Raw genomic sequence first — 144,179 nt, forward strand, 5'->3', positions numbered from 1 at the left:
TTGTTATGGAGGCCTTTCCTACTCCAGATCATGACAGCGATTTAAAAGATCTAGACTTGCCAACAGACACAATACCTATGCATCGCAGCTAAACTGGGACCTCAAGTCTGACACCTTTATTTTTCAGATTGACCAAGAACAAAACTTTTTACACTACACCTTGTCTTATCCATCTTCAACAGCCTAGATGATCCACTTGGATTTGCAGCACCTGTGACCATCCCTACTCAGATATACATGATTGGGATTTCCTACTTCCTCAGAAAAGGAGGCGCTATATATAACATTGGAAAACTTTCTAAAAAAATATATCTAACCAACACATACCTAGGCCATATACCCACATCTATCCTACAGCTGTGTGTATTTTGTGATGGTTCAGTAAAATCACTCGCTGCAGTCGCTTACTTTAAAACAATAGACATTAAATGTCAAGTCCTTATTGGTTTTGTAATGGGCAAGGCAAATCTGGCATCATGTCCCAAGCCTACCATACCAGGGCTGGAACTAAGCAGAGCATACTGTGTCAGAAAAAGACATGAAACTTAATAATACAATGTTTTATACAGACAAAAAAGCAGTGTTAGGTTATATTTACAATGAGGCTAGGTCTAATTACATAACATAGTCCAGGAAACTACGTTAAGTCCAAATCACAAGGCAAAAGAGATAATCCTGGCCACTACCAAGAAATCTGAAGCACTGCAAAACAATTTATGTGAGACAATAAAGAACTACAGGTGACTATGGGCAGCTATGACAATGAAGCAAAGCCATTGACATCACACAGCAGAGGAGACCAAGGTCATGGCTGGACCACAGTGAGGTGAGTATCTTACATGGCTTCCATACATGCAAACAACATTTTCTGTAAATTTTAATGTTGAGTGGGGTACAGTCATTCATAACAATGAACATGTGACATGTTCATAAACCAGCTATGTTCATTGTTATGAATGACATGTTACATGTCCTTACAAAATTCTAACAGCCTGAAAAAGTTATATTTCTTCACATCAGAAATGTCTAGTAAGTATAGAAGTGGTGATAGAATGGTCAACAAAACTATTTGTTTCTAGTTCTATTAGATCTACCCGATCAATTTAAAAACATTTCCCCTGCCTTATCTATATTCTGCCTGCAGTCCGCCCCTGATTATTTTAATTCTTCACGTAACTAGGCCACTAGGAGGAGGTTAGAGCCACTGTCTCACTACACCTGGAAGTCAGGTATAGCAAGGCTTCCGTGGTGCAGGTAAAAATACACGTTCACCTTCCCCCACAGGCTCTCATGTCCTAGTGACATGAGAGTGAAGAATTTGAACCAGCAAGACGGAGGCGGGCTACAGGTGGATAATAGATGAGGCAGGGGAGCTCAGCTATCCTGCTCCCACCTTCAATGCTGGAGTGCAATATAAATAAAAGTGTTCACTAAAATAACTCTGCATGGAAGGCATGGATTAAAGTAAGTGACCCCTCACTTTACAGCTATTCACCCACAGTATAACCCAGTATATTAGGTTTAGTGTGGGTGAACCAGCTGTCAGAATCTCTTTAATGCATATGTAGAAATATTAAGTAGAATTACAGCCTCTCCTCTCAATTCACCCATGACTCTTTCCTTCATCCATCTCCTCCCTACCTTGTTTAAAGGGGTACTTCGGTGCTTACACATCTTATCCCCTATCCAAAGGATAGGGGATAAGATGCCTGATCGCGGGAATGCTGCAGCTGGGGACGCCCGTGCTCATGCACGCGGCACCCCATTTGTAATCAGTCCCCGGAGCGTGTTCGCTCCGGGTCTGATTACGGTCAACCGCAGGGCCAGGGGCGTGTGACATCACGCCTCCGCCCCCGTGTGACATCACGCTCCGCCCCTCAATGCAAGCCTATGGGAGGGGGCGTGATATCTCCGGTCGACCATAATCAGACCCGGAGCGAACACGCTCCGGGAACTGATTACAAACGGGGTGCCGCGTGCATGAGCTCGGGCGTCCCCAGCTGCGGGACTCCCGCGATCAGGCATCTTATCCCCTATCCTTCAGATAGGGGATAAGATGTGTAAGCACCGGAGTACCCCTTTAACCCTTTAACGACGCAGGACATATATTTACATCCTGCGCTGGCTCCAGCGATATGAAGCATCACATCGCGTCGGTCCCGGCGCTCATCAACGGCCGGGACCCGCGGCTAATACCACACATCGCCGATCGCGGCAATGTGCGGTATTAACCCTTTAGAAGCGGCGGTCAAAGCTGACCGCCGCTTCTAAAGCGAAAGTGAAAGTATCCCGGCTAGTCAGTCGGGCTGTTCGGAACCGTCGCGGTGAAATTACGGCATCCCGAACAGCTTGCAGGACAACGGGAGGGCCCTTACCTGCCTCCTCGGTGTCCGATCGACGAATGACTGCTCTGTGCTTGAGATCCAGGCAGGAGCAGTCAAGCGCCGATAACACTGATCAGAGGCGTGTTAATACACGCCAGTAATCAGCATAGGAGATCAGTGTGTGCAGTGTTATAGGTCCCTATGGGACCTATAACACTGCAAAAAAAAAGGAAAAAAAAAGTGTTAATAAAGGTCATTTAACCCCTTCCCTAATAAAAGTTTGAATCACCCCCCTTTTCCCATAAAAAAAAATAAAACAGTGTAAATAAAATTAAACATATGTGGTATCGCCGCGTGCGTAAATGTCCGAACTATAAAAATATATTGTTAATTAAACCGCACAGTCAATGGTGTACGCGCAAAAAAATTCCAAAGTCCAAAAAAGCGTATTTTGGTCACTTTTTCTACCATTAAAAAATAAATAAAAAGTGATCAAAAAGTCCGATCAAAACAAAAATTGTACCGATAAAAACTTCAAATCACGGCGCAATGAGCCCTCATACCGCCCTGTATGTGGAAAAATAAAAAAGTTATAGGGGTCAGAAGAGGACATTTTTAAACGTATAAATTTTCCTGCATGTAGTTATGATTTTTTCCAGAAGTATGACAAAATCAAACCTATATAAGTAGGATATCATTTTAACCGTATGGACCTACAGAATAATGATAAGGTGTCATTTTTACCGAAATATGCACTGCGTAGAAATGGAAGCCCCCAAAAGTTACAAAATGGCGTTTTTTCTTCGATTTTGTCGCACAATGATTTTTTTTCCGTTTCGTCGTGAATTTTTGGGTAAAATGACTGATGTCACTGCAAAGTAGAATTGGTGATGCAAAAAATAAGCCATAATATGGATTTTTAGGTGGAAAATTGAAAGGGTTATGATTTTTAAAAGGTAAGGAGGAAAAAACGAAAGTGCAAAAACGGAAAAACCTTGAGTCCTTAAGGGGTTAAACTTGATGCCATAGCTTCTGGGCCCTGATGCAAAATTTGTAACAGGGCCCCATGTGCCCTGGTCTCTTATGGGGCAGATGTGCCTTGGGGTATGAGTCAACAACAGGAGCCACTTTGATAAATCTGGCACATTTGAAGATTATTCATCTAAGATTACACTAAGAATTAGACAGCATAGCTCGCCTTATGGTTCCCATTTCTATGCATTCCCTGTTTGATTGATGTGCTGGAAGCTGAATCCTGCATATCAATAATGCAGGTTGGGGATGGGAGAGGAAGTCAGGAAAGGAGCCATGCCAGGGCACTAATGCAGTTCGGCCCTTTAGACACTTTCACACCTAAAAAAAAAAAAAGGGGGAATATTTTAGCTAGTATTTTAACTGATACTGCAGCACTGATATGCTTTTTATACACATGCTTTCATCTTTATGTATCTGCTGCTTATTTGTGAAACACCAGCTCTAATCCATCTATCCCATAATCTTTTAGTTTTCTTTCTGTTACTATTTCACTTGCAGATATTTAGTTTCTGTCATAGTTGTTATGTTATCCTTAGTAAAGCTAGTGTACAACATATTAGTCAGCACTTATTGAAATGCTATCTGTATTCCGGATTTACTTCACTGGAGATATCCTGCAGAGCCACGTCAGCTACAAGGCACAGTTCAATGAAACAAAATGAAAAAAAAAAAGTTTTGTTTGAGTAAGGTGGTTCCTTGGCATTAACCATCATGTACGCAGCATTTGCTGATCTCTTAAAGTACAAATCCTAGTTATTGTACAAAACAATTAGTTTTGTACAATAACTAGTTTTGTACAATAACTGTACGGTTTTTTTACTTTCCTCTATAAGGGTCATTTTCCAATTTTTTTTTTTTTTTTGGAGGGGCAAAAACTCCACAAAAAAATGCCACAACTGCAACACAGTGTTTTTTTAATGACAAAACCGTCGCAGACAGATGTTGGTAGTGAGTCAATAGGGTATTATAAATTGCCAAACACATTTTTAATTTCAGCATTTTCCCCTCTTTTGTGCATTTTTGGGATAACTGGATGTTTTCCAAAAATGCATCATGCGGAGACTATGGCTTTTTGCCACAAAAAACACCATAGTGGCAGCACCTATGGAGGTAAGTAGTGATGCATAGCATCACTACTTACCTCCGCACGCTGTACAGTATATATTATCGGAGCATGGACTCTTGTCAGTATACGGATGGGAGGCTCTGCCCCTTACAGGAATGAGCTGTGCCCACAGCTATACAGCCGTGGGTACAGCTCAGGCTGGGTAGGAGATATACACTGTATATCTCCTATCCAGCAAGAACATACAGTAAAGTAACATCTTGCTGGGCTGAGCACTATGAGCAGGCCGAGCAAGTAAAGACATAACTAGCACTGCAGAGCAGTTCTAGCTTACTCCTTATGGGGTATACAGTATAAAGCCATTTATGTAGATGGCTGTATACTGTATACAGTGATCAGAGTCCATTTAGCAACCTTGTTCCTGTTCCAGCTTGGGCTGTACCTGTGTAGCCCCGCCTCTAGTAATGACGTCACTAGAGGCAGAGCTACACAGGATTATGAAAGACAGAAATAAGGGTGATTAGTGAGGTTCTGTTCACATCTTTATTTTTGTAAATAAAAAAAATAAAAATAAAAGGCATGTTCAAAATTTTAAATGTAAACAGACCCATTATGACAATATTTTCCTAAGGCTAAGTTTCCACTTGGATTTTTTTACACCTTAAAGTGCCACTCTGTGGGTCGGATGCTGAGCGCCCAGTCCACAGAGTATAAGGAGATGAGTAATGTATAGCATCACTACTCACCTCCGCAAGCTGTATAGTATACAGGGGTGCATAGTGTACCCGTGTATACTATACAGGAGCCGGGAATCCTGTCACCAGACTGAAAAGACTCTCGGCTTCTATAACCCCTTTGGGCGGTACAGATAGCTGTATATACTGTATACAGAACACGAGGTTCACTTACCTCCCTCGCTCCCTGTCGGGTCCGTGTAGCTCCGCCCCCTAGTGATGACATAATTAGGGGGCGGAGCTACAGACAGGAGACAGGCTGGTAACCCATTTTTTGTGTTTCTTTTTTTCTTCTCGTTTCAGATCTGTGTATGCAGAGGATTGCAGCGGATTCGGAAGACTACTGCGGATGAACTGGATTTTTTTTTTATTAAATGGCTAACGAGGGCAGTGTTTTTTAACCCCTTGCCGCAAAACGCCGGGTTTATACGACGCTGCGGCACGGGAGGGTTATGAAGCGAGCTCAGGAGCTAAGCTCGCAACATACCTGCACGGTCCCAGCTGCTATCAGCAGCCAGGACCTGTGGCTAATGCCGGACATTGCCATTCCAGCAGATGTCAGGCATTAACTCTTTAGTTTGATCGCCGGGTCTAAATTGAAAGCTTCCGAGTCGGGCTGATCAGGACAATCGCGGTAAAATCGCAATGTCCCGATCAGCTAGGACGCAGCAGGAGGGTGCCTTACCTTCCCCCTGTGCGTCCAATCGGCGATTGATTGTGCCAAGCCTGAAATCCACTGATATCAACCGCTGATAACACTGATCAATGCATTGCTATGCAAAGGCATTGTTCAGTGTATTGAATCAATGTACTGCATGTTATAGTCCCCCATGGGGGCTATAACATTGCAAAAAAAAAAAATGGAAAAAAAAGTTAATAAAGATGATTTAACCCCTTTCCCATAAAAAAAACTGTGTAAATAAAAATAAAAATAAACATGTGATATCGCTGCATGCGTAATTGTCCAAACTATAAAAATATATTGTTAGTTAAACCGCACGGTAAATGGCGTACCCACAAAAAAATTCCAAAGTCCCAAATAGTGTCTTTTTGGTCACTTTTTATACCAGAAAAAAATGAATAAAAAACTATCAAAAAGTCAGATCAAAACAAACATGATACCGATAAAAACTTCAGATCATGGCGCAAAAAATGAGCCCCCATACCCGCACGTTGAAAAAAAAAGTTATAGGGGTCAGAAGAGGACAATTTTAAACGTATAAATTTACCTGCATGTAGTTATGATTTTTTTCAGAAGTAATACAAAATCAAACACTATGTCCTTTAGGGGTTAAAATCAAAAAATTTTTCCAAGATGTCGTGTTTTTTTTTTTTTTTTTTAGTTTAACTTTCAGGCTTAGTAGTGGAAGCCAGCTTATTGACGGAATCCATTGCTAAGCCAGGGCTTAGCGCTACCCCTGCTAACACCCAATTACTACCCCGGTACCCACCGCCACAGGAATGCTGGGAAGAACCATTACCAACAGGCCCAGAGCATCAAAAATGGCGCTTCTGGGCCTAGACGGTAACAGGCTGGCGTTATTTAGGCTGGGGAGGGCCAGTAACAATGGTCCTCGCCCACCCTGGTAACATCAGGCTGTTGCTGCTTGGTTGGTATCTGGCTGAGAATAAAAAATATGAGGAACCCTATGCATTTTTTTAATTTATTTATGAAAAAAGAAAAACGCATGGGGTTTCCCATATTTTCATTCACAGCCAGATACCAACCAAGCAGCAACAGCCTGATGTTACCAGGGTGGTCGAGGACCATTGTTACTGACCCTTCCCAGCCTAAATAACGCCAGCCTGTTACTGCCTAGGCCCAGGAGTGCCATTTTTGACGCTCGGGGCCTGTTGGTACTGGCTCTTCCCGACACGCCTGTGGTGGTGGGTACTGGGGTAATAATTGGGGGTTAGCGCTAGCTGTTTTTGGGGCTAACGCTAAGCCCAGGTTTAGTAATGGATTCCGTCAATAAGACGGCTTCCACTACTAAGCCTGAAAATTCTATTTAAAAAAAAAAACAACACATTGGAAAAATTTTATTTTAAAAAACACTCCACCACAGCCCTTGTTAGCCATTTTATTAAAAGAGAAAAAATCCAGTTAATCCACAGTAGTCCTCCGAATCAGCAGTAATCCTCTGCATACAAGGATCTGAAACATGCCTTTGGCTATCTGGGCATGCTGTGAGTTGTAGTTTACCAACAGCTGGAGTCTCGCTGTCTGGGAGGACACTGGCAGAAGGGTCTGTTCATATTATACAAAACGGACAATGTGAACAGAGCCTCACACCCTTACCAGCCTGGCTCCCGTCTGTAGCTCCGCCTCCCTAATGACATCATCACTAGGGCGGAGCTACACAGACCCAGCGATTGGAGGGAGGTAAGGGGATTTCTTCATCTTCTGTATACACCAGGCATAGGCAACCTTCGGCACTGCAGATGTTTAGTACTACATCTCCCATGATGCCCTTAGAGCCAAAATGCTGAAAAAGCATCATGGAAAATGTAGTCCAAAACATCCGCAGTGTCGAAGGTTGCCTATGCCTGGCATACACTATATACAGCTATCTATAGATAGCTTTATATAGTGTATACCGCCCAAAGGGTTAACCTACACTGTCCAGCAGTGTAAGTTAACTCTTTCCTTGCTGGGCTGGTGCATAGCGCACAGCTCAGCTAGGGGTTAAGTGAGTCAGCAATGTGTATACTGTATACACATTGCAGGCTCACTGTAAGTTCTTGCTGGGCAGTAGATATAGGATGTATATATACTGCTCAGCATCAGCTGTTCTCCAGGATCTGTAGCCGTGAGCACAGCTAAGTCCCAAAATTCACATCAGGAGGATCGCAACAGGTGATACTTGCTGTGATCTGTCCCGTACTGCAGGTACTACTGCTCCCAACATGGAGCACACTCTGCTCCATGCTTGGAGCTGTAGTATCTGTACTAATAGATAGATGGCCCCGGTGTCACTTCTGACACCTGTTGCGATCGCAGTAGTAGTACCTGCAGTTAAGGTCAGATCACAGCGGGTGTCACTCCTAACACCCGCTGCAATCCTCTGGTATAAGCTATAGAAGCGGGCAGCACACTGCACATGTCTGGTCCCCTGCCCGGCACTATACTCTGCTGTCTTGTGAGGTTCTCTTCACATTACAGATTCATATTTGCAGTTGAGAGCTGTGAGAGGCCAATACTATCCGGCCAATCACAGCTCTCAGCAGGAAATATGAATCTGTGAAGTGAAGAGAACTCCCCCGGCTCGTTGGCCAGATAGCGGGTGGAGACCACCGCACAAAGTGGTGGGCTGACGCGTCCCCTCAATACAGAGCATTTTTTTCGGATATATTCTCTCTTCAAAAGCCCAATGGCGCTCCTTTTCTGAGCATTGTAGTCCACCAACAGAGCACTTTACATCCACATGAGGTATTAATGGGTCTACAAATTATGGGGGGCTTTTTTCCTATTTTCCCTTGTGAAAATGAAAAATGTAGGGCACCAGCATTTAAATGAAAAATAATTTTTTTCAATTTCCCATCCAACTTTAACGAAAATTCGTCAAACACCTGTGGGGTGTTAATGCTCACAATACCTCTTGTAACGTTCCGTGAGGGGTGTAGTTTCCAAAATGGGGTCACATGTGGGTATTTATTGTTTTTGTCTGAACCACTGTAAAATTAGCCACCCCTGTGCAAATCACCAATTTAGGCCTCAAATGTACATGGTGCTCTCACTCCTGAGCCTTTTTGTGCGCACGCAGAGCATTTTATGTCCACATATGGGGTATTTCCGTACATTTTGGGGGTCTTGTTTTCCTTTTTCCTCTTGTGAAAATGAAAAGTATGGGGCAACACCAGCATGTTAGTGTAAAAAATTAAATGTTTTTACACTAACATGCTGGTGTAGACCCCACTTTTTCATTTTCATAAGGGGTAAAAGGAGGAAAAGCCCCACAAAATTTATAACACAATTTCTCCCGAGTACGGAAATATCCCATATGTGGCCTTAAACTGTTGCAGTGAAATACGACAGGGCTCCGAGGTGAGAGAGCGCCATGCGCATTTGTGGCCTAAATTAGGGATTTGCATAGGGGCAGACACGGATGCAAGCGTTACTCTTACCGCCGCCGCCAAAAATACCCTATGCCAGTATTTCCCAAACAAGGTGCCTCCAGCTGTTGCAAAACTCCCAGCATACCTGGACAGTCAATGGGTGTCTGGCAATGCCGGGAGTTGTTGTTTTGCAACAGCTGGGGGCTCTGTTTTGGAAACGCATTTTTATTGGGGGGGGGGGGTAATTGCGTAAGGGTGTATATTTAGTGTTTTACTTTTTATTTTGTGGTAGTGTAGTGTAATTAGTGTTTTTAGGGTACATTCACACGGGCGGGGGTTTACAGTAAGTTTCCCACTGGGAGTTTGAGTTGCGGTGGAAAATTTGTCGCAGCTCAAACTTGCATTGGGAAACTCACTGTAAAGCCGCCCGTATGAATGTACCCTGTACATTCACATTGTGGGGGGGGGGGGGAGGGGGGATTTACGGGCGCAAACCTCCAGCTGTTACAAAACTACAACTCTAAACATGAACTGACAGACTGTGCATGCTGGGAGTTGTACTTTTTCTACAGCTGGAGGCACACTGGTGGGAAAACACTGAATTAGGTAACAGACTAACTCAGTGTTTACCCATCAGTGTGTCTCCAGCTGTTGCAAAATACAACTCCCAGCATGTACTGACAGCCGCTTGTTGCCGCTGGTAGTTTTGCAAGATCTGGAGGCCCACAGTTTAGAGACCGCAGCACAGTGATTTCCAAACTGTGGTCCTCCAGATCTTGCAAATTGCTGTCTGGGCATGCTGGGAGTTGTAGTTTTGCAACAGCTGAAGGCACACAACTACAACTCCCAGTATGCCCAGACAGCCGTTTGCAGCCGGGCGTTGTAGTTTTGCAACATCTGGAGGACTACAGTTTGGAGACCACAGTGTAGTGGTTTCTAAACTGTGGTCTTCCAGATCTTGCAAAACTACAACTCCCGGCATGCCCAGACAGGCATTGGCTGTCTGGGCATGCTGGGAGTTGTAGTTTTGCAGCATCTGAAGGACCACAGTTTGGAGACCATTACATAGTGGTCTCCAAACTGTGGTCCTCCAGCTGTTGCAGAACTACAACTCTCAGCATGCCCAGACTGTCTGGACATGCTGGGAGTTGTAGTTTTTCAACTTGTAAGGGGGAGGGCACTTACCCCCGTCATTGTGGACGCCGCCGCCGGACCTCTGGACACCCGCTGCTCCCATTGATCCTGCCACGCACCCGCCGTCCCTGCACACCCGATAGCTGATCGGGTTAATCAAATGGGGTCCCGGGCGGGAGTGGTCTCCCGCCGGACATCTCAGGACTTTAGCTAATTAACCTGATCAGCGCCACGGGAGCATCTTACATGATATCACCGCTCAGAATATCACCGGCCGAGGCGGGACATCGCTGTGGCTGGTGATAGGCTGACGGCTCTGTAACATTCCCATCCTCATCGTAAGGCCGATCCGAAGCAACCGGGGAACGTAGGAAGGTGAGTTAAAGTTTACTTTGTTTATTTTTGCAGCCCGGGCACAGGAATATGTAGTACAGTACAGAGTTCCAGCGCCAGCAGCCCGCAACTCACAGGAGGATGAGAAGAGCAGTGCTTGCGGGTAACATATGATTAGTTCCCCGATGTGGGGGACAGCGCAGTGCTGGGCTGATAATTCATTGGGGGGGGGGGGGGGGGTAGGGGGGAGAGAAGCAGAACAGCACCCACGGGTCACATATGATTAGCTTCCCGCTGTGGGGACAGTGCGCTGTGGCTGATAATCCATTCATTCGGGGGGGGGGAGTGTCGCAACCGGTATTGCGGTATGGGAAAGATTCATATCGTGCAGGAAAAAAAAATTGGTATTCGGTGTGAACCAGTATACCGCCCAGCACTCCCAGCAGCACTTCTGTGAACCTGTTTTTTCCTGCTCTCCTCTTCTTGTTACTGATCGGTCCCATTTGTATGTTGTTCTGGGTCAGAGTGCAGCAGCTCCAACTTTGTGGCAACAGCTGAGCCACTGTTCAAAACCTGTCCAGAGGAAAAGTTTGCCTCAGATCGCTTCTTTCATTCTTTACAGGCTTTTTCAAAAATAAAAGAAGCGATCTGATCGATTGCCATGGGCAACTTTTCCTCTGGACAGATTTTGATAAATCTCCCCCGCTGTGCTTACTGGACATCTTTTGCTCTACACAGGTTTAGATATCCCCCTATGGGGAAGATTTATCAAAACCTGTGTAGAGCAAAAGTTGTCCAGTCACCCATAGCAACCAATCATATTGCTTCTTTTTTTTTCAACGGCCTTTTTAAAAATAATCCTTTGGGCAACTGGGCAACTTTTCCTATACAGGTTTTGATAAATCTCCCTGAAGAGATCTTACAGGATGTCTAATTTGGGTCTGACTGTGAACTACAGGATGGCCTCATCAATAAACAGCCCCCCCCCCCCCCCCACTAGCTCCCGGACTCCTCCCCTCTTAGCTCCATCTGCTATCTCTATGGGATCAGACTATATAGTAGTTGGTATAGCATATAACCGTAACACCTTTATTTTCATCTACAGACCCATATGAGAGTTTGTTTTATAACAACTAATTGCATCTTGTAATGACATACATAAAATATATGTCAAACAAAAAAAAAACTATTTGTGGTGGGAAATTTAAACGAAAACCACGATTTTGCTACTTTTTTTGGGGGGTGGGGATGGGGTTCTTTTTTAAGGCAGTGCACTTCATGGTATAAATGAGTTTTTTATATTCTCTAGATCATTGGCATGAAAATAAACTTTTTTTTTTTTTTTACAAAATCAGTATGCTGAAAAATGTCCTCTACTGACCCCTATAACTTTTTTTTCTGTATACCTAGCTGTATGAACACTTTTTTATATATTTATTTATTTTTGCACAATGATCTATAGTTTTACATTTTTATCGGTATCATTTTTTTCCCACTTTTTAATTTTTTTCTTTTTATTTAGATTGCATTTACTGTACAATGCTATGCCTATTGCATAACATTATACAGTGTGAGCGGCGCTCCACTGATAAAGCCTAGCTGAGCCAAGCTGCATCACTGGATCAGCAGCTGGAGGCAGGGAAGGGCACCCTGCTCCACCTTTTTAGCACATTGGACCCTCAGGATCACATTGCAGAGGTCCAATCATTAGCCGGGCTGTAACAGCGTTGCTACGATCAGACTGTATAATGCTATACAATAAGCATAGCATTATACAGTGTATGCAAACCCACTATGCGGATTTAAAAAGTGTAAATAAAATATATAAACATTTCTATAAAACCTCCTCCTCTAATAAAAAAATAAAATCACCCTTTTCCCACTTTACAAAAAAACATAAACAAAAAAAAATTATTCATATTTGGTATTGCCATGTGCGTAATTGTCCAAGCAATTAAAATATGTTTATGATGCCACAGATTAATTTCTATGAAGTACTGTACTCTGGTCTTTTCGGCACTCTAGAACTGAATGGCTCCTCATTGAGAGGCAGGTCCCATTTCGGAGATCTTGGGGGTTCCAGTGGTCGGACCCCCTGCGATCAGATACTTGGCTAGGGGTTAAGTTAGTTTTGGCTAGAGTCCTCTTTTAACCACTTGGGGACGGAGGGCGTACCTGTACGCCCTCATCCCGCTCCCCTTCTATGACGTGCACTCAGGAGCTGAGCGCGGGTCATAGTGGGTCGGTCCCGGCGGCTATCTGCGATGATGCCCGACATTAACCTATTAGATGCCGCGATCAAAGTTGATTGCGGTGTCTAAAACGAAACTAAAATGATCCCGACAGTTCGACGGAACTGATCAGGACCATCGCGGTAAAACCACGATGTCCTGATCAGCTAAGAGGATGGCCAGAGGGCCCTTACCTGCCTCTTTGCCGTCCGATCTGTGGCTCGATGCTCCCATCCAGCCAAGCAGGCTGGAGCAATCGAGCACAGATAACACTGATCAATGCTATGCTATAGCATTGATTAGTGTATGCAATCCAAGGATTGCATGTTATAGTCCTGTATGGGGACTAAAATAGTGTAAAAAAAAAAATAAAGTTAAATAAAAGATAATAAGTCAATTAACCCCTTCCCTAGCAAAAGTTTGAATCACCCCCCTTTTCCTATTAAAAAATAATAATAAAATATGTAAACAAAAATAAACATATGTGGTATCACTGCGTGCGTAAATGTTCAAACTATAAAAATGTAACATTACTTTAACTGCACAATCAAATTCCAAAGTCCAAAATTGCGTATTTTTGGTCACTTTGTATACCCTATAAAAAATGTATAAAAAAGCGATCAAAAAAAATAAAAATAAATGGTACAGATAAAAACTTCAGATCACGGCTCTAAAAATTAGCCCTCATATAGCCCCATATACAAAAAAATTAAAAAAGTTATATGGGTCAGAAGAGGACAATTTCAAATATTCTAATTTTCGTACAAAAAGTTATGATTTTTTAAAACAAGTGAAACAAAATAAAACCCACTATAAGTTATCAATTTAATCATATGGACCTACAGAAAAAATAAATAAGGGTTTTACCTTAACCCCTTAAGGACGCAGGACGTAAATGTACGTCCTGGTGAGGTGGTACTTAACGCACCAGGACGTACATTTACATCCTGTGCATAACCGCGGGCATCGGAGCGATGCCCGTGTCATGCGCGCTGATCCCGGCTGCTGATCGCAGCCAGGGACCCGCCGGCAATGGCCGACGCCCGCGATCTCGCGGGCGTCCGCCATTAACCCCTCAGGTGCCGGGATCAATACAGATCCCGGCATCTGCGGCAGTGCGCGATTTAAATAAACGATCGGATCGCCCGCAGCGCTGCTGCGGGGATCCGATCATTCATAACGCCGCACGGAGGTCCCCTCTTCTTCCTCCGTCCGGCTCCCGGCGTCTCCTGCTCTGGTCTGTGATCGAGCAGACCAGAACAGGAGATGACCGATAATACTGATCTGTTCTATGTCCTATACATAGAACAGATCAGTATTAGCAATCATGGTATTGCTATGAATAGTCCCCTATGGGGACTATTCAAGTGTAAAAAAAAATGTAAAAAAATGTAAAAGTAAAAGTAAAAAAAAAGTGAAAAATCCCCTCCCCCAATAAAAAAGTAAAACGTCCGTTTTTTCCTATTTTACCCCCAAAAAGCGTAAAAAACATTTTTTATAGACATATTTGGTATCGCCGCGTGCGTAAATGTCCGAACTATTAAAATAAAATGTTAATGATCCCGTACGGTGAACAGCGTGAACGAAAAAAAAAGTCCAAAATTCCTACTTTTTTAATACATTTTATTTAAAAATTTTTTATAAAAAATGTATTAAAAGTTTTTTATATGCAAATGTGGTATCAAAAAAAGTACAGATCATGGCGCAAAAAATGAGCCCTCATACCGCCGCTTATACGGAAAAATAAAAAAGTTAGAGGTCATCAAAATAAAGGGATTATAAACGTACTAATTTGGTTAAAAAGTTTGTGATTTTTTTTAAGCGCAACAATAATATAAAAGTATGTAATAATGGGTATCATTTTAATCGTATTGACCCTCAGAATAAACAACACATGTCATTTTTACCATAAATTGTACGGCGTGAAAACGAAAACTTCCAAAATTAGCAAAATTGCGTTTTTCGTTTTAATTTCCCCACAAAAATAGTGTTTTTTGGTTGCGCCATACATTTTATGATATAATGAGTGATGTCATTACAAAGGACAACTGGTCGCGCAAAAAACAAGCCCTCATACTAGTCTGTGGATGAAAATATAAAAGAGTTATGATTTTTAGAAGGCGAGGAGGAAAAAATGAAAACGTAAAAATTAAATTGTCTGAGTCCTTAAGGCCAAAATGGGCTGAGTCCTTAAGGGGTTAAAGTGCACTGTGTAGGATCGGAAGCCCCCAAAAGTTACAAAATAGCGTTTTATTTTATTTATTTTTTAAATTTTGCCTCACAAATATTTTTTTTCTGGTTTCGCTGTAGATTCGGTGGTGAAATAATTGACAGTATCACAAAGTAAAATTAGTGGCGCAAAAAACAAGCCCTTATATGGGTCTGTAGGTGGAAAATCAAAAGCGTATGATCTTTGGAAGGGAAGAAAAAAACGAAAGTGCAAAAATGAAAAAAGGCCCGTCCTCAAGGGGTTAAGTGGTTAAGACCCCTTCAGTGTCTATCCCCCATGCTGAGTGTATATAACAAGTCTGCTGAGCTGGGACCTAACCTGTGTGAGAGACTAGTGCGACTACAAACTACAGGGCAGTATTTTCCAACCAGTGTGCCTCCAGCTGTTGCAAAACTACAACTCCCAGCATGCCCGGACAGCCACTGGCTGTCCGGGCATGCTGGGAGTTGTAGTTTTGCAACAGCTGGAGGCACCCTGGCTGGGCAACACTACTACAAAGCGTCGGCTCCTGTGACTAGAAACAGGCGGCGCCAAGGACGCTCTCGACCAATCCGCGCGTGCCAAGACACGAGCCCCTCCCGAGTCCCACAATCCCATGCGGCTGCGGCGTCTTCTGAATACGGAGGTGGGCGGGGCGGAGAGTGTGTGACGTCACGGGCCGGATCGTCATCCTGGTGTGTTCAGGCTGCTTCCGGCTTATCTCACGCTGCTGTGCCGGCTCAGGACTGGAGGTAATGATCAGCAGCACTGTATATCCTAATGCGGGGGATCTGCAGCATCATTTACACTCACCTTCATGGAGTCTCCCTCTAAATATTATTATTAGATTTTACAGTAATTTTGTGTAGTCGGGTCAGCTTAGTTTACACCAGGAAAGTTTGCAGAGTTGTGCAGGGGATCAGGGGGATGTAAGTGCTGGTCACTGAACAATGCATTGGGTTACTGGATACTTTGGGGTGTACTTTGCTGATCTGCTGCATTGCAGAGCATTGGGGTTTTTATTTTGATGGTTTAGTGGTCAATGAAAATCTATATACAGTGGTCCCTCAAGTTACAATATTAATCGGTTCCCGGATGACCATTGTATGTTGAAACCATTGTATGTTGCGACCAGAACTCTATGGAAACCTGCTAATGGGTTCTAAAGGCACCAAAATGTCATCCAAAAATAGGGGGAAAAAAGTGAGAATTAAAGAAAAATAAGTAGATAACTAATATAGATAAAGCAAGTCCTTGGGAGCTGTAAGCTGTAAATCACTGTCTGTCAGTGTTTCCCAAGCAGGGCGCCTCCAGCTATTGCAAAACTACAACTCCCAGCATGCCCGGACAGCCAAAGGCACCCTGCTTGGGAATCACTGGTCTATGTAGAGGACAGGAGCTTCTTCGGGGTCCTGTACAGTACAGGCAATGTCCTAAAAAAATTAAAAAAAAGTTACATGGAGTTGCCTTCACCTGGTGTCCAAAAGAGCAGCTAATTTTGGCCCAAAGAGTATTACAGAACATGTAATACCTCCCTGTACTGTAGGGGGCGCTACCAGGCAGTGCATGCACTTCAGTAATACAGGAGTTTTACCAGTCAATGCCCATTCTGATTGGTCGGTTCTTTCAGCCATTGACACATTTCACAGATCTGGACTGTCTGTACATTGTATGTTGAGTCTGGTTTCAACTTACAATGGTCCAGAAAAGACCATTTTATCTTGAAACTATTGTATGTTGAGGCCATTGTAAGTTGAGGGATCACTGTATATGTTTATAGGATGAGACTGAGTGGAATTCACCATCAGAAATGGGGTAATGGTTATAGTAACCCTGGATTAGAATTGGGACCATATCTGTTCACCTGATAAGTTGGGACAGTGCTTTATTGTGAGCCGAGATGATTTGGACATCTTTATTGTGTGATGTACAGAACACTCAGTTACTAAAGGGTAACTGGTGGAAAACATTTTTTTTTTTTTTTTTAAATCAACTGGTGCCAGAAAGTTAGATTTGTAAATTACTTCTACTCAAAAATCTTAACCCTTCCAGTACTTATCAGCTGCTGTATGCTCCAGAGGAAGTTATTTTGTCTTTTTGAATTTCTTTTCTGTCTGACCACAGTGCTCTCTGCTGACACCTTTGTCCATGTCAGGAACTGTCCAGAGTAGGAGCAAATCCCAATAGCAAACCTATCCCGCTCTGGATAGTTCCTGACATGGACAAAGGTGTCAGCAGAGAGCACTGTGATCAGACAGAAAGGAAATTCAAAAAGAAAAGAACTTCCTCTGGAGGATACAGCAACAAAATACTGGAAGGATTAAGATTTTTAAATAGAAGTAATTTTACAAATCTGTTTAACTTTTTGGTACCAGTTGACTTTAAAAAATAAATAAATAAAATTTCCAACGGAGTACCCCTTTAACCCCTTATGAACCAAGCCCGTTTTGACCTTAAGGACCAGGCCAATTTTATTTTTGCATTTTCGTTTTTTCCTCGTCTTCTAAAAATCATAACTCTTTTATATTTTCATCCACAGACTAGTATGAGGGCTTGTTTTTTGCACGACCAGTTGACCTGCGTAATGACATCACTAATTTTACCATAAAATGTATGGCGCAACCAAAAAAAATACTATTTGTATGGGGAAATTAAAAAGAAAACCGCAATTTAGCAAATTTTAGAAGGTTTTGTTTTCACGCTGTACAATTTACAGTAAAAATTACGTGTTCTTTATTCTGTGGGCCAATGCGATTAAAATGATACCCGTGATTATATACTTTTCTATTATTGTTGCACTTAAGAAAAATTGCTAACTTTTTAACCAAATTAGTATGTGTAAAATCCTTCTATTTTGACAACCTATAACCTTTTCATTTTTCAGTATAAGCGGCAGTATGAGGGCTTTTTTGAGACATGATCTGTACTTTTTATTTATACCACATTTGTGTATATAAAACTTTTATACATTTTTTTTATCTTTTTTTTATCTTTTTTTTTTTTTTTTTTTTTTTTTTTTTTCTATGTGACAAAAAAGCAGCAATTTTGCAAATTTTTTTTTCCTTCATGCCGCACACCATACGGGATCAATAACATTATATTTAAATATTTCGGACATTTACGCATGCGGCGATACCAAATGTGTATTTTTTTTTTTTTTTACACTTTATGGGGGTAAAATGGGGAAAAAAGGACATTTTACACTTTTATTTGGGGAGGGAATTTTTCTTTACATTTATTTTTAAATTTTTTATAGCAATCCTTTGATTGCTAATACTGTTCAGTGCTATGCATAGGACATAGCACTGATCAGTATTATCGGTGATCTTCTGCTCAATCTCAAACCAGAGCTGAAGACCCCGGGAGCCGACCGGAGCCAGGTGATGGGACCTCCGGCCGCCATGCTGGATGATCGGATTGCCGCGACAGCGCTGTATCTGTATTGATCACCGCATCTGAGGGGTTAATGGCGGACATCCGCGTGATCGCGGATGTCCGCCATTACCGGCGGGTCCCTGGCTGCTGATAGCAGCCGGGACCTGCCACGCATGACGCAAGCACCAGACCGGTGCTCGCGGTCATGGCGGAGTGTAAATGTACATCATGGTGCGTTAAGTACCACTGCACCATGACGTACATTTACGTCAATTGTTGTTAAGGGGTTAATAAAGTAGTGAGCCTCAATACAAGAGTACTTTCAAAAAAAGTTTGATATTAGGGCTTGTTAATGCTGCCCATTGTGCTCCCGTAAAGGAAGCTCCGTTGGCCAGTCTGTTAGAATTAGAGATGAGCGAACTTACAGTAAATTTGATTCGTCACGAACTTCTCAGTTCGGCGGTTGCTGACTTTTCCTGCATAAATTAGTTCAGCTTTCCGGTGCTCCCGTGGGCTGGAAAAGGTGGATACAGTCCTAGGAAAGAGTCTCCTAGGACTGTATCCATCTTTTCCAGCCCACGGGAGCACCGGAAAGCTGAACTAATTTATGCAGGAAAGTCAGCAACTGCCGAGCCGAGAAGTTGGTGACGAATCGAATTTACTGTAAGTTCGCTCATCTCTAGTTAGAATGACTGGAGTTGAGCGCGGACAAAAAAATTACTACATGTCCTAGTGCTCCACTCCTGTAAAATACCTGATCCCTGATGGTATTTTTCCATGTGGATAGGGAATAAGGGTCTAATCCTTGGGGGTCTGACCTCTGAGACACCCCACGATCTCTTGCCTCGCATCCCTTCTCTTGTCATGCACAGAGCGACCTCCGTTTTGTGGAACGGATAACTGTCGACCACGGAACAAAGCTGTGGCCTACACACCCCTCCATGTATGTCTATGGGAGAGCCGGAGATAGTGTTTGTTCATTTCCAGTTCCCCCATAGAGATACATGGAGGAGCGTGTTGAACACCACTTCGAGCCGTGTTGGATAGTAATCCATGCACAGAGCGGAGGCCAGTCCATAAATGGAGAGTGCCGGTCAGGAAATCGCAGGGGTCCCAGTGGATCAGACACTTAGGGGGAGATTTATCAAAACCTGTCCAGAGGAAAAGTTGCTGAGTTGCCCTTAGCAACCAATCAGATCGCTTCTTTCATTTTTCAGGGGCCTTTTCAAAAATGAAAATAATAATCTGGTTGCTATGGGCAACTCAGCAACTTTTCCTTTGGACAGGTTTTGATAAATCTCCCCCTTATTCTCTAGTCACAGGATTCTGTAGAAAGGGCCACCGGAGTTCCCCTTTAATTTTCACTGGACAACCCCATTGGGGGGTAATATAGAAACACCACATGACAAAATTAGTTGTGTCCCAAAACTGTGATATGGCAGCAGTGTAGCATGTCTGGACACCGATATGAGATCACCACAATTTATGTCATTCTGTAGCTAGTTTCAGAGAATTGGGGTTTGGATGGGGGTGTAACAGCTCAGTGGTGACAGTCACAGTAACCACCAATTTACTTTGGCCACTGTGCACCCAAAAGTCACACAGAGGCCTTGTGCTTCGAAATCTGCTTCTACATCTGAAGATAAATTGAAGTGCAATTTCCTTATCGAGTACTTAAAGGGGTACTCCGGCGCTAAGACGTCTTATACCCTATCCAAAGGATAGGGGATAAGATGCCTGATCTCGGGGTCCCGCCGCTGGGGACCCTCGTGATCTTCCACGCCGCCCCCCCTTAGAATCAGCCCCCGGAGCGTGCTCACTCCGGGTCTGATTAATCAGACCCGGAGTGAGCACGCTCCGGGGGCTGATTCTAAGGGGGGGCGGCGTGGAAGATCACGAGGGTCCCCAGCGGCGGGACCCCGAGATCAGGCATCTTATCCCCTATCCTTTGGATAGGGGATAAGATGTCTTAGCTCCGGAGTACCCCTTTATCTCATCTTTATTACCTTTTGAGGAAGACACAATGTAGACAGACGTTTTCACACATTTAATTTAAAACAACATTTTCATCATAGAAATCTTTGTTCTGTTTATGAGGTAATATCTGCCTATATTATTACGTGATCTCTTTCTAGTCCCCTCTAGAACTGTGGTGTGCTGGTCCTATGCAAAGTTCTTGTACGTTGAGCTTTTGTGTAGGCTAATAAAATGTCACAAGGCTTATAGGATATATTTACTGTAAGGTTAACATGGTTATAATCTGTCTAAGCGAGTAGCATTACTCTGTACACAAATAAGAATGTTTAGGTCCTGTATATATCAGTGCTTGACAGATTGGTTTAAGAGATACTCCAATGGAAGACAATTTTGTTCATATCAACTGGCTCCAGAAAGTTAAACAGATTTGTAAATTACTTCTATTAAAAAATCTTAATCCTTCCTGTAGCTATCAGCTGCTTTATACTACAGAGGAAGTACAGTTGTTCTTTTCTGTCTGACCACAGTGCTCTGTGCTGACACCTCTGTCTGTGTCAGGAACTGTCCAGAATAGGAGCAAATCCCAATAGCAAACCTCTCCTGCTCTGGACAATTCCTGACATGGACAGAGGTGTCAGAAGAGAGCAATTTGGTCATACTGGACCGAATTGAACAACTCAACCTTCTCTGTAGTATTCAGCAGCTAATAAGTACTGGAAGGATTAAGATTTTTTTAATAGAAGTAATTTACAAATCTGTTTAACTTTCTGGCACCAAATAATTCTTTTTTTTTTTTTTTTTTTTTTTTTTATTCCACTGGAGTACCCCTTTTAAGAATCTAGAAGCCTGGATGCTGCATGTGACAGAACGTTATATGATCGGTCAGTCTCCACTAATCTCCCACTGTGTCACAGTCATTATTGTCCCCTCCTCTCCCACCTTGTTGGTCATTAGTGTTATCTACCAGTGTCAGTCATTAGTGTGCCCTCATCTTCTTCCCGTGTGTCAGTCATTAGTGTGCCCTCATCTCCTTCCCGTGTGTCAGTCATTAGTGTGCCCTCATCTTCTTCCCGTGTGTCAGTCATTAGTGTGCCCTCATCTCCTTCCCGTGTGTCAGTCATTAGTGTGCCCTCATCTCCTTCCCGTGTGTCAGTCATTAGTGTGCCCTCATCTCCTTCCCGTGTGTCAGTCATTAGTGTGCCCTCATCTCCTTCCCGTGTGTCAGTCATTAGTGTGCCCTCATCTCCTTCCCGTGTGTCAGTCATTAGTGTGCCCTCATCTCCTTCCTGTGTGTCAGTCATTAGTGTGCCCTCATCTCCTTCCCGTGTGTCAGTCATTAGTGTGCCCTCATCTCCTTCCTGTGTGTCAGTCATTAGTGTGCCCTCATCTCCTTCCCGTGTGTCAGTCATTAGTGTGCCCTCATCTCCTTCCCGTGTGTCAGTCATTAGTGTGCCCTCATCTCCTTCCTGTGTGTCAGTCATTGGTGTCCCCTCATCTCCTTCCCGTGTGTCAGTCATTGGTGTCCCCTCATCTCCTTCCCGTGTGTCAGTCATTAGTGTCCCCTCATCTCCTTCCCGTGTGTCAGTCATTAGTGTCCCCTCATCTCCTTCCTGTGTGTCAGTCATTAGTGTCCCCTCATCTCTTCCAATATTATAGTCCCCTTTGTCAGTCATTAGTGTCCCCTCATCTCCCTCCTGTCTGCAGCAAATAAGCAGCCTCGCTGTGATGCTCAGTACTCCTGTGTAAAGAGCATCACAGCCGAGGCCGCTGATTGGCTGCAGTGGTCACCTGACATCCGCTGCTCCTGTAACACTGAAGCATTGACCGCAGTCAGAACAAATGATCAGCGCAGGAACGTAGTCAGAGGTAAGTAAAACAAATTTTTTTCCCCTTCATTTAAAGGATGGAAAAACCCCTATTAAGAAAGGACTGACAAAAACCTTGGTGCCACCGTAAAATTCTTAGCTGTCCTGGTGACCTGGCGCCTGGGATTTGTCAAGCCCTGCTGTATATTTTTTATATATATGGGAATATATATTAAAATATGCCGACACTTCTAAATATTCGTTTTCAGTGGGTGAGGGATCATAATGAGTTTCTTTCCAGACGCTGCTAACCCCACCTCATTTCATAGGAATATCAAGCATATTTGGCAAAGTCATATAACAAACGGCCAGTATTATCAGCTGTAGCTCATTAAAAGGGGGTAGATCCAGTATTAGAAAAACAGAGCTAATTTCTTCCAAAAACAGCACCACACCTGTCCTCAGGTTTTATGTGGTATTACAGCTTGGTTCCGTTAAAGGGGTACTCCGGTGCTAAGACCTCTAATCCCCTATCCAAAGGATTGGGGATAAGATGCCTGATCGCGGGGGGTCCCGTCGCTGGGGACCCCTGTGATCTTCCACGCCGCACCCTGTTAGAATCAGCCCCCGGAGCGTGCTCGCTCCGGGTCTGATTACTGGCGATCACGGAGACGGAGCATAGTGATGTCACGGCTCCGCCCCTGTGTGAGGTCACACTCCGCCCCCTCAATGCAAGCCTATGGGAGGGGGCGTGACAGCGATCAGGCATCTTATCCTAGGGGATAAGATGTCTTAGTCCCAGAGTACCCCTTTAAAGTGAAAGGAGCCAAGTTGTAATACCACGCACAACCTGAGGACAGGTGCGGTACTGTTTTTGGAAGAATTATTATTATTATTATTATTTTTTTTTTTAATAATTCCTGGGTAACCCCTTAAAATCATAGACCAGATAGATTTGCAGAAAATTATTGCAACCAACATTGTGAGTAGTGGGAACTTGTACAGCTCTTTTTTTCCAGAGGAACTGTATCCTTAGCAACAAGGAGAAAGGGCCGTGGTCTCCAAACTTTAGATCTCCAGCTGTTGTAAAACTACAATTCCCAGCATGCCCGGACAGCCAGCGGCTGTCCGGGCATACTGGGAGTTGTAGTTTTTGAACAGCTGGAGGTCCAAGATTTGAAGACTACTGAGCTGAGAGAGGGTAACTAAATCAGGCATTCTAATGTAGTCCAGCTTTACCCAATCCAGCACCGTGCTAAAGTTGCACCTGACTTCAACTTTTTTGATACAGTATATAAAAGTTGCATGTAATTAAAAGCTATTTTTCCCTTTTTTTTTTTTTTATTTGCAGCCCAAAGGATTAGCGCAGCAGCAGTAGTTGTGCTAAAAAGACGACGCCATGAAACATCGCTAAACCAGGACACAAGTCTATTGTCAAGCACCGACACTTTAGTATTTTAATTTACCAACATTTATAAGAATAATGGATCCTTTCATTGCAAGAACTGGTAACCTGAGGAGTGCCGTCCTATGTTTTATTATCTTCTCTTGGGCCGTGCTGGTCTGCACAGATGAGGACTACTATGGCCTACTTGGCGTATCCAGGGCATCCAGTAGTCGAGAAATTAGACAAGCTTTTAAGAAGTTAGCGCTAAAGTTACATCCTGACAAAAATCAGGTAAGTGTAGCCATCAGTGTCGTCACCTTTCATTAAAGGACAATGGAGATTTATCAAAACCTGTCTAGAGGAAAAATTGCTGAATTGCCCGTGGCAGCCAATCTGATAGCTTTTCATTTTTCAGAGGCACTTTTCAAGAATGAAAGTGATCTGGTTGCTATGGGCAACTCAGCAATTGTTCCCATAGACAGGTTTTGATCAACGTAATTTTGTTAAAAAAAAAAAAAAAATGTTTATAATAATTCACTTTAAAGGGGTACTCCGCCCCAGGCCATCTTATCACCTATCCAAAGGATAGGGGATAAGATGTCAGATCGAGGGAGTCCCGCCGCTGGGGACCCCCGGGATCTCGGCTGCAGCACCCCGTTTTCATTTCTGCAGAGAGCAAACACGCTCAGTGCGTAATGACGGGCGATACAGGGGTTGGAGCATCGTGACGTCACGGCCCGCCCCCTTAATGCAAGTCTATGGGAGGTGGCGTTATGGCCACCACGCCCCCTCCCATAAACTTACATTGAGGGGCGGGCCATGATGTAACGAGGGGGGAGAGCCGTGACGTAACAATGCTCCGGCCCCTGTATTGCGAATTTGCTCTGTGCAGTAATGACAGCAGGATGCTGCAGCCGAGATCCCGGGGGTCCCCAGCGGCAGAACCCCCACGATCTGACATCTTATCCCCTATCCTTTTGGATAGGGAATAAGATGTCCTGGTGCGGAGTACCCCTTTAAGGACAGGGTCACACGGGTGCATCCGCAGTGTATTTCATGCTGCGGTTGCGCCAACAGCAGCCACAGAAGGTCTGCAGTGTGAGCTCCGAGCTGCGGCCGGGTAGCTCTGTGTGACGGAAGTAGAAATCCGCCCCTACGAGCGGACATCAGAGCTATCCTGCCGCAGCCGAGAGCTCGCTCTTCAGTCCCTCTTTGACAGCTGTCGGCGCATCCATAGCGTGAAATACACTGCGGACGCACCCTGTGTGACCCTGTTCTTTGGCTATGTTCACATGTACATTATCCTGCATGTATTTGATGTGCAAGGTTTGAAGCTGCAGATTTGAAGCTGTGTTCAGTCAATTAGTTTACATTAAAATCTGCAGCTTGAAATCCTGAGCATCAAAAAATGCACAGGACACTGTACGTGTGACTCCCTAAAGGTAGGATCCCATGTGCCCTATTTTGCTGCAGTTGTTACCCATTGACATCAATGGGATGAAAATAACGCAGCAGCAAAATATGACACCAAGGGTGATTTCACATGTGGAATATAACTGTCCTGTTCATCAGAAGTATTCCCGTTCAGATGAATGGAGCTGTTTGTAAATTGCAGAAATTTCAGCAAAAAATCTGCCACATGTGAACTCTCCTTTAAAGGGGTACTCCACTGCTCAGCAATTGGAACAAACTGTTCTGAACACTGGCAGCGGCAGCTTGTGACGTCATAGCCCCGCTCCCTCATGACATCAAGCCCCGCCCCCTCAATGCCAGTCTGAGACCCCCCACTATCCCCTGTATGGGGCCCAGAAACTCGCCTGTACTCAGAGCACTCCAGCCCCTACACACAGACATGAGCAGGAATTATGGCCTGCTTAGTCAATCATCCTTTAGTCTGGGGAAAAGCTGACTTCCCTGAAGTACCCCTTTAACTTCCATAGGAAAATCAGAATACGTAACAAACCTGCATCATTTAAATCCTATGTGAAAGCATCACTTGGCTATCTCCAGCTCTGCCATAGTCAATGAATGGATGGGACCTAGAGAAGAAAGTCTTCACATGTGCCAGTAATATTACATGCCCAGCCAATCACTGGCCATAGCACTGTCCCACACTAAAGTACACTGCTCAAAAAAATAAAGGGAACACTTAAACAACACAATGTAACTCCAAGTCAATCACACTTCTGTGAAATCACACTGTCCACTCAGGAAGCAACACTGATAGACAATCAATTTCACATGCTGTTGTGCAAATTGAACAGACAACAGGTGGAAATTATAGGCAATTAGCAAGACCCCCCCCCCCAATAAAGGAGTGGTTCTGCAGGGGGTGACCACAGACCACTTCTCAGTTCATATGCTTCCTGGCTGATGTTTTGGTCACTTTTTAATTCTGGCGGCGCTTTCACTCTAGTGGTAGCATGAGCCGGAGTATACACAAGTGGCTCAGGTAGTGCAGCTCATCCAGGATGGCACATCAATGCGAGCTGTGGCAAGAAGGTTTGCTGTGTCTGTCAGCTTAGTGCCCAGAGCATGGAGGCGCTACCAGGAGACAGGCCAGTACATCAGGAGATGTGGAGGAGGCCGTAGGAGGGCAACAACCCAGCAGCAGGACCACTACCTCCGACTTTGTGCAAGGAGGAGCAGGAGGAGCACTGCCAGAGCCCTGCAAAATGACCTCCAGCAGGCCACAAATGTGCATGTGTCCACTCAAACAATCAGAAACAGACTCCATGAGGGTGGTATGAGGGCCCGACGTCCACAGGTGGGGGTTGTGCTTACAGCCCAACACCGTGCAGGATGTCTGGCATTTGCCAGAGAACACCAAGATTGGCAAATTCGCCACTGGTGCCCTGTGCTCTTCAGATGAAAGCAGGTTCACACTGAGCACATGTGACAGACGTGACAGAGTCTGGAAACACTGTGGAGAGCGTTCTGCTGCCTGCAACATCCTTCAGCATGACCGGTTTGGTGGTGGGTCAGTAATGGTGTAGGGGGGCATTTCTTTGGGGACCGCACAGCACTCCATGTGCTTGCCAGAGGTAGCCTGACTGCCATTAGGTTCTGAGATGAAATCCTCAGACCATATGCTGGTGCGGTTGGCTCTGGATTCCTCCTAATGCAAGACAATGCTAGACCTCATGTGGCTGGGGTGTGTCAGCAGTTCCTGCAAGAGGAAGGCATTGATGCTATAGACTGGCCTGCTCATTTCCCAGACCTGAATCCGATTGAGCACATCTGGGACATCATGTCTCGCTCCATCCACTATGTCTCGTTGCACCACAGACTTTAGTCCAGGTCTGGGAGGACATCCCTCAGGAGACAATCCGCCACCTCATCAGGAGCATCCCCAGGCGTTGTAGGGAGGTCATACGGGCACGTGGAGGCCACACACACTACTGAGCCTCATTTTGACTTGTTTTAAGGACATTACATAAAGTTGGATCAGCCTGTAGTGTGGTTTTCCACTTTGATTTTGAGTGTGACTCCATATCCAGACCTCCATGGGTTGATAGATTTGATTTCCATTGATAAGTTTTGTGTTATTTTGTTGTCACCACATTCATCTATGTAAAGACGAAAGTATTTCATACCATTAGTTCATTCATTCAGATCTAGGATGTGTTATCTTAGTGTTCCCTTTGTTTTTTTTATTGTTTGCCTGGAATACCCCTTTAGGTAGATGATGACTTCTCTCTGACACCCCAAACATTTGCATGGTGTAGCTTATACCAAACTGCTTGAACACAATCACCAGTGTGGGAAAGAATGTTGGAATTCAGTGCACATTACCATCTGAATAGACAACGATGCCATCCCCAACCCCATGCAGGATAATACTGAACTACAGTTTGCCTTGTTACAGCTTCCAAACATTTGGATGTATTTGCATTGTGCAAATAGCTGATGTTCAGTGGGGAGCAACCTTTAGTATAGGAGAAAGTAGATATTACGGATAAGCAGCACCTCCTGTCTATCAGGTGCACAACCTCTTAAAGGGGTACTCTGGTGAAAAACTTTTTTTTTTTTAAATCAACTGGTTCCAGAAAGTTAAACAGATTTGTAAATTACTTCTATTAAAAAAATCTTAATCCTTCCTGTACTTATTAGCTGCTGAATACTACAGCGGAAATTCTTTTCTTTTTGAAACACAGTTCTCTCTGCTGACATCACGAGCACAGTTCTCTCTGCTGACATCTCTGTCCATTTTAGGAACTGCCCAGAACAGCATATGTTTGCTTTGGGGATTTCCTTTTACTCTGGTAGTTCCTAAAATGGACAGAGATGTCAGCAGAGAGCACTGTGCTCATGACTCAGCAGACAGCTCTGTGTTTCAAATGGAAAATAATTTCCACTGTAGTATTCAGCAGCTAATAAGTACAGGAAGGATTCATATTTTTTAATAGAAGTAATTTACAAATCTGTTTAAATTTCTGCCACCAGTTGATTTAAAAAAAGTTTTTCACCGGAGTTCCCCTTTCCTAAGGTTTTCATATTCCAGATTGTGCACATTTTTCTCTTCCGTACAAGCTTCTGGTGATGTCACTTAGCTGGCTCTCTAATGCATGTTACACCCTTCTGAAAACGGTGCTGCTGTGCTTATGTTTAACTAATGGTGACATCTTGTTCTTATTAAGGGTGTTTTCACTGTTAAGATATATCCCTATACTTTCCAAAGTTTTCATGTCCGTTATACTCTTTAGACATGCATAGGTTGTTGACACACCCCTCGCCGTACCGCCAATTGTGTGTAATGTTGCGCGCCCTATGACGCACCACGTGATACCAGTATCAGCATTACAAATGTGGCTGCTATCCCCCTGTGCAATTTCATCCCCCCCCCCCCCCCAGCCATCCTAGTAGTCGGACCCCCAGGGATCTGACACTTATCCATTATCCTGTGGATTTGTAATACAATAAAATAAACCTAAAATACCCCTTGTACTGTATATGGCAGGATTTCCCAACCAGGGTGCCTCCAGTTGTTGCAAAACTACAACTCCCAGCATGCCCAGACAGCCAAAGGCTGTCCGGGCATGCTGGGAGTTGTAGTTTTGCAACAGCTGGAGGCACCTTGATTGGGAAACACTGGTGTATGGTATCATACCTTTTCCCTATTAAAGGGGTTATCCAGGGGAAAAAAAACTTTTTTATATATATATATATATATTTTTTAACTAGTTCCAGAAAGTTAAACAGATTTGTAAATTATCAAAAAGAAAAAGTGTGTCAGTGCATTAACTCTACAAAAAGTTAAATGGCCAGTGTCTGGTATCGCCAAGAAAGGAAATAAACGTAATAAATGTACCAATAGGTATAAGATTTATTATATATAAAAACTCATATAAAAAATGTTATTGACAAAATATAATGGTAAAAATATTGTGCCTTACGTGGGGCCCAACGTGGGCACTGATAAAATAATAAAAATCAGTCATATATTGTGAGATATTGTGTGAAGTTGTGACCACAGACTACACACAGATCTGTGGCATCCGATTTTTATTATTTTCAGTGCCCACGTGGGGCCCCACGTAAGGCACAATATTTTTACCATTATATTTTGTCAATAACATTTTTTATATATAATAAATCTATACCTATTGGTACATTTATTACGTTTATTTCCTTTCTTGGCGATACCAGACATTGGCCATTTAACTTTTTGTGGAGTTAATGCACTGAGGACTGACACACTTTTTTTTTCTTTTTGAACATTTTCTTCTTTTCCTCTTTTGGGTGAGAGGTATTCAGTTAACCTCGTACATTTCTTGTTGTTGAGCTACGCAATCACATTTATTTTTACAGATTTGTAAATTACTTCTATTAAAAAATCTTAATCCTTTCAGTACTTAGGAGCTGCTGAAGTTGAGTTGTTCTTTTATGTCTAAGTGCTCTCTGATGACACCCGTTTCGGGAACTGTCCAAAGTAGAAGCAAATCTCCATAGCAAACCTCTTCTACTCTGTGCAGTTCTCAAGACAAGCAGAGTTGTCAGCAGAGAGCACTGTGGCCAGACAGAAAAGAACAATTCAACTTTAGCAGCTGATAATTATTGGAAGGATTAAGATTTCTCAATAGAAGTAATTTACAAATATGTTTAACTTTCTGGAGCCAGTTGATATGTAAATAAAAATTTTTTTTTCCTGGAATGCTATGAAGCATAGCCCCTGGATAGTCATTGAGCTGTGTCTGAGCGGAGAAAAAAAAAAGACCTTTTTTTCTAATTCTGTAGAACCTTTTAACACTATACAGTACTGTATAATCTCATGTATTTATGCAGATGCTGGCTGACTACTTATCTGGCCATCAATACTCTACCTGAATGTCCGGGTATGAAACGGACTGCCATGCTTCACTAACTTCCCACTCAATCGGGGAGATTGAGCAAATCCTGTCCAGTTGCCCATAGCAACCAATCGCTTCTTTCACTTTTGAAAAGGCCTCTGAGAAATAAAAGAAGCGATCTGATTGGTTGTTATTGGCAACACAGCAATTTTTTTCTCTGGACAGGTTTTGATAAATCTCCCCTATATGTGTTTGTACTTCTGCTTAAAAGCACACCACACCACACGTACGGTTCCATCCAGTTTTCACCATACGGTTTTTGACTTTCCATTTTTTTTTTTTCTTGGAATTTCAATCAAACAAGTGAAACTTTATTCATAATGGAGTGAAAAGTTCAAAACGTATACATTTTTTTTTCTTAAAAAACGGATGCAACCGGACATAATTTTTCAAACTGCATACAGTTTTCAACCGTATACAGATAAAAATTTGTACACACGTTTTGATACAGTTTAGTCAGGTTTTGAGGAATCCGTATTTTTTTTTTTTTAAATCAAAAACCTGATACAGGACCCGTATAGCAAAATCGTTGTGTGAGCCCACCCTTACCCAGTTGAGATGTAGCAATGCAACATCACTATCTTATGTCACATGGCAACAAGTGGACAGCAAATTGTTTAATAAAAAAATAAGAAATACACCGCTCCTCTAGACTGTACCTTAATATAATACATTTATCAACAGCTCTGGCTCTGTACAGTTTGCAGTATTACAGGGGTGAATGGCTGTTAAGTTTTTAGTTACATATAATCTGTTTACTGTAAATCAAATTGATTTTTATCTTTCCAGAATGATCCAAGTGCACATGACAAATTCTTGAAAATAAACAGAGCTTATGAGGTTTTAAAAGATGAAGATCTTCGAAAGAAGTATGATAAATATGGGGAAAAGGGGCTAGATGAAAGCCAAGGAGGCCATTATGAGAGCTGGAGCTTCTATCGATATGACTTTGGTAGGTTTTTACACTTATTTCCTAATTGACTTTTTCCCTAAATGATTTCTTTAGTAACCAGTACCAGATTAGAACAAGTACTCACCTTCTTTTGGGTGGTCATGCTCCTGTACACAGCAGGATGTAGATGAAGACGTCACCGCGGCTTACTTCAGCTTGTCTTGTTACGCTTCAGTAAGCCTTCTGTTGTTTACCCTCCGTGTTCATTAGAGTGGAAATACAGTCAAATTTAATATTAACTATGAATCTCGCTGAAACCTGTGAACAGTTATTGTGGGGAAAATAACTCAAAGCGAAATGAAATCCAGCAATGGAACAAAAACTATAGAAAGTACAACACCAATAGAGAAACACAGCCGCACATCCACCATTTGCATTTTGACCTACTTGCTTCTCAGCATAATATAAAAAACTAACAGGTTGTTAGTATACATTTTGATCAAAAAGTCTCCCACTCGCCACGTCAAGGCCACCTAGTCAGCGTGGGTCCCTAACGTAACACTGGCATAGCGCCGGGCAGTGACCACTGCCTGCGAGACACCATGCCCACAGGGGGAATGACCCAGTGGCAAGGCAGCCCCACTCATGACCGACCACGCCCCTGGCTCTGGGCTGCACCACCCCACATACAAATCATCAAAGAAACAATGGCCGCCACAGAGCACCACACAAGTGTGAACATCTACCATGTGCATCCTACCAGAGGGCTGGGAGAATGTTAGGAGGAAACCCTTCTGCAGGCTCCTACTAATTAAAAACGCTTGGGCCGAATGGGTGGAGCGGAGTGCTGGCCATGGAAGAAGGGAGAGACTACAAAATGTACAACACAAATATAGAAACATAGCCGCACATCCGCCATTTGTATTTTGATCTACTTGCTTCTCAGCATAATTAAAAAAAACTAACAGGTTGTTAGTATACATTTTGATCAGAAAGTACAAGCCCACTCGCCACGTTGAGGCCACCAAGTCAGTGGGTCCCTACCCTAACACTGGTGTGGCGTAGCGTAGCGCTATAGAAAGATTTGCACCAAAATAGTATGTGGATAAGTACTATGAACCCAACCGTAACCTTATTGGCTACGTATTAGCACATTAGAAGTTGGTTTACTAGCAAGAATTACATTTTTTGTTTTACTCTTGCCATTGTTTTGCCATTGAACTTATAGACTATGTTCACACTTCTGTTACTATGTGCATTTAAGAGACCCATTGGAAATGCTCCCAACGTATATACACAGATAGCGTATATCGGACATAGCCTATGCCAATGTTTTGGCAACAGCGTACCTTTTTATTTACTGTATTAAGTATATTGTGCATTATGCTTTTTACGGTGAGTGTCAATGAGCGTCTAGTGCCCTGAAGCCAGGTGTCATGCCTGTTTTGTACAAGGACCCCTATAATATTGTGCAAAACACAAAAAATGTCTTACCTCTGAAACCTGTACCTACTAGACATTCATGCCATATCCCATAGACATGCCATGAATGTCCCAGAAGAAAATACCGGTTTAACTTCAGGACATTTGCCTGTGACCTTGTTTTTCCATAGGGTACATTGAGGACCCATCCCTGACCCATTGCTGCAAAGTTACCACAATTAACGAGTGACCCAAATCATAGAAAATTATATATCCCTGACCTTCAGCATCTTTCCTATTTCCATTCTTCTCTGAGAGATTAGTATGGGAGACCATACAGATTGGTTTTAGCAGGCGTACACAAAGCACCTCTCTAATGTCCTGTCAGAACCATTCCACCACTGATGAAGGGAGAAATAAAGAACTCCTCTTATAACTTACATGTCTTATTTCACTCTTCATTTCAGGTATTTATGATGATGACCCTGAAATTTTTACTTTGGATAAAACGGAATTCGGTAAGTATATAGTATATTTCCCCCTACTTTTTAATATGTGGAGTATACCTTTTAGTATTGTAAAGAAAGTAAACATTGTCTTTGCACTCCCAGGCGTTCTCTCATAGAATCTTTTCAGGGTTATATTGAGAGTTCACTGGGACTTTTTTACACTGGTCATACATATTTTTCTTCCAGAAACTGTCTAGGCAGGTGTACTGTTTTTTTCTTGCGTTAAGCAGAAAAACTGGATCCAGAATTCACATCAGCCGGGTTATACCTGGTGAATGCTCATGTGTACATCAAGCTCATCTAATCTTTGCAGTGGGGCACTTTGGCATCTGGGAGATTAAATAAACTAAAATACTGAGCTTTTCTGTAATGCTGTCCCGTAATACGGAGCTCCTTTCCTTAAAGGGGTACTCCACTGCTCAGCATTTGGAACAAACTGTACCGAACGCTGGAGCCGGCGCCCTGGAAGTTCGTGACGTCATAGCCCCACCTCCTCATGACGTCACACCCAGCCCCCTCAATGCAAGTCTATGGGAGGGGGTGTGACGGCTGTCACGCCCCCTCCCATAGACTTGCATTGAGGGGCTGGGCTTGACGTCATGAGGGGGCGGGGGCTATGACGTCACGAGCTCCTGGCTCCAGCGTTCCTAATAGTTGTTCCAAACGCTGAGCAGCAGAGTACCCCTTTTAAAGTGGAGGTTTATTTAATTTAATTAATATTTTTTATTTATTTCATTTTTTTTTTTTTTTTGTATATACTGTAAAACGGGCATTCTTCTAAACCAGATACTGGTAAACCGGGAGGGTATCACCGAATTTTGAATTGCTATTAGTGTACAAAAGTAGGGATCACCGAAAAACACTAATACTTAACTTTTAATAGAATATGCTAAAATAGGGAATAATCCCCCAAAACCATCAAACGAACCAAGAACAAAAAAATTGGTCAAAAATTAGAGAGATACAAATTAGGGGTCAATGAGAGTCCACATGATCTCATAGATTTATCCAAGAAAAAGATACCAATGGCCCTATAGGCAACCACAACGGTCAACTGAATAACTCAGAATATATGAATTACAAATGACCTCAAGATACAGGGTAGGGTGTAGGTGGGGAAAGAAACGGGGAAGTGTAATAGGCCAGTTATGTTGGTTGGCCACCACCTGCCACTTTCCCTATTGGTACCCTATTCTACACCTAGGCGGAGTTGACGCCCTGATAAGGGCGGCCCCGCTCCGGAACCTCATCTAGACTTGCTCCTATATACCCTATGATATAAGAATAAGAAAAACTGACTGTCTCACTGGGGAGCCCTAAATAGCTATAGGGATGGATGCCCTTAGCTAGATATTATTTATATGGCTCCAAGTATAGTGAGACTTCACTCAAACATATGAGTGAACCAAAAAATAGACTGGTCTGGGTTTAATAAACTGTTATCTCCATCTCACAGTGCTAGATTGATTTCTTTATAATCAAGTACAGATGTATATTAGATTACTTATTCATCCCTCTTAATAATAAATGTTATATTGCTATACAATGGTGTGCCATATGCAATATATTTAGATAGTATGCTCAAGATAAATTCTTAAACAGCGTGCCCCACCATCAAAGGAGGCCAATGTCACAAAAAACAGCCACTATATGTATAGCCAGATAGCAGACATGCATGCTGATGTCAAAGCACAGGTTAACACCACAATTATTCAGATATATTAACAGGACATGGTCAGCAGTATAGCATGAGGGTATACAGAGATACAGATTTATAAATGCAGAAAAATTCTATGCTTATCAATGTGAATGCCATATAGGGATGTCCCAACGCGTTTCAAGCCCCCGCTCATCAGGGGGCGATAGGGGGCTACATACAAGATCACAAGATCATATATGGAAATGATGGCCGATGCTGGAAGCAATATAGGTGGTAATTGCTGGGAGTCATGACACTGACTGAACAAAGCCCGTTTTTTATGCCAAAATGGTAACCTCCCTCTTAATCAACCAGGCCAATGCCGGATCTGTATCAATATAAACAAACACCCAGATTGGAAAAATACCTTTCTCTATCGACTCCATTGGGGGACACAGACCGTGGGTGTATGCTGCTGTCTCTAGGAGATGTGACACTATGGCAACAAAAACAGTTGGCTCCTCCCAGCAGGATATACCCGCCTTCAGGCTCTGAGCTAATCAGTTTAAGCTTGGTGTCTGAAGGAGGTGGACGTGGTCTTGTTTTTTTGTTTTGCTAGTTAGGGACGTGTTAGTTTTTTATTCCTTTTCTTTTCTGTTTTCAGGTGGAGACTCGGGGACTGCGGTTCCCAGTTTCCCCATTGCGAGTGAGGGGGCACAGACATTGCGTATATGCGCTGTTAAACCCCCCCCCCCTCGCCAACGGTCAGAGCTTGGGTGGTACCTCATGGGTCCGGGTCCCCCTATTTACCTGCTCGCCTCGCTCGCGCATAGCAGCCAGGCGTGATGCGGGTAACTAAAGCTGACTGAAGACTTCACTGAAGACTCCTTTAGGTAAGTTCTTCTGACTAAGGTAAGTACTTTTCCCCCTTTTTTCTCCATAGGTACGAACTCGCAACCTCTGGAGACCCCCTGTTTTGGCCCACCTACGCTTAATGTGCTAGCCTATGCAAGGGCTATGGGGCACTACTTATGTGTGTGTGTGTGTGTGTGTGTGTGTGTGTGTGTGTGCTTGGTGCACTTCACTTATATGTGTGTGCTTGTTATACCATGTCATGGCTTATATGCGGATGTCAGCCGCGGTGCTGTATCGGGCCGGACGCTCTCAGCGCCGGTTTACTTTAGTTTTCTGGGCAGCGCCTTATATGCGGCTGATAGCCGCGGCGCTGCCGTGAGCCGGGCGCTTCAGCGCCGGCTTACTTTCTCTTTGACCGGCAGTCTCTGCTGGCGCTTTGTCCACCCGCTCTCTTCCCCCGGGCGCATAAACGGCCGTCAGGTGCGCTCGGGACAAGGAGCGGGCGCCATGACAGTTCTTTAAGGCCATCTATAGCTCCGCCCACAGGGCTAGGAGCTCTGAGGTGCGAAGCAGCCTCCAATCAGCGCCGTGAGCGCGATTTTCAGTTAGATGGGGTCAGTTAGTGAGTGCCTTGCTTCAGGCACGCCCCTCTCTTCCTATTGGCTGGCCTGCTCACTCTCTTTCTAGCTGCTCAGAGCGAGTTCTCCTCACTGCAGCTGACAGGGGACACAGACTAGGGTGAGAAAGTTCCTATCTCCTTTTTTCTTTCTACATTATGTGCGTATCCAGAGCTGTTCCTTCCTCTAAACAGAAACCTGTTACTTCCGTGACTTACTATCTCTGTAAGCACTGTAATACCAAGATGTCTGGCTCTGCTGAGCCCACTTGCCCTGCCTGCTTCACTGCTCCCCCAGACCCCCTGGTACCCCCTGATGTCCCTTCGGTCCCGGTGGGTTCAGCCGCTCCACCAGCCTGGGTCTCTTCCCTGTCCCAGTATATGGCTGACTTGACCAAAGTCTCTCGTTCGGTGGCTGAGGCCTCCCGGGAAGTGGTGTCCGCCTTGTAGGGGTCTTCCCTGCGCAGGACCTCTGGAAGGGCCCGTTCCTCGTCTCCACATACTTCACGCTCTCACAAACGTCCTAGGGGTGCCTAGTCTGACTCTTCCATTGAGTTGTCAGATAGACGTGAGCGTTTCCCTCGTGGGTCCCGCCCCCCGGTCATCTGGGCACAACCGTCGTTCCTCTAGAGGACGTTCTCGGAGTCTCCGCTCTGCCACGCCAGAGCCGCATACTCGGTCAGGGTCGCCCCCCTCCAGGACTGCCTCTACTCATTCTCATTCCCCTGGTGGACGAGGCTTCCGAGCCGGCATCTGACTCAGAAGACCGCTCGGACTCAATTGCAACGGTGAACTCTTTGGTGACAGCCCTAAGAGACACCTTTCACTTAGAGGACCCAGGATCTTCGGATGTCAATCCAGGAGTATCCTTTCAAAGGTTCAGCTCTCACGCTGACTTTGACGATATTTTGGAAACCGCATGCAAACATTCAGACAAGAGGTTTCCGGGAATCAAGACACTTAAAGAACATTAGCCATTTGACAAGGACCTTGTCACTAAGGTGGTTTCCCCTCCCTCAGTCGATCCACCAATTTCCCGGATCTCTAAGGCGACTACACTGCCTCTGCCGCTGCCTTCAAGGATCCCATGGATAAGAAGGTAGAATCCTTAGCGAAGTTTGCCACTGAAGCAGCTGGCTCTTCTCTTCTTCCCATCTTCGCCTCGACATGGGTGTCCAAGGGCCTGGCGGAGTGGTGCCAAAAGCTCCATTAGGATATCTTAGCGGGATCCCCCCCGGAGGATCTATCTGCTCTGGCTCTCCAGTGCTCTAAAGCTGGGGACTTCCTGTGCACAGCTTCCATGCAGGCAGCCCGTTGTTATGCTTTTGCTGTGGTTCACCTAGCGGCTCTCCGCCGCTCTATGTGGCTTAAAGCTTGGAATGCGGATGCCGCTTCCAAAAGGTCTTTCACTGAGCTTCCCTTTACGGGCGGTCTTTTTGGCAAATGCCTTGATGAAATTATCTCTGAGGCAACGCGAGGTAAGAGTTCCTTGTTACCTCAAAATAAGGCTCACCCTACTTCCCAAAGGAAGCCCTTTTCCTTTCGGTAAAGGGTCCGGGCAGGTGCCCTCGTGGGACAGGAAGGCTCCCTCGTTCCGGCCACGCCCATCTTGGAAGTCAGACTCCCACCGGTCCGGCCGCTTTGCGCCCAAATCAGGCAACCGCAAGTCCACTTCTGCATGAAGTGAGGCCCCCACTTCTTCTCGGGTGGGAGGTCATCTCTTGTTTGTTCGAGACATTTAGACCCCTCACACTCAGGACTCTTGGGCCAGGGATGTGGTGTCCAATGGTTACCGGATCAAATTCGCCTCCCTTCCGAGGGATCGCTTTTTTCGCCCCCGGTCTCCTCCTCTGGCGAAGCAATTTCGAGCGGCTCTCCAGTCTCTACTTCTTCAGGGGGTTATTGTTCCCTTTCCTCCAGGGGAACGGTTTCGGGGTTTCTATTCAAATCTTTTTGTGGTTCCCAAGAAGGACGGTTCTGTGTGTCCAACTTTGGACCTCAAGCGTCTCAACCATCACCTTCTCATCCGCCACTTCCGAATGGAATCTCTCCGTTCGGTGGTGGCGTCCCTGGAACAAGGGGAGTTCCTTTCATCAATGAACATCAAGGATGCCTACCTCCATGTGCCAATATTCCCAGGCCATCATCGGTACCTCCGCTTCGCGGTTCCGGAAGGGCACTTTCAATTTGTAGCTCTCCCCTTCGGTCTAGCCACGGCTCCTCGGGTCTTTACAAAGATCCTTGCGCCAGTGATGGGCCTGTTACGGTCTAGGGGAATCTCGGTGATGCCCTATCTGGACGACCTTCTCATCAAGGCTCCAACCAGAGCCCAGACTCTGGAGAATCTGGATGTCACTCTCCACACTCTGACTCGCTTCGGGTGGATGGTCAACCGGGACAAGTCAGTCCTCTGCCCTACCCAGTCTCTAACTTTCCTGGGACTTCAATTCGACACGGCATCTTCCCGGATTTGACTTCCGCCGGACAAACGTCTGTCGCTCCGGTCGGGGGTCCGCTCCCATCGGTCCCGGGTATCAGTCTCCATCCGCACTTGTATGGAAGTCCTGGGTCAGATGGTGGCAACTATGGAGGCCGTACCCTTTGCCCAGTTTCATTACCGCCCCCTTCAACTGGCGATTCTTTCCCGATGGAACAGGTCTCCTCTGTCCCTCGATCGTCAGATTGTTCTCCCTCGCAGGGTCAATCAGTGTCTGCTCTGGTGGCTCCGCTCCCCCCTTCTTCTCCAAGGGCAGTCGTTTCTTCCTTCACTGGCAGGTTGTTACAACGGATGCCAGCCTGTCGGGCTGGGGCGGCGTGTTCAGGGATTGGACGGTTCAGGTATTCTGCTCTCCCCAGGAGACCCTTCTTCTGATAAACATATTAGAATTACGGGCGATTCTTCTTTGTCTTCTTCATTGGGAGTCCCGTCTTCAGTCCCGTCCTGTCCGCGTTCAGTCGGACAGCGCCACGGCCGTGGCGTACATAAATCGACAGGGCGGCACTCGCAGCTCGGCAGCCATGGCCGAGGTGACCAAGATTCTCACCTGGGCGGAGAGCAAGGTTCCGGCCATTTCGGTGATTCACATTCCGGGGGTGCTCAACTGGGAAGCGGACTTCTGGGAAGCGGACCCCGGCGAGTGGTCTCTACATCGAGGTCTTCGCACAACTCTGGGGCATTCCGGACGTGGACCTCTTTGCGTCCCGGCACAGTCGGAAGACCCTTCCTTTTGTGTCCAAGTCCCGGGACCCTCAGGCTCTGGCCGTGGACGCTCTAGTGATTCCTTGGGCGGGGTTTGCCCTACCCTATCTGTTCCCTCCTCTTCTGCTCCTTCCCAGGGTGCTGAGGAAGCTCAAGGCAGAGGACGTCCCCGCCATTCTGGTAGCTCCAGATTGGCTTCAAAGGTCGTGGTACGCTGACGTAGTCAGGCTCCTGGACGACACTCCACTGCGCCTTCCGCTCCGTCCGGACCTGCTCTCTCAGGGTCCTCTTTGCCACCCCAATTTACAGTCTCTGCATTTGACGGCGTGGCGGTTGAGACCGCGGTTTTGAGGGCCCGCGGGTTCTCTTCCCAAGTCATTCACACCATGCTCAAGGCTCGTAAGCCCTCCTCTGCTAGAATTTACCACCGTACTTGGCTGTCTTATTTTCATTAGTGTGAAGCACAGGACTTCTCCCCGGTGACCTTCTCTGTTCCCTGTCTTCTCTCCTTTTTGCAGTCGGGGTTGGAACTAGGGTTGTCTCTCAGTTCCCTTAAAGGTCAGGTTTCGGCCCTTACTGTTCTTTTCCAGCGGCCCTTGGCTTCTAATTCTCATGTCCGGACTTTCCTCCAAGGAGTGACGCATGCTGTTCCTCCTTATCGGTCACCCTCTCCCCCTTGGGACTTGAATTTGGTTCTGAGTGCCCTCCAGGGTGCACCCTTTGAGCCCCTTAGAGAGGTGTCTCTCCGCCTCCTTTCTTGGAAAGTGGCGTTTCTTGTTGCTATCACCTCCATCCGGAGGATGTCTGAATTGGCAGCTCTCTCCTGACGTTCTCCATTTCTGGTGATCCACCAAGACAAGGTTGTTTTCCGTCCAGATCCCTCCTTTTTGCCTAAGGTGGTTTTGGCCTTTCATCTCAATGAGGACATTGTCCTCCCGTCTTTTTGTCCTGCTCCTTCTCATCCTAAGGAGCGCTTACTACACAAGCTGGATGTAGTTCGGGCTGTTCGGTCTTATCTCTCAATCACTTCTTCGTTTTGTCAGTGTGATTCCTTTTTCGTCCTTACGAAAGGTCGTCGCAAGGGACAACCTGCATCCAAGGCCACCATTTCTCGGTGGATTCGGTCTGCCATTTTGGAGGCCTATCGCTGTAAGGGGAAGAGTCCTCCTTTCAGGGTTGTGGCTCATTCTACCCGTTCTTTTGGGGCATCCTGGGCTCTCCAGAATAGAGCCTTGGCCTCGCAGATTTGCAAGGCGGCTACCTGGTCGTCTTTGCACATTTTCTCGAGGTTCTACCAAGTTCATACCTTCGCATCGGTTAATGCTAGTCTGGGCCGTAAAGTGTTGCAGGCGGCAGTGGAACGGCCGTCTACCTGACTGCTTATCTGCCCACCCAAGGGACGGCTTTGGTACGTCTCACGGTCTGTGTCCCCCAATGGAGCCGATGGAGAAAAGGAGATTTTTTAACACTTACCGTAAGATCTCTTTCTCGAAGGATCCATTGGGGGACACAGCTCCCACCCTTTTGGGATTTTCCTTGGTTCTCTGTCCGAGGGTGTGTTCAGTTATTTTTTTTTCTTCTGGTTCTCGGGCAGTTTTGGGTTTTTCTTGACCTTAGTTAGTCTCCTATTGCTCTGGAATTTAAACTGATTAGCTCAGAGCCTGAAGGCGGGTATATCCTGCTGGGAGGAGCCAACTGTTTTTGTTGCCATAGTGTCACATCTCCCAGAGACAGCAGCATACACCCACGGTCTGTGTCCCCCAATGGATCCTTCGAGAAAGAGATTTTACGGTAAGTGTTAAAAAAATCTCCTTTTTGTCAATCCTACCTGTGGCTGTCTGGAAATGACATCAGACGCTGATTCACATGCGGTGCCCGGAAACGATGTTTTTCTGGTCCGCTTCCGGGTGTGGTCATGTGACACACGAGTCTCATGATCGCAGTGTGGCCTCGTTCTAAATCTCAGTGCGGCCTCACTTTGGGCCGTAACCATAGCGGTGCGTCTATAGAGATGTGCATGTCACGTGGCCGACAGCCGGCCTCGTTTTGGATGTGCTCATCACATGACTCGTACTGGCGGCCTCTTTCTGGATCGCAGTGCGGTCTCACTTTGTGAGATGTCAGTTTTTCTCCTCTTATTCTCATATCCTAGGATATATAGGAACAAGTCTAGATGAGGTTCCGGAGCGGGGCTGCCCTTATTAGGGCATCATCTCCGCCTAGGTGTAGAATAGGGTACCAATAGGGAAAGTGGCAGGTAATGGCCAACCAACATAACTGGCCTATTACTCTTCCTAGGCCATTCCCCATTTCTTTCCCCACCTACACCCTACCCCTTATCTTGAGGTCATTTTTAATTTATATATTAGTTATTGAGTTATTCAGTTGACCGTTGTGGTTGCCTATAGGGCCATTGGTATCTTTTTCTTGGATATATCTGTGAGATCATGTGGACTCTCATTGAGCCCTAACTTGTATCTCTCTAATTTTTGACCAATTTTTTTTTCTTGGTTTGTTTGATGGTTTTGGGGGATTATTCCCTATTTTAGCATATTCTATTAAAAGTTAAGTATTAGTGTTTTTCGGTGATCGATACTGGTAAACCCCATCAAATAGTTCCCAAGACTGTTACCACTGGTAAGAGGAATGATGTACAAAGTCTTACATTTTTTTTCGATGTTGGCTCTTTCATGATGCTCTCCCAACATTTCCTTTCCATGTTTAGATACAGAACTAAAATAAAACAAAACACAGTATTGTTGGACATTGGACTTTTATATCATCAATTTTCTTTTCTTTATGTATTCTGCAGAGGGAGCAGTAAGCTCTGGAGAAGTGTGGTTTGTTAATTTCTATTCTCCTGGTTGTTCTCACTGTCATGATCTTGCACCAACGGTAAGTTAACGTCTTTTTTATTTTTTTTTCTCATATTTGACTTTTTGAAAGTCAGTAGTAAGTTTATGACTTTATTTTGCAGTGGAGAGAGTTTGCTAAAGAAATGGATGGACTTATACGAATTGGGGCAGTCAATTGCAGAGATGAGCGAATGCTCTGCAGGAGCCGTGGAATCAATAGTTATCCAAGTCTTTATATCTTTAAAGCTGGAATGGTGAGTAAGACTTATGTTGTCAATAAAGAACTGTCCTGTAGATTTTCTAACACTGTGAACTTTAACTTCTGACTTCTGTGCACAAGTTAATGTACTAATATACTAGAGGTTTTTGTTGTTTTTTTTTTTTATTTTTTTTAGTAAGCTTCACCCTAAATGCCTAGTTCCTCTTTCAAATATTTAGATAAGTTTTTAGTATTTTTGTATTTTAATGTCATTTACAGAATCCAGCCAAGTACTTTGGGGACCGTTCAAGAGAGAACTTGGTAAATTTTGCAATGAAGTATGTTTCAAGTGGTGTAACAGAGTTATGGGCAGGTAAGGTAATTTTTTTTTTTGATATTTTTTTTTTACCACCACATATTACAAAAAAAAGAATAATACAATATTTTATACAAAAAAATTTTTTTAACCCTTTTTTTTTTTTTTTCATCCCCCCCCCCCCCCCCTCAAAATTTGTAACCCAATTTCTCTCGAGTAAGGAAATACCTCATGTGTATGTAAAGTGTTTGATCAACGCAGTAGAGGGCTCAGAAGGGAAGGAGCGACAATGGGATTTTGGAGAGTGAATTTTTCTGAAATGGTTTTTGGGGGGGCATGTCACACTAAGGAAGCCCCTATGGTGCCAGAACAGAAAAAAAATCCACGTGGCATACTATTATGGAAACTACACCCCTCAAGGAAGGCAACAAGGGGTACAGTGAGCCCAACACCCCACAAGTTTTTGACGACTTTTCGTTAAAGTCGGATGTGTAAATGATTTTTTTTCCCACTAAAATGCTGGTTTTACAAGGGGTAATAGGAGAAAAAGCCCCCCAAAATTTGTTAGGCAATTTCTCCTGAGTACGAAAATACCCCATATGTGGCCCTAAACTTTTGTCTTGAAATACGACAGGGCTCTGAAGTGAGAGAGCGCCATGCGCATTTGAGGTCTAAATAAGGGATTTGCATAAGGTCGGAACCGGATGCAAGAATGGCACTTGCCTCCGATACCAAAAATACCCTATGGCAGTGTTTCCCAAACAGGGTTGCCTCCAGCTGTGGCAAAACTTCCAGCATGCCTGGAAAGTCAATCGCTGTCCGGCAATACTGGGAGTTGTCTTGCAACAGCTGGAGGCTCCGTTTTGAAAACAGTGTCATACGAGAAATTTTTTATTTGGGGGGGGGGGGCTGTGTAGGGGTATGTGTATTTAGCGTTTTACTTTTTATTTTGTGTAATGTAGTATAGTGTGGTGTTTTTAGGGTACACTCACACGGCCGGGGTCTACAGCGAACTTCCCGCTGGGAGTTTGAGCTGCGGCGGAAAACTTGCTGCATCTCAAACTTGTATCAAGAAGCTCGCTGTAGACCCCGCTGTGTGAATGTACCCTGTACATTCACATGGGGGGAGCAGCGCAAACCTCCACCTGTTGCAAAACTACCACTACCAGCTTGCCCTTTGGCTGTCCGTGCATGCTGGGGTTTGAAGTTATGCAACAGCTGGAAGCACACTGGTTGCAAAACACAGTTTGTTACTTTACTCAGTGTTTCGCAACCAGTGTGCCTCCAGCTGTTGCAAAACTACAACTCCCTGTATGTACGGTCTATCAGTGCATGCTGGGAGTTGTTGTTGCAACAGCTGGAGGCACACTGGTTGCGAAACACTGTGTTAGGTAACAAACTTCACAACCAGTGTGCCTTCAGCCGTTGCAAAAACTACAACTCTCAGCATGCAGTGACAACTGAGGGCATGCTGGGACTTGTAGTTATGCAACAGCTGGAGGCATACTACTAACACTCCCAACATGCCCTTTGGCTGTCCGTTCATGCTTGGGGTTGTAGTTATGCAACAGCGTGAGGCACACTGGTTGCAAAACACTGAGTTTGTTACTTAACTCAATGTTTCCCAAAAAGGGTGCCTCCAGCTGTTGAAAAACTACAATTCCCTGCATGCCCAGACCGCCGAAAGACATGTTGGGAGTTAGTTTTGCAATATCTGGAGGGTCACAGTTTGGTGACCACTGTGCAGTGGTGTCCAAGCTGTAGCCCTCCAGATGTTGCAAAACTTCAACTCCAAGCATGCCCAGACTGTCCAGGCATGTTTGGAGTTGTAGTTCTGCAACATCTGAAGGGCCACATGTTACAGGGCCACATGTTACAACTCCCAGCATGCCTGGACTGTCTGGGCATGCTGGGAGTTGTAGTTTTGCAACATCTGTAAGAGCACAGTTTGGACACCACTGCACAGTGGTCTCCAAACTGTCGGCCACCAGATGTTGCAAAACTACAACTCCCAGCATGGCCAGAAAGACTTTGGCTGTGTGGGCTTGCTGGGAGTTGTAGTTTGGCAACTCCTGGAACGCAGCAGTGAAGATCACTTACCACTGATCTTCACTGCTGTGTCCGCCGCTGTCTGTCCGGATACCGCCGCGGGTCCCGACATGATCGCTGGTCCCGGGACATGATCGCTGGTCCCAGGACCATCCGCCATCCTTATATGCAGACGATATCCTGCTTTTTTTGAAAAAACTCTCGGATCTGACCGGAGTGATGGAGATTATCAAGGAATATGGGAGTTTCTCAGGTTAAGGTTATCATTACTTAACGAATAAGAAATAAAGTTCTGTCAGCTCACCTCCTCCACGGTCTGCAAGGACCCGAGCCCGGCCAGGCTTGAAACTTGTAAGTAAATGAAGAAAAGTAGTCCAGCAGTCCCTTAACCCCTTAAGGACGCAGGACGTAAATGTACGTCCTGGTGAGGTGGTACTTAACGCACCAGGACGTACATTTACGTCCTATGCATAACCGCGGGCATCGGAGCGATGCCCGTGTCATGCGCGGCTGATCCCGGCTGCTGATCGCAGCCAGGGACCCGCCGGCAATGGCCGACGCCCGCGATCTCGCGGGCGTCCGCCATTAACCCCTCAGGTGCCGGGATCAATACAGATCCCGGCATCTGCGGGAGTTCGCGATTAAAATGAACGATCGGATCGCCCGCAGCGCTGCTGCGGGGATCCGATCATTCATAACGCCGCATGGAGGTCCCCTCTCCTTCCTCCGTGCGGCTCCCGGCGTCTGCTGCTTTGGTCTGTGATCGAGCAGACCAGAGCAGGAGATGACCGATAATACTGATCTGTTCTATGTCCTATACATAGAACAGATCAGTATTAGCAATCATGGTATTGCTATGAATAGTCCCCTATGGGGACTATTCAAGTGTAAAAAAAAATGTAAAAAAATGTAAAAGTAAAAGTAAAAAAAAAGTGAAAAATCCCCTCCCCCAATAAAAAAGTAAAACGTCCGTTTTTTCCTATTTTACCCCCAAAAAGCGTAAAAAAACATTTTTTATAGACATATTTGGTATCGCCGCGTGCGTAAATGTCCGAACTATTAAAATAAAATGTTAATGATCCCGTACGGTGAACGGCGTGAACGAAAAAAAATTAAAAAAGTCCAAAATTCCTACTTTTTTAATACATTTTATAAAAAAAAAAATTATAAAAAATGTATTAAAAGTTTTTTATATACAAATGTGGTATCAAAAAAAAGTACAGATCATGGCGCAAAAAATGAGCCCCCATACCGCCGCTTATACGGAAAAATAAAAAGGTTATAGGTCATCAAAATAAAGGGATTATAAACGTACTAATTTGGTTAAAAAGTTTGTGATTTTTTTTAAGCGCAACAATAATATAAAAGTATATAATAATGGGTATCATTTTAATCGTATTGACCCTCAGAATAAAGAACACATGTCATTTTTACCAGAAATTGTACGGCGTGAAAACAAAACCTTCCAAAATTAGCAAAATTGCGTTTTTCGTTTTAATTTCCCCACAAAAATAGTGTTTTTTGGTTGCGCCATACATTTTATGATATAATGAGTGATGTCATTACAAAGGACAACTGGTCGCGCAAAAAACAAGCCCTCATACTAGTCTGTGGATGAAAATATAAAAGAGTTATGATTTTTAGAAGGCGAGGAGGAAAAAATGAAAACGTAAAAATTAAATTGTCTGAGTCCTTAAGGCCAAAATGGGCTGAGTCCTTAAGGGGTTAAAATGTAGATCCTTTATTTCACTTTTCTTTAAAAGTACAGAGCACACACCATCCACCTTCACCTGGTCAGCAAACAACTCCTATGGACGCGTTTCGAACGCATGCGCGTTCTTGATCACCACACCACCTGTGTGTTCCTCACCTCCTAAATACCAAGTTCAAGAGGGAGGAGCACCAGCTTCAAGAAGACTTGTATAAAACACCATTCGTGTACTTTAAAACTTCTTACAAAAACAGGTAACTATTAAAACTTACTATTGCATGAAAAAAAATTTTTTTTTGAAGAGACAGAGGAAAAGCTGTGTTGTCAAATTCTGCTTGGTGTGTTTTCTGAATCAACCAATTAGGGTTGTATGTGTTCTACACCGCAGCAGAGTTGACAGCAATCGCACTGTGTGTGCTGGTTCTGAAAAAACCCTGTGATTTCATTCACGAAAGTTCACTTGCTGAAAAGTTTTTTAATAATGCAACATTAATTCCTTCCGTATATTCAGACCGTGCGGTATTCTGGTGCGCAGGGTGTACTGCCAGAAGGCTTCACGGTTGAACAATTTTCTTTGTATGTCACCACCTCTTATGGGTTTTTTCACCTTCTCAATGCCATATGCTATGAAATTATTTGTATTTCCATTATGTGTCTGTGCAAAATGTGTGGATGCACCCGATTTATTTCTGTTACTTTCCATTTTAACCGCGTCATATAGGTGCTCGCGGATCCTAATTTTTAAGGGACGTGAAGTGCATCCTACATATTTTAAATTGCAGGCAGTGCATTCAATTGCATACACGACATTTGTCGTATTGCAATTTATGTACTGTTTGATATCATATCTGTGGTTGTCTGTACTGTCAGCAAAATCTTTGCAAACCCTGGCAACATTGCATAGTTTGCACCGATTTGCTCCACATTTGAAGAAACCTCTGTTACTTAACCATGTGTTCACACACTGCGTTTCTGAGATGACTAGACTCGGGGATAGACTATCCTTTAAATTGCTAGCTTTTTTTGGCACTACAGCCACTCCTTGTGCCAAAAGACCTGCCAAGATCTCATCTTCCTTTAAAAGGTGCAGGTTTTTGTAAATTAAACCACGAATGTTTTTGAAATATGGATTGTGTGTGATAGCAAGTACCGGTTTTTGTGTTGTATTATTGCACAATGTTTTCTTTTTATTTGTCACAAGATTTTCTCGATTTTTATTTTGGACAATTTTCATGGCTCTATCAAATTGTGTGTGGCTATAGCCTCTTTTCATGAGCCTGTCCTTTAATTGTTTTGCCTCTTCCTGGAATGTGGAATGTGAAGTGCAATTGCGTTTCAACCTGGTAAGTTCTCCGACGGGAATAGCTCTTATGGTTTGTGTGGGATGGTTACTATTGGCCCGTAAAATGGTGTTTCCTGATGTGGGTTTGCGATATGTGGAGCTTTGTATTGTCTGTCCTGGTATGCCTGTGAGCTGTAAATCCAAAAAATTAACTGTGACTAAATCAACATGTTGTGTGAACCTCAAATTGAACTGGTTGTCATTTAAGTATTCCATGTACAGTGGTATGGAAGACATATCTCCTCTCCAAATAAGAAGAAGGTCATCTATGAATCTTCCATACCACTGTACATGGGTTGCAAAGGGATTGTGGCTTGAGAAGATGGTGGTCTCCTCCCAATAAGACATGGTGAGGTTAGCCAATGAGGGGGAGTGTCTAGCCCCCATTGACACCCCACTGCACTGAATGTAGAATTGGTTGTCAAAATTGAAGAAGTTATGTGACATTAAAAACCATGTGACTTGTTTAATAAATTCACACAAATCGCTTGTATAATTGCTATGACAATCTAGATGGTGTTCTAAGGCTCTCATAGCCACCGGCCAGGGTATGCAAGTGTATAACGATACCACATCGCAAGTGAGCCAACACCATCCAGACTGCCACTGCAAATCTCTCAAATTGTGCAATACATCCCTAGAGTCTTGTAGGTACCCCGGCACACGGCGGACAAGTGGCTGAAGCATTTGATCCAGCCAGAGAGATAATCTCTCTAGCAAGGATCCTCGACTGGATACAATGGGACGCATCGGGGGTGGCAACACTCCCTTGTGCGTTTTAGGTAAGGTGTACAGGATGGGCATAACAGGATTATCACCCAGAAGGTACTCTTTTTCTCTCTCACTGAGCACTTTTAAAGCTATTCCCTCACTTAGAAGAATATTTAACTCTTTGGTGAATTTGGCAGTTAGATCTGCACTTAGTTTACCATATATTTGGTCATCAGATAGCGTTTTTTGTATCTGTGTTATGTAATCCTTCTTGTTCATAACAGTTACCATGCCCCCCTTATCTGACATTCGAATAACAATCGATTTGTCTTCTTGGAGGTCTTTTAAAGCTAATCTGTGTGCTTTGCTTAAATTATTGTGCTTGTGACTGTTTGTGTTTAATTCTGTTTGTAAGTCCGTGAGATCTTTCTATGGCTTCCTGAAATTTGTCCATTCCTTCTGTTCTCGCTTGTACCGGATAGAAATATGGATTTTTGATTTTGTGATGTTTATTTTTCTCAATGTCCCTTGTTTGCTCTTCATTTTCCATGTTGAGATCCTCAAGTGCCTTTAGTGCCAGCTGTTCAGAAAACATTAGTGTGGAATATGAGTTGCTGATTTGTTGATCCTGTACCATGTTTGATTCATCCTCTGGATTGTGAAAATGACGTTTGACTGCTAGATTCCGTACAAATTTATTGATTTCTGTTAGAGTGTGGAAAACATTGAAATTATTGGTAGGTGCAAAATTTAAACCAAGGGCTAATACTTCGATGTGTTCTGGGCTTAAATCTTTTGATGATAGATTTAAAGTACACGAATGGTGTTTTATACAAGTCTTCTTGAAGCTGGTGCTCCTCCCTCTTGAACTTGGTATTTAGGAGGTGAGGAACACACAGGTGGTGTGGTGATCAAGAACGCACATGCGTTCGAAACGCGTCCATAGGAGTTGTTTGCTGACCAGGTGAAGGTGGATGGTGTGTGCTCTGTACTTTTAAAGAAAAGTGAAATAAAGGATATCATTACTTAACACAGTATTTAAGTTCTTAAACTGTTCCCAAATCATTGTCTTCCTTTTAAAGCGGATCTATCCCCTAAACTGAGCCCCTATAATGTATGGTGTTAAGTCCTAACATTCTGTTATTTAATGAAATTTTTTTTATATATATATATATATATAAAATAATATAATTAGATTTAAAGAAAATCTGTCATCAGTGTCACCTGCTCTAACCTGTCGGTACAGACAGGTCCTGCTGGTGATGCTGATGACAACGGTACTTACCTTGTCCTGTTCCGTGCTGTGGTTCTCCAGCAATCCTTATCGGTATCTTCAGCTCCGGGCCCAACTTAGAGCATGGGTGGAGCTTAGTGACGTCACTGCTGCTGTTCTCTGCTGGGTCCCACTGCTAGCAAACAGCAGCGGTGACGTCACTAGGCTCCACCCATACTCTAAGTCTTGCCTGGAGCTGAAGATACTGAAGAGGATTACCGAAAAACGACAGTACGGAACGAGTTAAGTACCATTGTCGTCATTGTCACCTGCACTACCTTTCTGTATCGACAGGTTAGTGCAGGTGACACTGATGACGGATTTTCCTTTTAATGCTGTATTAATAATAAATGCGATCACAAACTCAGTGGTACCGAAAAAAAACTACAGGTCACGGTGCAAAATATGAGCCCTCATATATCTCTGTATACAGAAAAATCTGAATGTTATAGGTGGTCAAAATAGGGCAATTTTATACATACGTATTTTGTGATAGTGTTTATTATTATTATTATTATTATTATTTTTTTTTTTAAAGCAGTACAATAGAAAAGTATGTAATCGTGGGTATCATTTTATTCGTATTGACCCACAAAATACCCACATCCATTTTTTTTTACCATAAAGTGTACAACGTAAAAAAACAAAGCCCTCCTAAATGTGCAAAATTTCAGTTTTCTTTTCAATTTCCTCACACACATTTTTTTTGGGGGGTTTGCAAAGTACAAGCAAAGCACAAGCCCCTACATGGGTCTGTGGATGGAAGTATGAAAGAGTTATGATTTTTGAAGGCAAGGAGTAAAAAACAAAAATATTGGCTGTGTCCTTAAAGGAGTACTCCGCCGCGCACTTTTTTCCTTTTATCCCGTCCGGGCTGCAAAATAAAAGAAAACACACTTTCTCTTACCTGCCAACGAGCCCCCGGAGCTCCGGTACAGGTGTTCGGTCCCCGGGCACGTCACACGGAGCTTCAGCCTAACACCGGCAGCAGCGATGTCCCGCCTCGGCCAGTGATAGGCTGAAGCTCCGTGTGACGTGTCGGGCTAACAGGAAGTAAGAAGAATACAGCCCGGGGACCGAACACCTGTACCGGAGTGTACAGGGGTCTCGTTGGCAGGTAAGAGAAAGTGTGTTTTCTTTTATTTTGCAGCCCGGACGGGATAAAAGGAAAAAAGTGTGTGCCGGAGTACTACTTTTAAGGGGTTAAACAAAGGCATCTACAAAATGCACACTGAGGTTCTTTTACTGGTAAACAATTTGCGTTAGGCGCAGGTATTACTGTAAGCTTGCAAATATTCATACTGCAAAAGATTTCGATATATGTATAAAATATATTTTTTTTATTATTATTGTATTCTATTTTAGGTAATTTCAAAAGCTCCATAGAGAATTCCTTTGCGTCAGGAGTTGGCTGGCTGATAACATTCTGCGCTGACAGTGGAGGTAACAGGATTGCACCGTACAATTTTTTTTAGCATTTAATATAAAGACAATGCTCAGTCACATTAGTGTATATACCTTCCACACAGTAAGTGGAAAAGTTGCCTGCACCAACCAATCACTTTGCTGCACAATATATACTAATGCAGAAGTGTCACAGCGCCCGGTGAGATTTCAGCAGTTTACTCTGTTTCAGGGCAATAAATGATAGACCTGATCTGATACAGGACACTTTTCCACATCTTGTAAGCCAAAGTCTTCCTACTTGAAACCTAAATTGTTAGATAATTGTAAAAATGTTTATTTATTGTTCATTTAGTTGATAAGCACATTGACCTATTTACACTGTGTTATAGTATCGGTATAGAGTGACTATTCATTGACTTGTGTATTTTATTTCCATCCAGAGATCCTTCCTAGGGACAAAGTCTGACTAATTTTCTCCGTTCCTTTTCTGCTTTGTTCTTCCTCAGCTTCTCTACTACCTGTGTCAGCTGCATTCAATGACATTCACATTGCAGTGGTGTGGTCACTTAAATAATTTTTGCACATCATTTAAAGGGTTACTCCGCTCCCCATCGTCCAGAACTCAATGTTCCGAATGCTGGGTGCGGGCTTCCATGGTCACGCCCCACCCCCTCAATGCAAGTCTATGGGAGGGGGCGTGATGGCCGTCACACCCCCTCAATGAAAGTCTATGGGAAGGGGGTGCCACAGCCGTCGCACCCCCTTCCCATAGACTTTCATTGAGGGGGCGTGACGTCACGAAGGGGTGGGCGTGAACACGGAAGTCCGCACCTAGCATTCGGAGCATCGAGTTCCGGACACTGGGGATTGGAGTAACCCTTTAAATAACACACACACACACACACACAGTGCTACTTTCAACATTCATCATGAATATAAAATGAGTGGCCGCCATTTAGTTTACATTAAATGAATACTGTAGTGGAAAATAACTATCCACGTGGGGGGGATCCAACCGATGAGACCCCCCGCAATCTCCTGTACCTGTTGGCCGCCATGTCATGTAGGGGCGGAACACCACCTTCCTGCGGATGGCCGGGGCCCCCGTACAAGAGATCACGAGGGGGGTCCTTCGGAAAGGGGATAAGAGATGTTCCGCTACAGTACTCCTTTTAAAACGTACCTCTAATGGTTTTTAGACCTGTGCATTATAATCATTTGTCTAAATCAACTTCATTTCAAATTCGGCACATAAATTCCTCTACAGGGTGTAAAACCTGTGTAGATGTAGAAAAAAAGAGAGACCGACAGACGGCACCTCGTGTATTATCCTAGGAGGTATGAGAGAGATGTATGTGGGGTATACCCCATGGAGCTTATAGGTGGCCGCTCACCTCGAGTTAGATAATAGAAGGCATGTAATCCCGGTAATAATGGGGTACAATCAGGCGTGAGTCGCTGTCAGCCACTGGGTTGCAGGACCCGACCACGGTAGTCCTGAGGAACAACTGTAGGAACTGGAGAAAAAGAACCCTTGGAGTATTGCACTGCTCACTCTTGGTGATGGAAGAAGCGAAGTCCAAATAATGCATAATGTAGAATATTAGATAAGAAACACTGCACTATGCCATAGGATGTAGTAAGCCCATGGGTGAATGTGGGTCATGCTGATGGGCAATATTGCATGTCACTGTGGCATTAAAGGGGTTAGCCAGGAAAAAAAAACTTTTTTTATATATATCAACTGGCTCCAGAAAGTTAAACAGATTTGTAAATGAATTCTATTAAAACATCTTAATCCTTTCAGTACTTATGAGCTGATGAAGTTGAGTTGTTCTTTTCTGTCTAAGTGCTCTCTGATGACACCTGTCTCGGGAACCACCCAGTTTAGAAGCAAATCCCCATAGCAAACCTCTTCTACTCTGCATCTGAAAATATAAAAAATATAATATGCATACAAAGCTGGGTAGTACTGCATATCATAGTTTGCATGGTGTTGTTTTTCCTGTTGCCTTTCTCTCTGCTGAATATTTCTATGGGCTTTGAGCAGGACACCCTGTACACAGTGGGGAGAAAAGGACCCCCTTCAGGTGCAGAGTTTAAGAACTGCTGCACACGATAACATTAAATGCGGAGATGTCTCTGTGGAAACACTTGGCCTATCCAGCTTCTCCTCTAGGGCCCCGTCGGGCAGTACACACAGAAATAGTTCACACAAAATAGCTGAAGTCTAACATTAAAACTATCATATAAAGGATTCTGGCAATATGTAGAGAAGCCTGGATGGCTGCTGTTGGGTCTGAAAAATAACCTCTGTAAAAAGTACACGGATATCATATAAATTGTATTTGGAAGCAGATTTTTATAATACTGGGGGGGTTTATTTTTGGTATTTTTGAAGAAATAAATAAAATATAAAAAAAGACTTTGGCCCTCATTTACTATTCTAAACCCGACTTGTTTTGTCGGGTTTTTTTGGCGCATCTTTGTCTGCGACATGTCACAGACATTGTGCGCCAGTCTGCGACACGATGCGACATTTTTTCCCGACGAACCCGATGTGGATTCTCCCAAACCCGAAAAAGGGGCGTAACCCGACACTTCTGAGCTTTCCCACGTATTTATAAAGGTTTCCAACCCGAATTTGTTGAATTGTTGTGGATTTTTTCCCGACAACTCAGAGGAGTTGGAAACCAAAACCAACAAAACCCACGTGCGACAAACAGGATGCGACATAATAATAAATATCAGGGGAAAAAAGCAGTCGGGTAAGAAAGCAACATAGACTTACAACCCGATTTTCTAAGTAAATGAGGGCCTTTGTATTTTGTTTAGGTGCTCACTTTGAATTAATATTGGTTGCTAATATAATAATTTTAGTATTCACTAAAAACAACTTTTGACATTTGATCGCAGCAGGTCCCCTTAGACCCGCTTCGATTGGGAGTTATTAGCCAAGGAAGCGGTCAGCTATATGTGTGTAATATATATATTATTATAATAGGCCATTTTTATTTCTAAACAAGTCTCTCTAACTTTATTCCAGACTGCTTGTCCTCACAGACTCGGTTAAAACTTGCTGGCATGCTGGTAAGTGCATTACAAACAAGACGTTTTACTGCTGTGTGAAGCGATGTGTATGAGGGGTTCCCGAGTCTCCTGTCAGAATGGAGCCGCAGCCACACTCTCACACTCTTTTCCTTTATTGCTTATGGGACTGCTAGAGAGAGAGGTGAATACAGCACTTGGCTAGACAATGAACAAAGTGGCAGTGCGCACATGCAAATGGCACGCCATTCCGATGGGAGACTTGGGACATAGTTCTCGGGATCAGGAAGAGGTGATGGGGGTCCTTACTATTAGACCTTATTGTCCATAAAACTTTTTCAAGGTACTACCTACCCTCTTCCCCCTCTGGACCTATCGTTATACTAACCACTTATATATTGGTTAAATGTGCATTTGATGCTGCTGAATATCAGCTCCTGCTGCATATAACTGAGAGATCAGCTAAACCCCCGCCCCCACCAGTTTTTTGTATAAAACGGCTTTGACACGATAAGACAACCACAGTTAAGTAAAGATTTGTTGTTTACACAATTTTTATTTACATTTTAATTTTATGGTAAATCTTTCCAAATTGTGCCTTTCCAGCCAAGTGTCAAGAAGCTGTAAGAGTGCATTCACACCACGTTTTGGACATACGGGTGCCTAACCGGACCTAAAACCGTAGTTTACTACGGTTTTAGGTCCGGTCCAAAACCGCATATGGGTCAAAACTGAGCCGACCGGAGTCACCGTTTGACTTCGGTTGGGTCGTTAAAGTAAATGGAGTTACGGGCTGATCCGGACGGAGTATGGGAGCGCCCGGTTTGCCCCTCCCCCCACCGGATCCGGCACCCGTATGTCCAAAACGTGGTGTGAATGCACCCTAGCTGAGCTGCTGAAGTGTCACAGCCTTGCTTACCTCCATATTCGCTCTTACCTCTTGGACTTTTCTTTGTTGATGAACCAGTTCCCTTTACATCAACAAGAAGGTGCTGAAAGGTGGGGGGGAAGGGAGGGGGTGTTTCAGGCTGTCGCACATGAGCAGCTCGACTCTTGACACTAGATTTATACTTTAACAGCTATCCAACAGTGTCTACAGCATCTAGCAGCAAATACAGCTGACACATTCCATTTAACCCTATGTGTCCCTGTGTCTTTCCACAGTTTCCCTTTAAATTTGAGACCAACTTTTTATTGCCCTGTTAACGTTTCTTTTCGTTTTAGGATGGACTTGTGAGTGTGGGATGGATGGACTGTTCAACCCAAGCCGACCTCTGTGACAATTTGGAAATCACCACAAGCACTACGGTTTACTTTCCACCTGGAGCCAATCTAACTAACAAAGACAAAAGTGGTGTTTTGGTAATTATTATTTTATTGCCATGTCTTTTTTTCTTTGGAACTGCTAGATATATTTTTTTTATGTATTAACACTATTCTATTCTTGGCTTCTGTAGTACTTCAATTCATTAGATGCCAGAGAAATCTACAGAGAGGTGATGGATCATCTTCCCGATTTAGAGATGCTTTCTCCAGAGAGCTTAAAGGTAAGCAGAGGTGCATTGTTAAGAACACTGATTAATAGTGTATTGTAGATTTTAGTTACTGTGATTTTATTTTTAACATCTGAACTACAAATCCAACTAGGCAGCCCCATGCAGGGTATAATTACATGTTTGTTTTTGTTTTTTGCCGCAAATATTGCAAAATATCTGCAGTTCAAATCATTCAAAATTGCAGCAAAAAAGTGCAAACTACATGTGTAAGTACACTTTTACATTTAGATGTATGCATTGTGGAACTGCTCACTCTGGGACGAAAGCCTGCCACAGCTTATTTCCTATACTGTTTAGTATTAAAGGCTATAGATGCCTTTTTAAAAACCATTTTCTGTCCTTGCATTCTCCATGCTATCATGCAGAAACACTTTCACCTGTGCTTGTTAAAAATTTTGCTTAGTTTCCTTTTTAAAAGCCTCAGTAGTTTGCTGATTGGGCTTTCTCTCTGTACTTGTATACAGTCTATAAGATCTTCCCCTGCAGGCTGCCTCATATCAGCTCTCCTCTCTCCAGCCTGCGTCCGCTGTCCTTCAGGGAACCCCCCCCGCCCGCCCACACTTTGAGCTGCTGTGTACCCCAACTCCCCCCTGCTGTTATCTTTTACACTAAAGAATCAGAAAGTCCATCTGATTGGTTTACCTTAAAGGGGTTGTCCAGTGATGGAAAAACTTATCCCCTATCCTAAGGATAGGGGATAAGTTTGAGATCACGGGGGGTCCGACCGCTGGGGCCCCCTGCGATCTCTCTGTACGGGCGCCAGGCTCTCCGGCCAGATAGCGGGTGTCGACCTCCGCACGAAGCGACGGCCGACACGCCCCCTCAATACATCTCTATGGCAGAGCCGGAGATTGCCGAAGGCAGCGCTTCGGCTCTGCCATAGAGTTGTATTGAGGGGGAGTGTCGGCCGCCGCTTCGTGCGGAGGTCGACACGCCCCCTTCCTGCGGGCTGTCGGGGCTCCGTACAGGAGATCGCAGGGGGCCCCAGCGGTCGGACCCCCCGCAATCTCAAACTTATCCCCTATCCTTAGGATAGGGGATAAGTTGTTCACCACTGGACTACTCCTTTAACTATTTCAAAGTAGTAGCAAGATGGTAGGAAACTTTTTATATGGCGTACATTACATGTATTCTATCTTCTAAAGGTTTAAATTAGGTTGAAGTTACCAAATGTGTCTTCTATGTTTGATTAATTAAAACTCATTTCATACTTGTGATATTTTACATTACAATGTTGCATAATATAACACAAAAGCCTAACAGCAATTTTCCTCTTTAAGGACAGACTAACCTATAATCGGTGGCTTATATTCTTTACTTTCGGGCATGATCGAGATTTTTTTCTCCCAGAATTCAAGAAGCTCAGTGTTTTGTTGCGTGGGGATGATGTTCAGGTGCGTAATCTTGTCTACAGCATCATATTCTTGTGTCCCCTTGATTTGAGTGCTGCCGCTCCATTCAACTCTGTGGCCGAGACAACATAGCCAAGTATGTCGCTTGGCTGTTGTTGGTGTGGGTCCCACCAATCAGACGCTCATCCCTTATGTTGTGAACACGGTATGAGTGTCTTTTGTGTGCAAACCCTTTAAACACTTGCAAGCAGCGCTATAGCTTAGAGTTCTAAAAGCCCAGAGTCGTAGCCTTCCAATGATACCAAGCCAGATATCTCTTATCATAATTTACTTTTATTTATGTTTGTCAAAATTTGCCCTGCCACTAAAAGGATTAATGTTATAATTCCAGAACCATTCTTAATCAAGGTTCTATAGAATATGTAAATGTTTTGGGCTCTGATCTGCCCTTTTTTTAATGTTTATTTAAATTGCATTATGTAATGATTCTAGCCATATTGTGTTCAGCTTGCTGAGCCCCAGTGAGACAAAAAAGTGTCCTTCAGACAAGCTATTTGTTAGAAAAGCTAGGCTTCAGTGACTGATCACAGCTCCGCTCTAAGTGAAGCAGAGACGAAAGTCCACCCCAAAAGGCAAATCTTAAAGGGGTACAGTACTCCCACCCTAGACATCTTATCCCCTATCCAAAGGATAGGGGATAAGATGTCTGATCGTGGGGGTCCCGCCGCTGGGGACCCCCGCATTATTGCATGCGACACCCACCTGGTCTTTCACCGGGAACGGAAGTCTGTGACGTCAGGACTCCGCCCCCGTGTGACGTCACGCCCGTCCCCTGAATGCAAGTCTATGGGAGGGCCCACCCAGGAGGGCCCACCCCCACCCCCCCCATAGACTTGCATTAAGGGGACAGGCGTGACGTCACACGGGGGCGGAGTCCTCACGTCATGGACTTCCGTTCCTGGAGTCGCGACTCGGACCCTCCAGCGGTTCCGGTGAAAAACCAGGTGGGTGCCGCATTCAATAATGCGGCGGTCCCCAGCGGCGGAACCCCCCGTGATCAGACATCTTATCCCCTATCCTTTTGGATAGGGGATAAGATGTCTAGGGTGGGAGTATCCTTTAAGCAGCTGATGCCAGAGAAAATAGCTGTTGTTAGCCATAGATTGTGATTAACAGTCAGAGATCTGTACTGAATTGAAATAAATTAAATTAATCCTCTTTTCTATCTCTAAGGTTGGACGATTTGACTGCCAGTCCCATCCATCAACCTGCAGTTCCCTGTATATTCACAAGCCTTGTGTGGCAGCATTTAAAGGGAAAGGCATCAGTGACTTTGAAATCCATCACGGTAAGAATGAGGTCCATGTTTGCTCTTTCGTTGATCAAACTGATCTTCCTAGGGATAGCAGCAGAAATGCAGAAGGGTTTCAAATACTATAGAAATATATGGTATAGTAATTTAGTCTACCATTTACAGCCAGTATACCTTCACATACTTAAGGTGGCCATAAACATCTGAAAAGAAGTAGGCGGCAGACTGATCTGATGTAGGATTGTTTCACAGATGCAGCCAAATACATTTCAGTCCATATTTGCAGTTAACATTTAGCAAACCGGCCATACATATTTGGTGAAATCAGGCGGAGGACGGGCAGTCTTTCTGGGAACATTCTGAGAATATTCTAGGAATGCTCTGAGAATATTCTTTCCCCAAAAAGTTTGAACAAATTTTCCTTCATGGACGAAACTTTTTTTTTGTCAACTCTTGGCCAGAATTTCCCAAAATGGACAATTTCTTCTTCACAGGATACCACCAGTCTATCTTTGGTTAGATTAAAGAAGTACTGCAGTGAAATAAAACTTATCCCCTAGCCAAAGGATAGAGGATAAGTTTTGGATCACGGGGGGTCCGACCCCTGTGACCACCCGCAATCTCCGGTATGGGACCCTGGCAGTCCCCAGGAAAGTGGGCGTGCCGACCCCCGCCCAAAGCGGTGGCTGACAATCCTGTGGGGCTCTGCATTCCCACTTCCTGGGGACTGCGGGGGGCTCCATACAGGAGATTGTGGGGGATCCCAGCAATCGGACTGGGGATAAGATGTCTGATCGCGGGTGGCCCGCCGCTGGGACCCCTCACAATCTCCCTGCAGCACCTGCATTCTATGCGGGAGCGGTGTCTCCAGTTTCGGAAACCCGGAGGTTTCCAAAACTGGAGACGCAGCTCCCTCATAGAATGCGTGTGCTGCAGGGAGATTGTGGGGTCCCAGCGGTTGTCCCCCTGCGATCAGACATCTTATTCCCTATCCTTTAGATAGGGGATAAAATGTTTTTGCCCGGAATACCACTTTTAAACTGCCCAGTCATTTTCTTCTTGCAAAAATAAGCAATCGCCAGAGGAGTCTGGCAGTGGCTTTCCCCTCCTCTGTCCTTTTAGAACACGTGAGTGTTTATATGTTTGGGGGAAATCGGGAAAGATGGCTGTTCAAATGTTCCTACAACAGCTAGGGCGTGTATGGGTACCTAAAGTGAGCAGGACACAAGTCTGCGAGTCAGTCTGTGGAATAGATGTTCTAAATTAGAAACCAACAAAATAAACCTAGTGTCATTAGTTGTAAGTAGGATTATATTCTGGTGAGGTTAATTTTGTTTCCATTTAGTAGTGATTTAGGAATTATGTAATTATTTACAAGCTTTTTTTTTTTTAATCCTTTTCCTCTGTTTTAAAGGAAAAACAAATGTATATGAATTTGTGACATTTGCAAAAGACAGTGTAAATTCTCATGTAATTACACTGGGACCAAAGAATTTCCCTGGAAATGAGCGAGAACCATGGCTGGTGGACTTTTTTGCTCCTGTGAGTAGAAGTTTTGTTTTTCAGAGAATTTTTTAATGGCATAGGAGGGTCTGTTCCATACAGGCAAGTTAGACTGCCCCAGTATTCTGACTATTGCTTTTGAATGGCTTTTTTAAGGATTTAAGTATTTCTATGAAAAGACTACTCTAGCTATCCATCCACCTTGTTGTGAAGCATATCCCTACACAGTGTGACAGTCTCAGCACTGACTGGATGTTCCTTTGTGTAGAGATGCTCCCTGTCTATAAGGATGACATCAACACCCGGTTAATTTATTAATCTATTTCCATGAGTGGTTACAGTGAAAGGAGCAAAGTGCAGAGTTATAGGAAAAGATGCTCCAACATTTTAATTTTATGCGGAATTTAAGTATTTTCCTTAAACCAATAGAGCCGGCATGTCACCTTTAAGCAAACCTTAAGTTACGCAATGGAAATATTATGATAATAATGTAATTTTATTTTTCTTTCTTTAATATGAAGTGGTGTCCACCATGTAGAGCCTTGCTGCCAGAATTAAGGAAAGCATCCAAGCGGGTGTTTGGACATGTACGATTCGGCACTCTGGATTGCACAATTCATGAAGGTCTCTGCAATATGGTAAGTGATTTTGCGTATATTGTTTAAGTGCAGTGTTGCTATATCATGCAATATAGAACATGTTCTACGCTCTGCTGTAAAAGCGTAATGTTGTCATCAAATATTCACGTTCATGTCAGTTTAATGTTATACTTTTATTTTATTTTTATTTTTTTTTCTTCCCCATTCTCTTACAGCATAACATAAGAGCTTACCCCACAACTGTAGTATTCAATCAGTCTGATATTCATGAGTATGAAGGACATCACAATGCGGAGCAAATCTTGGAGTTTATAGAGGTATTGGATATTTTATAGTTGTGATATAAAAGGGATTGCAAAGCTTTCCTCTCTCTCCTTTCCTCTCTGATATCTGCACATGGGGCGGGACAAACTCCAAGGCATCCGTGTGACACCCAGCAGGTATCATGCACAGGCCATAATTGTCTCTCCACACCTGACCTGACCTGATCAAGTGAAAAGGGAACGCTATGCAACCCATTTAACTGGTTAACGACCATGGACGTGTATACTCGTCCATGTGCCGCTAACCGGGTATGATGCAGGCTCCCGACTCAAGCCCGCATCATACTGTCCGGCGTCAATAGCAGATAGCCGCGGCCGGCTATTAACCATTTAGATCGCCGCTATCAAAGTTTACATGCCGCCGCTGTAAATGCTCCCTGGTGGTCCAGTGTACCTCTGCTTCCGTGCAGGTCTCGGCCCTCGCATTGATAAAGCCTGGCAGGGCCAGGCTTTTTCAATCAAGTACAGATCACACAGATCAATGTGTTTCTACGGAACCACATTGATCTGTATGAGGAATCTAATGATTCCTCCTAAAAGTCCCCTAAGGGGACTAATAAAGTGTAAAAAAAAAAAAAAAAATACATTTTTAATGAAAGAAAAAAAAAAAACACCTCTTCCTTATTAAAAAGTTTAAAACACCCCCCTTTTCCAAAATTCCATATAAAATAAAAAAATAAAAACATGTGGTATTGCTGCTTGCATAAATGTCCGAACTAAAAAATATATTGTAAATTAAACCGTATGGTCAATGGCGTACGCGCAAAAAAAATTCCAAGGTCCAAAATAGTGTGTTTTTGATCACTTTTTATACCATTAAAAAATTAATAAAAAGCGATCAAAAAGTCCAGTCAAAACAAATTGTACTGATTAAAACTTCAGATCACGGCGCAAAATATGAGTCCCCATATAGCCTCGTATGCAGAAAAATGAAAAAGTAATAGGGGTCAGGAGAGGACAATTTTTAATGTATTAATTTTTTGTGTGTGTAGTTATGATTTTTTCCAAAAGTGTGACAAAATCTAACCTATATAAGTAGGGTATCATTTTAATCGTATGGACCTACAGAACAAACCTAAGGTGTCATTTTTACCGAAAAATCTACTACATAGAAACGGAAGCCCCCAAAAGTTACAAAATGTAGTTTTTTTTCTTCCATTTTGTCGCACAATGATTTTTTTTCCCTGTTTCGACGTGGACTTTTGGGTTAAATGACTGATGTCGTTACAAAGTAGAATTGGTGGCACAAAAAACAAGCCATCCTATGGATTTTTAGGTGCAAAATTGAAAGGGTTATGATTTTTAAAATGTAAGGCGGAAAAAACAAAAGTGCAAAAACAGAAGAACGCTTGGTCCTTAAGGTGTTGAAAAGGTAATCTCTATGGGGGAGATTTATCAAAACCTGTCCAGAGGAAAAGTTGCTGAGTTGCCCATAGCAACCAATCAGATCGCTTCTTTCATTTTTGAAAAGGCCTCTGAAAAATGAAAGAAGTGATCTGATTGGATGGGCAACTTTTCCTCTGGCCAGGTTTTGATCTCCCCCTGTATGTTTATAAGCCAGATTTCAAGATACTTTTATCCCCTAAAGTAAGTTTAAAAGAAATTTGACCTAAAATCCTTATTTGCATTTACTTACTTTACTTTTTCATTTACCCTGAGTCTTGTAAAATTACTAACTCTTCCTCTTATTCCTGTTCAGCATTAGCCATCATGCATATTGCAGAGCCTTGTACACACAGGCATAGAAAACTTTTAGTGAAGCATAAACCTCATGTAACCTGTTCAAATAATTTCTCTTCTGGACTATTGAATTTTATTATGAAACTGTATTTATGAATCATTTTACACTTCCCAACATTAAAATGGCAGCACCAAGAAAGACAAGGTGTAAGGTTATGCAAATCAAGGAGGTAGTAGGTGCGGTAAGACTTGGAATTGATCACATTTAATAGCACCTAGCTCCGTGGCATGCGGCCCGATGAAACCTCAGAAATCAGATCACGTTGGTACTGTATGACTCTGTGATGGCTTCTGTTCGTGTAAGAGCCATTTATTACCTCTTGTCACAAACTGAGAGGGACGGAATCCTTGAACGAAGACACTTTGATTTATTACCCCACCAGTTTACTATTTGCATAGGCCTTGATGTCGGCACTGTTCAACGTTGGGTGTCACACTGGTTGGGAGACCAACACATCACTTGAATGACAGCAATAGGTGCACGGATGGATCCCCAGATTAGAAGATAATGATAATAATGATCATATACTAGGCCTCAGGCATTAGACAGTGTCTGCACAGACCAGAAAGTGCTTGCACAACATTAGTCTATGAGCCAGAGGTCCAGCTACAGGTGTTCCACTGACCTTGTGTCACCACTCACAAATGCTATTATGGCGCAGAGCAAGACGGCAGGAGAGCCTGGCATAATGGTCTATCCTAGTCAGCTATGAGTCACGCTATTGTCGCATGCCAATGATAGTGAAAGATTGGTCTGGAGAGCACATGGGCAGCACCATGAGGATGCCTTCACAAGAGAACGTAAAACCGGTCCTACTTCTGGGATTATGCCAGCAGCAGATCTTAAAGGGGTACTCTTTTAAGGGGTAATCCAAAGGATAGGGATAAGATGTCTGATCGTGGGGGTCCCACTGCTAGCCCACCTGTGCTAGCTGCACAGAGCGATGCTCGCTCTGTGTCTGAGGGTCATGACTTAGGGGCTGGAGTTTTGTGCCGCCACGCCCCCCTCCCATAGACTTGCATTAAGGGGGCAGGGCGGGATGTCACGAAACTCCAGCACCGTAGTTGTGACCCTTTAGACACAGAGAGTACATCGCTCTGTGCAGCTGACACAGGTGGGTGTCTGCATGAGAGATTGTGGGGGAACCCCGCGATCAGACATCTTATCCCCTATCTTTTGGATAGGGGACAAGATGTCTAAGGGCCGGAGTACCCCTTTAATGATTTGCGTCCCCAAGTGAATTCAGCATGGCAGAACATTCTTTAGACAACCATTAATAACCTTACTGATAGTGCCTAGGAGTGTTTTGCATACTATTAAATAGGGGTGGGAATCGCCAATAATTTGGCGATTCGATTCGAATCGCGATACCAGGGTGGCGATTCGTTATATCGCAATATATTGCGATACTATCATGTTGGCGATATATCACGATATATCGCGATATTCCCTATTAAAAGCTTGGGAAAACTTATTCTAGCTGAGAAAGAACAAGATCCCGCGAGAGTTGTCCTGTGAGTGCGTACGTTCTCCTTCCTGTTTGTTCTGAGTCTGTAGTCTCGTGGTAGCAGCCTGCGAGTGGGACAGAGCTGATAACAGGTACACTGCCAACTAGTGGTCAGGAGTTTAAGTGTTATAAAAAAAAGACAGACAAATAGGACTGTGACTCAGTGAGTGAAATACAGTAAATGTTAATTATAATAATTTATAAAAAAAATCGATTCTCAGAATTTTAAAATAGATTCAGTATCGCGGAACAAAAAATCGCGATAATCGATTTTTTTTCTTACATCCCTACTATTAAAATGACTATTGATCCTGTTATTTCCATAAATCCACAATTTTCCCTTTTTGTGCTGTTGCAGTTTGTGTTTAGGAGTGTAGCATATTTCAGGAATATTAGAAGCTGAGCTGTATAAAACTTACTGAATAATCTTTTACTGATCACATGAACGGTCATAAGATCTGTACAACGCACTGCATCCTTTTTACTTTTGTGCCCTTCTTGCTTTATTAAACTTCATTGTAAATCCTTCTCTGGTCTTTTAGGATCTTCGCAATCCTTCTGTTGTCGCTCTCACACCTGCAAATTTTAAAGAACTGGTAAAGGAACGGAGTCGGGATGAAATCTGGATGGTGGATTATTATGCTCCCTGGTGTGGACCATGTCAAGCTTTGATGCCCGAGTGGAAACGCATGGCACGGGTACCAGATATAATATTAGAGCCACAATGTATAAATAATATTATAAGGGGTATTCCGGGCAAAAATATTTTATCCCCTATCCAAAGGATAGGGGATAAGATGTCTGATCGTGGGGGGCCCGCTGCTATGCGGGTGCTGAATCTCCAGTTTCTGAAACCTCGGGGTTTCCGGGACTGGGGACATGACATCACGCCCCCTCCATTCATGTCTATGGGAGAGGGTGTGACGTAACTGGAGATTCAGCACCCGCATAGAATGCGGGTGCTGCAGGGAGATTGCGGGGGTCTCAGCAGTGGGCCCCCCACGATCAGACATCTTATCCCCTATCCTTTGGAAAGGGGATGTAATGTTTTTGTCCGGAATTCCCCTTTTAATACTTGTTTTGTGATAAATGTGTGATGGCTGCGAGACCAACTCCTGGAACCCTCAATGATCACAAGAACTGAGGTCCCTGAGTGCACCTTTTGAATGGTAGTGTGCTTGCCTAACCTTAGCTCCATGGTAAGTGCTCATGGTAAGGGCTGTCAGTCCTATAGCAGTAAATAAAGCGGTGGCCACATAGCACACAAAGGACACTTGGTGACCACCATTCTTTAGATCGATTTGGGGTTGCAATGGTCAGTTCCTAAGAAATTATACATCTATCCTGTGAATTATATATATTCTGTGGATAAGTGATAAATGATATTACTGGGAAAGCCCCTGCTGATTTTCTTAAGGTACATAAACTACCTGCCTCTTGTCCAGTCCTAGTGCTAAGGCCTATTGTGCCTGATACTTATCTGACTAGATTTAGTGAAGCATAGAGTCTCCGCTAGATCTCAGCATGTTTTATATTGTTTCATGCAGGTTGTCATATTTCCCATTGCTTGTTTATATAAGGATCACATGGTGCTACAATATACAAAGAAATTGTGCATTAACATTGTTCCCTCCCTCATGCCAGAGATAGCACTACACAAAGATGGAGCGGGCCCTTTATTCAAGTGGTGTCCTGCTCACTCAGCCTGGGCCCCGTAATGCACTTGTCCTTTTTAGAATGTGATCTATCATAACTGAGAATTAGTCTTCTGTCCACATCATCCTGTGGTTTGGCTTCATACAATTTTCCTGCAATAGGATTTTTTTATATTTCAGCATTTAAACGGATTAATCAATGTTGGAAGCGTTGACTGTCAGAGATATAGTTCACTCTGTGGTAAGGAATATGTCCAAGCATATCCAGAAATCAGACTTTACCCAGCAAATCGGGACAATCCCAATTTTTATCAGTAAGTATACGAGTCAAGTTCTCTACATGGGATGTATTGTTCTTCAGAGTGAAACTGTCCCATATAATCGGCATCTTTCCTTCCTTTTCTTTTAGTACCTATAACGGATGGCAGAGAGATTCCTATTCACTCAAAAGCTGGGCACTTTCGTGAGTAGTTATTTTTTTGTGTTTATAAGCAATGCATTGGTATGTAATTTCCAGGATAACCGAGCACTGTACATGGCCTTCTTATAGCAGCCTGAGAAGTTAAAGGAGCACAGGATAGGGGTTAAGTAGCTGATTGCGGGGAGTCTGACCACTGGGTCCCCCCCCCGAGATCTCTGGAACAATAGCCCCTACCTCTTTAGGTGGCACTGCCATCCTATTAAAGGGGTACTCCACCCCTAGGCATCTTATCTCCGATCCAAAGGATAGGGAATAAGATTCCTGATCGCGGGGGTGCCACCGCTGAGGACCCCCGCAATCTCCCTGCTGCACCCGGCGTTCGGATGCAGTGCCGGAGGCTCGTGATGTCACAACCACGTTATGAGCCTCCGCCCCGAAGTGGCGTTCGATCGGTGCACCGGATGTCTCGAGAGCCACAGCTGAGATCGTGGGGGTCCCCAGCGGCAGAACCCCTGTGATCAAACATCTTATCCCCTATGCTTTGGATCGGAGATAAGATGTCTATGGGCCGAGTACTCCTTTAAGTTGAACTGCTGCTCCGTTTAACCAAACTGAACATAAGACCCCGTTCTCATGTTGGTTGCTGCTGGGACAGGAGTTCTCCACCACCAATTGGACTCTCATCCTCTATGCTACAGATAGGGGATTAGTTTGTTTTGTGGTCAGATCTCTATTACTCAGAATATCCTATTTGATGACATTTTCTAAACCGGGCGCACTCATTAACCCCTTAAGGACTCAGCCCATTTTGGCCTTAAGGACTCAGACAATTTAATTTTTAAGTTTTCATTTTTTCCTCCTCGCCTTCTAAAAATCATAACTTTTATATTTTCATCCACAGACTAGTATGAGGGCTTGTTTTTTGTGCAACCAGTTGTCCTTTGTAATGACATAACTCATTATATCATAAAATGTATGGCGCAACCAAAAAACACTATTTTTGTGGGGAAATTAAAACGAAAAATGCAATTTTGCTATTTTTGGAAGGTTTCGTTTTCACGCCGTACAATTTATGGTAAAAATGACATGTGTTCTTTATTCTGAGGGTCAATACGATTAAAATTATACCCATTATTATATACTTTTATATTATTGTTGCGCTTAAAAAAAAATCACAAACTTTTTAACCAAATTAGTACGTTTATAATCCCTTTATTTTGATGACCTATAACTTTTTTATTTTTCCGTATAAACGGCCGTATGGGGGCTCATTTTTTGCGCCATGATCTGTACTTTTTTTTGATACCACATTTGCATATAAAAAACTTAATACATTTTTTATAATTTTTTTTAAATAAAATGTATTAAAAAAGTAGGAATTTTGGACTTTTTTATTTTTTTTTCGCTCACGCCGTTAACCGTACGGGATCATTAACATTTTATTTTAATAGTTTGGATATTTACGCACGCGGCGATACCAAATATGTCTATAAAAAAATTTTTACGCTTTTTGGGGGTAAAATAGGAAAAAAAGGACGTTTTACTTTTTTATTGGGGGGAGGGGATTTTTAACTTTTTTTTTACTTTTACATTTTTTTAAATTTTTTTTTTACACTTGAATAGTCCCCATAGGGGACTATTCATAGCAATACCATGATTGCTAATACTGATCTGTTCTATGTATAGGACATAGAACAGATCAGTGTTATCGGCTATCTTCTGCTCGATCACAGACCAGAGAAGGAGACGCCGGGAGCCGCACGGAGGAAGGAGAGGGGACCTCTGTGCGGCGTTATGAATGATCGGATCCCCGCAGCAGCGCTGCATGCAATCCGATCATTCATTCAAATCGCGCACTGCCGCAGATGCCGGGATCTGTATTGATCCCGGCACCTGAGGTGTTAATGGCGGACGCCCGCGAGATCGCGATCAGCAGCCGGGATCAGCCGCGCATGACACGGGCATCGCTCCGATGCCCGCGGTTATGCTTAGGACGTAAATGTACGTCCTGGTGCGTTAAGTACCACCGCACCAGGACGTACATTTACGTCCTGCGTCCTTAAGGGGTTAAAATGGTGTAGAAACCATAAAGCTAAGCATTAGGTGACTGCTATAAGTAGTAGGGCCGGTGTTTCTAAAATACACTTTTGATAGATGAGGCCCACATAGTATAAGAGGGATTTAAATTAATTTCTTGTTTGCTTTTTTCCCATCTAAACAGATTCATGCCAAAAATGGCCACTGAACTGACACCTGAAAGTTTCAATGAAAAGGTTTTAAAGAGTAAAGATCACTGGATTTTGGATTTCTACGCTCCATGGTGTGGTCCATGTAGGAGCTTTGCTCCTGAATTTGAGTATGTGGCCAGGGTAAGTAGTCGCCAATTGTAGATGTGTTTCTCATGTATGTATATTAAACAAGAATTACTGATCAGTGGGTACTCCTGCATCCTAAGGATGGCCTCACACTTTTAAATCAAGTCACGCACTTGAAGTCAAACATGTTCGACCATTCTTTCACCCAATATGTCGGAAAGTCGGTAGAGTTCCATACACTTTACACGTCCTACTAAAGTTGCTGGGTTCAGCCAACTATTGTTTGAAGTGTATGGGTACCTTAAGAAGGATGTTCCATAGATAAGTTTTTATGGCTACTTCAGTGTTTCTCTGTGCAGCAATGCTCCCGACCTCCTGCTGTGTGGACCCCATACTAATAATAATGCTACAACAGATTATGTGTTATGTCACAACATTACAAGATCAGAAGACAACACCTCTTTACCTGTGTTTAAAACACCTAAAGAGGTACCACAAATGGGACTGATAACGTCGTCTTTTCGGAGTCTTATAGCACTGAAAGACTTGGGACATGTGTTCCGCTGTTCGGGGGGAAGTTTTACAGCAGAGCTCCATCTCAAACTGATCACTCCTCTAGTGCAGACATTTGTGTATTCACTACCACCTAACTATTGTTTGTGTGTATTGTGTATAGCTTTATATCTCATATATTGTATATTAAGCCTGTTTTGTTGCATACACAGCTGTAATGTGCTTTTTAGATTTCATCTGAATGTAGTAGCATCTTTTCTTCTTGTTGTCTGGTGTAATAGAGCAACCATTTGTTCATTTGTTGTGACCCTGATATCTCTATGTATTGCCTTATAGCTTCTAAAAGGAAAAGTAAAAGCTGGAAAAGTAGACTGCCAAGCTTTTGGACACATTTGCCAGTCAGCAGGCATCAGAGCATATCCTACTGTGAAGCTTTACCCTTACAAAGCATCTGAAAAAAAGGTATTTGTTGAATTATATCCATTTATATAACCACCGTGTTTCTCCGAAAATAAGACCGGGTTTTATATTAATTTTTGTCACAAAAAACACACTAGGGCTTATTTTCAGGGTAGGGCTTATTTATTTATTTATGGGGGGGGGGCAGTAGGAGTGTGGAGGATGGGGGGCCCCCCATCCTCCACACTCCTGCAGCCCCCCATCCTCCACACTCCTGTAGCCCCTCCCATCCTCCACATTGCTACAGCCCCCCATCCTCCGCACTGCTACAGCCCCCCCATCCTCCCCTTCCCCCGTCGTCCTCCACACTCCTACAGTGCTCCCCACCCCTCTGCCATAATAAACTACACATTTCATCCCAAGCGGAAACCAGCACTACCCCACCTTCATAGCGTCCGCAACTGAAGCTGCAGCTCTCTGCGGCGGGATCTCCTTCTGACGTTTTAAAGCGACATCGTCCCTGCCCCGGCTCATTTAACTTGCCAAGGGACCAGCCAAAGGGGGGGAGGGGGGCGTGCGTTCAGGTCCACATTACTGGCGGCCATGGTCCGGATCTAGACCGCAGGCCACCAGTTGAGTACCCCCTGGCCTAGGTCTTATTTTCGGGGTAGGGCTTATATTGCAGCCCGATAATCCAGCTAGGGCGTATTTTCAGGGTAGGGTGTATTTTCGTGGGAAACAGGGTATGTTGTATACAGTGAAGCAGAAGTACACTTCTGTAATGTCACTGGTAGCCAGATTAATTTCCCTTAGTCTTTTAAAGGGGTACTCCGCCCCTAGACATCTTATCCCCTATCCAAAGGATAGGGGATAAGATGTCAGATTGCCGCGGTCCCACTGCTGGGGAGCCCTGAGTTCGCTCTGCGCTTAATAACGGGCAGTACAGGGGTCAGAGCATCGTTACGTCACGGCTCCGCCCCTCGTGATGTCACGGCCCGCCCCTTTCAATACAAGTCTATAGGAGGGGGCGTGGCGGTCATCACGCCCCCTGCCATACACTTGCATTAAGGGGACGGGCCGTGATGTCACAAGGGGTGGAGCCATGACATCACGCTGCTCCGTCCCCCATATCGCCCGTCATTACGCACAGAGCGAACTCGCTCTGTGCTGTAATGAGAGCGGGGTGCCGCAGCAGGGATCCCGGGGCTCCCCAGCAGCGGGACCGTGGCGATCTGACATCTTATCCCCTATCCTTTGGATAGGGGATAAGATGTCTAGGGGCGGAGTACCCCTTTAAGAATGTTATCATGATGTGTGTGTTTTCATTCATGTGAAATATATAGTTCATAGCTGTTCTAAATTTGCAGTTTTACAAGTAAATGTGTTTGTTTTTTTGTCTCTTGTACAGAAAAATGTGGAGGGTGAACATGTAGATTCAAGAGAAGCCAAAGAGATATTGCAGATGGTAACAGGAAGGGTTGGATTCATAGAAGAGCAAAATAAGAAGTCTCAGAAGGTAATGTATTATTGCGTTATTACTCGTTTCTCAGCTCTAACCCTCTTATGAGCTTGCACATAGTATATTAGGTTTCATACGCTGGTATTTAGCACAGTTGGTATTATAAATAGAGATGGATAGAGACAGATATTTCTAACTATAACTGTCACTAGCTATCCCCATTTAAAGGATATGGTAACCCTAAATATGTAATAATCACATACTCTTTTAAAGGGATACTCCGCTGCTCAGCGTTTGGAACAAACAGTTCCAAACGCTGGAATCAGCACTGGGAGCGTGTGACGTCATAACCCCGCCCCCTCATGACGTCACACCCCGCCCCCTCAATGCAAGTCTATGGGAGGGGGCGTGGCGGCTGCCACGCCCCCTCCCATAGACTTGTATTGAGGGGGTGGGGCTATGACATCACAAGCTCCCGGCTCCAGCGTTCGGAACAGTTTGTTCCAAACGCTGAGCAGCGGAGTACCCCTTTTAAGGGGTTTTTCTGAATTTTTCTTTCTAACATTTAACATAGAAACGTCTCAGCGGAATACCCTTTTGATGAACCCTCTGAGACAGGTGCAATTACACTAGGGCAGAGTTGCTTATAAAGGATTAAACTGTTGGATGCTACAAGCTTCCAGATTCATAGTTTGGAGTGGTGTATACTATGCCTGGCATCTGGTTAAGGGTATGTTCACACTGAGGAATTGGGGCGGAAATCAAGCAAAAAACTTCTGCCTCAAAATATTGTTACTTTTCCACAAGAACTCACAGAGATTTCGCACGGAATTGGCGCGGAATTCCGCACCGACATGCAGGTTTCATGCGGAGGAGGAGTATCAAGTATTTCTACTCATAATTTTATTTGTATTTTTTTCATGCGCAAATTCCGCGCAGATTCTGCGTGGAAATGCTTCTGACTCAAAAAAAAATAAATAAAAAATAACGTTGATCTCTATGGGAGAACGACGCTGATTCCGCCTGAAAGAAAGAACATGTTCTTTCTTCAAGCGGAACAGACTTCATCGTCAGAATTCTGCTTGAGGAAATTCCTCAGTGTGAACTGAGGGGCAGAAATTCTGCACAGCTCTATGGGGATTTTCACTGCTGAATGAATTGGAGAGGAAAAAGTGGAAATTCCTCTCCAATTCCTCAGTGTAAACATACCCTTAAATGGATTTGGGAGGTAGGTTATGAGCTGCTTTGTCATTCATTTGCTCATAAATGCTAGGCTTATTATAAACTGCTATATTGTCATCAATGCTGACTAAAGCTGGCCAAATACATGCAAATATTGGTTCAGTTGACAGCTTTCTCTCCTGATCTCTCCATCCACACGAATATTCAACTCGTCCAAGCATTTGTGTTCTGAATGAAGAAATGGGGGGGGGGGGGTAAGATGCTGCCAGACAACTGAAGTGCAACATTGCCAGGTCCTTCTCTTTTCCACATTATTTTTAGTAAGAAGTTAGACGTCCCCCATAACTGTTAGACAGACAGTCGGCCGCACCTCTTAAGCAAGGCAACTTTTTTCTAATTTGTATGCGACTTTAACTGAGAGTAGCCGACATACAGTACTTTAGATGCAAAATACAGTATAAAGTGTCCAAAACTTTGTTCTGGAGACTTCATGGAAAGCAATACTATCTCTTTATTGGCTTCTTATTGATTATATATGACTTTTTGTCTGCAAAAGTTCTTTCATATGGAGTCCAGCCAACCAGAGCTTTAGTATGTATTTCATATGTAAAGTACAATGTATAAAACTCAGAAACAAGTACAAGTTGCTTTATTTACTTATTGGGCACCAACATACTTTGCAGTTAGAAAGTAAAAATGGAAGACTGCACTCCAAAATGGTAACCAGTGAACAAGGATGCAATGTTTCGACCTTACCATTAGGTCTTTTTGAAGCATAGTGTTTTGTTGAACATATTCTGCAGTAGTGTACAGAACTTACTGTATTTTTCGTCATATAAGACGCACCTAATTTTATAGGATAAAAATCTAGAAAATAAAGATTCTGAACCAAATACATTGTAAAGTATAGGACAGTGATCTTCAACCTGTGGACCTTCAGATGTTGCAAAACTACAACTCCCAGCATGCCCGGACAGCCGTTGGCTGTCCGGGCATGCTGGGAGTTGTAGTTTTTCAACATCTGGAGGTCTGCAGGTTGAAGATCACTGGTAGAGGAAGTTGTACTCGCGTGTCCCCGCCGCTCCGGACCAGTCACCGCTGCCCTGGATGTCGCCCTCCATCGGCGTCCCCGGTGTGTCCCCTTCGCTCCGGAATCTCTCTGCTGCCCGGTATCCTCGCTCTCCGTCGCCGCCATGATGTCGCTACGCACGCCGCTCCTATTGGATGACGGGACGGCGCGCGCGACGATGTGATGACAACGAAGGAGAGTGCCGGCCATGCAGGGGATCCCGGCACGGAGCAGACACCGAGGAGGCAGGTAAGGTCCCTCCCAGTGTCCTGTAAGCTGTTCGGGACATCGCGATTTCACCGCGGCATCCCGAACACCCCGACTGAACAGCCGGGTTAGTGTTATTTTCGCTTCAGACGTGGCGGTCAGCTTTGAAGGACGTCTGATGGGTTAGTACAGGGCATCACCGCGATCGGTGATGTCCCATATTAGCCGCGGGTCCCGGCCATTGATGGCCGCAGGGACCGCCGCGATAGGTGTGTATTCGCCTTATAAGACACACCAACTTTTCCCCCCCAGTTTTGGGGAAGAAAAAGTGCGTCTTGTACGGTGAAAAATATGGTAATTTCCTCATCTTAGCTAACGATAGAGAATATGTGGGAGGCATGCACAGGTCAGCATTGGAAAATTTACTATTGAACTTTTTAGTCTTTCTCTCCAGTAAAGTTGAATATATATATACATATGTTTGTGTTTCAGGATGAATTGTGATGGACAAGGTGATCGTCGAGAATTACCAATATCCTATTCAGTGTGTACTGATCTGAACTACATATAAAATGTAAAATGTGCCCATTGGATCTACGTTGTGAAGGGACCGTGCCTGACAAGTCCAAAAAGCTTGGAGCTACTCTGGAGACAATGTTGCCTTTTTATTCAACACTAACTTGAAGGTGGATGTGTCCTATTTCTGGTGTTTTATTTCAGAACTCACATAGGTTAAGTTGTCTGAAAGTGTCCTAAGGAGTAAAAAAAAAAAAAAAAAAAAAAATCCATGACACTTGTGATCAGAACAATGACAATTGCCAGCACCAAGCTGGACGCATCGTAAATGGGATATTTCCACCTTGGCCAATAACTGCATATCCATATGATGTCTGATAATGTCCCATAGAAGTAAATGGATATAATGACACATATGTAACAACAGACTCCTTAGGTGGCTCAGATCTTCACATAAATGTGGGACCTGCACCTATCAGACATTTTGTGGCGTAGCTTGTGGATATGCAATTAATGTTCAGCCTGGAATACTCCATTTATGTCATTTCCGGCTGTCCATTTTACTAGAAAGGATTGAAATTAAGCCAAAAACAGATCATTTTGCCATACGAAATGAGAAGCTTAACTCTTTGTACAGAAGAAACCAGTTATGATGTTATAACACAAAGTGTGACATAACTAAATTAGTGATGTATCCCCAACATATAAATGCATGATATACGAGAGTCTTAAGACTAGGGATCAGCACCTAGCAGACAGGCAGGTGACACAATTCAAAAGAAAGTTGACTGCGCTTGCATGTTGCCCTTTCCATTAAAGTCTAAGGGAGTTATGGAAAAAGCCACTGGGGCTTCTGTGAATTGACCTTCTGTTCTTCCATTGACAGTTCACATTTATAAGTATATCCTATGGATGTGCCATAAATGTTTATGATCTGAATAAACTTGTTGCTTCACATTTTCAGAAAATATTTTCAGAAAAGTCTTACTAATTGACCACTTATTTCCAATGACTTCTGCATTCTTAGATATTTTACATCTTTTAAACACTGAATATTTTTTTTATTCCTTTAAAATTCCTTTACATCTCATCTCTCTCAACAGCCACATGCGGGATTAATAAACACTGTAGATGACTTGGATTTACACAGGAAAATATAATACCTGTCAAAGGTTATGTCCACCTTTACAATGAAGCAAAAGTCTTTATTAAATCAATGAAAAAATGATGCATCAATCTATCCCACCATATTGCATATGAACAATATGCACTACTATGCCGGCCTACTTGTGTCCATGCTTACGGTCCACCGCAGTCTGATCCTTTAGACCTGTCATTCCACGCTCTACCTCTTCTACTGCCTCTACGGTCAGTGTTTCTCAACCAGGGTGCCTCTAGCTGTTGCAAAACTACAACTCCCAGCATGCTTCCATGTTTTATTGTACATGCATTGGATCAATCTAAAAATAGGTTGCAAAGGTGGACAGACCCCTAGGTACACACAAACAGCCACAGTCTGCAGTCCCAAATAAACAGTTCATATTATTTTTAGAGTAGTCTTGTATTTTATCTCGCCCAAGCATTTTTTTTTCCTGGACTCTCAAGCTGCACTGATAAATGTAAGACAAAAATAGCATAGTATCTACTAACCTATTCTTTAGGGTGGTCTTCTTTTGGGCAGCCTCCTTTTAGGGCTCATTCAAAGTGTCTACAATGACGGCAAAGTGTTTCCGAGAGGATTCAGCTGAAAAATGAACATGTTTTTGAATTTGAATTTCTGTGGCAGAATTCTGCCATGTGACCGGTGCAGCAGAATCCAATTGAAAACAATAGGAGGCTGCTGCACAATAATTTTTATGCTAGATTCCGCTTGCACATTCTGCAGTGTGAATTGGCCCTAACAATTTTACTACTGTTAATGAACCAGCAGATCCAATAGCACATTTGCACCTTCACTCATCTGTAAGGTAGTATTGCCATGGCGCCACCATGAGCTTTAATAGACCAAACATGGTTCACCATACTTTTGTGTCAATTATATATAACTATGCCAACATAAAACAGACTAAATGTAGTCACAAGTATTCATTGTTTCAGACAAGAATAGTGATGGTTGCAGCTCCATTGTATCTGTAACATGGCAGACAATGATAACTTTGTGTGAGCAGGGACTATGTAAATAAAAAAAACAATATTCATATGTTAGAGGCACTGTCATTGTGAAAAACTTCTGATATTTTACAGAACTAATGCTAAGATGCCTTTTTCAATATATATATATATATATATATAATATATATATATATATATATATATATATATACACATATATATATATATAATATATATGTGTGTGTGTGTGTTAAAAAAAAAATTTCAATTTTCCCCAAAAATGTAAACTAAAAATAGTGGTTGTCTGTCTTTATACAGATTAGTCTGGATTTATCAACATACTGGATACTGGCCGTAAAGTGCGCCAGTATAGGAGATAGCCGCTGCACTGGGTGCTGTGTATGTGGGGGGAGGACACACACTGCCTGTGTGAGCAGGAAGCCTGCACACAAACAGTCAGTGCGGCTGTGATCTGCAAGGAAGAGCTTGCTGGCAGCTCAAGCGCCGAACGTCCCGGTCCAGGGGGGGGGGGTCACGGGTGGGATTACAGCGCCACTAAGCATCGGCCGAACATGAAGCCACAATAGCAGGGTAGGGAGGAAGCCTGGGCCATATAGAGCATTGTTTCACAACTGGGTGCATCCTGCTGTGGTAAAACTACAACTCCCAAAATGCTTTTGGCTGTCTGGGCATGCTGGGAGCTTTAGTTGTGCAACAGCTCTAAGCACATGAGAGGGAGGGGTTACAGAACAGCCTGCAGTTATTGGATGAAGAGACCAGGCAGAGGGAGGGAGGAAGCTCAGTCATGTATAGTGAGGGCAAAGGAGGGACACGCCCTATCCCCAAATAAGAATGAAAAATAAAGTGAGCAACTGAAATAGGGTATTTGTGGGGAAAATACAGGTACTAGACAAGGAAAAATTATATGTACATGATCAGGATTAGGTGCTGAGTAACATATCACTATGACAGGTTTGCTTTAAATCCCTCTGTTTACTTTGTTGCAGTGATGATGTGCCAGAACTCCCACATTATCACCGCAGCCAGTCACTGCTGTACATTACTGTACCACTATGACCAGTGATTGACTACATCTGTCACAATGGTATAGGGACATACAATTGCTGCAGCAGAGTAACAGTATACATCAGCCCCAAAACTCTTAACAAGTTTTTAGTATTTTAGACAACCCCTTTTAAGCTTGTAGCTTTTTTTATGCATAACACTGGAAAACCCCTTCTATGGGATTTCCGGCATTTTGACTCCAGATCGCATCAGGCTTGGACTGTGAAAAGGCACAGACACTTTACACATATCCCGATGGCTGTTTTTTATGACAGGTAACTTTTTTTTAAATATGAAATACTTTAAGAAAATAGCTTCCTTTCAAAAATGTTACCAAGTTTGTGCAATATTCCCAAATTGCGTTGACGATAGGTCCTTCCTGCAGTAGTGGCTGTTACTATATGGTTTACAATACTCACTTTTACTTGATCCTGTGTCAGATCTGTGAGTAAGCAGAATTCTGGTAGGTGTTTCAAAGGACGTCAGTGCTTGTGATCCTTCACTGTTACGTTTGTTTTCATGAGTGGAGACTATTTGACTGTCACGTTTTCTTCATCCTTGGTCTGCAAATCATGAATGCAACTAAGGTATGAACAGATGCAGAATTTCTGTAATGCACTCAATGAGTACAGGGTCCTTGCTCTTCTGCTATTGTCTTATTTTGTTCTGCACTTGTGTCATGATTTTAGTATTTCTCCACATCTGAATCTAGTTTTGAATACCTTGACTATTACATTTTTACGGTTTTCACCAGTTAAGATGTTCTTTTAGCCTTGTAGCAACCTATGAAAACAAAGGAATGTTTTTATTAATGATGAAGGTTGATTCTGTCATTTCTCTTACCACAAGTTTGTGCAAATATCAGTTGAATGTTCTAATTTGTTTTGTAAAGAAAGAAACTTGTTACATCTTTTATTTTACAAGAATTTTTTTTTATAATAAAACATTTAAAGCCAAGACTTGTGTTGTATAGTATTTCTAAGCATTGTCAATGCCCTCTTCATATTTTATACTATGGCTCAAATTTATCAACCTGTCTTTTGACCAACCAATCGCAGCTCAGCGTTTATATCCCAATGAGCTCTGGTAAAATGAAAGCTGCAAGTTAACGGTCTATTTTGGAGTTGATGGGTTAAAAGATGAAAAAATGGAGAAGTGTACAGATCGGAGTGACTTCGTCAGGAGACAAATAGTGGTGACTAGAAGACTGGGTCAGCATTTCCAAAACAACTGGTCTAGTGGAGTACGAAGTAGTTAGTGCCAACCTAAAGTGGTCGAAGAAAAGTAACTAGTGAACCAAAAACTAAATATAAATGCTAAATTCTGACGCAAATCGGGATATCCTCTAATAGGTGGCATAAAGATTAATACATTTTGTGGATTTTTAGCCATTTTTGTCCATCTGCTTATGTCACTGAAATATTTTAAAGGGATACTCCACTGCCTCAGCATTCGGAGCAATTTGTGACGTCATGGCCACGCCCCCTCGTGATTTCACACCACGTCTATGGGGCAGATGGTGTGGAGTCCATCATACCTCCTCCCATAGACTTGCATGGGGGGGGGGGGGCATGACGTCACAAGCCCTGGCGCCTGCACCCAGCATTGGGTACAAAATGTTCAGAACGCTGAGGCAGTGGAGTACCCCTTTAAGCCACCTTAGACTTTCTAGTCTAAATATAAATGTCTTTCTCTGGAATAATAATCTTCAAGGAAGTTCTGCACAGCTAAGTATTTTCATGTCATTTTTTCATTAAAACGTGTTTCAAGAACAATGGGGGAGATTTATAAAAACCTGTCCAGAGGAAAAGCTCTCTTCTCTCATTTTAAACAAAGCCTCTGCAAAATGAAAGAAGCGATCTGATTGGTTGCTATGGGCTGCTGGGCGACTTTCCTACAAAGTACAAGTTTTACAGGGAATTTATCACTTATGGGGAGATTTAGCAAAACCTTCCCAGCCCCCACTAACGAACATACAGAGCCCTCTATATTAACCATGAAGAGAGAGAGACTATTGTGATTTAAAGACTTGTTTACCGGAAGTCCCATGCAAGTTCATGGGACTTCCGGCAAGTCCTTTTTCAGAACATGATCATTTCGGAGCAGGCCCACAGAATCAGAAGTGTCCACAAAGTGTAGGCACATAGGGGGAGTTTTCCAAAACCTGTGCAGAGGAAGAGTGGTGCAGTTGCCCATAGCAACCAATCAGATTGCTTCTTTAATTTTTAACAGACCTCTTAAAAAATGAAAGAAGCCATCTGGTTGCTATGGGCAGCTGCACCACTCTTACTCTGCACAGGTTTGGTAAATCTCCCCCATAGCTTGCGGCCAGGTCCATAATTAAAGGACGTGCTTTAAGCTATAAGAGGCATGGTCTGTTTTGTCGTCTTGTTAGATAATACTTAGTTTTGTTTCAACATTGTGTTTTTTTTCCTGTTTCTTGCTTTCTTGATTGTAAAATGATGTGAAACAAGTTCTATTAAGTTGGTTGTACCTATTAAAGCTTGTGTATGATGCAAAGGTTACAGATACATATATTGGGGGGAATTTATCAAAGTATTTATGCCAGTTTTCTGGAGTTTTTGCGCAATGTCCTAATCCACATCTGCAAAAGTGCAGTAGTGTAGTCTGTGTGTCATACACTTGATGGCACTGTTGTAGCATTGATATTTCCGCTGTTTGTCAAAGTGTCTTTTCCATGTTTTGTTTTTTCTTTGACCAGTAATAATGCAATATGTGGTAAGATCATATCTTATCCTATATCATAACAGAAGCAGTTTGGTGTATGGTTTAGTTTATTTAAAGTGGACCTGTCAACAAAACCTTTTTATATAATATAGATAATACCTTTGGTTAAAAAAATTGTATATTTTTGTCCTTGTAGCTATTGCCTGTGTGTCTTTGTGAGAAAGTGAGGACAAGCGGGGCTCTGTGCACGGAGGACAAGCGGGGCTCTGTGCACTGAGGACAAGCGGGGCTCTGTGCACTGAGGACAAGCGGGGCTCTGTGCACTGAGGACAAGCGGGGCTCTGTGCACTGAGGACAAGCGGGGCTCTGTGCACTGAGGACAAGCGGGGCTCTGTGCACTGAGGACAAGCGGGGCTCTGTGCACTGAGGCTCTGTGACATGCTCCTGGCTCACACATAAAGATGACTGACAAACCTGTAGCCTGCACAGAGCCCCACTTGTCCTGCCCTCACTCCCTGTATTAGGTCTCCACACAGAGACACATAGGCAATAGCTGCAGGGATAGCATTTTTACATATTACAAATACAGGGTGGGCCATTTATATGGATACACCTTAATAAAATGGGAATGGTTGGTGATATTAACTTCCTGTTTGTGGCACATTAGTATATGTGAGGGGGGGGGGGAACTTTTCAAGATGGGTGGTGACCATGGTGGCCATTTTGAAGTCAGCCATTTTGAGTCCAACTTTTGTTTTTTCAATAGAAAGAGGGTCATGTGACACATCAAACTTATTGGGAATGTCGCAAGAAAAACAATGATGTGCTTGGTTTTAACATAGCTTTATTCTTTCATGTGTTTACAAGTTTCTGACCCCATAAAATGTGTTCAATGTGCTGCCCATTGTGTTGGATTGTCAATGCAACCCTCTTCTCCCACTCTTCATACACTGATAGCAACACCGCAGGAGAAATTCTAGCACAGGCTTCCAGTATCCGTAGTTTCAGGTGCTGCAGAATGGGCAAAACAAAAATTGGAACAGGACCCTCAGTTTACGCAGAAGATTTTGTTCAGTGATGAGGCAAACTTTTATGTGAATGGTGAAGTTAACAGACAAAACCACCGCTATTGGTCTGACACTAACCCACATCGGATAGATCCTTCCAAGACTGTTGGAACACAAAAATGTATGGTATGGTGTGGTATATGGGGTACAAAGATAGTGGGGCCATTCTTCATCAATGGAAACCTCAAAGCCACTGGATATGCGAAATTGCTACATGATGATGTGTTTCCCTCTTTATGCACTGAAGCTGGCACGTTCCCTGAGTTTTTCCAGCAAGATGGTGCACCACCACATTATGGGTGTCAGTTCCGAGCATTCCTAGATGAACAGTTTCCTGGAAAGTGGATTGGTCGTTCCAGGCCAGTTGAATGGCCCGGCCCCCAAGGTCTCCCAATCTGACCCCCTTAGACTTTTATCTTTGAGGTCATCTGAAGGCAATTGTCTATGCTGTGAAGATACGAGATGTGCAGCACCTGAAACTACGGATACTGGAAGTCTGTGCTAGCATTTCTCCAGCGGTGTTGCTATCAGTGTGTGAAGAGTGGGAGAAGAGGGATGCATTGACAATCCCACACAATGGTCAGCTCATTGAACACATTCTATAAATGGTCAGAAACTTGTAAATAACTCATGAAAGAATAAAGTTTTGTTACAACCAAGCACATAATTGTTTTTCTTGTGAAATTTCCAATAAGTTTGATGTGTCACATGACCCTCTTCCTATTGAAAATACAAAAGTTGGATTCAAAATGGCCGATTTCAAAATGACCGCCATGGTCACCACCCATTAGAGATGAGCAAACTTACAGTAAATTCAATTCGTCACGAACTTCTCGGCTCGGCAGTTGATGACTTTTCCTGCATAAATTAGTTCAGCTTTCAGGTGCTCCGGTGGGCTGGAAAAGGTGGATACAGTCCTAGGAGACTCTTTCCTAGGACTGTATCCACCTTTTCCAGCCCACCGGAGCACCTGAAGGCTGAACTAATTTACGCAGGATAAGTCATCAACTGCCGAGCCGAGAAGTTCGTGACTAATTGAATTTACTGTAAGTTCGCTCATCTCTACCACCCATCTTGAAGTTTCCCCCCTCACATATACTAATGTGCCACAAACAGGAAGTTAATATCACCAACCATTCCCATTTAATTAAGGTGTATCCATATAAATGTCCCACCCTGTACATATAATGGTATTCTCTACATTATATAAAAAGTTTTTGTTTACGACCGGTACACTTTTTAACTTTTTGGTTAAAATAGGTTTAGCAGAATATGCAAGCAGTAAAATACTTAAAAACGAAGGCGGACATTTATCAATGTTTGCTTATGTATTCCTTTTTTTAGTTATTTTTTTCGTACAATTTTTTTGCTTATGTGCGAATTACTTAACTGGTTTCAGCCTGTTGATAAATTTCTTTCATGTAAGCAATTTTTCTTTTTTTGCTTTGGTAGTGGCTTTTTCTGCTCCATGTCTGAGCTGGAGTAAATTTAGTAGGTTTTTTCATGTAATGCGACTTTTTTGTGACTTTCGCACTTGATAAATCTCTGACCGCTGCAACTCAAAAATCACTTTTTTGCTTTGGTAAGCAAGATTTTTATTTTATGCTTAGGACACTGCACAATCAAAAAGTTGCAGAAAAAAGAGAGTAGTCGCACTTGTGACTTTTTTGCGACAATTTTAAGCAAAAAAAATCTAAATGCTTTGATAAATCTCCCCCAAAGTTGTTAAAATCAGATGTATTGCATGCATAAACACTGCTCAAAAAAAATAAGGGGAACACTAAGATAAAACATCCTAGATCTGAATGAATGAACTAATCGTAAGAAATACTTCCGTCTTGACATAGTTGAATGTGCTGACAACAAAATCACACAAAAAATTATCAATGGAAATCAAATGTATCAACCCATGGAGGTCTGGATATGGAGTCACACTAAAAATCAAAGCGTAAAACCACACTACAGGCTCTGTACACTGATGTAATGTCCTTAAAACAAGTCAAAATGAGGCTCAGTAGTGTGTGTGTGTGTGTGTGTGTGTGTGTGTGTGTCTGTGTGTCTGTGTGTGTGTGTGTGTGTGTGTGTCTGTCTGTGTGTGTGTGTCTGTGTCTCGCCTCCACGTGCCCGTTTGACCTCCCTACAACACCTGGGCATGCTCCTGATGAGGTGGCGGATGGTCTCCTAAGGGATGTCCTCCCAGACCTGGACTAAAGCATCTGCCAACTCCTGGACAGTCTGTGGTGCAACGTGGCGTTGGTAGATGGAGCAAGACATGATGTCCCAGATGTGCTCCATCGGATTCAGGTCTGGGGAACAGGCGGGCCAGTCCATAGCATCAATGCCTTCCTCTTGCAGGAACTGCTGACATATTCCAGCCACATGAGGTCTAGCATTGTCTTGCATTAGGAGGTACCCAGGGCCAACCGCACAAGCAGTTTCGGCGTCAGGAGCCGCGATGATCAGGTGAAGATGACTGCGGTTTTCTAACAGCAGCCATCTTCCCACATCGCCCAATGGGGATTCAACCCCCTCCTGTAACGGCAAACGCTGCGATTGGACAGAACTTCTTACCGTCTAATTGCAGCGATTCCGCTAGTTTTCGGCACCCCAGTGACCCCAGAATAAATGATGATTGGTGTTGTCCGAGACAGCACCAATCATCATGCAGTGAAGGAGGGAGAGGGCAGGGTTGTAACTCCTCTGATCGCTATCATTGGTCAGTTGGGACCAACCAAATGACCGCACAGTGTAAGCTTTCAAGTAACTCCTTTGCCCGCTCAGTCGAGTCCAGGCAGGGGGCGGAGAAAGAGTTCTGCGGCGGGTGTAGGTGTGGCAATTGCAGCAGGCATACCGTGCGGCGGGTCTTTATTGTAGCGCAAGGTGCACGGCGGCAGCATTGGCTGCATCCTGTGTGTGGCCGGATCATTGGTGAGGGTGAGCTGCAGTACTTGTAGGGAGAGTTAGTGAATCTGCAGCAGCAATGCTCTGTGGGTCTAGGTGACCCATCAGTGCATTTTGCTGCTGCAGCCTGCCCCTGTTAGGTGCAGGTTTTTTTTCTTTTTTTTTTTTTTTCCTTTTTTTTTTTTCTTTATTGATTTTTTTCCCCATTTTTGGGGTTGGACAGGGCGTTTGCGGTCCGTGCCATCAGTCGCTGTTCTGCACTGTGTAGCCAGACTGTATCCCTTGCACTTTTACAGTTACAAAAATCACTACACTACACCTACACTTCTAGCAAATAAAGTACATAAAACACTACACTTACACACACACACACTTACAACCCCCGTCCCTGTCCCTCCCCCCCCCCCCCCCTCCAAAAATGTTTTTCTTAATGGCCAGTAGAATGTTTTCGGTAGAGGAGGTACACGCCATGATTGCCTCCGATACCGTATCAGTCAGTGATGAAGAAGAGGAAGATCCCAGCTTCCTCCCTTTTTCCTATTCCTCATCATCTACTGATGATGATGAGCCCCCTAGAAGGCAGCGGCATGTCCGCCACAGGGCACAGCCAGTAGAGGCCCCCCAAACTAGCAGCCCTGTCTCCCAAAGTAGTAGTCCTGTCTCCCAAACTTGTAGCCCTGTCCCCCATGCAAGTTTCCCTATCCCCCTATCCCTATAGGTGACCCCATCTGGACCCCAGTTCTGGACGATTATGCGCCACTGATTCCTGGGTTTGCTGGCCGCCCAGGAATCAAAATTGACACCACAGGCCTCACTTAAATTGACTTTTTAACATTTTTTTTCAGTGAGGACTTTGCCAATTTGATGGTGGCCCAAACAAACTTGTGCGCCAAACAGTTTATGGCCCAACACCTCAATTCTTTTTTGGCTAGGCCCCATAGATGGACACCCATCAATGCAGCTGAAATTAGGAAATTTTTGTGCCTCATGTTGCATATGGGCTTAGTCAAAAAGCCTACCATTAGGCAATTCTGGAGTGGGGATGTTCTGTATAACACCCCAATCTACAGTATGGCCATGGCACGGGCACACTTTGAGGCTGTCCACAAATGCTTGCATTATGTTGATAATGCAACGTGCCCATCACAAAATTATCCCACAAATGACCGCCTATTCAAAATTAGGCCGGTGATAGATAATTTCAGTAATAAGTTTGCAGAGGCCTATGTCCCCCAGAAGCAGGTGGCCATTGACTAGTCCCTTATTAGTTGCAAAGGTAGAATCCAATGCCGAGGCTGTTTTAAAAAAGGAATAAGAAGGTACAGGATTTTCCAGTGTGACACCTGTTCTGAAAAACCAGGCCTCTGCCACAAAGAATGCTTCAAGACGTTTCATACATCTTTGGAGTATTAAATTTACGATTAACCCCATTTCTATCTTTCCCCAAATTAACTGCGCATTGTACACAATGCTTTTGTTCTTGAACTTGGGACCACGGCTATGTACATCGATTTTCCGATGCATTGGCAACACAGGGACATTCTAGTCCCTGGTTATAGTAATCCCCAAGATGTCCTAAGAACGTTGATCCAGGGATTTATTTTGATTGCCATATTTGGAGTCGGGAGGGAATTTTTTCCCCCTGGCATGGGGCAAATTGGCATCTGCCTCATAGGTTTTTTTTTTTGCCTTCCTCTGGATCAGCACAGTAGGGCAGTGTTTCTCATCCAGGCATCCCTCAGTTGTTGCAAAACTACAACTCCCAGCATGCTGGGAGTCACAGTTTTGCAACAGCTGGAGGCACCCAGGTTGTGAAACACTGCAATAGGGGGAAATTTACTAACTGCAGTGTTTTGATACACCGCATGTAAGTAAAGTTCTGCAACTGTGACCCCCTCCTGTGCAAATCACTAATTTAGGCCTCAAATGTGCATGGCACTCTGTCACTCCTGAGCCCTGTCAAATTTGCCTGCCAACAATTTAGGGCCACATATGGGGTATTTCGATACTCGAGAGAAATTGCTTTACAATTTAGTGGGTCTTTTTCCCCTTTTACTCCTTCTGAAAATGAAAACTTTGGGGTTACACCAGCATTTTAGTGTTTTTTTTTTATACTTACATGCTAGTGTAGCCCCATTTGTTTCATTTTCCCAAGGGGTAAAAGGGATAAAAGACCCCCCAGATTTGTAACATAACTTTTCCAGAGTGGACGTAAAGTGCTTTGCGGGTGCATGGCAGAGGTCAAGAGTGAGGGAGTACCATGTACATTAGAGGCCTAAATTGGTGATTTGTACTGCAATGGCTGATAGTTGCAGGGGTTTAGACATAAAAACTAAAATAAAATAACTTACAAGTGACCCCATTTTGAAAACTACACCCCTCAATGTAACAAGGGGTGCAGTAAGCATTTGGACCCTATAGGTGTCTGACAGATTTTATGAACAATCAGCCGTGAAAATAAAAAATTTAATTTTTTACACTAACCTGTTGGTTTAGCCTTACATTTTTCATTTTCACAAGGGATAAATGGGGGGAAAGACCACCAAAATTTGTAACACAACTTTTCTTGAGTATGGAAATACCCCATATGTGGAAGTAAAGTGATCACACTGCAGAGCTCATAAGGGAGTGGGCACCATCAGCCTTTTTGGAGAGTGGATTTGGCTGGAATGGAGGTCAAGAGCATGGTGTGTTTGCAAAGCCCCCATTGTGCCAGGAAACCCCCCACATGTAACCACATTTTGGAAACTACACCCCTCAAGGAATGTAAGAAGGGGTACAGTGAGCATTTAGACCCTAAAGGTGATTCCAATATTTTTGGAACAGTAGGCTCTGAAAAGTAAAAAAAATATTTTTCAGCGCACTGTTCAAAACATCTTGGAATTACCGTTGGGGTGTAAATGATCACTGCACCCCTTGTTAAGTACCTTGAGGGGTGTAGTCTCCAAAATAGTGTCACATGTGGGGTTTCTGCTGTTCTGGCACCATGGGGGCTTTGAAAACGCACATGGCCCCGACTTCAATTCCAGCCAAATTCTCTCTCCAAAAGCCCAATGGCGCTCCTTCTCTTCTGAGCCCTGTAGTGCACCCGCAGAGCATTTTACATCCACATATGGGGTATTTCCAATCCTCAGAAAAAATGGGGTTACAATTTTTGGGGGGCTTTTTCTGCTATTACCCTTGTGAAAATGAAAAATTTTGGGGTAACATCAGCATTTTATAATTTTTATGTCCCACTTTAACAAAAGTTCGTCAAGCACCTGTGGGGTGTAAAGGCTCCCTGTACCCCTTGTTACATTCCTTGAGGGGTGTAGTTTCCAAAATAGTGTGTCATATGGGGGGGGGGGGGGGTTGCTGTTCTGGCACCATAGGAGATCCTAAATGCGACATGCCCTCCAAAAACCATTTCAGCAAAATTTGCTTTCCAAAAGCCAAATGTGGCTCCTTTTCTTCTGAGCATTGTAGTGCACAAGCAGAGCACTTTACGCCCACATATGGAGTATTTCCATACTCAGAAGAAATGGGGTTACAAACTTTGGGGGGCATTTTCTGCTATTACCCCTTGTAAAATTTGGGGAAAAAACTGCATTTTAGTGAAAAAAATTTAATAAATTAATTTTCACATCCGAATTTAACGAAATGTCGTCAAACACCTGGGGGTTGTAAAAGTTCACTGTACACCTTGTTACATTCCTTGAGGGGTGTAGTTTCCAAAGTAGTATGCCATGTGTTTGTTTATTTATTTTTTTTTTTTTTGCTGTTCTGACATCATAGGGGCTTCCTAAATGTGACATGCCCCCCAAAAACCATTTCAGAAAAACTCACTTTCCAAAATCCCATTGTTGCTTCTTCCCTTCTGAGCCCTCTAATCAACCCACCCAGAACACTTTATGTTCACATATGAGGTATTTCCTTACTCGAGAGAAATTGGGTTACAAATTTTGGGGAGCTACAAGAACATGCGAATGTAAAAAATGAAGATTTTGAATTTTCCCCTTCACTTTGCTGCTATTCCTGTGAAACACTTAAAGGGTTAACACACTTTCTGAATGTTATTTTGAATACTTTGAGGGGTGCAGTTTCTATAATGGGGTCACTTATTGGGTATTTCTAATATGAAGGCCCTTTAAATTCACTTCAAAACTGAACTGGTCCCAGAAAAATTCCTATTTTGAAAATTTTGTGATAAATTGGAAAATTGCTGCTGAACTTTGAAACCCACTGATGTCAAAACATGTCAACTTTGTGATGCAAACATAAAGAAGACATATTGTATATGTGAATCAATATATAATTTATTTGGGATGTCCATTTTTCTTACAAGCAGAGAGTTTCAAAGTAAACAAAAATGCTAAATGTTAAAAATGTTCATAAAATTTTGGAAATGATCCAAATATTGACAAAAATATGCCACTAACATAAAGTAGAATATGTCACACAAAAAACTATCTCGGAATCATAATGAAAAGTAAAAGAATCCTAGAGTTATTAATGCTTAAAGTTACAGTGGTCAGATTTGTAAAAAATGCTCTGGTCCTTAAGGGGGTACTCCCGTGGAAAACTTTTTTTTTTTTTTTTTTTAATCAACTGGTGCCAGAAAGTTAAACAGATTTGTAAATCACTTCTATTAAGAAATCTTAATCCTTCCAGTACTTTTTAGGAGCTTTATACTAAAGAGAAATCCAAAAAAGAAATGCCTTTCCTCTGATGTCATGACCGCAGTGGTCTCTACTGACCTCTGCTGTCCATTTTAGGAACTGTCCAGAGCAGCATATGTTTGCTATGGGGATTTTCTCCTGCACTGGACAGTTCCTGAAATGGACAGCAAAGGTCAACAGAGAGCACTGTGGTCATGACATCAGAGGAAATGCATTTCTTTTTTTGTATTTCTCTTTAGTATACAGCCCCTAAAAAGTATTGGAAGGATTAAGATAATTTAATAGAAGTGATTTACAAATCTGTTTAACTTTCTGGCACCAGTTGATCTAAAAAAAAAAAAAAAGTTTTCCACGGGAGTACCCCTTTAAGGTGAAAATGAGCTTGGTCCTTAAGTGGTTAAAGGAGTACAAATGTGCTTTTTTTTAGGGTAAAATTACCCACATCACTGCCTCTTGTTTCCCATATTTTAGTTTTCCCTTTTCAATATATTTACAAAGATTTCTAACATTTTGTTTTCACTTTCTCATTATGGGTTATTAAGTGCAGAATGATTAGGGGGAAATGATCTGAAGATTCTCCCAATGCATTCTAAGGGTGCATCCACAATATGAAATTCTCACGGAATTTCGCGACCGTAATTCCGCAGTGTGAACATGTTCATTATTTGCACGGATTCCACGAGCCCTGCACAGCCATCAACGGTGATGGCTCAGTGCCCCATGGCCAGGGCCGTTTGAAGGAATTTGGGCCCCCCCACGCAAAGCCTACAGGAACCACAGCATAGCCATACAGTTTAAGTTTACCCACAATTTATATAAATAAAAAAGGAGATTAACATTGCAATTTCCATGCACATTAAATGCAATAGCAGTATTTGCACTGTGCAAATACTGCTGTTGCATTTAATGTGCATGAAATTTGAACATTTTCAATAAATGAACATTTGCGAAAAACACCACTGTACCATGCAAATTGTGTGGTACAGTGGTGTTTTTTGCAAATGTTTAATGTATATTCGATACAATGTAATACCCCCAGATTAACCCCCTCCCCACAGTAGGCAGGTAGTACCCCTAGATTAACCCCCTCCCCCCAGCAGGCAGGTAGTACCCCCAGATTAACCCCCGTAGGCATGTAGCACCCCCACATTAACCCCCTCCCCCCCAGTAGGCAGGTAGTACCCCCCACACCCCAGGTGGGGGTTCATCTGGGGGTGCTACCTTCCTACTGGGGGGAAGAGGGGGTTAATCTGGGGGTACTACCTTCCTACAGGGTGGGGGAGTGGGGGTTAATCTGGGGGTACTACCTTCCTACTGGTTGGGAGGGGGTTAATCTGGGGGTTACTACCTATCTACTGGGGGGCCCCAGATTACCCCCTCCCCCAGTAGGCAGGTAGTACCCCCAGATTAACCCCCCCCCCCCAGTATGCAGGTAGTACCCCCTGTACCACAGGAGGGGGTTCATCTGGGGGTGCTACCTTCCTACTGGGGGGGAGGGTGTTAATCTGGGGGTACTACCTGACTACTGGGGGGGCCCAGATTAACCCCCTCCTCCCCCAGTAGAAAGGTAGTACCCCAGATTAATCCCCTTCCCCCCAAAAGGCAGGTTGTACCCCAGACTAAACCCCTCCCCTCCCCCAGACCCAGTAGGCAAGTAGTTAGGGGTACTCACCCCAGTCAGAGTCACTGAAATGTAACTGACGCCACACGACGCGCACAGTCACGTGACACGTCACATCACGCTCTACGGCCGGCGTTAGGATGCCCTGGGACTCAGCATGACGTCATGTGATGCACGAACATATGAAGTCCGGACCAGAGGTGAGCCGGGGCGGGGCACAAAAGGAGCCGGAGGCAGCGACTTCAGTCTCTGCCTCCCGCTCCAGACAAGCTCTAGCACTGCTGGCCCGGCAGGCCGACAGGGCGAGCTGCCTGCTGAACGGGATAGGGAAGGAGGACAGGCAAACACAGGCTCTGCTTCGGGGCCCCGGGCCAGCTCGGGGCCCCAAGCAATTGCTTGGTTTGCCTGTCCTCTTCCGACGGGCCTGCCCATGGCCCTAGCGCCAAAGTATTTTCGGCAGCCGCCACCAGATGGAATCTCTGCAAGTTCACCCTTAGTGATCACAGTGCATTTACATCCAGGGTGTGTTCTTAGAGTGGTTCTCTTTCCTTTTCTTCTCCATCTGGTACTGGCTGCCATGATGATTTTTTTCCAGCCAAAAATGGTCTCTGTAGAATCTGTCAGAAAAACATTTTAGGATTCTCCCCTTTCCACAGCACCTTCCTCACTTTTTCCCCACTTGTAGTGCTCCCCCCCCAAAAAAAAAAATAATGCCACTATTGGTACCCCACACAGTAAAAGTACTTCACTTATGGTGCCCCCAAAATAATAATAGTGGCCTGCTTTGACCCCACACACAGTATTTTGGCCCCATTGTGTTCCACACAGTATTATAACCCCTGAACCAGAGTAGTAGCAGAGGGGGACAAAAAAACATTGGTGGGTCGTATCTTAAAGGGGTACTCCACCCCTAGACATCTTATCCCCTATCCAAAGGATAGGGCATAAGATGCCTGATCGCGGGGGTCCCACTGGGGACCCCCGCAATATAGCATGCAGCACCCACCTGTATCTGCTTCCGGCAGCGCTGGAGGTTCTTGCTCCGCTCCATGTGATGTCACTGGGGACCCCCGCAATATAGCATGCAGCACCCACCTGTATCTGCTTCCGGCAGCGCTGGAGGTTCTGGCTCCGCTCCATGTGACGTCATGTCCCGCCCCCTCAATGCAAGTCTATGGGAGGGGGCGTGGCAGCTGTCATGCCCCCTCCCATAGGCTTGCATTGAGGGGGCTGAGCGTGACGTCACAATGCTCCGGCCCGTGATCGACAGTAATCAGACCTGGAGCGAACACACGCTCCGGGGACTGATTTTAACGGGGTGCGGCGTGCAAGATCACGGGGGTCCCCAGCGGCGGGACCCCTGCGAACAGGCATCTTATCCCCTATCCTTTAGATAGGGGATAAGATGTCTAAGCGCCGGAGTACCCCTTAATTAATTATACACAGGATCTGCAAAGAGAATAAGTTATTTCAGTGCAGTCACATACTGTCACTACAGGGGGCATCTTCTCTGATTAAAGTCATTCTCTTTTCTACTCTATCCAATCCAGACCACCATGATGCTACTTTCAGCCACAGCTCTTCTGTGTTGAGTTTGCTGCCCATGTCTTTAGCTCCTTAACTTTTCCAGCACTTTTCTATGTATACCTTCCATGCTGCCGTTCCTTAAGAGTACCACCTTTCTCCTTCCCCTATACTGGGCATGTTGCTGCCCCTGTTCCCCCCCATAATTATTTTTATGATTATTATTGTTATCTCCCCAATAACAGTGCCCCCTTTGTGTCCTCGCTAATTAATGAGTCTGAGGTTCTATTCTGTTTCAGTATATCTCATTTTCTTTATGGAAGATACAAAAACAGCTGTTTTATAATACTGTAACAGCTTTTTTGTAATGGTTCCCTACTTCTATTAATAAATATCAAAACTAATCATGAAAGAGAAAAAAGACGGGACAGTTTATTTTCATTATGTAGAGTTTTTTAAAGGCCCAAAATAGCACCAAACAGAATTTGTTGTTTGTTGGAAATCTAAGACAGTTGTAACCAAGGCAGCGCAAAACACAGAAGGCACATGGGGAATTAGTAAGTAGATCTATCTATCAAACAGGAAACTTTCAGAAATACTTGAATATTGTAAACAGTCCATGGGGCAAAACCTACCCCAGTGGTCCAGTGGTGGTGCGTGTTATAGAGTTTGTCAGAGCAAAGAGCCATTGGCTCTTCGCCCTGTCAATCACTCTTGTGGCAACTTGCAGTTTTTGCAGGCAACACAAGAGGGCAAGCATATATTCCTCTAGGCTCCAGCTTAGATCAGTGATGTCATCATGTGCCAGAGTGCGGAGGAGGGAGAGAAGTATCCATGCAGTTGATCTGTGCAAGGGCTAGAAGGTGATTATGGGTGTTGTTTTTATTTTGTGAATCATGGTGAAGGGTCACTATTAATTACTTACAGGAGGCTATTGCCTGTGAGGGGAGGATTCTTACTACCTACAAGGGTCCTACCAAATATGGACAGGGGGTCTACTTACTACCTACAGGGGAATACTGCATACAGGAGGATACTTACTGCCTATTGGGGGGGGCTACTGTCTACAGGGGGGCTACCTACTACGCATGGGGCGCTACTGCCTACTGGGGGGCTACGGCACACAGGGCACTACTGCTTAAAGAGGGCTACTTACTACCTACAGGATGCTACTTCCTACAAGGGGGGACTACTCTCTACCTACATGGAGGCTGCTCCCAGCGCAAAGTTCCTAAAATCAGCCATGCACCTATATTAGCCAACTCAGGTGGGTCTTGCAGTTTGCCTCCCTCCTCTCATTGTATGTGTGTTTAGCCACGCTGGAGGGTACCTGGGAGGACTCTGTGAGCCGACCTAAGGCTACCGTAATTGCCCACTGGCCCCTGTTTTGCTTATCACGCACAGGTAGGTTTAGCGCTATGTGCATCTTATCCAATAAACCAAGCTTTTATCCAAATCCAGAGATTGCACTCCTTTAACCTCTTAAGGACCCAGGACGTATGAGTACGTCCTGGGTCCTGGTCCTGCGATATAACGCGGGGTCACACGGTGACCCCGCATGATATCGCGGCGGCGGGCCCGGCATCTTAGTGAAGCCGGGACCCGCCTTTAATAGCGCGCGGCACTAATCGCGGTGCCGCGCGCTATTAACCTTTTAGCCGCACGCTCAAAGCTGAGCCCCGTGGCTAAAAGTGAAAGTAAAAAGTGCCGGTTAGCTCAGGGAGCTGTTCGGGATCGCCGCGGTAGGAGATCATCTACCACCTCATCAGATCATACGGGCACGTGGAGGCCACACACACTACTGAGCCTCATTTTGACTTGTTTTAAGGACATTACATCAAAGTTGGATCAGCCAGTGTGGTTTTCCACTTTGATTTTGAGTGTGACTCCATATCCAGACCTCCATGGGTTGATAAATTTGATTTCCATTGATAATTTTTGTGTGATTTTGTTGTCAGCACATTCAACTATGTCAAGACGAAAGTATTTCATACGATTAGTTCATTCAGATCTAGAATGTGTTATCTTAGTGTTCCCTTTATTCTTTGAGCAGTGTATATGTTCATAGGAGCACAACAGCCATATATTCAACAGTGAGCTTTATGAGTTGCCACAAAAAAAAAAAAGCATTGCTGAAAGAACTTCACCAAACTGCATGTGACAGACTCCCTGAACACAGGTAAGAAGGTTCTCTGCAGATAAGGCTAAAATGGAAACATTTTGGCCATAATTTGAAATGCTATGGGGAGAATTTACTAAGCTTTCTGCGCCTGGTGTATGATGCTTTTTTCACAAATTTCAATACTTCTTTTGATTTTTTTTTTTTAGACACATTTATCAAGCAGTAGCTCATTTATTTATTTATTTATTGACATGCTCTTCATTTTTACTTTACTTCATTTTTACTATAAAGAGGGTGTGGTTTAAGCATTGTGCCTTTTTAGACACATTGAGGGAGATTCATTGAAACTTCTGCAGAGGAAAAGTTAACCAGTTGCCCATAGCAGCCAAATAAGTTTCTTCTTTTTTGAAAAGGCCTGTGAAAAATAAAAGAAGCGATCTGATTGGTTGCCATGGGCATCTGGCCAACTTTTCCTCTGAACAGGTCTTGATGAATCTTCCCCCAGCCATTGTGCCATCTATTCAGTTATAGTGTGCATCATTGATGGTTCAAAGGTTTGATTGGCAACTTTGTCAAGCAATCGCAGGGTACCAACCAGTTTTCATGGTACCAACCAGTTCTTCTCTAGACCATTTTCTGTATTAGTAGAGAGCTGATTTGAATGCATCAATGCAATATCATAAATTTTTTTGTGGGATCCAACCCCCACGTGATCACCGTGTAGCGCGTTGCATTCTAAACAGTAAGTTTAGAATGCTGGGTTCCTGCAGCGGCCAACAGCTTTTTAAAAACAGACTTTGTATGCTTTTCAAAACTAAAAGATGCATAAAGTATGACTTTTTGTTGGCAGATGCCTGCTGGTGTTAAAATGCACACAGAGGTATCGAAAGACGCAATAGCTTTTTCCAAGCATTCAAAAATTCGCCCTTTTTGAGAGTGGCAGCGAGATTGGTATCCAAAAATTGGAGATGGATTGCTGGTCGAGACATGACCGCTAGCTGATTTGTGGTACATATGTGGTAAGCACTTATGAGGGGAGGACAAGGCACTCCAGTATACTTAAAACAGTATTTGTCTACAAAACCAGCAGGTGTGTACTTTTGGCTGGCCTTTCACAGTATCTAGGCCCCTGAGACTTTAACAGGAACAAAATAGTACACTACTTATATGTACATATGTAGTATTCCCTTATGAGGGGAGGACAATGTGCTACAGTACACTTAACCCCTTAAGGACTGAGCCCTTTTTCACCTTCAGGACTGAGCCCTTTTTTGCAATTCTGACCACTGTCACTTTATGCATTAATAACTCTGGGATGCTTTTACCGATTATTCTGATTCCGAGATTGTTTTTCGTGACATATTCTATTTTAACATAGTGGTAAATTTTTGTCTTTACTTGCATCCTTTCTTGGTGAAAAATCCCAAAAGTTCATGAAAATTTTGAATATTTTGCATTTTTCTAGCTTTGAAACTCTCTGCTTGCAAGGAAAATGGATATTCTACACTAAATATATATTGATTCACATTCACAATATGTCTACTTTATGTTGACATCATAAAATTTACATGTTTTTACTTTTGGAAGACATTAGTGGACTTCAAAATTGAGCAACAATTTTCCAATTTTTCACGAAAATTTCAAAATCGGAATTTTTCAGGGACCAATTAAGTTTTGAAGTGGATTTAACCCCTTAAGGACCGGGGTTTTTTCCGTTTTTGCATTTTCGTTTTTTGCTCCTTGCCTTTAAAAAATCATAACAATTTTGCACCTAAAAATCCATATGATGGCTTATTTTTTGCACCACCAATTTTACTTTGTAATGACGTCAGTCATTTTGCCCAAAAATCTACGGTGAAACGGAAAAAAAATCATTGTGCGACAAAATTGAAAAAAAAAATGGCGTTTTGTAACTTTTGGAGGCTTCCGTTTCTACGTAGTACATTTTTCGGTAAAAATGACACCTTATCTTTATTCTGTAGGTCCATACGATTAAAATGATACCCTACTTATATAGGTTTGATTTTGTCGGACTTCTGGAAAAAATCATAACTACATGCAGGAAAATTAATACGTTTAAAATTGTCATCTTCTGACCCCTATAACTTTTTTATTTTTCCGTGTATGGGGCGGTATGAGGGCTCATTTTTTGCGCCGTGCATTGATAGGACTTATTGATCGCTTTTTATTCATTTTTAAATGATATAAAAAGTGACCAAAAATGCACTATTTTGGACTTTGGAATTTTTTTGCGCGCACGCCATTGACCGAGCGGTTTAATTAATGATATATTTTTATAATTCAGACATTTCCGCACGCGGTGATACCATATATGTTTATTTTTATTTTTATTTACAGTCATTCGGCGATCGGACAGCGAGGAGGCAGGTAGCGGCCCTCCCGTTGTCCTGTCAGCTGTTGGGGATGCCGCGATTAGCCGCGGCTATCCCGAACAGCCCAACTGAACTAGCCGGCCACTTTCGGTTTCACTTTTAGGGTTAATAGCGCGCGGCGCCGCAATCGGCGCTGTGCGCTATTAGAGGCGGGTCCCGGCTTCATTATGACGCCGGGCCTGCCGTGATATGATGCGGGGTTACTGTGTAACCCCGCGTTATATCAGGAGAGCAGGACCAAGGGCGTACCTGTACGCCCTTGGTCCTTAAGGGATTAAGGGCTTTCATGTTAGAAATACCCCATAAATTACCCCATTATAGAAACTGTACCCCTCAAAGTATTCAAAATGACAGTCAGAAAGTTTGTTAACCCTTTAGTTGTTGAACAGGAATAGCAGCAAAGTGAAGGAGAAAATTCAAAACCTAAATTTTTTACACTCGCATGTTCTTGCAGAACCATTTATTTTTTATTTTTACAAGGGGTAAAAGGAGAGAAATCCCCCCAAAATTTGTAACCACATTTCTCTCAAATAAGGAAATACCTCATACTTGGATGTAAAGTGCTCCGTGGGTGCACTAGAGGGCTCAGAAGGGAAGGAGCGACAATGGGATTTTGGAGAGTGAATTTTGCTGAAATGGTTTTTGGGTGGCATGTTGCATTTAGGAAGTCCCTATGGTGCCAGAACAGCAAAAAAAAAAAAAAAAAAAAACACATAGCATACTGTTTTGGAAACTACAACCCTCAAGGAATATAAAATGCGGTACAGTGAGCATTAACACCACACAGGTGTTTGATGACTTTTTGTTAAATTCAGATGTGTGAATGACATTTTTTTTTCACTAAAATGCGTCCCCCCCCCCAAATTGCTCATTTTTACAAGGGGTAATAGGAGATGCCCTATAAAACTTCTAACCCCATTTCTTCTGAGTATGGAAATAGCCCATGTGTGGACATAAAGTGCTCTGCTGGCGCACTACACTGCTCAGAAGAGAAGGAGTTACATTTGGCTATTGGAAAGCAAATTTAGCTGAAATAGTTTTTGGGGGGCATGTTCCATTTAGGAAGCCCCTATGGTGCCAGGAGAGCAAAAAATAACATGGCATATTATTTTGGAAACTCCTCAAAGAACGTAAAAGTCGGATGTGTAAATAAACCCCCCCCCCAGTTACCCCCCCCCCCCCCCCACACACACACACACACGCACAAATTTTTTCTCTAAAAGTCCAATGGTGCTCCTTCTCCTCTGAGCATTGTAGTTTGCCCGCAGAGCACTTTACATCCACATATGGGGTATGTTCTTACTCAGAAGAATTGGGGTTACAAATTTGGGGGGGGCTTTTTTTTCCTATTCTCCCTTGTGAAAATGAAAAATTTAGGGTAACACCAGCATTTTAGTTAAAAATATATATTTTTCATTTTCCCATCCAACTTTAATGAAAAATCATCAAACACCTGTGGGGTTAAGGCTCACTATACCCCTTGTTACGTTCCGTCAGGAGTGTAGTTACCAAAATGGGGCCACCCCTGTGCAAATCACCAATTTAGGCCTCAAATGTACATGGTGCTCTCTCACTCCTGAGCCTTGTTGTGCACCCGCAGCTCACTTTACACCCACATATGGGGTATTTCCATTCCGAGAAATTGTGTTACAAATTTTGGAGTCCTTTTTTACTTTTACCTCTTGTGAAAATAAAAAGTATTGGGCAACACCAGCATGTTTATGTACATTTTTTTTATTTTTTTGCTCTAACAGGCTGGTGTAGACCCCAACATTTCCTTTTCATAAGGGGTAAGAGGAGAAAATGTCCCCCAAAATTTGTAACTCAATTGCTCACGAGTACGGAGATACCCCATATGTGGCCCTAAACACTTTTCTTGAAATACGACAGGGCTCCGAAGTGAGAGAGCACCATGCACATTTTAGGACTAAATTAGGGATTGCTTAGGGGTAGAAATAGGGGTATTTTACGCCAGTGATTCCAGAACAGGGTGCCTCCAGCTGTTGCTAAACTCCCAGCATGCCTGGACTGTCAGTGGCTGTCCGGAAATGCTGTGAGTTGTTGTCTTGCAACAGCCGGAGGCTACGTTTTGGAAACACTGTCGTACAATACGTTTTCATTTTTATTGGGGGGGGGGGGGGGGACTGTATAACTCCTATCCTATCTTGGACATCCCCGATCCCCCGGAGACACCGGAGACCCGTGGGAACCGGAATCGTCGCAGATTACCGGTCTGAATTGATCGGCGATTTGCGGCGATGGGTGACATGGGGGGGGTCTCAGGACTCTCCCTAGGCGATGTGCCAGCATGTCTGCTGAATGATTTCAGCAGGCATCCCGGTTCGGTCCCCAACCAGCTAGCGGCTGGGACTGAAATTCCCACGGGCGTACCCACACGCCTTCAGTCTTTAAGAACTTTAAAATGGGGGCGTATTGATACGCCCGGCGTCCTTAACCCCTTAAGGACCCAGCCCATTTTCACCTTAAGGACCCGGCCATTTTTTGCACATCTGAATACTGTCACTTTAAGCATTAATAACTCTGGGATGCTTTTACTTTTCATTCTGATTCCGAGATTTTTTTTCGTGATATATTCTACTTCATGTTATTGGTAAATTTTTGTTGATACTTGCATCAATTTTGGTGAAAATTTTGAAAATTTTATGAAAAAATTGAAAAATGTGCATTTTTCTAACTTTGAAGCTCTCTGCTTGTAAGGAAAACAGACATTCCAAAATAAATTATATATTGATTCACATATATAATATGTCTCCTTTATGTTGGCATCATAAATTTGACATGTTTTTACTTTTGGGAGACATCAGAGGGCTTCAAATTCAGCAGCAATTTTCCAATTTTTCTCTAAATTTTCTAAATCTGAATTTTTCAGGGACCAGTTCAGTTTTGAAGTGGATTTGAAGGGCCTTCATATTAGAAATACCCCACAAATTACCCCATTATAAAAAAAAACTGCACCCCTCAAAGTATCCAAAATTACATTCAGTAGGTGTTTCACAGGAATAGCAGCAATGTGAAGGAGGAGAAATCTCAAAATCTTCAGTTTTTTTACACTTGCATGTTCTTGTAGACCCAGTTTTTGAATTTTTACAAGGGGTAATAGGAGAAAAAGCCCCCAAAAATGTATAACTCAATTTCTCTAGAGTAAGGAAATATCTCATATGTGTATGTCAAGTGTTCGGCGGGTGCAGTAGAGGGCTCAGAAGGGAAGGAGCAACAAAGGCATTTTGGAGAGTGAATTTTGCTGAAATGGTTTTTGGGGGCATGTTGCATTTAGGAAGCCCCTATGGTGCCGGAACAGCAGAAAACCCTGACATGGCATACCACTTTGGAAACTACACCCCTCAAGGCACATAACAAGGGGTCCAGTGAGCCTTAATACCCCACAGGTGTTTGACGGCTTTTCGTTAAAGACTGATGTGTAAATTTTGTTAAAGTCGGATGTGTTTTTTACAAAAGTGCAGTTTTTCCCCCCAAATTTACAATTTTTACAAAGGGTAATGGGAGAAATTGCCACACAAAATTTGTAATCCCATGTTAGGACGTAAAATGCTCTGCGGGCGAACTACAATGTTCAGAAGAGAAGGAGCCACATTTGGCTTTTGGAGAGCAAATTTTACTGAAATTGTTTTTGGGGGGCATGTCGCATTTAGGAAGCCCCTATGGTGCCAGAACAGCAAAAAAAAAACAAAAAAAAAAAACACATGGCATACTATTTTGGAAACTACACCCCTCAAGGAATGTAACAAGGGGTACAGTGAGCCTTAACACCTCACAGGTGTTTGACGACTTTTTGTTAAAGTTGGACGTGTAAATGAAAAAAAAAATGTTAACAAAAATTCAGTTTTTTCCCCAAATTTAACATTTTTACAAGAGGTAATAGGAGAAAATGACCCCCAAATTTTATAACCCCATTTCTTCTGAGTATGGAAATACCCCATGTGTGGACGTCAAGTGCTCTGCTGGCGCACTACAATGCTCAGAAGAGAAGGAGCGCCATTGATCTTTTGGAGAGAGAATTTGTTTGGAATGGAAGTCAGGGGCCATGTGCGTTTACAAAGCCCCCCCCCCCCGTGGTGCCAGAACAGTGTACCCCCCCCCAAATGTGACCCCATTTTGGAAACTACACCCCTCACAGAATTTAATAAGGGATGCAGTGAGCATTTACACCCCACTGGCGTTTGACAGATCTTTGGAACAGTGCGCTGTGCAAATGAAAAATTAAATTTTTCATTTTCACGGACCGTTGTGCCAAAAATCTGTCAGACACCTGTGCGGCGTAAATGCTCACTGTACCCCTTATTACATTACGTGAGGGGTGTAGTTTCCAAAATGGGTCACATGTGGGCAGAATGGGGAAACCGAATGTTAACCCCCCGCCCCAGATCTGCTATTGGTTGTCGCTTCAATAGCAGGGATAGGAGGGGTGTAGCATCCCTGCCACCTCACTCCTTTCCCTTCGGGTGGATTGTGGGTGTCTTGGACAACCCTGATCCCCATTATATTCCAGGTCACCATAGACCCGTATGACCCGGAATGGGCGTAAATCACTGGTGTGAATTCATCGGCGATCGCCGACATGGGGGGGTCTGATGACCCCCCTGGGAATTTGTTTGGGGTGCCTGCTGATCGATATCAGCAGTCACCCCAGTCCGGTCCCCGCCCGGGGTGCGGCGGGGACCGAAATTCCCACAGGCATACACGTACGCCCTGGGTCCTTAAGTACCAGGGAGCGGAGGCTTACCTGTACGCCCTGGGTCCCTAAGTGGTTAAGGGGTTAAAATAGCATTTGTCTAAAACACTGTATCTAGACCCTTCAGACTTTAACAGGAACAAAATAGTACACCACTTATATGTACGTATGTGGTAAGCACTTATGAGGGGAGGACAATGTGCTCCAGTATGGTTAAAACAGTATTTGTCTACAACACCAACAGGTGCGTACTTTTGGCTGGCCTTTCACAGTATCTAGGCCCTTGAGACTTTAACAGGAACAAAATGGTACACCACTTAGATGTACGCACAGGTTACACTTAATAGAGGACAATACGCTTTTAGTGCTCTGCTCACCCTAACTGGCTCGCTACTATTAGCTTTTCAGTTGTTGTAAACACCAGTGCTGCAGCACACAGACAAAATTGCACTTTCTTTCTCAATCTCACTCCCTTCCCTATCAGTGCTTCTAGGGTGGATTTGGGCTTGAGGTGAATCGCTGCCGTAAAAAAGCTTTTCTGTGCAACACACACTGCTGTCTGTCCTTCTCTCTCTCTACAATAAAACGCTGAAGTTACTGCCCGTAAGATGGCTGCCGACTATATAGGGCTGTGACATCACAGGGGTGACTGGCTGCTGATAGGCTGCATCCTGCATGTGATTCAGGGTCATCCCGTCGACCCTTGTTCCCATCTTCCCAGGATTCCTTGCCCCATGTCCTCACATGTGGATCCGACATTTTTGATGCCCTGGAGCCTCGACCGCACTTAATGGAGTTTAATAAAGCAATTTGCGTGATCGAATCGCGGCGATATTCACATTTGTTGCAAATTGAATTTTTCTGGAAATTCGTAACGAATTCGGATTTGTCAGATTCGATTCACTCATCCCTAGTGTCACCTTTAAAGCTGCAAGCATGTTGTCTAAATCAAATGGTACAACCCCCCCCCCCCCCCCAAATCCATTTTAAATCCAGATTTTAATGCAAAAAAACTGGAAAAATACTAAGGGCACTGTATATGTCCATGCCAGTCCTATTACGTACTATATATACCGTAAAAGTATAAAATATCGCCATTTCCCTAATCTACATAATGTTGTAAAATAATATCCAACAAGAAATGTAGCCGTCTGAGTGAGAGGTGCGTGTTTACTTTTAATATGGAGATGCCAGGGAACTGGCAGTAAATACAGTAAGCTCTTGTTAGGATACTGTACCCTTTTAGTGGGATTTTGTCATTTGCATAACCCATTAAGAAAAAAAAACCAATTAGCTGCTGGCAGGAATGTATACAATGCTTAGTCTCAGTTTCCTGTGAGACCTGACCAGCCGTTTCTTTCCTTTCTAACCTTCTGGGAATGTTGTAAAGCTGTGGAAAATGCCTATAATTCACCCTGCAGGATATAATTAGACTTACAAATTTCAAGTGGTCACAAATTAGATGTGTGAAAATATGTTCTCCAAATATAACACAGCGAAAGACAGAAAGGAGTTAATCACGGGTGTCTGCGTAATGTAAACTCCTTCCCTAAATGTTATTGCAGTCAGTAAAATCTAATCATGTCATACTGAATGTGTTTTACTTAATTACTGTGATTATTACTTTAAGCTACCACTGGGATACCTAGTAATTGACTGCAGCTGCTGGCGTTTTATTGTGCGCACTCCTGCAGCTGTAATGCTTCGGAGATAATACGGCATTGAACACAAGAATAAAGTGCTCTTGTGTATTGTTTGTTTGCTTGATAACTATCTTTTTCTGCACTCCGGACTTAGTGGGTTCATCATTTCTTATACTTCATCTGGCGCTGCTAGGTGCTAAACACAAGATGATCTCAAGTATATGCATTTAAAGGGCTACTCCACCCCTGGCATCTTATCCCCTATCCAAAGGATAGGGGATAAGATGTTAGATTGCCATGGTCCCGCTGCTGGGGACCCCGGGGATCTCTGCTGCGGCACTCCGCCATCATTACTGCACAGAGCGAGTTCGCTCTGTGAGTAATGACGGGCGATACAGGGGCCGGAGCAGTGTGACGTCATGGCTCCGCCCCTCATGACATCACGGCCCGTCCCCTTAATGCAAGTCTATGGCAGCGGGCGTGACGACCGCCACGTCCCCTCCCATAGATTTGTATTGACGGGGGCGGGCCGTGACATCACGAGGGGCGGAGCCGTGACGTAACGATGCTCCCTGTATTGCCCGTCATTGCTTGCAGAGTAGCAGGACCCCGGCGATCTGACATCTTAAGATGGGATAAGATGTCTAGGGGCCGAGTACCCCTTTAAAGGGTATTCCGGCACAATAAAATTGTTTTAAAATAGACTCCTATCAAAAATCAATGGGAGGCTGCTGCAGCGGAATTTCCAAGCAAAATTTCTTAGCAGAATTACGCTCATAAATCCCATAGTGTTAATGCGCACTTATTTTATTACCTACCAGCAGAAAATAAGCAGAAGAAAATCTGCAGCAAAATCTGCAGCAAAATCCGTCTGTGTGAATGCACCCTTTAAAACACAGCAAAGTTTCAGAGGAATCATGGTTTAACTCCTTTCCAACCTTGCAGTGTTTTTTTCCCCCTTCTTCAACTTCTAAGACACACAACGTTTTATGGCGCAACCTTCATTTCTGGTGTGGTGTCCCGGTACCATATTGCATCCAGTACCTATAAACTAAAATAGCAACACAGTAAAGGGGTATAAATATATCAATGAGACATAAACTATGTCTAAATAATCATCATATCCCCAGTACAAAAGGCTTCATATATGACCTCCATAAGTTAATAAACAAAACACCAGAGAGAACGGAGTCATTTGAATAAGGTTTAAAACATAGTCACTTTTATTGATAACATTAAAAACATGGGAAATGGGGAAAGGCAAACTAACTGGGGGAGACTAGACAGAAAGGGGCGACACTACCTGCTCATGTGCATGAAAAATAAGATCAATAAAGGTGCATGGTGCATTTATTAAGCTGCATACATCTTAGGGTCAAGGAAGGACCTCTATAAAGTGCACATATGCTTAAGAGGACAAACATGCATACCACTCACAAGGAGCACAATGAATAATATCAGCAGCAGAGCAGGAGCGACGCCACCCCAGTGCCTAGTGCAGAGGTCCCCAAAGTTAGAGTAACTACGTTCAGGTAGGGTTCCTCAGGTGGGACAGCCCCTAGTCACCTCTCCTTAAGTCTAACTTTAATGTTAATAAATGTATATATTAATAATTATAGCTATATTTTATAGGAATGTATAGAAATGTATAGTACTTACCTTGTTCAGCGTCGCAGGACCTTCGGTCATGTGACCATGCTAGTAACCTCTATGGTATGTTGTAGGAACTTAGGAGGTCCTTGGGTCACGTGTTACCCAGAAATCTCTGTAACGGTGATTGACATCCGTATGGACCAAGTAGCGTTAGTCCAGCCCCTGCCCATATAAGGGAGCTGCGTCCAATTATCGCTCTCTTGGGTTGCTGCTCTCGTGGATGCCGGACTAACAGGACGGTGTGCTACGCAACTTTCAAAGACACGCTAGGCTTCAAAAACCTACGGCCTCAGCAGAACCAAAAATCGTGAGTTTTACTCTAATTCCTGCTAATGCTAGCGTGACTACTGGACCGCAACTAATTCCCCTAAATCCAGTAGAACAGCGCAATAGACTAAAAGACTTCTAAAGCTAAAGTCCCAACCATTGTCAATCTCCAAAGGAAGCTGTATTGATGAGAGACTGTTATGTTAATGAAGTGAACAGAAAATCTTCAGTAAAGTTAACGCAGTTTACAGAAGCTTTCTGGTTGTGGACAATCCATTATTATTATCTGAACAAATGAACAAAAGATGGGCAAAAAAGCACGGACCTCCAGCTGCTCCACTTGTAAAGATGAAAGATGCGTAAAACTTTACTTTTAATCCATTAGGTTAAAAACATAGGATATCATGGACATACGACACACAAAGAAGAAACAACCGACGCGTTTTGAGCCTAATCTGGCTCTTAGTTGTAGAAATAAAAGTAAAAATAAATAAAATGACAACATGGACAGAGGTGTCAGCAGAGAGCACTGTGGTCAGACAGAAAAGAGCAACTCAACTTCCTCTGTAGTATACAGCAGCTGATAAGTACTGGAAGAATTAAGATTTTTTTATAGAAGTAATTTACAAATCTAGACAAAAAGAATTTTTGAGGCTCAAGGTCTTTGAATAAAGAACACACTTGTTGGTTAAAATATATGAAATATTTATTAATTAATTAATTACTATCAACTGATAGTCCGGGATCACAGGGCCCTTGTAAATCCACGGAATCAGAAGATTCATAAAAATTATAAAATCATAAAATTCATATGTATATTCATAAAATAAAATTATATATACATCTATAGATGTATAAGACCACTGAAAAGGGTAGCAGCTATTTCAAATCGGCACTCTGGATAGTAATTGTATAAATAATGTCCATCAAAGTGCCAGTGCAATCCTGGTTTTCAAAGCCCGTGATGTCCTGCCTATATATTGTTTTTGGCACGGACACTGTCCGTGCCAAAAACAAAAAACAATATATAGGCAGGACATCACGGGCTTTGAAAACCAGGATCCTTGAACACCGTTATAATATTAAAAAACAGAACGAAAAACACCCTTTGTCTGCCCATTTCAAACATTGCCATCAGGGTAATCCCAATAACCTAAAATATGTGGCACTACTGAAAATAAAACAAGACTGGAGAGGAGGTAATTTTATATGTAAAATGTCGAGGGCAGAATCACGGAAGATTTTTGAATTTGGCTCCTTAGCCCCGAAATGCCTCAATAACGATCTGGAGCTGTTCGGTTTTCAAGATTAGCTAGGAGAAGACCCCCAGGGGGTGGGCCCCTCTAACGACCCTTCGACGTTTGGCTGTTGTTTTTCAGCACACCGATCGGCCCTGTGATCCCGGACTATCAGTTGATAGTAATTAATTAATTAATAAATATTTCATATATTTTAACCAACAAGTGTGTTCCTTATCCAAAGACCTTGAGCCTCAAAAATTCTTTTTGTCTAGTACTCTCTTTTCAGACACCTTGGGTACAGGTGTTAGTTTGAGTTGCCCGGGTCATTCTAGTTAAACTTTCCGCAGGAGCCTCTCCGTCCTTTTTCTAATTTACAAATCTGTTTAATTTTCTGGAGTCAGTTAATATGAAAAGAAAAAAAAATTCCCACTGGAGTACCCCTTTAAGTCCTCTTGTCATTCAAGGATTAAAGAGTTTGCTAGTGTTGCCTGTAGAGTCTGAATGAAATGAGTAGATGAAAGTGACAGTCAGTGACACGTCACCAGTTTACATTAGTCAAGGAGATGATGCTGGAACTTGGTGCCAGTTTATTGAAACATATAAGTAATGATGAAGGAAAGAATCATATATAAGGTAAAGAACCAGAAGAGATGACAATCATTACCTCAATTGTCAATGCACAGTTGGACATATAGGAAAAGTTGCCCAGTTGCTCATTGCAACCAATCACATTACTTCTTTAATTTTGCAGAGGCCTTCTTAAAAATGAAAGAGGCGAGCTGATTGGTTCCTATGGGCAACTGGGTAACTTTTCCCCTAGACAGTTTTTGATAAATCTTCCCCCATAAACTTTGGACACTCTTCTCATTCCATCAACAGAAAATAGGTTCATGATTTGGGATGACAATACATTTTGCCAGCAAAGAGTGTTCAATATTTTCTTTTGAAAGCATATGACTTGGCCAGCGGACAGTCTGGATCTTAATCCATTAAAACAGTGGCGTACCAAGGGGGGGGGGGCCAAGGACGGACTGACCCGCTGCCACCGCCACTTCTGAGGATCTGGGACACTCGTTCCAGATCCCCAGCAGACAGCGCTACATTCTCCTGTATGCGCGATACAAGCACATACAGTAGAAGGCGTCCCCTTTGTGTGAGCCGCAGCTGCAGCTACACAGAGGAGACGTGACCTCCGCCCCCATGCAGCACGCAGTACAGGCACCGGTGACGTCACTCATCGGCGCCTGTACTGTGGAGGGGAGAAGACGTGGGCCCTGCAGCTGAGGAGATCGCTGCGTGGGATATCAGGTGAGCATCCTTTTTTTTTTTTAACCCTGCATATACCTAAGGAGGGGGGGGGGGTGTAGGTCTGCATATACCTATGGGGAAGGAAGGGAGGGGAGGGGGGGGTGTAGGTCTGCATATACCTATGGGGAGGGGAGGGGAGGGGGGGTGTAGGTCTGCATATACCTATGGGGAAGGGAGGGAGGGGGGTGTAGGTCTGCATATACCTATGGGGAGGGGAGGGGGGGTGTAGGTATGCATATACCTATGGGGAGGGGGGAGTGTAGGTCTGCATATACCTATGGGGAAGGGAGGGGGGGTGTAGGTCTGCATATACCTATGGGGAAGGGAGGGAGGGGGGGTGTAGGTCTGCATATACCTATGGGGAAGGGAGGGAGGGGGTGTAGGTCTGCATATACCTATGGAGAAGGGAGGGAGGGGGTGTAGCTCTGCATATACCTATGGGGAAGAGGGGGGGGGGGGGGTAACTGCATATTCCTATGGGAAAGAGGGGGGTGTAACTCTGCATATGCCTATGGGAAAGAGAGGGGGTGTAACTCTGCATATGCCTATGGGAAAGAGAGGGGTATAACTCCATATGCCTATGGGAAAGAGGGAGGTTTAACTCTGCATATACCTATGGGAAAGAGGGGGTGTAACTTTGCATATACCTATGGGAAAGAGGGGGTTACCTGGCTACCTACCTACCTGCCCTTTTACTGTGCAGGACACCAAGGAGGGCATTATTACAGTTTGTGGGCCTATAGATGGGAAGATTGTGTAGAGGAGGGCACTGAATATATGCAGAGTCTGACATGTTTTTCCTGCAGATGTTAAGAGATCCACATGGCGGTCTTATCTGGACGGAGAAGAAAAGGAAAGATGACGCCGCTGATCAGAAAAGACGTAATTGTGAGTCCCAAAATGTAACAGTAATCACTTATATGGTATACACATCCTGTGTACAGCTGATATCTACCGCCATATGGTCCTGTATATAATCACTTTTATTGTATACAGATCCTGTATAGTATACTGGTCTGTGTATAGTGGTTTTATTCAGTACAATATGGCCGTATTATCCAGTTATTGTGTGGTGGTATATATTTACTCCTTGTATACCAGTATTATTGGTCATGGAAATTTACCTACGTTAAAGTGTTTCTTACACATATATATTTTTTTTTATTGTGTGTAGGATTTCGGTGGAATAGGGTGTGTCAGAAGATTGACGAGCTGCAGAGACTAGCAGGGGCCCTTGCCTTTTTTTTTTGGTCCGGGGGCCCCGATTGTTGTCAGCCCCTGGAGGGAGGGGAGGGAGGGGGGTGTAATTAAGGGGGGGGGGGAAGGGTGTAATTAAGGGGGGGAGGGGTGTAATTAAGGGGGTGTAATTAAGGGGGGGGGGTGCGTGTGTGTGCGTGTGTGTGTGGGGGGGGGGGGGTGCCAAACAAAGGGTCCGCCCAGGGTGCCAAATGCTCTAGGTATGCACCTGCATTAAAACATTTATGGTGAAAATTAATAAGAAAGAAATCAATGGCAAGGTTAGTCAGAGTCAGAGAGGAGCAAAGTAGTAAAGGGATTTTCTTTATCTCAAAGGGGTGGAAAAATGTTAAATTTTTTATTTTTTTATAAATCAACTGGTGCCAGAAAGTTAAACAGATTTGTAAATTACTTCTATTAAAAATCATTAATCCTTCCAGTACTTATTAGCAGCTGTATACTACAGAGGAAATTATTTTCTTTTGGGACTTATTTTGCCCCGACCACAGTGCTCTCTGCTGACACCTCTGTCCATGTCAGGAACTGTCCAGAGCAGGAAAAATCCCCATTGCAAACATATGCTGCTCTGGACAGTTCCTAAAATGGGCAGAGGTGTCAGCAGAGAGCACTATGGTCGTGTCAGAAAAAAAAATCCCAAAAGAAAATAATTTCCTCTGTAGTATACAGCCACTAATAAGTACTGGAAGGATTAAGATTTTTTTAATAGATGTAATTTACAAATCTGTTTCACTTTCTGGCATCAGTTGATTAAAAAAAAAAGTTTTCCACCGGAGTTACCCTTTATAATCATTCTTATCTTAACCCCTTAATTAAAGACATGTTTTTTTTTCATTTTTGAACTTTCATTTTTTCCATCTCATCTTCTAAAAATCGAAAATGCTTTTAATTTTTCACCTACAGACCTATATGAGAACTTTTTTCCCCCCCCACCAAATGTACTTTGTAGTCACATCAATCATTTCACTAGAAAATCTATGGTGAAACAAAAAAAAAAACACAGTGCACTTTTTTGTTAAAAATTACACCTTACCTTTATTCTGTAGGTCTATACGATTAAAATGATACCCAACTAATATAGGTTTTTGTATGGAAATTAGCATATTTAAAAATGTCCTCTTCTGACCCTATAATTTTTTTATTTATCTGTAAACAGGGGCTATATAAGGGCTCATTTATTGCGCCATGATATGTAGTTTTTATCGGTACCATTTTTGTTTTGATGAGACTTTTTGATCGCTTTTTATATGTTTTTTTAACGGTAAACAAAGTGACCAAAATTATGCACTTTTGCAATTTACTGTAGCGTTTTTTTACACATACGCTATTGACTGTGCGGTTTAATTAACATATTTTTATAGATCGGACATTTTGGTACACAGCGATACCATATATGTTTATGTTTATGTGGTAGCCCTTGGGGGGTGTATGGTAGGGATGGTATGATGTTGGTATATGAGGGGTTAATATTAACCCAGTCACTCGTGATGCCAGGGTGAGGGCTGGTATGCTGAATCTATGTTCTGGCCTATCGCCGCCCTTCCAAGAAGCGATAGGTCCAATGAAATAACTGAAGGTCCACAAGCAGATTTAACTTGAACTTGAATAACTTTACTGCAGTGCTTGCAATATCCAATGCGTAGTAACAGTCTCATATAACAGTTCTTAGGTTGCTTAGCGACTGGCAGAAGTTGCGGACCTTGCATTAAATTTATAGTCTCTGAATTTAGGGAGTGATGTGCAGATCCGTCCGGATTTAGGGGAAATATTGGGTCCGGTGATACTGCAGAGTGCATAGGGGATGACACACTCTATAATTTAGATCATTCAGCCATTGCCGCAAGGCTCAGGCCTAACTCACTGCAATTACTGCTATACAGGTCTTGCTTGCTTGCTATCCCAGGAACAAGAGAGAGATAAGATGGCCGCTGCTCCCTTATATGGGCAGGGGGGGTGTCGATTTTGATTGGTCCGAACGTCTGCCACTCACTTTACATGGTATCATGGGATTGCTTATATCACAGGATGTATATACATTGTAAAACCCAAAATGAGGCTAGAGATACCAAAGTGAGGCCTGGAATGCATCCAGAATGAGGCTTGGAACGCATCACATGACCCGAAGGCCCTGCGACACCATGGAAACAAGTAGTTAACCATTTATATGCAGAAATAATACTATATACATTATTCTATGGATAAATTAAGAATCTATACACTATAATAGAGGCGACTAGGGGCGGACTGACTAACAGATATTACTAAGTCCTAGGGACTCTGGCTACGGGGACCCATAGATAAATAAGTACTGAATGAAATGCGGTACTGGGACACCACATTTATTTTTGTTTACATTTTTATGGGAAAAGGGGGTGATTCAAACTTTTATTAGGTAAGGGGTTAAATCACATTTATTAACAATTTTTCTTTACTTTTTTTACGCAATTTTTTAGTCCTCATAGGGGACTATTACATGCCATCATTATATTGCATATACTGTTCAATGCTATGCCAGTTCAGTGTTATCGTTACTCCATTGGTCCAGCCTGCTGAGGCTGACTGGACCCTTAGAGAATTGATCGGATGGCGAGGAGGCAGGTAAGGGCCCTCCCGCCGTCCTTTCAGCTGATCGGGACATTGCAATTTCCCCACGATGACCCCGATCAGCTCCGCTGACTGTATTTTTGGCAATTCAGATGCCGCAATAAACTTTGATCGCAGCTTCTAAAGCGTTAATTTCGGCAATTGGCCTGATCGCCAGTGTACGGCATTAGCCGCGGGTCCTGGCTGCTGATAGCAGCTAGGACCGAAAGGATATGAAGCGAGCACTGCTCCTGAGCTCGCTTCATAGACCTTCCGCATGGCTGTGCCATATATATACGGCGCATGGTCATTAAGGGGTTAAAATTTATTGTAAGGGCGCATTCACACTACGTAATGTCCACCTGAAAAAACTTCCGGAAGGACATTCTGATTCAGTTGGCATTAGGACCAATCGGATATGCGCCATCACTACTGCTGGCAATGCATATCTGAGCGTATCTGTCGACAGAATGAACATGTTCATTCTTTTGCTGGAGTCCGAAATTTTATTTCTGCTGCAGAATTTTCTGCAGTATGCACGATGCAGCAGAATTCTATTAAAAACAATGGGAGACTGCTATACTGGAATTTCCAAGCAGGATTCCTGGGCAAATTCCCGTTTGGAAATTCCATAATGTGAATGTGCCCTAATAATTTTATTTTGTGGGTTTGATACATGTTTTACAGTAAGAATGTGTCACTATTAAGCATTGTTTGTTTATTTTATTAATTTATTTTATAGTTTTTATTAGAATGTTTAACAGTTTTAATGCATACAGCAAAAAAGGCATGTCTAGAAAATTTCCCAAATTGGGGCAACAGAAATATAATGAGATATAACAAAAACAAGACAATGTACCTCCAATTTCATGTCCAATCTTCCAGATTTCATTTCTCATCCCCCCCCATTTCATTCCTATCTCTGAATTTCTCGTCCACACCCCCATTTCACACCTATCCCCTCCATTTCTCATCCACACTCCCCATATAATGTCTATCCCCTAATTTCCTGTCCACCCCCCCCCCTCATTTCACATCTATCCCCCCGTTTCCCATCACCTATATCTATGGGGGGGGGATAGATATAACATATCTATCCCCCCACCCCCCATTTGATGTCAATCCCCCAATGTAACATCTCCCCCATGTCACATCTCCATTTCATGTCCACACCCCCATGTCACATCTCCCCCATTAATGTCATACCAGAGCATAGGGGAAACATTAAAAAAAACCTGATGCTTACCTAGCTCCAGTCCCCCATAGGTCTGTCACAGATCCTGTTCTGCTCAATGCAGTCCGGTGTCTAATGGGACTTACAGGACCTTCCTGCTCAGCCAATCACTGGCCTGACACATGACACTGCTGTGGCTATTAATTGGCCAGTCCTGAAACCAGTTGGTTGTAGGGAGCACAGAGAAGTCACAGGGACTACACAGAGGAGAACGGGAGTTGCGACAGACGTACATGGACCAGTACTAGGTGAGCATCAGTTTTTTTTTTTATGTTTGCCATTTGAAATTTGGCAGCTGTTCAGCCCCAGACTCTGTGTGAGTGCATTATATATCAGCGGGCCGCCGCCGCAGGCAATCCCAGGGGGGTCATATCGACACATCACAATTCTCAAAAAAAGTGATGCAATTGTGATATATTGTGCTGCCCTAGTGTGTTAATAACAATAATATTTGCGGCGGGTTGTACTTCAAAAAACTTATCATACACTTTTTATTTGATTTATCTCTTTTTATAATTCAAATAGAGAAAAAAAATAGACATGGTCACACATCTACAACATGCACAGTGATCTAAGGCTTCTCAGCAACATTTATTAAACTAACAGGACTTTAGTGTACTTGACGATCATGAAGTGCAAGCTCACCAGACACGTTACGGCCACCTGTAAGTAAAGGGTCCCTAACGTCCCTAATGTAAAATGGCACTGCACTGAGTGGTGACCACCACTGCCGCAACACCAGTGCCCACAAGTGCCCACAGGGGGAATGATCGACTTGCAGAGCAGCCCCAATGCCCCCTGAACCCGACCCTGGGCTGCGCCTCCCCACAAACATGGCGCTGCGGCAGCAATGGCAGCCACAGAGGGCAGCACCAGAGTGAACAGGTGAGAATGTTCACCTACCTTGTGCTCCAAGTGAAAGACTGCAACACTTCCAGAAAAAAATTGGGCCCTTTGCAGTTTCCTGCCAATTTATTAGGCCTAGGCTGAGGGGGAGGGACAGAGTGCTGACCAAGTAAAAACAAAAAAAGAGGGGGATAGAAAACACAATGGGGAGAGTTATCAAGACCTGTGTAGAGGGAAAGTTTTGCCAGTTGCTCATAGCAACCAATCAGATCACTTATTTCATTTTGCAGTGGCCTTGTTAAAAATGAAAGAAGGGATCTGATTGGTTGCTATGGACAACTGGGCAACTTTTCCTCAGCACAGGTTTTGATAAATCTTTCCCAATGTGAATTCAAATGGAGAAAAAACAGACATGGTGGCACATCTACAACATGTACAGTGATCTAAGGCTTCCCAGCAAAATGTATTAAACTAACAGGTCGTTACTGCACTTAATGATCATGAAGTGGCCTATATAAATTGGCAGGAAACTGCAAAGGGCCCTATTCTTTCTGGCAGTCTCCAAGTCTTTCACTGGGAGCACATGGTATGTGAGCCTTGTCACCTGTTGACACTGGTGCTGTTCAGCATCCATTGCTGCCGTGGCGCTGTGTCTGTGGGGAGACACGACCCAGGGTCTGGTTCGGGCAGCATTGGGGTTGCTCTACCAGTGGGTCGTTCCTCCTGTGGGCACTGGTGTTGCGGCGGTGGTGGTTGCCGTTCAGTGCAGCCCATTTTATGCTAGGGATGTTAGGGACCCGCTACTTACAGGTGGCCATGACGTGTCTGGTGGGCTTCCACTTCATGATCATAAAGTACACTAACGACCTGTTAGTTTAATAAATTTAGCTGAGAAGCCTTTGATCACTGTGCATGTTGTAGGTGTGTGACCGTGTCTTTTTTTTTTTCTCCATTTGAATTTATCTCTATTTAGGACAATCTAGTTATTTACAATAGCTTTTAACAACTTGTATATTTATTTTTTATCTATATCTTTGTACCATTGTCTAAAGCTTGTTAATATACTTTATTCATCATTTTAATGAAAGACAGTATTCACGAATATGATTGATGACGACGTTTAAGCAATGACTCCACATATAGCCAGAATAATGGAGCGAGCTGTATCAAATTATCAAGTCACAAGTTGTTATGTTGGCTGCACGAAGCATGGTGCCAAGGTGAATTTTATATCATGAAGTGGTATAGAGAAAACATTTGAGCATGGAATATTGCCAGTAATGACAGAGTATTCATTCCCATGTATTTTCCTCAATTTGAACATGCACTTTGGATATGTTTCTTGGATATGACTGCAACTGCATATGCGAAGAAATAAAGTTTCCGTAAATGTTGCCCCAACAGGGAGATGATAATCAAACACAGACATGAATAGGTATCTTATGTTTTATAGCTGCCCATCTGTTGGCAAAGGCATTTTTAAAGGGGTTCTCCAGGAATCGAAAAAGTGAGCTAATTTCTTTCAAAAATCACACCCTATCTGTCTCCATGTTGGGTGTGGTATTACAACTTGGCTCCATTCACTTCAATGGAACTGAGCTGTAGAACCACATCCAACCTGGAGACAGACAGGGAGCTGTTTTTTAAAGAAATTAGCTCTGTTTTTCGATTGGATAAACCCTTAAAGCAGTAATCCTAAAAGTGGGAGTAATAATTCTGGTTTTGACCGTGTCTGGTTTATTTTGCAGCCATCTTTATGGCAGATTTACTGAAACATCCTAGGGATTACAGAAACAAAACATCATAAAGTGTATTGGAAATAGCTCCATTCCAGTAGGACATCAGAAGACCTTCATAGCCTGCTCTGGGGGTTCTAGTTACAGTGAACTTTTGGATCGGGAGTTCCTTTGTTGAGATTGTCCAACAGCATTCTATTTAAAAAGTACCTGTCAACAAACCATATTTTTTAAACTAAGTCAGATTATGTTCCCTAGCTACTTCTAACACCCTTCCTGCCCTTAAAAAAATTTCCGAGCTTTAAAAATCTCTGTATCATAGCTTTCCCCTTGCTCACATAGTGTAAGCTCCCGACAGGAGAAAGTAAGTGTTCCCCAGCAGGCATGACATCACTGAAGCCTGTGAGAGCTGTGCCTCACCATTTCCTGGACGCACTTCCTGAGTCTGGTCTTCTGCCAGGCTGAGAGGAGACCAAACTTGTGCAAGGAACAGAACAGAGCCAACTAGTGGAGGTTTTCTCAATCACATTAAAAACATACAAAGGTTGAGATTTTTAACAGCAAGTAAATAGCAAAGTGTCTTATAATTACATAAGGAACAATATATCAAAAGTTTAGTTTGGTGACAGGTACTCTTTAAGGTCCAAAATTCTGTAATTATATTTTTTTTGCATATTTCTAAAACGTTTGGAGCTTGATTTCTTACATATGATACAAGCCTCCAAATCTTTTCCATGGTGTTGAAAGATAAAATCCTGACGGCTTGCTCCACCATGTTCCACATACTATTTATACATTTAAAAAAATATATATATAAAAAAAAAAACAACAGTATGCAGTAAGTGAGAAGACAGAATTTTACTGTTTCAAACAGCACCCCTTATATATAGTTTTTTTAGAACCCTAATGTTTCATTTATCCTTACCGTACACATTCAGGCACCCTATTGCGCTTCCACTTATGTCTGCACAGATATTTGCCACACGGCACTTGCCTTATACCTTTTTGTGCACCCCTATTCCCTCATAGATTGTAAACTCTTGTGAGCAGACCCCTCACTTTTCTTGTTGAAAAGTTTGTTACTATGTAATATCCAATGGTGAATATAATTGCACCTTCTGTAATATGATGCTACATTCAAAAAAATATTATTAGAAGTTGAAGAGGGGAGTCTATACATACCTGTAGTCTCAGTCACGAAGCTTCAAAGTTATAGAAGGTCCCGTCCTCTGCTGCTGCATGAGCCCAGGGGGTGGGATGTTTTTCTTAGGTGCCCATAGAATTGAGAGCGTTCCTGACCCCTTGTCTCATCAATGACTGATGACTCGAGTGGTCATCTGTTTGGATGTTTAAGCTATCAGTCATGGGTGAGAGGAGGGAACGCTTTCAGTACAGCAAACTCTGAGCACCTAGGAAGAAGAGCCTGCCCCCTGGGCACTTGTAGAACCCTCTACAATGTTTATCTTACTCATGCAAGCTTCAGGACAGAAACTACCGGTACATTATGTATGAACTCCTCTTCTCCACCTCAGTATAGGTCTGTCAGCAGTTATGATAGCTTGAAACGGCTGTCTGGTGTGCTTTAATAAACACATCCAACTCTGTTATTACAACTTTAAGAGTAACACAAAAAAATTTAACTTTAAATTCTGATTTCTGTATGTATTCGTTTTATTCATTTTTTTTATTGTAAAATTTATACTCATTTTATAAAAAATATTGTCACAGTCTCCTGTTATTGTGATAATTGCCTATTGTAAAGGGCCTGATTCTATATTATCTATATACTAATGTCTCCTATCATTGTAATCCTTTCTGTGGTTAAAAAAATTATTTATTTTTAGTATTTTTTTTTTTTTGTATTTAGAAAACAGTCAGTTATTAAGCATAGTGGCCAGACTGCAAGATTTCAGGATTATTTTAAAATATACATGAAATTGAAAAATTCTTCAAAATTATGTTTAACATAAAAGATTGATTTAAACAATCAATCTTTTATGTTAAACATACTTTTATAATTTGCACACCCTTTAATCTGAATTGGTTTACACATTGGACCACTTGGTTTCCACAGATGGATTAGGTGTTTAGGAATGGTGGGTAAGTCATGGGATAGCCACTGGAGAAAAATGCATCTTAAGGCCACTAGAAGTATTACATGTAATAACTTAAATTCAGACTATTCTAGATTAACATGGGACATTGAGAGAGACTTATTTGTGTAGAGGAAAAGTTGCCCATAGCTACCAATCAGATCACTTCTTTTATTTTTGAAAAGGTCTCTGAAAAATAAAGAAGCACTCTAGTTAGTTGCTATGTGCAGCTAGTCAACTTTTTCTGTGCCTAAATTTTTATTAGATCTCCACAATAGAAATAAAGAAGAAAAGATTCCAAAACTGCGGTGAACAAGGAAGTAATGTATCTATCTATCTATCAATCTATCTATCCTGATCCAGTGATGTTATTTTGGGCAAAGCCAGTAAGTCTTTAACTGGACCATGGTATTTAGGATGTGACTCTGACCCAGAAAATTGAGACTATATAATGTCATGTTGACGCATTTACGGCGTTTGACACTACATAGTGCCAGTACTGTAAATGCAGAGTGCATGTTGCTAAGGGGTTTACCACAGACTTACTACATTGCAGCTTGATATTCCATATAGTTGCTTAAATGTTTCAATGTCTTGTTTAAGAGTTACAGCCAAAAAATAAAAAAAATGATAATACCTAATCAGTGGCCATTTGTTACCTGATGTTATAATTTTTGATATTCGAATATACAACAGGTGAAATAACAATTGAACACTTCACCATTTTTCTTACTCTATATATATTTACAAAGGTCTATTGACATGAAATTTTCACCAGATGTTGGTAACAACCCAAGTAATCAAATACAAAGAAACCAAAACAAATAAGCTCAGAAATTAGGTTATGTGTAGTAATGTGAAATGACGCAATGAAGCATGGAAAGCCAAGACAACAACTAAAATCTATCAGTAATTAAAAAGCAATTCAGCACCATGTCAGTGCAAACTAATATCATTTGGTTCAGTCTTAACTGATGGCCTACAAAAAGGTCTCAATGTCTTAACTGTAATAAAGTACGTAGATCAGTTCCAAAAAGAAGGACTTTCCATACAGCGCTTCTCCTCCCAGGAAAGATGCAAGGCAGCCGTCCACAGTGTAAAATTAGGAAGTTTATTGCAACAATAGTTTCGACCCCGTACCGGGCTCTTCGTTAGGCATACTGTCAGATTATCCAAAACACGACTTCATGTTGTGTTTTGGATAATCTGACAGTATGCCTAACGAAGAGCCCGGTACGGGCTCGAAACTATTGTTGCAATAAACTTCCAAATTTTACACTGCGGACGGCTGCCTTGCATCTTTCCTGGGAGGAGAAGCGCTGTATGGAAAGTCCTTCTTTTTGGAACTGATCCACGTACTTTATTACACTGCATCGAGCTGACCTTGAGCCATCTGGAAAGGACATTGTGGCAGCTGACCTCCAATTACCATTGCAAGTCTGCACACCTTCTGAGTTGTTGTGCCCTGAGCTCAACAACACCTGGTAAGCCTCTAATTTTTTGGTGCACATTGCTATTATCCTAAACCGCCTGCACTAGGAGCGCACCTTGTTTTTTCTTTTATATCTATTCAATGTCTCGACTGGATGCTCCTTGCACAACAGAGTAGTGAACATTTCAATTAGATGAGTTGTCTAAGACCCAAGGACCACGTGGGGAGAGCTTCAAATAGACTTGGATTTAGCAGGTACTGTTGTCTCAAAGAAAAAGTATATAGTGAGAAAATGCAGATGTGTTCAATACTTATTTCACCCACTTCCCGCTTAACATAGCAATTTATTTCCTCAAAAATCAATAAGTGCCATGGACAGCCTTAACAAGCCTAAGGACAATGGAAGTAAATGTACATCCTGATGTGATGGTACTTAACACTACAGGACGTACATTTATGTCCTCTACAAGACGCGAGCACCGGAGCATTGCTCGCATCATGCATGGCTCCAGCAGACAAGAGAAGATCACCGATGATACTGATCAGTGCTATGCATATGCATAGCACTGAAAAATATTACCAATCTAATGATTGCTATAAATAGTCCCTTTTAGGAACATAAAATTTGTAAAATAAATGTGAAAAAGCCCCCCTCCAATAAAAGTTTAAATCGCCCCTTTTTCCCTTTTTACAAAAAATTATTAATAACCATACATGTTATCTGCACGTGTGTAAATGTCCACACTATCAAAATATAATGTTAATGATCTAGTACGGTGAACAGCGTAAACCTAAAAAAAAGTCAGGAATTGCAGCTTTTTGGTCACATCACATCCCAGGAAAAGAAAGTGATCAAAAAGTCACAAAAGTGGTACCAATAAAATCTACAGATCATGGTATATAGAAAAATGGAAGAGTTAGAGGAGTCAGAATAGGGCGATTTAAAATGTACTCATTTTGTTTAAAAAGTTTGATTTTTTAAGTAGTAAAATAATAGTAAAATATGAAAACATTAGTATAATTTAAATTTTTATTTCATTTGTACCGTGTAAAAACTGCGTAAATACGGAAACCTCCAAAAGTTGCAAAAATAGCGGTCTTCTTTTCAATTTTCCCAAAAAATATATTTTTTTTTTGGTTGCGCCATTCATTTAATGGTAGCATAAAAAGTGTCATTACAAAGTACAATTGGTCTTGCAAAATACAAGCCCTTATATGGGTCTGTGGAGGGGAAAATATGGATTTTAGAAGGTGAGGAGTAAAAAACGAAAACGCAAAAATGAAACTGGCTTTGTCCTTAAAGGGGTACTCCAATGGAAAACCATTTTTTTTTTTAAATCAACTGGTGCCAAAAATGTAAACAGATTTGTAAATTATTTCTAATTCTAATCAGCTGCTGTATGCTCCAGAGGAAGTTGAGTTGTTCTTTTCATTGTGACCACAGTGACACCTCTGTTCATGCCAGGAACTGTTCAGTGCAGGAGAAAATCCCCATAGCAAATCTTAGCAAACCTCTCCTGCTCTGGATAGTTCCTGACATGGACAAAGTGCCAGCAGAGAGCACTGTGGTCAGACAGACAAAAAGAGTACCCAGAGTACCCCTCTAAGGCCCAAATGAGCTGTGTCCTTAAGGGGTTAAGGACTATAATTTTGTACTAGCCCTATGAGCTGTTAACTTTGGGTTGAAGACTGTAGTGTTAAATGCAGTACGATAAGGTGCTAACATTATTGACTGTAATTACTCTCGGTCAGTCCATTCATTCAGTTGACCACAGTCAATGTTTTCACGTATAGTTTAGTACAAACATACGTCAGTGTGTGCAGACCTTGCTGGACGGCTTCCAACCAGATGGCATGGACAGGGCCAGTAAATAGATCTCACTTGTTAGCTCCGAGCCTGCTGCCTTCTGCTGAAAATACAGCTCATTAGAAATAGAAGGGAAGCATTCTCATTTATTCACCTCGAATCCAGTGGAGCAGCAGTCTTTACAGATGCCCAGTGAGACGTCTTTGCCTGCATGCAGAAGCGGTTTAACAAAGATGGACGTTGTTTGTGAAGGCAAACATTAATGATTTATTAGCAAAAAGCAAATATGACTTACAAATGCATGACAGTGTATGCCCAGATCTGGGGTTGTCAGCTCTCTAACTTCCCAGGTGCACATCAGTAAAGTAAGACCTGCCATTTATAAGCAAGAGACATTGTGTAAATAGGCACAACTGAAATATCTACAGCAGAACATATTTTCTCTACAGGTAGGTTGACTATAAGTTGGCTGCAGAGTTTTATGAAAAACAAATGTCACCAATACATGTAAAGGAATTTTCTCATTAAGAAAAGCATACTTAATGATGCAGGGACCACAAAATCTATTGGATAGAGGTCTACAGTATAGATTTAAGCTGCATACTGTTACGCCTAGCGCTCCGGGTCCCCGCTCCTCCCCGGAGCGCTCACGGCGTCTTTCTCCCTGCAGCGCCCCGGTCAGTCCCGCTGACCGGGAGCGCTGCACTGTCATGGCCGTTGGGGATGCGATTCGCACAGCGGGACGCGCCCGCTCGCGAATCGCATCCCAGGTCACTTACCCGTCCCGGTCCCCTGCTGTCATGTGCTGGCGCGCGCGGCTCCGCTCTCTAGGGCGCGCGCGCGCCAGCTCTCTGAGACTTAAAGGGCCAGTGCACCAATGATTGGTGCCTGGCCCAATTAGCTTAATTAGCTCCCACCTGTGCACCTGTCTATATAACCTCACTTCCCCTTCCCTTCCTTGCCGGATCTTGTTGCCTTGTGCCAGTGAAAGCGTTTAGTGTGTCCAAAGCCTGTGTACCTGAACTTCTGCTACCCATCCTGACTACGAACCTTGCCGCCTGCCCCCGACCTTCTGCTACGTCTGACCTTGCCTCTGCCTAGTCCTTCTGTCCCACGCCTTCTCAGCAGTCAGCGAGGTAGAGCCGTTGCTAGTGGATACGACCTGGTTGCTACTGCCGCAGCAAGACCATCCCGCTTTGCGGCGGGCTCTGGTGAAAACCAGTAGCCTCTTAGAACCGGTCCACTAGCACGGTCCACGCCAATCCCTCGCTGACACAGAGGATCCACTACCTGGAAGCCGAATCGTGACAGTAGATCCGGCCATGGATCCCGCTGAGGTGCCGCTGCCAAGTCTCGCTGATCTTCCCACGGTGGTCGCTCAGCAATCGCAGCAGATTGCCCAACAAGGACAGCAGCTGTCGCAGTTGACCGCCATGTTACAGCAACTTCTGCCTCTGCTACAACAGCAACCATCTCCTCCGCCAGCTCCTGCACCTCCTCCGCAGCGAGTGGCCGCTCCTAACCTCCGCTTGTCCCTGCCGGACAAATTTGATGGGGACTCTAAACTCTGCCGTGGATTTTTGTCTCAGTGTTCCCTGCATATGGAGATGTTGTCGGACTTGTTTCCTTCAGAACGGTCTAAGGTGGCGTTCGTAGTAAGCCTTCTTTCAGGAAAGGCCTTGTCTTGGGCCACACCGCTCTGGGACCGCAATGATCCTGCCACAGCCACAGTCCAGGCCTTCTTCGCTGAACTCCGGAGTGTCTTCGAGGAGCCAGCCCGAGCTTCTTCTGCCGAGACTGCCCTGTTGAACCTGGTCCAGGGTAATTCTTCTGTTGGCGAGTACGCCATACAATTCCGTACTTTTGCATCTGAACTATCCTGGAATAATGAGGCTCTCTGCGCGACCTTTAAAAAAGGCCTATCCAGTCGCATCAAGGATGTGCTGGCCGCACGAGAGATTCCTGTCAACCTCCAAGAACTCATCCATTTGGCTACCCGCATTGACATGCGTTTTTCTGAGCGACACCAAGAGCTCCGCCAGGAAAAAGACTTAGATCTCTGGGCACCTCTCCCACAGCATCCTTTGCAGTCTTCGCCTGGGCCTCCCGCCGAGGAGGCCATGCAAGTGGATCGGTCTCGCCTGACCCAGGAAGAGAGGAATCGCCGTAGAGAAGAAAATCTCTGTCTTTACTGTGCCAGTACCGAGCATTTCTTGGTGGATTGCCCTATCCGTCCTCCACGCCTGGGAAACGCACGCACGCACCCAGCTCACGTGGGTGTGGCGTCTCTTGGTTCCAAGTCTGCTCCTCCACGTCTCACGGTACCCGTGCGGATTTCTTCTTCAGCCAACTCCTCCCTCTCAGCCGTGGCCTGCTTGGACTCCGGTGCCTCTGGAAATTTTATTTTGGAGTCGTTTGTTAATAAATTCAGCATCCCGGTGACCCGTCTCGTCAAGCCGCTCTACATTTCCGCGGTCAACGGAGCCAGATTGGACTGCACCGTGCGTTACCGCACAGAGCCCCTCCTCATGTCTATTGGACCCCACCTTGAGAGGATTGAGTTCTTCATTCTCCCCAATTGTACCTCTGAGGTCCTCCTCGGTCTGCCTTGGCTCCGGCTTCATTCCCCCACCATTGATTGGACCACCGGGGAGATCAGGAACTGGGACTCTGCCTGCCACAGGAAGTGCCTCTCCCCCCCTCCCAGTCCCGTCAGGCAAGCCTCTGTGCCTCCCCATGGCCCCCGTCCTGGTGTCACACTGCCCCGTGCCAGGCCTCGCCCTCTGCCCTCCCTCCCCATCCCCACTCCTGCTGTACTGCCTGCCGTTGAGGAAACCCTCCATTCTTTCCCGGTGTCCTCATCCCAGGGGAGGCAGTTACCGGACAAAGAGAAGGGGAGACCTAAGGGGGGGGGTACTGTTACGCCTAGCGCTCCGGGTCCCCGCTCCTCCCCGGAGCGCTCACGGCGTCTTTCTCCCTGCAGCGCCCCGGTCAGTCCCGCTGACCGGGAGCGCTGCACTGTCATGGCCGTTGGGGATGCGATTCGCACAGCGGGACGCGCCCGCTCGCGAATCGCATCCCAGGTCACTTACCCGTCCCGGTCCCCTGCTGTCATGTGCTGGCGCGCGCGGCTCCGCTCTCTAGGGCGCGCGCGCGCCAGCTCTCTGAGACTTAAAGGGCCAGTGCACCAATGATTGGTGCCTGGCCCAATTAGCTTAATTAGCTCCCACCTGTGCACCTGTCTATATAACCTCACTTCCCCTTCCCTTCCTTGCCGGATCTTGTTGCCTTGTGCCAGTGAAAGCGTTTAGTGTGTCCAAAGCCTGTGTACCTGAACTTCTGCTACCCATCCTGACTACGAACCTTGCCGCCTGCCCCCGACCTTCTGCTACGTCTGACCTTGCCTCTGCCTAGTCCTTCTGTCTCACGCCTTCTCAGCAGTCAGCGAGGTAGAGCCGTTGCTAGTGGATACGACCTGGTTGCTACTGCCGCAGCAAGACCATCCCGCTTTGCGGCGGGCTCTGGTGAAAACCAGTAGCCTCTTAGAACCGGTCCACTAGCACGGTCCACGCCAATCCCTCGCTGACACAGAGGATCCACTACCTGGAAGCCGAATCGTGACACATACAGTGCCATACAGTCTATGATGTTTCTTTGTTTACTCCAAAAACGTGGGTAGGCTTTGCTACATTCTTGAGAAAATGCAGAGTATAAGTTTTAGTAAACCTGACGGACTTTGGTGTACATGCCCCTTTCTGCTAAGTCCCATCCAATTCTTGTTCAAAACGGGTCTTGCACAAAAAGTTGTTACTTTTTGATGCCAAAACATTGGTGTGTTAGTTGATGAATTCCCTCCCCCCACCCCATAGGTTTTACAGGGGGTTTATGACGAGTACATCTTGGCTATCCTCAGCAGCTCCCATACCCAATGAATTAAGCATTGGTATAGGCATGGCCACTGCTATGTTCCAATGGGAAATTAAAGATCTTATTCTTAACTCACTGACAACACATGGCATACACCTTGGTTGCAGTTGGGGTGTATGAAGCGCACAAGCTGAGTGCACTTCATACCCGTAAGTCCCAGCTGCTATCAGCAGCTGGAACATAATGCTAATGCTGGGCATTGGTTCTGAATATTCTGCAGTAATTTGGCAAAACACTGCAATCCTCACCAGTTCTGATATAGATAAATATGTGAATGTAGTGAGGCTACACATCATGATACTATTGCTATAATTTGATTTGTGCGCTCTTTTCAAAAGTTCAGTTCGCGGCGTACATCTTCTACATGAAACAGCAATGCAATAGGTCACATAACACATATATAACACTGCCTAAGAGCTCTAAATCTCTGTATAACAATGCTAGGGTCACCTAGAAATGTATTCAAGTAGTTTTAAAGTGGTTTTAGGGCCAAGCTAAAGTCAAAGCTATGGCGAAATGCGGTAACCTATGGTAACTGACAGCTTGTTTAAAGTGTACCTGTCATCAACAAAAACTTTTTATATAATGTAGATAATACCATTATATGTGCAATATACATTGGTTAAAAAATGTGTATATTTTTTGGTGAAAAAGTGCTATCCCTGCAGCTACTGCCTGTGTGTGTCTATGAGGAGTCCAAATACAGGAAGTGAAGACAGGACAAGCAGGGCTCTGTGCAGGCTCCTGGCTTATCAATCATCCTAATGAGTGAGCCTGTAGCATGTCACAGAGCCTCACTGAACAGAGCCCTGCTTGTCCACCCTCACTTCCTGTATTTGGACTCCTCATAGAGACACACTGGCAATAGCTGCAGGGAAAAAATCTAAAAATTTTTTAACCAATGTATATTGCAAATATACATATAATGGTATTATCTACATTATATAAAAAGTTTTTATTGATGACAGGTACACTTTAAACACACTGCCCTAGTGGATTTTGTATGTTTTTTTTTAAACACTAAAATAAAGGTGCATAAAGTATCCCTTTTTGTTGACAAGTGTTAAAATAGAGGTATGGTAAGACGCAATGGCTTCCCAGCTTTGAAAAATTAGAGAAAGTCACACTGGCTCCAAAAATTGTCTGTCTGCTGCATTAGGAAATCTGTCACCACTTTGCACTTCTGGCATAGATGCTCCACAATGTGTAATTTTGAGTTCCATCATATTGGAACATTGCAAATGAAGCAGTGTTAAGGAAGATTATATTGGCAATGTAGGTCTCGGTGGGGGGGGGGGGGGGGGGTTGCGGATGCTTAAAATCATAAGAATGGCTAAACCGAACACAAACTTTCCTGCACATAGCCAGTACATCACTGAGACTGCCAGACTTTCTCAGGAAGATTTTGTCATGTCACCTAGACACAGTGCAGCAACAATACTTGCCATTATCAGAAAAATGCAGCCTCAAATACGCAGAAAAATACACAGCAAAATATGGCACGTGTGACCCTACTCTAAGGGGAGTGGACTCAAAAAGATGGTACAGTAGCACTTGCATCCCCAACAGCTTGGTCAGGTGTGAATTAACGCGCACTACAACAGAATGACTTGGTGAATTCTGTTGTCTGCATAAAATAGATTCCCCAATAGATAACTGACAAGATGGAGAATCAGGACAAGACAGTGATTAGGGCAAGACAGAGAATGCACTGCCTGTGGATGAGGCCTGGCTGCTAGACAGATTAGAGAGATCTGGAGGAGGAGCAGCAGTGGCAAGTTTTTCTTCACATTATGTCCTTGTGATACCGCTCCATGTACCTAGAGCTGTAGTTCCTATACTCCTTCCATGGCCACAGCTTACTTTATGTTTGCAGAGACAGCACAGTGCCACATTTTCTGCATTCGGTAGGGCAAAAAGAATTTCCAATGCGCTCAACGCTTTTAATGCGTATTTATGTTAAATCCAGGTAGAAATGCTATGTTTGTTTAAAATAAGAAAATAAAGGCATCTTGGTCTAAAATGCATAAATCACATTCACTCTCAGTGCTTTTAATGCTTATTAATGTTAAACCCGGGTAGAATTGCTTTATGTACAAGGGGTACACTGTCCTCAAGTCTGGTCTTAGGTATTTCTATATATGAGTACATATATATATATATAATCTCAGTCAGAATAATAGTGAAAAATATATTACATTTATTTATAATCAATATACATGTATGTAGCAGGCACAGTCTGCAGGGCCCTTGCAGACGTACTGAGAAGATGATAAATTTATAGTACATACTTACCGGAATTGTATAATACAACTATACAATGGAAAATACTTTTGGGGCATTTTAAAACTATTGCTGACTATCCCCCCTACCACTAACTATGCTAAATCTATGAAAACAAAAGGTATATTGGCCAGTTTAACATTGCATATTATAAGCTGTATATGTTATTTTATATTCACCTTTTTATATTCCTTTTTAATATATTTTATAAGTTTTATAAATACTCTTTAATGCTGTATGCACTATAAATGTATCATCTTCTCAGCATGTCTGCAAGGGCCCTGCAGACTGTCCCTACTACATACATGTATAATGATTATAAATAAATGTGATATATATTTCACTATTATTCTGACTGAGATTATATATACTTATTCTTACCTAAGACTAGACTTGAGGACAGTGTCCCCCTTGTACATATTTTATTTGATTCAGGTTATATAGGATACATAACCTTACCACACCAGTACTCGTCTGGCAATATATATATATATATATATATATATATATATATATATATATATCTATACACACACCGTATGTACTCGAGTATAAGCCGACCCGAATATAAGCCGAGGCCCCTAATTTTACCCCAAAATCCCAGGAAAGTTATTGACTCGAGTATAAGCCTAGGGTGGGAAATACATCATCCCCCCTGTCATCATCCAGACCCCCGTCATTAACACCCTCATCATCATCACCACCTGTCATCATTACCCTCGTCATCATCCCACATTCATCATCCCCTTGTCATCATCCCACACCCCCCCTTCATCATCCCCTTGTCATCATCCCACACCCCCCCTTCATCATCCCCTTGTCATCATCCCACACCCCCCCTTCATCATCCCCTTGTCATCATCCCCTCCCCCCTTCATCATCCCCTTGTCATCATCCCACCCCCCCTTCATCATCCCCTTGTCATAATCCCACCCCCCCCCCCTTCATCATCCCCTTGTCATCATCCCACACCCCCCCTTCATCATCACCACATGTCATCAGCCCCCCTCCCTTCATCATCACCGCTTGTCAATGTCTGATACAGTGGTCTTCAACCTGTGGACCTCCAGAGGTTTCAAAACTACAACTCCCAGCAAGCCCGGGCAGCCATCGGCTGTCCGGGCTTGCTGGGAGTTGTAGTTTTGAAACCTCTGGAGGTCCGCAGGTTGAAGACCACTGCGGCCTTCGACATCATCCAGCCCCCTCTCACCCCCTTTAGTTCTGTACTCACCTCCGCTCGGCTGGACGTTAGGGTGCGCTGGTCCGGTGCTGCAGGACTGTCCGGTGGGGAGGTCGTCCGGTGGGATAGTGGTTCCGGGCTGCCATCTTCACCGGGGGGCCTCTTCTCCGCGCTTCGGGCCCGGAATAGAGGCATTGCCTTGACGACGACGCAGAGGGACGTTGGTAATGAACGTACCTCTGCGCCGTCGTCAAGGCAACGTGACTATTCCAGGGCCGGGCCCGAAGCGCGGAGAAGAGGCCCCCCGGTGAAGATGGAAGCCCGGAACCACTATCCCACCAGACGACCTCCCCACTGGACAGTCCTGCAGCACCGGACCAGCGCACCCTAACGTCCCGCCGAGCGGAGGTGAGTACAGAACTAAAGGGGGTGAGGGGGGGCTGGATGATGTCGAAGGCCGCAGTGGTCTTCTACCTGCGGACCTCCAGAGGTTTCAAAACTACAACTCCCAGCAAGCCCGGACAGCCGATGCTGCCCGGGCTTGCTGGGAGTTGTAGTTTTGAAACTTCTGGAGGTCCGCAGGTTGAAGACCACTGAGGGCGGAGAGTTCACTCGAGTATAAGCCGAGGGGGGTGTTTTCAGCACGAAAAATCGTGCTGAAAAACTCGGCTTATACTCGAGTATATACGAGAGAGATATATATATATATATATATATATATATATATATATAGATATAGATATAGATATAAAAAATGCAATTCAGTGCAGCACTCCATAATACAAAAAAGTAAAGTTTATTCCATCAAGATAGTGAAAAACAGCAGCGACGTTTCAATCCTCTCCAGGATCTTTCTCCAGGATTGAATTGTCGCTGCTGTTTTTCACTATCTTGATGGAATAAACTTCACTTTTTTTGTATTATGTAGTGCTGCACTGAATTGCATTTTTTATAATTATTTTTGAATCGATGGACTTGGTTCTTATCAGTGACTTGCACCCTGCACTTTACCTTTTTGTATCAAGCTGAGTGCTGCTATATTTTTCTTTTTATATATATATATATATATATATATATATATATATATATATACACCGTATTTATCGGCGTATAACACGCACTTTTTAGGCAAAAATTTTTAGCCTAAAGTCTATGTGCGTGTTATACGCCGATACATCCCCAGGAAAGGCAGGGGGAGAGAGGCCGTCGCTGCCCGCTTCTCTCCCCCTGCCTTTCCTGGGGTCTAGAGCGCTGCTGCCGGCCCTTCTCTCCACCTGGCTATCGGCGCCGCTGCCCGTTCTGCCCCACTGACTATCGGTGCCGGCGCCCCATTGCCGGCGCCGATAGCCAGGGGGAGAGAAAGGGCAGCAGCACCCATTGCCGGCGCCGCTGCCCCGTTGCCTCCCCCCATCCCCGGTGGCATAATTACCTGGGTCGGGTCCGCGCTGCTGCAGGCCTCCGGCGTGCATCCCCGGCGTCGTTGCTATGCGCTGCACGGCGCGGCGCATTACGTCAGTGCGCCGCGCCGTGCATAGCAACGACGCAGGGGACGCGCGCCGGAGGCCTGCAGCAGCGCGAACCCGACCCAGGTAATTATTCCACCGGGGATGGGGGGAGGCAACGGGGCAGCGGCGCCGGCAATGGGTGCCGCTGCCCCTTCTCTCCCCCTGGCTGTCGGCGCCGCTTCTCTCCCCCTGGCTGTCGGCGCCGCTTCTCTCCCCCTGGCTATCGGCGCCGGCACCGATAGTCAGGGGGACAGAACGGGCAGCGGCGCCGATAGCGAGGGGGAGAGAAGGGCCAACAGCAGGGCTCTAGACCCCAGGGAAGGCAGGGGAAGAGAAGCGGGCTGCGATGGCCTCTCTCCCCCTGCCTTTCCTGGGGGTGTATCGGGGTATACACGCGCACACACGCACCCTCATTTTACCATGGATATTTGGTTAAAAAAATTTTTTACCCAAATATCCTTGGTAAAATGAGGGTGCGTGTTATAGGCCGGTGCGTGTTATAGGCCGGTGCGTGGTATAGGCCGGTGCGTGGTATACCCCGATAAATACGGTATATATAATTTGTGTTTTTCCTTGTGCCTTGGTTGAGCTGCCCAATCCCGTTGATGTCTAGAATTGCTTTATGTTTGATCAAACCCAAAAAATACAAGCAACATGACCTAAAATGTGTATTCCACATTCAGCCTTAAAGCTTTTTTTAAACCCAGGTATAAACGCTTTATGTTTAATGAAAACCCGGAAAATACAGGAAACTTAACCCGAAATTGGTATTTCACATTCATTCTTAACGTTTTAATGCGTATTTATGTTATACAGTAACCCCCCGACCTACGATGGCCCCGACATATGATAAAATCGACATACGATGGCCTCTCAGAGGCCATCGCATGTCGATGTCAGCATCGACATACGATGCTTTTATATGTCGGGGCCATCGCATTAACTGCTATCCGACAGCGCAAAATGCTTAAGCTGCTGTCGGATAGCAGTTTAAGCATCCCTGGCAGGTTCGCTTACCTATTCCCGCTGCTCCGGGTCCACTTTGCGATCCTCCAGTGTCTTGCGCATCTTCTCCAGGGTCCGGGCCTCGCTTTCCGGCGTTGTTATTACGTCACTACGCACGCCGCGCCGGCGCAGCAGCGTAATAACGTCACCAGAAAGCGAGGCCCGGACCCTGCAGAAGATGCGGAAGAAGAAGCCGGAGGATCACGAAGAAGACACCGGAGCAGCGGGACAGCTTCGGGAGCCCCTGGGACAGCATCGGGAGCGGTGAGGACCTGGTCCGGAGCGACGGGGACAGGTGAGTACAGCTTCTTATACTTTACATTGCACGGATCCCTCAACATACGATGGATTCGACAAACGATGAGTCGTTTGGAACGAATTACCATTGTATGTTGAGGGACCACTGTACACTGTTCGAAATGTTATATGTGTAATTAAACCCAGAAAATACAGGTAACTTTGCGTAAGGTGCCCATTTCACCTTCACTCTCCATGCTTTTAATGTGTATTTATGTTAAAATACAGGTCAGCCCTCTGCACAGTGCTTAGCTTGCTTTTCATTGTAGTGTGATAGCTTTTATGTGCTTGTTCTGCAGTCAGACTGCTGGTGTTTGTAGTGAAGCAACTGAACACTAGTGTTGAGCGGCATAGGCCATATTCGAATTCGCGATATTTCGCGAATATATGGATGAATATTCTATATATATTCGCTAAATTCACATATTCGTAATATTCACGTTTTTTTTCGCATATGCGAAATTCGCACATGTGAAAATTTATGAACTTTATAGTAAGTATACCAGTGTAACTTGATAGAAGCAGTAGAAGTACAAATCATACAAGTATCATCTATCAACATGGTTCGCAGCCAATTTGCGAGGAAGGAAGAAAGAATCATCATCAGTGTAAGTATTTTCGCATTACTTTTGTAGTCCCATACAGGTCTCTGGGAATATATGTTACTGCATAACTTCCAAACGGCTGGAGATATTTCGATAATACTTGGTCACTTGGTTACTTATATGTCCACTTAAAATATAGGATAGTTAATTTAACCCTTAACTACCCCCATTTGTGAGGGTCAGGGTTTTTGTTTAAAGTCCCATGCAAATCAATGGGAAATGTATGTTCCCACATAACTTTCGTATGGCTGGAGATATTTCAATAATACCTGGCACACATATTACTTATATGTCAAATAAAAATATATGATAGTTAAATTAACCCTTACCTACACCCTTACATAAAAGATGGGTTTTTGTTTCAAGTCCCATGCAAGTATATGGGACTTCCAGTACCTTACTCCACAAGCTCCGCTCTGCATCTCCTGGTGAATGTGTCAATCCGGCTTGCAAGCCACACCCCATCTCACAAAGACACGCCCACATGTTAAGCCCCGCCCCTTTTATTATCTACCCTTTTTGTGCATCGGTCTGGATTGCAAATCGCGCACACTCCCACAAAGCTACGTCCCCTTCTATTTCCAGCTTACGATATCTTCATCACAAATCAGTCCCACCTGAGGACAGGATATGAGGATGGGACAAAAGGACGGGATATGAGGTCGGTATATGAGGACGGGATAGGAGGTCAAGATAGGAGGACAGGATAGGAAGTCGGGATATGAGAATGTGATATGAGGATGGGATATGAGGACGGGATAGGAGGTCGGGATAGGAGGTTCAGATATGAGGACGGGATATGAGGAAGGTATATGAGGTCGGGATATGAGGATGGGATATGAGGTTGAGATATGAGGAAGGGATATGGGGTTGGGATATGACAATAATATACAGTGGTCCCTCAACATACGATGGTAATTCGTTCTAAACGACCCATCGTTTGTTGAATCCATCGTATGTTGAGGGATCTGTGCAATGTAAAGTATAGGAAGTTACACTCACCTGTCCCCGCCGCTCCAGACCGCGTCCTCACCACTCCTGATGCTGTCCCAGAGTCTCCCGATGCTGTCCCGCTGCTTCGGCGTCTTCTTCGGGATCCTCCGGCTTCTTCCACATCTTCTCCGGTGTCCGGGCCTCGCTTTCTGGTGACGTTATTATGCTGCTGCGCCGGCACGGCGTGCGTAGTGGTGTAATAACGACGCCGGAAAGCAAGGCCCGGACCCTGGAGAAGATACAGAAGACGCCGGAGGATCGTGAAGTGGACCCGGAGCAGCGGGGATATGTAAGTGAACCTGTCTGGGATGCTTAAACTGCTATCCGACAGCAGCTTAAGCATTTTGCGCTGTCGGATAGCAGTTAATGCGATGGCCCCCCCACATATAAAAGAGAGGCCATCGTATGTCGATTTTATCATATGTCGGGGCCATCGCATGTCGGGGGGTTACTGTATGAGGATGGGATATGAAGTCAAAAACTTCCTCCTTTGTTTATATTCCTCCCCAACAAGGATTAGGAAGGGAAAAACCGGGCAACGCCGGGTACTCAGCTAGTTTACTATAAATGTTACTCCATTTAATTTGCCTTCGGCTTATTGCATTATATATGCTCTATGTATATCCATCAGCTGAAACCCACAATTATGTATCATCCTTCTAGTGTGAGGCGATGAGTAAAAAATGCAGATGACATGAGGAATGTAATACCCCTCTATTTTCTTGTCAGGGAGTTTTTCATTTTCTTCCGAGCTTTCAATTTAATAGATGCAAGTGGTCTTTACACAGTTCTATATTTAGTCCTTGACCTCAATGTCTGACTCTTCTTGTCTTGTTCTCATTTTATCAGCTTTTTTTTACACATTTCTGTACATTAAACACTACAATAATTACAGAAGGAAATAGTTTAGTTGTAAAAGTGATTGATTTTGGGTTATTTATTACAGTATATAGCATTTAGGGATTTGCTAACATTGGCCTTTGAGCATTAACCAGCAAAACCTTAATTGCTGGTAAGTCTTAAAGGAGTACTGCAGTGTAGGAAAATGTTTCTAATAGATGGGGACCAACCGCTGGAACCCCCCCTCCCACGATCTCCTGCACTGCACTTTGGCTCTCTTCGCACACGGAAATGGGGTCAGCATGCACCTTCCATTAATTTCTATGAAAGAGCTGGAGATAAATCAGGAGCATTGCTACACCTCCATAAGATCCGAGGCACGGGCTATGGGCGTGGCTAAGGGCGGAGCCAAAAAGGAGGGGGCAATGGGGCAGGCCCCCTCAGTGGGTGAGGCCTCTCTGGAGTATAATACAGGAATTAGCTCAGGATCAGTACAGGATAATTAATGTAATATATGTACACAGTGACTCTATAAGCAGAATAATGAGTACAGCTCTGGAGGGTGTGGTCACTAGGTGTGTCTGTCTGTTGCTGAGCTCCTGAGACTCCAGACTTCCAGAGGAGAGAGGCTGATTTTTCCACCTGCTTTCCCAGGAAGGTGGCATCTTCCTGGGGGAGCCATCAGCATTGATCCCCTGACCTCCACTCCTCGATCCCGGCTGGCGAGGGGTGTAGAGGGAAAGCTACCAGCCAGTGCCCCGGCTGGAGGGGTTAGAAGATCTGGCAGGGTCCACAGCAATGTCGATTCTGTCCCTCCAGCAATGGTTGGGAGCCGCAAGGCTCTCAGCCAGGAAGAAAAGCCTGCAAGCAAGACAGGTTTAAAGAAGGTCTCTGCAGCACAGAAGAGCTCCTCCAAGAGCCAGGTTGTGGAGCAGTGGGGCCAGAGAAGACCCTAGGAGTCTATGGCGACATACAGCTCCAGACTTGCTGCCAAGTTTGGTGAGTACGAACTCCTTGGGAAGAAGCTGAGGGAGCTGAGAGAGGAGCTAAAGTTTGCTAAGTATCAGGCAAGCACGACTACCAAGCGGAGGAAACCAGAGTACTCTGCAAGGGTTAAGTCCTTGGGGCTGGAGCTGGAGAAGACTGAGCTGAGGAGAATGGCTGTCCTGGAGGGGAGCGATTTATTTAGGGAGAAACTCCTTAATGAGGATCGCTCCTCCAGGATGAAATCCCCAGTAAAAGAAGAGGAGATTGGGGGTGATTGTTCAGCAGAAGGTGAGAGCAGTAGTGAGGATGAGGTCCAAGAAATGGAGGCTGAAGAGGCTGAGGTGCTGGCAAGTAGGGAAGCTGTGGAAGCCAAGACGCAGCCAATGCAGGGTGTGAACATGTCCCAGACAAGTCTACCTGCAGGACAAGTGGCATTACCACCTTCATCGGGCGAGAATGCTGGCGAGGAGGAGGAGGGTTGTGGTGGTGCCCTGCTGGCACAAATTGTAAAGATGGAGTCCCCCATGCATTTGGATAGTTTTAGTTTTGGTGACGACCTTGGAGAGGAACAAATAATAAAAAAGAAGAAGAAAAGCCAGAAAAAAACATCCGAGCAAGTAAGCCTGATTTATGTTCCTTTTGTGCACCCTGGGCCGGCTGCAAAGTCAGTTCAGGGTGCAGACCCTGGTAATCTGCCTGTCCCCCCTTCTGCAAATGTGGAGCGGGGCCAGAACACCGGGGATAATACAGTAAAGATGGGGGAAAGCGCTGACCTCGCTTGTCATAGTAGTGGGGCCAGCACCTTTAACGATATGGCCAAGGGTCCGGACAGTGTTGCGGACAAGGTAGCATGTCCCCAGGGGGGAGTGTCCAGGTGCCAGAGGCTGGTATGGAGCTCGGGCGGCCGAGCATAAGTAATGATAAGGGAGAGGGCGGCTCCCAGAACAGGTCTGGCACTGTGGGGCACTCCTCTGCAGGCAAAGGGGGGAGTGTCCGGGTGCCAGGGACTGGTATGGAGCTCAGGCAGCCGGGCAATTATAAAGACAAGGGAGAGGGCAGCTCCCAGAACAGGTCTGGCACTGCGGGGCACTCCTCTGCAGGCAAAGGGGGGAGTGTCCGGGTGTCTGGAACCGGAGCGCCATTCTCGGCAGTCCAGTCAGCAGTGTCTGGCTCTTTTGAGTTGTGGCGCCGTGATGGGGCTACTGTGGGTGGAGCTGGCGGTGGAGGACTGGTACCACAGGAACATGGACATGATACAACCCATGAAATATTACTAGCAGTTAAAGAAATTGAAGCCGGGGTATTGGCGGAGGCTGAGGGCAAAGTATGCGACAAAGCAGCTTCTTCCGATATTCCTAAAGGGAAGATTGCTGCAAGGTTGAGTGTGCCCAATGAAGCCAATGATGCAAGTGTAAAGCCCGGCATCATAAAGCCAGCAAGATTACATCCCGGCCAGTCCAGTGCAGCTAGACAGGAGGAGACAGGCACAAATGTTATGTGTAATGTTACTGCCTCTACTGTTCTTTCTGGGGGGAGTGGTGTCGGTCCGGCTGCTTCCCCGGTAGCGACTGCTCCAATAAGGCGTTATGCTAATGTCGCTGATGGGAATCCCAGGGGATCCTCATCTCTTAATTCAGGGGAAGGTAACTTGCAACAGCGCCTCCTGGAGGCTTTAAGGAGAGGGGTTAGAACGCTCCAGGTAGAGGGCCGGGAGGTCGACTTGTCTTTTTGGATAGAAAGACATGGACTTGGGGCATTCCGAGAGCACAATGGGGAGGTGGTCTGGTCCCTTCCAACAAGCGGGCAGGAGCGTGGTCGGAGGAATGTGGCCCGTCTGGTATGGAGAGGTGGTGATGCATGCCCTTCTAGGGCAAAAGTTGTGGAGCTTCTTTTCCAGATGGGATTCAGGGCTAATGACATCTTTGCTCTGATCCACCCCTTCGGTACCTCTGAGTTCGATATCAGTTTTGTGAAGCCAGAAGGGCTTGGCTCTTTTGGTCTAATCACACACTGGTGAAGGATGAGCCTGACTGGCGGGATTTAGCTGTGAAGGCAGTATCCCGCCAGAGTTTTGTCAAGAAAGTGACCGTTCTGACACTTAACGAGTCTCTTTCTTGCTATGACATCATGACCTGGCTGAGCAGGTATGGGGATGTGACGGACGTCCCCAAGAAAAATCTGGATGAACATGGCATTTGGTCCGGAGCCTGGACGTTTTCCGTCCACCTCCGCCGTTCAGGTAACACTGTCGCACACATTCCATCAGCCGCCTTTCTCGGCTGCAATAGGATCCAAGTCTTTTACCAGGGACAGCCGAAGCTGTGCCACAAGTGTGGTGATCCCACCCACTTTAGCGCAAACTGCACTAAGCAGATGTGCGCATTGTGCGGTGCGGAGGGTCATCTGGCTGCCACCTGTGGCCGGATTCGCTGTAACCTGTGTGGTGACCTTGGTCACCCATTTAGCCGGTGTCCCCGCTCATTCTCCAATGCTGTGACCACCCAGGATGGGGAGAGCAGTGAGGTTGCCTCATCTGGAGTGGGGACCAGCAGAGGAGAAGGGGCACTAGAGCCAGTGAAGAAAGTTAAGAACAAGAGCCCCTCTAAGCTTAGGAGGGAGGAGAGGCGCAGAACGAGCAGGGATCTTGGAAGTTCCCTGGTAAAAGGTGTAGTCCGGGATCCTGCTCCGGACGCTGGCTCAGAGAAAACAGCTGAGGCTCTTGGGGACACTGAGTTAGATGAAGAGATGAGGAGACTTCGTAAAGAGGAAGCAAATAGGGCCATTTCCTCAAGTTCCTCTCAATATGAAAGTTTGGATGAGGAAGATGGGAAAGGGCAAAAGGAAAAACAAAAGTGCAGCAGAAGGAGGCAGGGCCAGAGGGTACTCAGGGCATCATCTTCCTCCTCCGGTGTTGCAGGCCAAGTGCCTGGGAATAGCCTGACCAACCCTCCTCTGATCGTTCTATCCAATAGGTATCGGGCCCTTGGCAAGGACTCTTCCCTTTCTTTGGAGGGGGAGGCTGAGAGTCTTTGTTCAGAGGCGGAGGAACCTCCAGGAAGTGCTGAGCCTGTTCCTTCTGAGGTAACTTCCTTGGGAGGGCAGGTGGCCCCTGGGTCAGGAGATGAGGATCGTGGGATGGATATGTCAGCATCCCTAAAGAGGTCTAAAAAGAAGGAAAGGGGGTCTTCTTCTGACGGGGAAGGGGGGAAGAAGAAAGGTAAGAGGTAAAGGGGATAGGCCATCCAACTCGATCACTCAGGATGACGGCACTCACCCCATTGACTCTGGCATCCATTAACTGTGCCAGCATTAAGTCTGATATGGCTAGATTTGCAGCCTTTGATTTTCTTGGCCGAGTTGAAGCCGACATTTTGTATCTGCAAGAGACCAGGTTGTCAGATCTAGCCTCCCTGGTAAAAGCCAGGAGAGAGTGGAGGCGCGGGCCCTCCCACTGGTCTCTTGCGGCTGAGCCGTATAGTGGGGTGGCGGTCCTTTTTACCGCTCCTGTTGAATGCAGACGGGTTATCGAGTTGGAAATGGGGAGGTGCCTGATCTTAGATGTCCTCATGAAGGGGCAAGAGCTCTGGCTCATTAACATCTACGCCCCACAAACAAATTGGGACCGTAAAAGCCTCTTTATGAGGATCAAGCCCTTCCTTTTTACAAGTCGGCAAGTGATCTTTGGAGGGGACTTCAATACTGTAACGAGGTCCCAAGATAGGAGAGGCTCCAATGGTCCGATGGCTTATAGTAGTATAGCCCTCAATAACATAGTTAGGGAAGCTCGCCTAGAGGACGCCCACATCCGGAGCCCCTCAGGCCACGAGGGTTTCACCTATCATCGAGGTAGCAGCAGGTCTAGGATAGACAGGTTTTATTTAAAGGAGGAAGCCGTCTCTTCCGCAGTGTCTGTGGTTGATTTTGTTTTAGTTGAATGATTATGTTTTAGTTGAATGTTTCAGAGACCCCCCGTATGGGTAAAGGTTATTGGAAGCTGAATTCGTCCCTCCTGGAGGAAGCAGAAGTAAGACAGTCCTTTGAGGGTTTTCTTCAGAGTCAGGTACCTTTACTGTTCCTTTGCAGTAGTAAGTCAGAGTGGTGGGAGATATTCAAGAAGCGGGTTGCGGGGGTTCTTCTCCAGTTCTCGAGTCTCAGGTCCCTGAACAGGTATCGCTTGTATCAGGGTCTGAGGCTGAAACTCAGCTTCTCGTCTCGACTGGAGGTAGCCGAGAGGATATGTCCAGAGTGAAATCCTTGCTGATGAGGTGTCAGTGCGATAGGCACGCATCTTTGGTTTTTTTAGAGGGATTTCGGGAAGTACAGCTCGCCCGACCCTTACAGAAACTGCAAGTGAGTAGTACGATCATCTCAGGACTGATTGATAGTACGGGATCTCTGAATCTGTCCAGATCAGGGATCCTGGAGGTTGTCAGATCCTTCTACCTGTACCTCTTGGGGAGGAAGGATCTAGATCGGGACAAGATGTCGGCTTTCCTGGCTGAAACCATTCCTGAGCCAGGGGTAGACCCCTCTCTTGATGTTTTGGCAGAAGAAATCAGGGAAGAGGAAGTGAGACTGGCGATTGAGGGGCTCGCCCCTAAGAAGTCTCCAGGTCCGGATGGCTTAACATCCGAGTGGTACAAGACCGTTAAGGAGTCTTTAGCTCCCCTCTTGACCGAGGTATTCAATGAGTGTCTCTCCTCGGGCACTCTGCCAAAGTCTATGAGGAGGTCGGCCCTGATTCTTCTCTCAAAGGGTAAGGATCCTAGCCGGATTGAGAATTGGAGGCCCATAGCTCTTCTCAATACGGACAGGAAGCTTCTGGCCAAGATACTGTTTAATTGGTTGGTGAAGTTTGCACCCCGGCTCCTTTCGGGGGCTCAGCACTGCTCTGTTCCAGGGCGAAGCACCTTAAGTGCTGTCCTTAGTGTCAGGGAGGCAGTGGGGCAGAGTAGTGCGGGTCTCTGGAATGGGTACTTGTTGTCCCTGGATCAGGCCAAAGCATTTGATCGGGTGAACCACGAGTACCTCTGGTCCGTCCTCCTGAGATATGGCTTACCGAGTACTTTTGTGAATTGGCTTGTCATTTTATATGCAGGGCCAGAGAGTTTCCCGCTGGTGAACGGTTGGTCTGGCCGCTCTTTTGAGGTGGGGTCCGGAGTCCATCAGGGTTGTCCTTTGAGCCCGCTGTTATATGTGTTCGCAATCGATCCCTTCGTCCGGAGGGTAGATTGTGGGCCGTTGGCGGGATGAGTCTGGCGGAGCTGGATGTCGCCCAGAGAGTGGTGGTGTATGCTGATGATGTCACCATTTTCGTCTCCTCGAGGGCGGAGGTCGATGTGGTGATGTCGGAGGTGGATCGCTACTCGGAAGCATCCGGGTCCAAGATCAATCGGGATAAGTGTGAAAGTCTCTTGCTGGGAGGGGGGATCCCACGTTTGATCTCCCGGACACCCTTCCAGGGCCCCAAGAGTCAGCAAAAGTTTTGGGCATCGCATTTGCCCAGGATGATTATCCCACCAAAAACTGGGATGGTAAGCTCCAGGATGCCACTCAGGGGCCAGTGGAAGGGTTGGTCTATGACCCTCAGGGAAAGGGTACACCTGATCAAATCGTACCTGCTCCCTTTGTTTATCTATCTGGGAAGCATATGTATCTTGCCAGAGGCTTACTATACTAGGGTCTACAGCCTGTTTTTCCAACTGTTATGGGGGGAATAGGTTGAACCTAGTCAAGAGGGAGGTTACGTACCGCACGAGGAGACTAGGGGGTTTATCTATGGTAAACCCTGTGGTGTTCTTAACGAACACCTTCTTGAAAGCCAACATTGCAAACCTCTGGAAAGAGACGGCTCCTCCGTGGGTACTCTCCTGCAGGGAATGGTTTCGGCCTTTCTTCCAGGAATGGGAGACAGGAGGGCAAGTGAGGGACCTCCATACACCACATGGATATCTTCTGGCTTACGCTACCCCGACTCTGAAGGCGATACGTCGGTGGGGTCTGGGAGTGTGGGAGATCAGGACCCAGTCAAAGCGTTTCCTTGACAAACTGGTTCTGTTGACCCACTTTCAGAAGCCTCTGGCGCTCAGGGACTGCCCAGGTCGGGATCTGAGGGTTGTTTTAAGTCATTTGAACACGAAATGGATCCCCCAGAAGTTTTGGGACTTGGCCTGGCGCTGCTTTCAGGGGAAGCTATGTGTAAGGGTCAACCTGAAGTGTAGGAGCTCTGATGACCGGGACTGTCCCCGAGAAGAGTGCGGGAACACGCTGGAAAGCATGGACCACTTCCTGCTTCATTGCCCCTTTAACATAAGGGTGTATAACAGGTTGGGCGTTTCCATCAGCTGGAGTCAACTTGCCAGCCTTGCCTATCCGGAGTGGGCTTATGGAGCATTCAAGATCCTGGGTGGCTGAGATCGGTGCACATTATTTTTAATTAGCTTAGTGGTTAGGTATCACACATGGAATGCACAGTGTTTAGTATCTACACAGCGAAAAGTCCTCTCCGAGGTGGAGGTCTGCAGGAATATCACTGATGACCTCAGGAAGATCAGGTCTTTAGAATATGGCAGATTGGGTACAAGTAGGGCTTCTCTCCTATGGAGAGGGTTTTCATTTGATGTGCCCTAGATGCTGAACCCTTTGGGGGAGGCACGTTAATTCTGGTTAGGGATAGAGTGGTAGAGTCAGTGTTAGGGTCAGTGTGTAGGGACAGCTTAAACTTTAGGGGCAGCGATAGTGTGAGTCTAGGGAAAGTAGGTGAGGGATAGGTTACAAATTATTTGGTATCTGGTCTGCCATACTCTGATCCCGGTGGAGGGCTGGCGCATGTCACCTTTAGCTTTTTGTTTTGTTTTAGGGAAATGAGTGTATGAAGGGCTTGCAGGTAACTGAACTTGGGCCTTATAATTGTTATGTTATGTATATAGTAATGTAGTCATATGTATAGTTATGTTATGTATATAGTTATGTTGGGGGGAATTTATCATTATTTGTCTATTGTAGACACAGTTCTACCCCTTTACACTCTTGTCTAATTTACACTCTTGCTCAGAATTTACTAAGGCTGTACACTCCTTTGATAAATCTTGTGCAAATATAGAATCGCCTCCCCTCGCTCTACCGTAAACTCCTTCTCTACCTCACAGGAAAAGTGGACACAGGGATTTTGTTCTATTGCTTTGAGGCCAGGATTCTATTGAGGTTTTTTATGCATCATAAAAAAACGCCAGAAAAACTGTGCCAGCTTTTTCCTGCGTTTTGTCAGTTTTTCTTGTGTTTTTTACTTGCGTTTTTGCTGGTGTGTGGAAACAAAAAAAGGTAGTAAACTTTTTTTTTTTCTTTGAAATTTAGATACGTGAATGCGGAGGACTATTTCAGATTTGGTGGATTGGATTTTTTAAATATCAATAAAAGGGTTAACGAGGGCTGTGGGGGGGGGAGTGTTTTTTTTAAATAAAAAATGTTTTTCAATGTGTTGTGTCTTTTATAATTGAATTTTCCGGCTTAGTAGTGGAAGGCGTCTAGTAGACAGAATCCATTACCAAGCCGGGGCTTAGCGTTAGCCCCCAAAACAGCTAGCGCTAAACTCCAAATATTACCCCGTTACCCACCGCCACAGGGGTGCCGGGAAGAGCCGGTACCAACAGGCCCGGAGCATCAAAAATGGCGCTCCTGGGCCTAGGCGGTAACAGGCTGGCGTTATTTAGGCTGGGCAGGGCCAGTAACAATGATCCTCACCCACCCTGGTAACATCAGGCTGTTGCTGCTTGGTTGGTATCTGGCTGATACTGAAAAAATGAGGGAACCACACCCTTTTTTCTATTTATTTATAATAAAAAATAAAATAAAAAAACGCATAGAGTTCCCCCTATTTTCAGTATCAGCCAGATACCAGCCAAGCAGCAACAGCCTGACGTTACCAGGGTGGGTGAGGACCATTGTTACTGGCCCTCCCCAGCCTAAATAACGCCAGCCTGTTAGCGCCTAGGCCCAGGAGCGCCATTTTTTACGCTCCAGGCCTGTTGGTATCGGCTCTTCCCGGCAACCCTGTGGCGGTGGGTACCGGGGTAATAATTGGGGGTTAGCGCTAGCTGTTTTTGGGGCTAACGCTAAGCCCTGGCATAGTAATGGATTCCCTCTATAAGACGGCTTTCACTACTAAACCTGAAAATTCAATTATAAAAAGCACGGACACATCGAAAAAAATATGTATTTAAAAAAACACTCCCCCACAGCCCTCGTTAACCATTTTATTGAAATAAAAAAAAAAAACGCTGGTCATCGTCGCAGTCCACCGAATCCGACGTAGTCCTCCGCATTCACGTATCTGAAATTAAAAGAAAAGAAAAACAAGAAATATGGGTTAATTTTTTTTATGCAGCGTGTTCATAAAAAGGGAATCTCCAATTGTTGCTAAACTACAACTCCCATCATGGGGGGGGGGCTGTAGTTAAGCAACAGCTGGAGGCACACTGGTTGCAAAACACTGAGAGTTTGTTATTTAACTCAGTGTTTCCCAACCCGTGCACCTCCAGCTGTTGCAAAACTACAACTCCCAGCATGTACGGTTTGTCTGTGCATGCTGGGAGTTATAGTTTTGCAACAGCTGGAGGCGTACAGGTAGGGAAACACTGAGTTAGAAAACAGACAATGTTTCCCAACCGGTGTGCCTCCAGTTGTTGCAAAACTACAACTCCCAGCATGCCCAAGCAGTCGAAGAGAGTTGTAGTTTTGCAACAACTGGAGGAGAACAGTTTGGAGACCACTGTGTAGTGGTGTCCAAACCGTAGTCCTCCAGATGTTGCAAAACTACAACTCTCAGCATGTCCAGACTGCCAAGGCATGCTGGGAATTGTAGTTCGGCAACATCTGAAGGACCAATGTTACAGAACTACAACTCCCAGCATGCCTGGACTGTCTGGGTATGGTGGGAGTTGTAGTTTTGCAACACTTGAAAGAGCACAGAATGGAGACCACTGTACAGTGGTCTCCAAACTGCGGCCCTCCAGATGTTGCAAAACTACAACTCCCAGCATGCCCAGACAGCCAAAGGCTATCTGGGCATGCTGGGAGTTGTAGTTTTTAAACTACCAGAAGCAGCAGTGAAGAGCTTCACTGCTGCCTCTGATGCAGATGCCGCCGCCTCCATTTACCTGCCGCCGCCTCCACTTACCCGCCGCCGCCAACCCGTGTGCCTCAGCATTCTGGTAAGTGCCGCGGTGCCGCAGAGCAGGGTAAATGAACTTTACCCCCCAGTCAGCTCATTCACTGTGATTGGTCCACAGGGACCAATCACAGTGATCGCTGACCAGGACCATCGACAGATGGTCCTGGGGGGGTGTTGCAGAAGTTGTCCCCTGCTGGAAACAGCGGGGCTTCTGCCAGTTAACCTGTGCGATGCCGCGCATCGCCGGGTTAACTGAATGCCGTTTATAAACGCGGATCGCAGCAGATCTCCAGAATGATCTGCTGCGATCCGCGTTTAAATTAAAAAGCCGGTGGTACATATGGCTACATCACACTGCCACCGGCTCCTATATACAGTACACTGTCATAATTCCCGCCGGGGGACGGGGGCTCTTATTGGTGGATAGCTATTGACCAATCAGATCTCTCCTCTCCCGGCGGCGGCGATTATGAATTATGACAGTGTACTGTATATAGAAGCCGGTGACAGCGCGATATAACCGCATGTACCGCGACTTCTATAGTTAATAAATGTGGATCACAGCGGGTCTCTGGATAATGACCCGGTGCGATCTGAACCTCAGCCCCTGGACTACAACTCCCATCATGGGCCGAGTCTGTCCATGATGGGAGTAGTAGTTCAAAATGTCCCGCAGCCGGGGGATGTGCAAGTGCCATCCCTCAGCGTTGTGGGACTACAACCACTCCCATCATGGGACAGACTCTGTCCCATGATGGGAGTAGTAGTCCAAGGGCAGAGGGGCAGATCGCAGCTGATCATTCTCCAGAGACCTGCTGCGATCCGCATTTATTAACTATACAAGCCGGCAGTGCATGTGTCTACACTGCGCTGCCCGCCGACTCCTATATACAGCTCTCATAATACATAATCCTCGCCGGGAGAGGGGAGCTCTGATTGGTTAATAGCTATTGACCAATCAGAGCTCTCCTCTCCCGGCGGCGGGGATTATGAATTATGACAGTGTATACATGAGCCGGTGACAGCGCAGTGTAGCGCTTGTACCGCCGACAGTTAATAAATGCGGATCGCAGTGGGTCTCTAGAGAATGACCCTTTGCGATCTGCACCTCAGCTCCTGGACTACAACTCCCATCATGGGCAAAGTCTGTCCCATGATGGGAGTTGCAGTCCTTACTGTGCCAAAATAGACACTTTTGGTATGTGTCCTCCGAGGTGGTGTATATTTGCACAAGAAAATGCCGTTTGCACATTTTTTTTCCGCAAAAAAAAAAAACAACGCAGTTAGTAAATTGATTTTACAGTAGAAAATGCTCTATGGTAGAATTAACCGTAGACAAGGGGATGAAAAGTTCTATCAAAATTTGCGCAAAAAAAGACACAAAAAAACACTTGCGTTTTTTTTGCGCAAAAAAATAGGCACAAAATAGCCCTATATACAATGATAAATTCCCCCCATTGTTTCATTAGTTTATATATACGTGTATGTAATTAGTTTTAGTTGTAATGTAATGTTGTAGTTTTTGTTATAATGACAATTTGTCTTATTTTGTTTCATATTTATGGCACATGTAAGCTGAGTTTATTGTATGTATTATTGATTATGTCTGTTATGTTTTATATTTTTATAATAAAAAGATTTACAGGATATAACTCAGGATCAGTACAGGATAAGTAATGTAATGTATGAACACAGCGACTCCACCCGCAGAATAGTGAGTACAGCTCCAGAGCTGCACTCA

General features: G+C 44.2%; 1 protein-coding gene across 2 annotated transcripts; it reads left to right on the forward strand.

Annotated features, from left to right (window-relative positions):
* Positions 1–15,725: 15,725 nt before the first annotated feature.
* DNAJC10 (DnaJ heat shock protein family (Hsp40) member C10) lies at positions 15,726–75,965 on the forward strand. 2 transcript variants are annotated; one of them, XM_056533887.1, is made up of 23 exons: positions 15,726–15,874; positions 23,631–23,957; positions 30,806–30,968; positions 32,798–32,848; positions 41,961–42,043; positions 42,126–42,257; positions 42,482–42,575; positions 50,970–51,047; positions 54,058–54,101; positions 55,284–55,421; positions 55,517–55,606; positions 56,896–57,009; positions 58,201–58,315; positions 59,694–59,821; positions 60,304–60,420; positions 60,597–60,698; positions 64,495–64,650; positions 65,788–65,921; positions 66,017–66,070; positions 68,250–68,397; positions 69,193–69,318; positions 70,664–70,771; positions 73,665–75,965. In XM_056533887.1, the coding sequence occupies exons 2-23, from the start codon at positions 23,763–23,765 to the stop codon at positions 73,674–73,676; spliced, it is 2,382 nt and encodes a 793-aa protein (XP_056389862.1). In that variant the 5' UTR covers positions 15,726–15,874; positions 23,631–23,762; the 3' UTR covers positions 73,677–75,965. The 2 variants fall into 2 exon arrangements, with proteins under 2 accessions (XP_056389862.1, XP_056389863.1); XM_056533888.1 differs by lacking the exons at positions 15,726–15,874; positions 23,631–23,957; positions 30,806–30,968; positions 32,798–32,848 and adding an exon at positions 35,552–40,939.
* Positions 75,966–144,179: the final 68,214 nt, after the last annotated feature.

Source organism: Hyla sarda, chromosome 8, assembly GCF_029499605.1.
Source record: "Hyla sarda isolate aHylSar1 chromosome 8, aHylSar1.hap1, whole genome shotgun sequence".
In the NCBI taxonomy this organism is placed as follows: domain Eukaryota; kingdom Metazoa; phylum Chordata; class Amphibia; order Anura; family Hylidae; genus Hyla; species Hyla sarda.

Bases quoted from the DNA above. Each gene is read 5' to 3' on its own strand.
- DNAJC10 (XM_056533887.1), top strand. From the start codon at position 23,763: ATGGATCCTTTCATTGCAAGAACTGGTAACCTGAGGAGTGCCGTCCTA. The intron at 42,258-42,481 runs GTGAGTAAGACT...TGTCATTTACAG, and splicing joins ATATCTTTAAAGCTGGAATG to AATCCAGCCAAGTACTTTGG. The intron at 57,010-58,200 runs GTGCGTAATCTT...TCTATCTCTAAG, and splicing joins TGCGTGGGGATGATGTTCAG to GTTGGACGATTTGACTGCCA.